Raw genomic sequence first — 139,081 nt, forward strand, 5'->3', positions numbered from 1 at the left:
GTCTGTCACCAGTGTATCATTGTTATCGCCCACCTGAACATGCTGCTGCCCCCGTACAAACAATCTGCCCAGGGAGTAACGGGGATGAGTCACAACAAGTCATATATACTATTATTCACCTGAAAAAAATGTATCCCAGGCCACAACAGAGTATTTGTTCGTTGGAATCACTGTCGTCTTCTGATTTAAATTCGGCAATTCGTTTGCCTGCTCTGGAACATCCTACTACATTGGCCATTGGTGTACCTGCTCTGGAACAACCTGTGTACATTGGCCATTGGTGTACCTGCTCTGGAACCTGTGTACATTGGCCATTGGTGTACCTGCTCTGGAACATCCTGTGTACATTGGCCATTCATGTACCTGCTCTGGAACTTCCTGTGTACATTGGCCATTCATGTACCTGCTCTGGAACTTCCTGTTAACATTGGCAATTCGTTTGCCTGCTCTTGAACTTCCTGTTAACATTGGCAATTCGTTTGCCTGCTCTTGAACTTCCTGTCAACATTGGCCATTCGTTTGCCTGCCCTGGAACTTCCTGTGTACATTGGCCATTCATGTACCTGCTCTGGAACTTCCTGTTAACATTGGCAATTCGTTTGCCTGCTCTTGAACTTCCTGTTAACATTGGCAATTCGTTTGCCTGCTCTTGAACTTCCTGTCAACATTGGCCATTCGTTTGCCTGCCCTGGAACTTCCTGTGTACATTGGCCATTCATGTACCTGCTCTGGAACTTCCTGTTAACATTGGCAATTCGTTTGCCTGCTCTTGAACTTCCTGTTAACATTGGCAATTCGTTTGCCTGCTCTTGAACTTCCTGTCAACATTGGCCATTCGTTTGCCTGCCCTGGAACTTCCTGTGTGCATTGGCCATTTGTGTACCTGCTCTGGAACTTCCTGTGTACATTGGCCATTCATGTACCTGCTCTGAAACTTCCTGTGTACATTGGCCATTCATGTACCTGCTCTGGAACTTCCTGTTAACATTGGCAATTCGTTTGCCTGCTCTTGAACTTCCTGTCAACATTGGCCATTCGTTTGCCTGCTCTGGCAATTCGTGAAGTGTTCTTGGCCATTTATCCAGATTGATATGCCTGATCCACCTGATCATGACTAGGTTCTAAGTTGTAGTTGTATATTGAATGTTCAAGAAATGACATGCATTCCTCCCTCAATGTTGTAAGTATGCAACCATGCATAACGTTGAGTGCCATCCCAATTTGTCATAAGAAGAATCTTCACCATGTTTATTGTAGCACAAGATCCAACCCATCTTTCCTCTCTCATGTCAGTTTTCAGTACAAGGAATTATTTCTTATAATACTTTCTTAGCTTCTGACTATTGTAAAATTTTCTAGGCCATGCCATAATATGTGCAGATAATCCTGATAACATGTAGACAATATCCGTCAAATGACTTACATACAATGTGTCAATAAACATGACAAATGAAAAGATCCGCCCTTGTGGTATGTACATAAAAGTTTATTGCCTTAACATACATTGACATGTACAGTCATAATTACATCATGTACATATATATTCATACCTATTTATAAATAACTTGAAATTGATTTCGTGGTATTTGTTGTCTAATCAAATAATTATGGTATAAACCGAAAAATAAATAGGCCACACCCACTAACTGTTCTCTGATTGGCTGATAATAGGATGGGCGGGGCTATTGTTGCATTATGTCACTGATTTCATAGTGTTATCTACATTACTTGTGTGTCAATGATTAAATAAGCTGTCTGTCAAGTTTGACATATTTATGGAGTTTTAAATGTAAAAACTGGTGTGGATACTTTGCATAAATCTACTTCTACATGGAATGACACAGTGTGCGCACTGGGTTTTTTCCGTTTATGCCTCCAGAAATGCAAAAAAATACTGAAGAACATTATTAACCAAAGCAAAAACATAATCTTCAATTCCTACTGGGCACATTCATCTCTTATTCATGAACTATTACAACATAACCACATACCACACACAATGTATTCTATTTTCATCATTAAAATAGAATCATACTGTAATGCCTTTTCAGTTAAAAAGGGACATATGAACACACAATGCCTCTCAGCGTGAAGTGAATGTGGGAGTTTAACACCACTTTTGTACAGTATTTTAGTCCTACCCTGGCGTTTCAGCTTTATATGGATGGATACAATAATCACTTTGGTGAACCCAAGATCCCGGGTTTAATGTTGACAAAACAAAGATCATTATCAGCGTGGTACAAGCATCTCGGTCATGGCTTGTCACCTCATGTGGTCAGCTTCATGATGTACTAGAATGTTGGCAGTCATCTCATGAAGGGTGGGTGGGTCAGCTTGGTTTTACGCCGCTTTTAGCAATATTCCAGCAATATCATGGCGGGGAACACCAGATGGGCTTCACACATTGTACCAATATCGGGAATCGAACCCAGGTCTTCGGCGTGACGAGCGAACGCTTTAACCACTAAGCTACCCTACCGCTCCCTCTCATGAAGGGAGACATCAGGGATAGACAAACTATAGCATAGGTATTTACCACAAAGTTTCCACTTCTTGCAGAACATGCTTGTCTGCTAAGGTGACACAATTTTTCCCTGTCAGCTGTTACCTCTTTACAGAGTTCTTGACTATTTACAACATAAATACACAGCCCATCCAGTCCCGAAGTGTGCCTCAAACGGCGGTGCCTCTCTCCAAGTTCTGTTTAATCTCTGCTGTGTACTGTCCGTAGAAACGTTCCAGTTTCTTGTTGAACTTCATGTTCCTCTCGTTGATATAATCAATGTCTGCATCTTCATCAAATGTGCGCCTGCGGCTGTACTTAGATCTCTTGTCAATCCTGCAGAAATAAGAGATAGTTACACAGACATGTCCTGAATTTACTGGAACATAAACATGTGCACAAAATTATCAGACTTTGTGCCTGAGGCTTATACAGTCTGCACCAAAAACATCTGAGTTTACAAGACTGAACGTGGCTCTAAGCAGGCTTTTCTGTAGCTTTTAACATCATATAATAGATAATTATCACCTAAGCATACTAGACTTGGGTTTCGGACTAATGGCTAAAGATGCAGACTGCTTATAGGCTTAACCAGTGCAGTAGTCTTTGGGAAGCGTGTTGTCGTAGACTTTGTTCACATTCCCGTGCTATACTAGGCTAAATGTCTGAAAGTGTACACTGTTATTTCAAGGAGTGTTTGTAAATCAGATAACACCATGACATCTAGTCTCAGATATACAAAATAAATTGAGGTTTCATCCATGTCAGGATTATTTCAGCTGATTTTCCCTTTTATGGTGCTTCAAAGTTCCATCACTCAAAGTCTTCACATCTACTCTTCAACCACCCAATCAGGAAGTATTGAAACCTATTCTCCACAAGAATACAACAGTAAGCACAATGAGAAAATATGAAGAAAATGTGTTTTCTTTCTTTGGTGTTTACAATTATATACCACACTCAGCAGTATTCAAGCCATATGACAGTGGGGTGTAAATAATCAGGTCCGGACCAGAAAACTCAGTGATTGATATTATGAGCAACGACTAGGGCTGCGAAGAGTCCAAATTTACTACCCAGGTACCCATCCCCCTATTACGTGACCCTTCCCACTGTTGGTCTCAAGAACTAGGTACAAATGTCTGATTGGGAATAGTTTGACCGTAGCCCTGGCAAAATGTATTTTTAAATACCCGTATAAGACTATCTGATGCTGCATACTAAAGTTGACTGAAGTTTTACCTCTATTCAAACATATAAAGTCAGAAGGAATGAGTGCACAATCAGAAAGAAATTTTTACAAACCTGTAGAGGTTATGAATTCTCTGATGAAATCCTCCTTGGGGCACTTATTGCATTTTCCTTGCTCAAGAAAATCTATATGACATAGTTGTAACCATTTTCCTTAATAAAAATGTTACCACACAAAAAACTTCGTTTTTGTATGATATACGACCACCCTTACGGGGCCTCACCCCCAACGGCGCCTCACGCCAGGGGGAGCAACTCTCACCCAAATCACTTTCCATATGTCAAATGCTGACGGAATGTGGGGAGGTGGGTGGCCGTGCCCCAAGGAGGATTTCATCAGAGAATTCATAACCTCTACAGTTTTGTAAAATTCTCTTTCTGATTAAATCCTCCTTGGGGCACTTATTGCATCAAGACAGACTCCCAAAGATAATCTAGGAAGTGGCATCCGTCAGCAACAGGCGTAAATAAATACATCGTATTTGATTATTCAACAGAATAAAATATTGAGTTCAATAAATGGAACCAACCTTATCGTGAGGCACCACCGTCGAAAGGCGGGGGCTAGAGACAGGGCGTGGTCGACCATATATTATGATAAAGCCTGTTTTTGCGGCTTGTCATAAGTTGAGAACTCGAAACACCTCCCACCCCCCCCCACTTTTTTGAACAAGTGATATAAGGGCGTAGATCACGAGAGACCATAACCAGCGCTGAGCTAGGCCAGAGGGTCCCCGAGGATCGAAGGAGTGCGTGCGCAAAATACGAGTATTATCGAGTAGTAAGGACTGATATTTATCGACCGCAGAAGATAAAATCCGGACCATTACTGAGCAGTATAACCGGAAGACTGTCTAAAATCTCGAATGCTCAATCAGCTAGAGATTAGAACTTTGCCCAGTTCGGAGAACTGACTGACCAAACCGAGTACGCTCGCTTGAGTGTTTGTCGAGTTGGTAAGGTTTGATGAATCGTGCTCGGCTGGCTCCAAATAGCCGCGGAGCAGATCTGCTCAATGGGCAGAGCCGCGGCGTACGCTTTTGACGCAGCCACTGCTCTAACCTAATGAGCCTTCAACCTGGTAGGGGGGTCCCTGCCTGTAAGCGTATACGCTGTACAAATGTTTGAAACTATCCACCTCGAGATAGATTGTTTACTCGCAGGTGAGCCAACCTTCCTACCGCAGTAACAGCAAAATAGTTGATTATCCTTACGGACACCCATATTTCTGCTGATATAGGCCTTGAGAGTCGTGCGGACATCCAAGACATGAGCATGTCTTGCAGTGGTCCCCGACGAGGAAGGCTGTGAAAGAGCAGGTAGCTCAATAGGAGCCGTTCACGTGGAATCGTGTGCGACCCTAGGACGGTAATAGTCCGGTAGACGAAAACTGACTGTCCCGGTGATATTTATCGACCCCATGGAAGACAGTTATTTTGGGATCGGCTGACATAACACGAATGTCGCCTACCCGTCTGCCGGACGTTACCACCACAAGGAACTTCGTCTCCCAGCTCAACAGCTGAAGAGAGAGAGACGACAGATCCCGAAAGGAAGGACCGGACAGCCAATTTAGAATGATTGACAAGTCCCAAGGGGGACTGATCCGCCGGACTGGCGGTCGGATCCTGTCCACACCTGCTAAAAAGCGCTGCACTAATGGGTGTGCACCCAGAAGTGCCCCGTCGACAGGGACGTGAAAAGCTGCGATAGCTGTAGAGTACCCTCGGACTGTTGATGCGGCCAGGCCGTCATCTAGTCGCGACTGGAGAAACTCAAGCACGGATACGAGATCTGCAGAAAAAAGATCTGCAATCCCTCTATCGACACACCAGGGCGCATAGCAGGCCTATCTATCGTACTGAACGTTTGTCGAATCCCTCCGTGAAGCCAGTATTGTGTCTGCAACTCGTGCAGGAATACCGCTCTTCTGGAGGCGATTCCTGACAGTGGCCAAGCCACCCATTGAATCCTGAGATTCGGGTGGAGGGCCCCGTTCTGGGATAGGAAGTCCGGTCGTAAAGGTAATATAACAGGAGGCTGAGCCAGAAACCTGAGTATTACTGGAAACCCACTCTGCGCCGACTAAAGAGGTGCCAGGAGCACAATTAGTCGCGCAGGCTGAGTGCCTAGCTGAGACAGGACCTTGGAAATCAGAGGTACTGGGGAGAATGCCCACAGAACTGTCCGTCCAATCTAGCTGAAAGGCGTCCGGTGGACTCGGGAGCAGAATGTTGGTGTCTGGTTATTTAACCCAGACGCAAACAGATCCACCTGTAACGACCTGTATAACAGGGAGAAAATCCCGAATATCCCCGGGTTGAGCCTCCACTCGTGAGGAGCGAGGATCCGGCAAGACAGAGCGTCCGCACGGACGTTGTCCACCCCCGGGAGATAAACAGGTAGCACCCTGATATCGTGAGAGTCGCACTATAGTAGGAACTGCCACGTCTTTCGTCGAAGCGACGGAGACGCCGTTCCCCCCTGCTTCCGGATGTAAGTCATCGCCGTTTGGTTGTCCATCTCTAGACGAACCACTTGGCCATGAAGCAGATCCGGGAAGCGTTGGAACACCAACCTGACCGCTCTCAGTTCTAGCACATTGATATGCAGTTTGATCTCCTGCTGGGACCATAGTCCCGAGGCAGTGTGATCATTCAGAACGCCTCCCCAGCCGGAGAGTGACGCGTCTGTTTGAACTGTGAGAGACGGAACGGGAGTGATTCCCGACCTCGGTCCACCACTGGAGGTGTGTAATGAGCCACTACGGAGTCTCGAGCACAGTCTCGAGATCTTCCGAGTTCGCCCAAAGTCGACGGAGTGCTTGTTGAATGGGTCTCATTCTCAAGCGCGCCCGCCAGACCAAATCCACTGTCGCCGCCATGTTGTCCAGTAACTGGAGCCATGTACGAGCAGTGTGACTTGCGCTTAAGGGACTTGATATCTTGTGACAGAGATACACGTCCTCTCACCGTGTTGAAATTAGCCACTAGGAAGACTAGATTCTGAGTGGGGCTCAGATCTGACTTCTTGAGATTGACCATCCACCCTAGAGTGATCAGAATATCTATCACTTGTTGTGTAGCTATCTGACTCAGGGATTGCAATAAAGCTTTTAGTAACCAGTCGTCGAGGTACGGATGGCAGAACCGACCTTTTGACCTGGCCACTTGGGCGGGAATCAACATCAGCTTGGTGAACACCCTCAGGGCCGTGGAGATCCCGAATGGTAGAACCCTGAACTGATAACACCTCCCGTCGAAAGAAAACCTCAGGTATTTCTTGAACTCGGGGTGTATTGGTATGTGGAGATAGGCGTATTTTAAGTCTATTGACGTTAGCCATTCTCCTGTCTCGACAGTTGAGATCACTGTTTGGTGACTAGGAAACAAGTCGAGTAGAAGCCCTCGCTTTCCTGTCCCTCGGGACCCGGTTCGATCGCAGCTTTCATAAGAAGTGCGTCGACCTCGGCACGGAGGAATTCCGCCTTCTCTCGGGTAGAAGCCCCGCGAAAAAGCTGTTGGCCTCGACCAGCTGCCTTGCCCCGGTCCGTGCCTCTCTTGCTCCTCCCGGCGCCCTTATACCTGAAGGAAGCGGCGGCTTCCAAGCAGGTGTGGACGTCTGACCCGTGCGTTAGCGTAGGAGGGGACAATTGGAGAGGCCCGCTTACGCGGTTTTAACGCTTGGTACCTCCAACAAGGCCTTATGAGTCTTTGATGGAAGTATACAATTGAGCAGCCTCTCGGACCGCCTGCTGAGCCCCAGGGAAGAGGGTGGCACCCTCTTATACGGCAAAGCAAGTAGGTCTTGGCGTGTGTAAGTCGAGTATTTAGATACCGACATCCACCGCCTGCGCATGCACATAACAGCGCAGATCATCTGCGAGGCACAGCTACGAATAGCGTCCCGCGCAAGATAATGTTAGTTGCGCGGCCAACTCCGAAGAGTCGGCCGGCCCCTCTCCCTCTGTACAGCCGACAGATACGCGGAGTGTACGGACACACGGAGCTGTTGGCATGCATTATGATATTGCTCCTCGAAGCATATGTAAGCAGCCTTCAACTCCGCACCGCACACGGGAAAGGGGGGGGGGGCAACCGCCGGCCCTGCTTGACCTTAGTCAAGTTGGGTGTCTCCGACTCTGGCATGGGCGCAGCCACCTGAGGAAGTACATGGACAATCCTGTCCCGCACGTGTCTCTGCACCCGGCCCGAGGCCGAGTCCCGGTGCCGAGGTGCCGGAGGTTCAAGGGAACCGACCTGGCACTGGGCTAGGTATCCACTAGTGAAAGCCTTCGCCTCGGAAGAGGCGTCTGGCTCCGCTAGGGAAAATTGTGCGTCGGTAGTGCACGGGCCGGTGCCCGCCACCACTACGCTGGGGAGCGACCTCGAGCCGGAGCCGAAGCTCGGTCTCGGATCGTCCCCGAGACAAAGGGAACCAACCTGGCTCCGGGCTAGGTATCCACTAGTGGACGCCTCGGCCTCGGAAGAGGCGTCTGGCTCCGCTAGGGAAAATTGTGCGTCGGTAGTGCACGGGCCGGTGCCCGCCACCACTACGCTGGGGAGCGACCTCGAGCCGGAGCCGAAGCTCGGTCTCGGATCGTCCCCGAGACCAAGGGAACCCCCCTGGCTCTGGGCTACGAATCCACTAGTGAAAGCCTCGGCCTCGGAAGAGGCGTCTGGCTCCGCTAGGGAAAAATTGTGCGTCGGTAGTGCACGGGCCGGCGCCCGCCACCCCTCCGCTGGGGAGCGACCTCGAGCCGGCGCCGAAGCCCGGTCTGAGATCGTCCCCGAGACCAAGTTGCCTGCCTCGGCCGACGCCGGGCATATCACAAGGTCTCGAAGCCGCGTCCGGCGCCGACAACGGGGAAGGCTCGGAGCTGAGACTTTACCTCCTCCATCATCGACGACATCTGCGACTTAAGTAACGCAGAAAAGTCTGCCAAAGACAGTGCAGGAGAGGGTGCAGTGCTTACTACGGGGACCCTCGAGCCTTCTCCCCCGGCCCCCGGAGAGGGAGCGGGGGAGACAATCTCGGCAGCTTTTTTACCCTTTTTAGATGTGGAGGGGGGGGGGGGGGGGGGGGATGTCTTAGTAGATCTGATATCTACCCCCGCCTTTAATAGACCTCTTTAAAGTGGAACAAGTCAACTTGTCTCTTTTGGGGGGCCCCGGGGGGTAAAGGCAATGTCCTCCGCCAGACATATTAGACAGCGTTCGTGCCTGTCTTAGAACAACCCGTACACAGTTTGAAGGTCTTGTAAACAAGACCGTAATTTCTGAGGTGGGCGGGAAGGGTATCAACGTGTATCAGTGCGATATAAAGATCGGAAAGAAACGTGCATAAATTGTGAAACTAGAAGCAAAGGCGTAATGTAGAATGCGATTTGTAACGCGATACTAATAGCCAATGTCGTAGTATAATTATAACACCAAAGGGGCGTGTTACGCGCTAAGGTGTAAAAACCCGTAAAAAAAGGTAAGTGTAGTTTATGAATTAACACACCACCTTGGGTTTTGTAAAGGAAAAAATTGTAGACCCAGACGCAAACAGATCCACCTGTAACGACCTGTATAACAGGGAGAAAATCCCGAATATCCCCGGGTCGAGCCTCCACTCGTGAGGAGCGAGGATCCGGCAAGACAGAGCGTCCGCACGGACGTTGTCCACCCCCGGGAGATAAACAGGTAGCACCCTGATATCGTGAGAGTCGCACTATAGTAGGAACTGCCACGTCTTTCGTCGAAGCGACGGAGACGCCGTTCCCCCCTGCTTCCGGATGTAAGTCATCGCCGTTTGGTTGTCCATCTCTAGACGAACCACTTGGCCATGAAGCAGATCCGGGAAGCGTTGGAACACCAACCTGACCGCTCTCAGTTCTAGCACATTGATATGCAGTTTGATCTCCTGCTGGGACCATAGTCCCGAGGCAGTGTGATCATTCAGAACGCCTCCCCAGCCGGAGAGTGACGCGTCTGTTTGAACTGTGAGAGACGGAACGGGAGTGATTCCCGACCTCGGTCCACCACTGGAGGTGTGTAATGAGCCACTACGGAGTCTCGAGCACAGTCTCGAGATCTTCCGAGTTCGCCCAAAGTCGACGGAGTGCTTGTTGAATGGGTCTCATTCTCAAGCGCGCCCGCCAGACCAAATCCACTGTCGCCGCCATGTTGTCCAGTAACTGGAGCCATGTACGAGCAGTGTGACTTGCGCTTAAGGGACTTGATATCTTGTGACAGAGATACACGTCCTCTCACCGTGTTGAAATTAGCCACTAGGAAGACTAGATTCTGAGTGGGGCTCAGATCTGACTTCTTGAGATTGACCATCCACCCTAGAGTGATCAGAATATCTATCACTTGTTGTGTAGCTATCTGACTCAGGGATTGCAATAAAGCTTTTAGTAACCAGTCGTCGAGGTACGGATGGCAGAACCGACCTTTTGACCTGGCCACTTGGGCGGGAATCAACATCAGCTTGGTGAACACCCTCAGGGCCGTGGAGATCCCGAATGGTAGAACCCTGAACTGATAACACCTCCCGTCGAAAGAAAACCTCAGGTATTTCTTGAACTCGGGGTGTATTGGTATGTGGAGATAGGCGTATTTTAAGTCTATTGACGTTAGCCATTCTCCTGTCTCGACAGTTGAGATCACTGTTTGGTGACTAGGAAACAAGTCGAGTAGAAGCCCTCGCTTTCCTGTCCCTCGGGACCCGGTTCGATCGCAGCTTTCATAAGAAGTGCGTCGACCTCGGCACGGAGGAATTCCGCCTTCTCTCGGGTAGAAGCCCCGCGAAAAAGCTGTTGGCCTCGACCAGCTGCCTTGCCCCGGTCCGTGCCTCTCTTGCTCCTCCCGGCGCCCTTATACCTGAAGGAAGCGGCGGCTTCCAAGCAGGTGTGGACGTCTGACCCGTGCGTTAGCGTAGGAGGGGACAATTGGAGAGGCCCGCTTACGCGGTTTTAACGCTTGGTACCTCCAACAAGGCCTTATGAGTCTTTGATGGAAGTATACAATTGAGCAGCCTCTCGGACCGCCTGCTGAGCCCCAGGGAAGAGGGTGGCACCCTCTTATACGGCAAAGCAAGTAGGTCTTGGCGTGTGTAAGTCGAGTATTTAGATACCGACATCCACCGCCTGCGCATGCACATAACAGCGCAGATCATCTGCGAGGCACAGCTACGAATAGCGTCCCGCGCAAGATAATGTTAGTTGCGCGGCCAACTCCGAAGAGTCGGCCGGCCCCTCTCCCTCTGTACAGCCGACAGATACGCGGAGTGTACGGACACACGGAGCTGTTGGCATGCATTATGATATTGCTCCTCGAAGCATATGTAAGCAGCCTTCAACTCCGCACCGCACACGGGAAAGGGGGGGGGGGGGCAACCGCCGGCCCTGCTTGACCTTAGTCAAGTTGGGTGTCTCCGACTCTGGCATGGGCGCAGCCACCTGAGGAAGTACATGGACAATCCTGTCCCGCACGTGTCTCTGCACCCGGCCCGAGGCCGAGTCCCGGTGCCGAGGTGCCGAGGTGCCGAGGTGCCGGAGGTTCAAGGGAACCGACCTGGCACTGGGCTAGGTATCCACTAGTGAAAGCCTTCGCCTCGGAAGAGGCGTCTGGCTCCGCTAGGGAAAATTGTGCGTCGGTAGTGCACGGGCCGGTGCCCGCCACCACTACGCTGGGGAGCGACCTCGAGCCGGAGCCGAAGCTTGGTCTCGGATCGTCCCCGAGACAAAGGGAACCAACCTGGCTCCGGGCTAGGTATCCACTAGTGGACGCCTCGGCCTCGGAAGAGGCGTCTGGCTCCGCTAGGGAAAATTGTGCGTCGGTAGTGCACGGGCCGGTGCCCGCCACCACTACGCTGGGGAGCGACCTCGAGCCGGAGCCGAAGCTCGGTCTCGGATCGTCCCCGAGACCAAGGGAACCCCCCTGGCTCTGGGCTACGAATCCACTAGTGAAAGCCTCGGCCTCGGAAGAGGCGTCTGGCTCCGCTAGGGAAAAATTGTGCGTCGGTAGTGCACGGGCCGGCGCCCGCCACCCCTCCGCTGGGGAGCGACCTCGAGCCGGCGCCGAAGCCCGGTCTGAGATCGTCCCCGAGACCAAGTTGCCTGCCTCGGCCGACGCCGGGCATATCACAAGGTCTCGAAGCCGCGTCCGGCGCCGACAACGGGGAAGGCTCGGTCCGCATCTCCTCTCGGAGCTGAGACTTTACCTCCTCCATCATCGACGACATCTGCGACTTAAGTAACGCAGAAAAGTCTGCCAAAGACAGTGCAGGAGAGGGTGCAGTGCTTACTACGGGGACCCTCGAGCCTTCTCCCCCGGCCCCCGGAGAGGGAGCGGGGGAGACAATCTCGGCAGCTTTTTTACCCTTTTTAGATGTGGAGGGGGGGGGGGGGGGGGGGGGATGTCTTAGTAGATCTGATATCTACCCCCGCCTTTAATAGACCTCTTTAAAGTGGAACAAGTCAACTTGTCTCTTTTGGGGGGCCCCGGGGGGTAAAGGCAATGTCCTCCGCCAGACATATTAGGCAGCGTTCGTGCCTGTCTTAGAACAACCCGTACACAGTTTGAAGGTCTTGTAAACAAGACCGTAATTTCTGAGGTGGGCGGGAAGGGTATCAACGTGTATCAGTGCGATATAAAGATCGGAAAGAAACGTGCATAAATTGTGAAACTAGAAGCAAAGGCGTAATGTAGAATGCGATTTGTAACGCGATACTAATAGCCAATGTCGTAGTATAATTATAACACCAAAGGGGCGTGTTACGCGCTAAGGTGTAAAAACCCGTAAAAAAAGGTAAGTGTAGTTTATGAATTAACACACCACCTTGGGTTTTGTAAAGGAAAAAATTGTAGACCAATGCTGTATGATATAACAAAACCCCAAGCCGTTTCTTAATGGCCTTGGTGTTACATGTATCAGCCCGTGGAACTACAATATGGACGCCATTACGGCCATTTGAATTCAAAGGTACCGTGCACGTGGCGTATTATTACAACTCTATAACTTCACAATGCGAGGTATTACGCCTTTGCAATGAAAGAAATGTACCATACATACAGTTTGGTCAGCCATGGTTCTTGTCGAACGATAGATTTCTCTTATTTTTGTCTTGTGTGAAAAATCAACACGTCTGTCTCTTACAGATGACATAAGGAAAGTGATTTGGGTGAGAGTTGCTCCCCCTGGCGTGAGGCGCCGTTGGGGGTGAGGCCCCGTAAGGGTGGTCGTATATCATACAAAAACGAAGTTTTTTGTGTGGTAACATTTTTATTAAGGAAAATGGTTACAACTATGTCATATAGATTTTCTTGAGCAAGGAAAATGCAATAAGTGCCCCAAGGAGGATTTAATCAGAAAGAGAATTGAACATTTGTCACTTATAGTGTAACCGTGGAAGTTCTAGATAATGTTTGCAATTAAACAATATATCACATGACTAACCACGGGTCCGGGTAGTCTGGTGGGTATCCGGGTCCTACTCATGAACCACCCGACCTGAGTACCTGAGTTACCCGTCCCAGCCCTAGCAACCACCCACCCTGTCATGGCACTATGATACAAAGCCACAGAGTCTAACCAACCAATTCATTCAGTCGCCTCATATAACAATGATATGTTGCTTGGGACCTATTCTATTAACCAGGAATCCCCATGGAGTGTCTGAGGACAGTTTGTTGTGAGGAGTAATAGTGTACTGACTGTTTCTCCAGGTCCTCCACCATGCGGTCCACGGCCTCCTTGGTGTCCTTCTGCTGGTGGAGGCCCAGCGTGTTGGAGGTAGCGTAGAAATTATCACCACTGTGTAGAGAAGCAGACGTTATATCAGCTGTACAATAACTGTAGAAATCATCAAAACATGTGAAAAAACAGATGACAGAAAATGCAATATGTGTCAAATTTACAAAGCTAGAAATAATCCCCAGTTCTAAGTGATCGAGTTTGGTTTAAAGACGCTTTTAACTGTATTCCAGATATATCACAGCATGTCAGCTTAATGTGGGAGGAAAGCCTGAAGCGGTGTGGGTCTTAGACCCACGAGCACAGGTATGGTGCTGACAACCTAGAAATATAATCAGGGTGAATGAACCAGGGTTCGAACCCACAATCATATGTTTCTGGTTGACCCAAAGGGACACAACTGGCTAACTGCGCTCCCCATTAATTCCAGAACATCCAGCATGCCCAACGCACACTTTACTTTTTTTTTTACTCTAGAATGTTGATGACAAATTATTTTGTCAATCGTTGTCTGAAATTAAGCAAAGGACACTCACAGCTTCTCCTTCTGTCGGTCGACCTCCTGCATGTTGGGTTTCATCTGCTTCGTCAGTGTCTGGTACTGGCGGAACGTGGCCTGCTCGTAGTCTACAAAAACAGAAATAAAGTCAGGATATGTCTGAAATGAAGTTTCTTAACTATATACACAAATATTACTTATAAATACAATGTTACATTAGCTGAAACAAAATAAATTTCAAATTGATGGATTACACCACAACTGATTACTTATTAAACTATATCTCATTTTGTATTTTGAGGTTGAACAATGGAGAAGGGATTTGCTTCAAATGTTATCATCATGGCCAATAAGCATCAGAAAAAATCTACTGTCCTCATGAAAGGAAAGGTGTTACCATGGTTACCATGAGACAGATGAGGGGTTTGAGGTGATGGTGGAAGCCAACAAAGTGTCTACTATGACCTTACACTCCACATGATTAATCACTGCTGCAAATCCAGTGGTATAAAATACTGAATCAGTATGGAGGTAGATGTACCTGCGAATCCTGTATCAGGGTTTTTCTTCTTCTTCTTCCTCTCCCACCTCTCGGCTTCGTCAGCACCGACCTCCAGCAACTTGACTCTGTCGTAGATCTCTCCTCTGTCCTCACACTCCTGCATAGTGAGATAGAAACACATGCAACATCTTGACCCAGTGACTCACACATGAACTTTCATTACAACAAAGCACTGATCTAAGCAGCGGTAGAAACTAACAGTTAGAGTCCACTAGTCCTTATAATGATAACATATAGCAAAACCCTTAAAATGGCAAATTTCTACTAGTCCTTATGATACCTTAACTATTGGCCAGTTTGGCAAGGACTACAGGACTAGTGCCAATTTCTACCGCTGCTAAGTGCAAAGACTATTGTAAGCGTATGTTAAAATATGATCATCCTAGTGCTATGATTGCTATGTGGAACGGGGCCCAAGCATGCAGCTTGGCACCGGCCCTTTAGTTATCCAGCCTGTTAGTCAGTCTGTCAGGTGTTACAGGTAACCTAAGGCTTGGAAGAATTTCAGGATTTATCACTTCTCAGGTTTTATAATTAACTGTTGTGATACAGTTGTCATAATTACAAACCGAACTGCAATTGTAATACGAACAGTGAGTGAGTGAGTGAGTGAGTGAGTGAGTGAGTGAGTGAGTGAGTGAGTGAGTGAGTGAGTGAGTGAGTGAGTGAGTGAGGTTCTACACCGCATTTAGCAATATTCCAGCAATATCACGGCAGGGGACACCAGAAATAGGCTTTACACATTGTACCAACATTGGGAATCGAACCCGTATCTTTGGCTTTACGAGCGAATGCTTTAACCACTAGGCTACCCCAATGCCCCGTAATTGGAATAATAATGTAATAACTTGGAATAGTATTTAGACAGTCTATTCACATTTAAATATCACAACCAACAGATCATGACAAGGGACACAACTCTGTGCAATAAGACATGGCACTGGCATGAATGATTTAGATAAGGGACACAACTCTGTAGCTCCCCCCTGGCCATGCTGATCTTTGTCCAACAAAGCAGTTACCTTTTTCTTTTTCTCCACTTCCTCCTCCCAGTCTGTCCTCTTCCTCTTTGCCTCAAAGTTTTGTGGTCGTTTCTTTCTTTCATCCTCAGCTACAACTTCCTGGTGATTTAACTTTCTGGCTTCATTCTGTAACCATGGTAACAAGAAGACATTGATGAACATGGTGACCCTAAACCAACAACAATAATATTGGTTTGTTGTTCATCGCAGCGCTCAGGAATATTTCAGCTGTATGACTGTAAATAATCTAGTCTGGACCAGACAATCCAGTGATCTATTTCTAGCAAAATCAATCCGTCAGACCACAATGACATGCAAATAACAAAGTTATTGAGTCAGATTTCCCAGTCCTTTACGACCCTCTCACGACCAGCATAGGTTGCTGGGGACCAATTATATCCCGGACACCTGACAGGGCCAACAACAATATTACCAATATATTATATGTGCAAGAAATGGTTCCCACATATATATAAGGGAGTATTCTTTATTTGAATCAAGTTTTTATTCAATCACGAAAGGTTAAATATATGATGCCCAAGTCAGCTTTAGATTCACAAACTTTCCGTTTTGCCTCCATTACGTAATAGCCTTTGCCCATGCAGCATACAGTCAAGTCCCGTTAATCCGACATGGTTGGTTGCATATGATTATGTCGGATTCCCGAGTATGTCGGATAAACGAAATTAAGTAGTATCAACATTCGTGATCGAAAATCGGACAATCACAGGAAAGGTAACGATACAAACATGTTATAAAAAATGAAGCATGTGATTAATTCTTTATTTAAAGTATTAACTGTTCATTGTTTAGCAAGTTGATATCTCTTCAGCTGTTATAATATGCAGCTCCCAGCCGACTTGTCTCGCATCAAAACACGGGCTGTGTACTCGCGGGCAGATGACCACGGAGTATCCCGATCACTGTGTCCGATTAACAAGACTGATTTCGGTAATTCGTTGCAAATTAGGGTGTGTCGGAGTCGGAGTCCGAGACTTCGGATTAACGGGTCTAAATAGCAATGATTTTATCGGTTCATATCATTAGTGTCTCATAAAATCTATTGTCGGATTAACGAGTGTCGGATTAACAAGACTTGACTGTATTTGGAAAAGGGATGGCACAGTCACCTCCGTTCCTGGCAAATTTCTAAAATCATGGCAAGTGCAGTTCCAGTAGTCACTGATTACCACTGCCATCAGTTTATCATGTTTATCCTATCATGGATTTGGAAATCTACAAGTGGGTTGGTCAAATACATGGGTAGTGTCACACAATGTTCGTGGACAGGCTCTGTGGTTTGATGAGCCTTGATGAGTGAGTGAGTGAGTGAAGTTTGATTTTACGCCGCTTTTAGCAATATTCCAGCAATATCACAGCGGGGGACAACAGAAATGGGCTTCACACATTGTACCCATGTCGGGAATCGAACCCGGGTCTTCGGCGTGACGAGCGAACGCTTTAACCATTAGGCTACCCGACCGCCCTGAGCCTTGATGAAGGATCTGTGAAAGGGACATTACTCCCTCATGTATCGCCTCAAAAAGATCTGTTGGATCATTTTGTTGCTTCAATGGGTTAACTAATTAAATATCATCATGTGATCTTGCTAAAAGCTAGGAAAACAAACAAACAAACAAACCATTTTGAGTTCCAAATCTCTGAGTCGACTCAGCCGATCAAATTTTTTCTTTGCTGATCCTGATGTTGTTGGTTTCTCGATCATGGTGGACTGAAAAGACAATTGTCTTCAGCATAATGACATAAAGTTTTATATATGAACCTGTCTACCATTTACACCATGTAAATTCAGGCCTTCTTATCTATTTGATTGAAAAGAAGCATTATCGGAATTATTGTAAGCAATATCGTGTGTATAGCTACCAAGTGCAAAGGGATATTTTCAAATGCGATATACATGCAGTAATTATTGTCGTAACAGCTTTTCTCATTGGAATCACCTCACAGATGCTATTGGAACTGACAGCATCGGTAAACGAACACATTTGGTCACATCCATTAAATTCTGTCGTCACAGAGCGTGAAACATGTCTGACAGTATCAGAGAAGAAAAACATGGAAGAGTTTTAATGAACGCAGAGGTGGTCTGTGGCACTGGGAATTTATTTGCAATGGAATCACTACAAAGCTCAAGGTATAGAAATGTGTTGAACCTGAATACCTGTACTATAAAGTCTTAGGAGCGCTAATGGGGTGTCACGAGTCACTGATGTACCAGTCCATCACTAATTTACACTTATCTATACATTACATGAAATGCCTACCCGCACATCTGTTTATATAAGACAGCTATGCAATAAATCACAAAGAACAGTGAACACATGGTGAAGAACGAAGTGTGGTTTATTTCACGATAAAACATTGTTCCATCATGACATCATCACTGGAGATTCGAACATGCCCTCACAACTTGATGAAATTGTAAATTGGACGTTATTCTTAAGGGGGAAGTGTCTAGCTTACAATTCTGTATAGATTTTTAAAAGTAATGTTGAAAAAGTTCTGCAACCATTACACCATGCCTAACTCGCGTTATCTCACTAAATAAAATGCTTAATCTGACTTCATCATACCATTAGAACAAGTCTCAATTAACCAATCATTGAAGCAGAACCATCATAACACTACAAGTTGAGCAATAACCTATGTTTTCAGATCCTGAGCCACATGTAACATTTAGAATTTCACAGAAAAATATACCCAGTGCAAAATAGGTGACAGAGTGTAGTCCCCAAATTGGTTATCGCCATAGAAATCCTATGGTGACAACCCCAGTGTCTAACATGCTATTCATGATAGAAATCCTATGGGTATTAATACTAGAATAATTGTGATAACATATCTCATGTTATGTTGTGTGTGAGTGTATCCACAATGACGTAAAACTAAAACGTTTGTTGTCTTCTTCTTCCTTGGTCTGTACGATCTTGGCTTTGGTCGACTGGATAAAGAGATTGACGTCAAGCATAACATGGAATTGTGTATACGGATCTGCCATATTTTGTAAGACCGATTTTCCTATGTCGAGGTTTACAAGTCACCTTCGAAAGTACTCACCGAAGCCATTATTTTCCAGGACAGACACAGAAAACTCCAAATATTGTCAATTTTCTTTTCACGATGTTGTCAACAAAGCTCCATGCATCAACAATCGAATTTACCTACGTATTCCCTTTGAGGTAAATGAGCGGTGCATGCGATGTTTAGAGTCTGAACAGGACTATTTTCTTGCAACCGTTTTCAGTTTTAATGAAACGGGATTTAGAATACAAACGGAAGCATTCTATTGGTTTATGACAGCCCTACATTAAAAATAGGACGTAACACTATTTTCTCTGCTTGCGCAATATTATGCTTTCCTGTAAAGTAAAATATTTATGAAGAAATACTGATATATTGTCTTCGAAAAGACATTGAATGATAAGACTTTTAAAGACAGAATTTAGGTGACTTTAGATATACTTGCGCTGTTCACAAACGTAAACTTCCGGGACAGAAAACGCTGCACTTGTCAAAAGCGTTTCACCATTTTGCAATTCTGAGTATGGTTCTAATAATAGAAGTATAGGTTACGATTTCCTATGAATAGTTGTTGTGTAGCGTATGTCACTTAAGACGTTGCAGCTGTGTGTGAGTGTCACTCAGCATATAAACTCGTAAAAGCTTCGGCTCGCCCTATAAACCTTGTTTGACTTCTGGGCCAAATTTTTTATCCATCATGAATTTTGCGTCACCATATATTTATGCAAACGTAGAGCCAGAGTTTGAATTTGTGTCCGACGAAGAATATGACCATGGAATGGAAGTAAGGTAAGGTTGTTTTGTGCTGTCATCTAGATCTTTGTCAGCATGTATAACCATATCGTCATAAGGGTGTTGGCTATATTTGGCCCCTTTGGCCTTGCCACAACGGCCCTATAATTCGCTGAAGAAAACGGCACCACGATTAGGCTCGTTAAAAATACTATAGAGATTGGATAGTATGTGTTTACCTCAACAGTCTCTATTTCAATAATGTAGGAATTCTCATAGACAAGTTTGATTAAAATGTCAATGAGTGAAAAAGTAAGTTTTGAGGTATGTTTTCATTATACTTTCAAAGGGCTGTAACATTAACTTCTTGAACATGTTGAGCTATGTATCAGTATGTATTCACAGTCACTGTTTTACTCAAGACTGTGTAATTCAGAGTTAATGTTGGTAACTGATTGCCATTGGGCCATGGACAATATTGCAATGTTGTGATACTTTTCAGCAACTCTGGCTCGTCAGATGACGAAGATGAAGATGATTCGAAGTCTGTTCCTGCCCCATCTTGTATGTATATGATGTGGATAATTCATTAAATTATTTAAACAAGGTACAGGCCTTCATCCTCATTGAGCGGTCCTAGTTTGCTCATTGTTCACCTGACTTGACCTCCTATGTTCTCTAAGATCTTGACAGAGAGGTATCAAATCAGAGAAGAAAATCCATTTTTATTGATATCGATCAGGACTACAAATGACAAACCTTTTATCAATTTCAACACAACTGCCAAATAATTGAGATATTATATACACTTTGATACCTGAATGTATGTTGTAAGTCTGTTGTAGCATGAGACTTCATGATTCTTTTGTACATAGGCTCAGTCCTTCCCCCACTGCCACCTGGGAGGGCAGAACAGAAGAAGGGCAAGAAAATATTCTCATGGAAGAAAGCATGTAGTACAAGTAAGTAGGTTTAAATATGGTTCATACACACAGGATTACAGTTGGGATTGTTTAAATTATGATGATTTTGTTTTTACCATTAATATCGACAGTTTTATACAAAGTTGGCAGTGAGTATAAAGATGCATTTCATCACTTAGTTGTATATCCATATGTTTTCTTTTCAGAGCAGAACTCGAATTTAGTTGTATTACATGAATGGCCTTGTTATCCAAGTCACCACAGTTTGCTGTGCAGAGTTATGCCCCCTAGTTATTCATTCCAGAATCTTATGTTCATGGGTTCAATCCTCATTTCCCTGATTATGTTTTTAGATTTGTCAACACCACGCCTGTGCTTGTGGGTTTTATCAAAGTGGTAAACATCTAAGATCTGCATCATTTCAATCCCACATGAAACTGACATGCTGGGATAAAACTGCAACACGTTTCTGAGGGGGCTTTAACCAAACTCACTCTCTGCGTTACATGAGCAAAGATATCATTATTGCATTAACAATGCTGTAATGGGACATGAAATCATTATTACATGTGGGGCAGTTGGGTAGCCTAGTGGTTAAAGTGTTTACTCGTCACACCGAAGACCTGGGTTTGATTCCCGACATGAGTACAATGTGTGAAGCCCATTTGTGGTGTTCCCTGCTGTGATATTGCTGGAATATTGCTAAAAGTGGCGTAAAACCAACCTTACTCACTCACATTATTACATGTGTACTCAATACAGTTCATATCAAGTTTTATTAACAGTCTTAGCTTGTGCCATGATACCAATGCAGAGGTTTGGTGGTCTTGTTTACACTGTCTCACTCTTGCAGATGATGTTACAGAGTCGGCTCCTCGACATCGTTCAGCGCCAACACATGCACCTAAGTCACGAAAGTTTCGACGTGCAGACACCAATGTTGTGTCCATTCGGCTGAATGAATTAGTTGCCCCAAGCAACATGCATGCTGGAGACCCAGTGTACTGTACTCAGTGTCAGGCCATTCTCTCTAAACTTGCACAGATTGTATCAGATGGCACTGACAAGGTAAGGATAAGCAAGTTCTCAGTATAATAGTCTTCCATGATTGATCCCAGAATACAGTCGAACCTTGCTTAACCGGACACTTGTGTTTTCTCAAATATTGTCTGGATAAACAAGTGTCCTGATATCTAAATCCTTGTTAACTGACCAGAGTTATCTCCCCAACCCAAATTCTACTGAGGCACAAAAAACTCTTTGATTCTGTGCAGACACCTTGCTGCCTTGTTTATTGCATATTAATTGATGGGATCATCTCAAACCTCACCTCAAAGTCAAATGACAATAACTGGCCAACTAATAATCGAGACATGTAACTGATTAACAGTACACAGTGATCACATGAAACCTGCCTCTTGTAGGCTATCCCGATAAGCAGTGTGCCATTTTTGTTGCCAGAGTTGATGTTTGAGAAACAGGTGGTTGGAATATTTGAACTTGATTAGTGTGCATCATGTTGCCCTGATGGTGTGGATATCTGCTCATTCTGTCAACCACTGGTTTGCCAGGCCATGGATTATTTACAGTTGACTGTGATAGTTAGAAAACAGCTGTATGTGTTGAAAACAACATTCACTCACACCACGATGGAGTTACATTGCACATTGTTTTGTATATTACCATGATTTCAGTGTTTCACATATTGCACTTGTTTAACATTGTTTCACATGCTCAAGATGTAATAATGGAACAACAGACTTACAGATAAGCTGCGTATTTGAGTAAAATACTCCCCCAAAATATTCAAAACCCAATTACTTTCAATTTCTCAAATATATAAAAACAGCACGCGTAAATACCCAATGAAGCTTTTTCAGCATGCATACAACAGAGCTAATTTCCGAAACACAATTATGAGCTAATTTACTTTCTGAGTCAAGCCTATATATTTAGAAGTTAAATACATCTAAAACATTATTATTTTTTTAAAAATCTTATAATGTTCACAATGTGTGAAGCCCATTTCTGGTGTCCCCTGCCGTGATATTGCTGGAATATTGCTAAAAGCGGCGTAAAACTATATTCACTCCCACACAAATTTTGGGGAAAACCCAATAGAGGAATGAATGGATGAGTGAAATAATATTGGTTACCCAAAGAAAAATGTTATAACCCAATTAAAATAGAAACCCTAGAGTAAAAACTCAATTGCTCAAAAAGTTATCAGGAGCTCTGGAACAAACAGATCAGTCTGGGAGACTGGTAAATTTTCAATTCAAAGTGCAAACCTTTTGTGCACTTGGGCAAAGTCACTATAGCATGAATAAATGGCTGAATACCCTGTGTACTGGTGTCACCACTCTGTTAATGCTTGACCGATTCCTGTCCTTCATTACCAGGAGGAGACTCATTAGTAGGAGAACACTTACCTAGAAATGATTCTCTTTGCAGTGTAACTGTCTACTTCAATAGCATTATGAATAGTGATAGTTTCATTTGATGTAAAGAAAGTGACAATCTTGATAGAAGTTGCATGCATACTTTTTCAGATCATGTGCACATGTTAGATTTGATATTTTTGGGGGAATTAGGTATGGCAGTGCAACTTCTGTGGTGAGAGGAACCTTGTTGATGTGGAGGAGGAGGAGATCCCTCAGATGGATGATGTCACATTCCTGATTGAACCTGCACCAGCCACTCAAGCAACAGGCGTCAGTGGACGCGAGGAGTCGCTCGTCATCTTCTGTGTTGATGTGTCAGGAAGCATGTGTGTCACCACAGAGGTATGTCAGTGCCATGTCTCACTGTGTTGGGAAGCAGAATGTGTTGATGTGTTGGGAAGCAGTATGTGTTGATGTGTTGGGAAGCAGTATGTGTTGATGTGTTGGGAAGCAGATTGTGTTGATGTGTTGGGAAGCAGTATGTGTTGATGTGTTGGGAAGCAGTATGTGTTGATGTGTTGGGAAGCAGTATGTATTGATGTGTTGGGAAGCAGTATGTATTGGGAAGCTGTATGTGTTGATGTGTCAGGAAACAATACAGAAGTGTCTTTAATAAAACCACCAGTGCAGTGAACTGTTACTGCCCTATGCAGTGAACTATTACTGCACTTATTATATTATATACTACGAACATAAAGCAACAACAATTCCGTCATACAGTTTGAAACATGTTCTGGCTGTTGCTGCATATGTACGTTTGTTATGATGACAGGTTCCAGGCAAATTGAGACTCCGTGGTTCGGGTGGGCTGAAGAGAATGCAGAGTCTGAATGACAGTCATGAAGATCAGTTTTTGCCTCGGCAGAAACGTGACGTGACCTACGTGTCTAGACTTCAATCTGTGCAGGCTGCTGTTGATCACCAGCTTGAAGAAATGCAGAAAGATCACCCTAATCGGAGAGTCGGACTCATCACATTTGATAATGAGGTAAAGTCCATGTCTTTGAGCATGACCCGTAAAGAGATCCGGGGTAGAATAGGTCTTCAGCAACCCATGCTTTGCCGTAAAAGGCGACTATGCTTGTCGTAAAAGGTAACTATGCTTGTCGTAAAAGTCGACTAACGGGATCGGGTGGTCACTTGATTGTCTGGTCCAGACTCGATTATTTACAGCTGGAATTCATTTAGCTGGAATATTGCTGCAATGCGGCGTAAAACAACAAACCAACCAACTTTGATGAGCAGAGATATGAGGGTGATATGTTGATGTAAATGGGCACAAATGTGAGGTGAGGTGAAATGGGGTTTAACGTCACGTCCAACATTACAGACAGGGTAACAACAAGTACCATCTTTTAATATATTTGGGCACAAATGTAAGTGTATCATCACTTGTAAATAAATCTGGCTATCCAAGTTGTCAGTTGTCATTTTGACAATTGGTTTATTTGTTTCTTGTTTAGCGACGCACTCAGCAATATTTCAGCTATATGATTGCGATCTGTTAATATTAAAGCCTGGACCAGACAATCCAGTGATTGACATCATGAACATCAATCTATACAACTGAGAAATGATGACATGCTTCAACTAAGTCAGCCAGTCTGACCCCCAATCCCATTTTTTGGACGTCTGTGTGTTTAATGTTGTTACTTCCCCTCCTCATCACAGTGACTGCCTCCATTGTTTAGTGGATAGAGCATCTGCATGGAGAGCAGGTCGGTGGTTCGATACCTCGCCGCGTCATATCAAAAGACGTTTTAAGACTGTATTTGTTGTTACCATGACTGGTGCTGGGCGTTATGGGGATAGAAATGAAGACTGGTCGGTTTTGGAGTCAGACTACTGTGTCTGTGTGGGGTATTATGTCGTACTGTGGCATAGTATCTCAGTAGACTAGCACTATAATACCAGCATTAGTGTGAACTAGTACAAGTAGACAGGGCAGGGCAGGGCAGGGCAGGGCAGGCATAAGAGCAATAATCTTGAATGCAGTGGAGTCGCATATTGAGTGGAGCATCTTCTGGCAGGTTACAAGATTATTGTCACACTGAACCAGTTAAACTGAGTTTACTGAAAATGAATCCTTTACTTTATTGTTTCCATCATTAGTGTTGTAAGGCTGAATGCTCATTGCTTATAAACTCCTGTTACCATGTAGGCACAACTTCCAACATGTACTGAAAGATGTGTGTGCTTGATAAATGACCAGGGCACCACGTTGCTGTGATCTTCCAGGTTACTGTTATTGGGGACGGAACAGAGGAGGAAACGTCCGTGGCTGGGGATAAGCTGACTAATCGGGAGGCGCTTGTTAAACTTGGAAAAGACCTGAACACACCAAAATCCATTAAGGAAACCCGAAAGTGTCTTGGAGATAAACTTTTCAGGTATGGAAGTATTATTGCATTGGAAACATCATGTCATGGCATAACAAATTAACTATAGTCATATGAAGAAGTAGGATGTTCTCCTATTGAGGAGTATAGTTCATTTTTGTGTCATAAATTTTATTTCTGAATTAAGACTTGTTGCATTTAGCTTAAAGGGGGTACTACCATTAAGCAATTTGACAGTCCTGCAAGTTTGATTCAAATCATTAAAATAACACTTTGTGTGTATACTATTAATAAACTCAAATATTAGGCAAAAACAAATAATAGTCTTGGTCCAATGGTTATCAAATACTGTATTCCAGTATTATACTCATCAAGGAATACATTTATGTAGGGAATCCTTTTCCTATGTTAATTGTACACAACTGTTTATTTGGTTACATACCAGTAAAAATGAAAAAAATAATTAAAAAATCCCACCCGCCTGCACTTAATTTTCAAAAGCCATTGCCTGAGAACCAATTCTTTTATGTCTTTAAGCCTTATGATATGTATCACTCTAGGAGTTAATGATCTCGCTTATTATGCAGAGACGATGTCTAGGTTTCACACACTACAATGTCTAGACCTAGACTGAAAAGTGGCTTTAGATCATGGTGTGTAGGAACTCTTTAACATAGTGTCATGTCAATGATGTTCCTGAACCTGGCCTTAATCGTGTCGTAGTGCTGTTTTCATGCTGAATGTTGATGTAGTTTATGTGTTTTGTCCTGTTAGCCTTGAGGAGGGAGGAGCCACAGCCCTGGGACCAACTCTGGTTGTTGCTGTTGCCATGGCATCACGGCACCCGGGGTCAAAGGTGATCCTCTGTACTGATGGAATGGCTAACGTTGGGATGGGGAAGCTGGATGACTCAATGCCAGACTCTGATACTGGTGGTTTTTATGAAAACATCAGTGCCCAAGCCATGGACCAGGGGTAAGCCACTGTGACAAATATCATTAACAGAGAGAAATGTCTTTGTGTTCAGATGTCTTTAGGCTGAGTTGGGTTCACAGATCTAGGTGTCAAAATGTCACCATTAATGCAAGTGTTGGTATGTTCCAGTGTGTCTATCTCGGTTGTGACCATCAAGGGAACTGACTGTAAACTTGTTGAGCTGGGGAAGTTGGCAGATAAAACGGGAGGGCAGGTGAGTGCTTTTATAATTTTAACATCCAAAGTCTTTGAGACATTAAAACATCGTCAATACTTAGACCATGGCCTTGTCCCACCAAGACGGAAGCCAGAGAGACCAATGAGTGCTCAGATTACTTCACACAAATTGCAATATTTCCTATTTAACATTTGCCACAGTCTTGCAGCCATCTCTATACATGGCTTCAATATCGTAAGGTTTGAAGGTGAAGGAGGAAAGTAGTAAAAAGATACTCTGAAGGTTAAAAAGGATACAGGAAATGTTGTTCTGATGTTTGAAGTTCATTGACCCAAGTAGGTTATTGACTACCTTGGGTGCGAAAGTCTCCTCTGTTGCGGAACTCCAATCCCTTATCCGCTCCAACAAATAGGCGGACCAATCCTCTCGTTTCTGGCATCCATCCTGGGACCTCAACGTTGTCTTGCACCACTTGACTTGGGTGAATATGATCCAATGGCAGTCAAGGATTTTGAGATGATCACGCTGAAAATTGTGTTCTTATTGGCCATGGCTGCTGTGGCTCATGTTAGCAAGATTCACACTTTGGATGTCATCAGGGTCCAGGTTGAGTGGTCTGAGTATGGCAGGTCGTACCTGGGCCTCCGTTGGGATTTTATGGCCAAGAATCAGCTTCCCGGCCAACCTGATGGTTTGTTTACGATCCTGATGTGCATGTCTAACTTGGGTTTGGATGACCAGGAAGATCTCTCCCTTTCTCCAGTACAAGCGCTTTGTCTTTATCTGGCGGCTTCTCATCATCGTAGATGCTCCCGGAAGAGGCTCTTCATTCCCCTTTCATCTGCATCATTAAGGTTTTTGCAGAACGAATTCCCTTTTGGAGAGTGGTCTGTGGAGACTTTGGTCTTCACCATCGAAGTTGCCGTCGGTGTTCATACACTCGCAAGTGTTTGATAGCCATGACGAAGCATTATAAGAGATGCCAAGCTGTCATACCCTATTGTCCATCAGAGATAATGCTGCAACCTGTCTTGAAGAATCTATACTGGTCCAGGATCGATTTTGAGTCATCAGGTGTATTGCCTGTATGGTTACAGCTACGCGGTCATTCCATGAACGAAGACACATGTGAAAACATGATTTGGCATATATCCCCAATCTCATGCCGATAAACGTATCAGGATTGTATCACCAGTTGTTGGTGTGTTTTCCCGCTCATGAGTTCATGTCTTTATGCAGTGTTTTTAATATTTTATTATTGCACTGTTCAGTTCCAGTTTCCTCGTGTATATCTCAGGGTTGTAGTCTATACAGGCTAGGGTTTCTGTGGCCCACCATCCAACAGTGGAATAAAATGCATAGTGTGAGATAGGATAAGTTGTTGATGAATTGCATATTTATTCACTTATCCCATCTCACCCGATATGCCCACCCGACCATCCTGCATCTCAGTTCCTCTAGTCTAGTAACCAGAGGGATACTGGGGTGTGTTTGTTTTAGAAGCTGGAAACATGGTCCAAGCACATTTCCACATAGGACCAAAGAAGAAAAGGATAAATGCATAGTGTGAGATAGGATAAGTATATCAATATACAATTTATAATAAAATGTTTAATTTGTTTGTTTGGAAGGATCTTGTTGTATTTTGTTGTATTGTTGAAGCTATTTCTGGTGTAATGCAGCCCCCTAAATTATTTGTGTAAATAGCTTCATCATGCCCTTTGTGCTGCAGGTGAACATTGTAGACCCTCTGAAGCTCACTCAGGAGTTCAGCACTATACTGGCTGATCGCACCATTGCTACCAACGTGGTGGCTACCTTCAACCTACACAAGCAGCTGTGAGTTGGCACTTTCTGTTGTAATTCTCCATAGGTTTTTATGATATGTCAGTGTATCAAGTATAGTAAATAGTTATGCTACTTCTCACAACATTTGGGGGTATAGTCATCTTAAGGTGCCACAATTCACTGTGCAGAGTTGCGTTCCTTGGACACGCCAGGAACCTATGATTGTGGGTTCGAATCCGGGTTCACTCCAATTATGTTTCTAGGTTTGTCAGTTCCATACGTATGCTTGTGGGTTTTACCAAAGTAGTGTACGTCTAAGGCCTGCATCCCTTCTGACTTCCCTCCCACAGTAAACTGACATGAAATGATATGACTGGAATACTGTTCAAAGTGACGTTAAACCCAACTCACTCACTCTCACAACATTTTTGACATGACATATTTAACATGGCTACTTGTTCTTGATTTTGATTATTGACTGCGAACATTGACAGATACTGACACCAATAATGGAGACAAGATTAGTTTCCTTTGCTCTCAGCTCTCAACAGTGCCCTGTGGCCTGTAGTCACCATATTCACAATATATTTTAAATGGAGTATTTATATATTAAAGAGTTAAAAATACAAGGTATATTCAAAGCATTCATATCTAGATTATCTTGTACATGTAGTTTTGAGTGAGGAGTGAGTTAGTGGGTTAGGTTGTTATGCTGCTTTTAGTAATATTCCATCAATATCACGGCGGGGGACACCAGAATGGGCTTCACACATTGTACCTATGTGGGGAATCGATTCTGGGCCTTCAGCGTGATGAACAAATGCTTAAACCACTACCTTAACTTCCCTCTGATTAGGAAATAAACTGTTGATAATTATTTTGGCAACATTGATTTATTTGTAATTTGTAAACACTCAGCATCAGTGTGTGTGATAATGTTATGTCTAGATGGTGTATATAATGGTAGACATTCCATGTCAGGTTTATGCTTACTTTGCCTCAGCATCAGTGTGTGTGATAATGTTATGTCTAGATGGTGTATATAATGGTAGACATTCCATGTCAGGTTTATGCTTACTTTGCCTCAGCATCAGTGTGTGTGTTAATGTTATGTCTAGATGGTGTATATTATGGGAGACATTCTATGCCAGGTTTATGCTTACTTTGCCTCAGCATCAGTGTGTGTGTTAATGTTATGTCTAGATTATATATATATAATGGTAGACATTCTATGCCAGGTTTATGCTTACTTTACCTCAGCATCTGTGTGTGTGATAATGTTATGTCTAGATGGTGTATATATAATGGTAGACATTCCATGTCAGGTTTATGCTTACTTTGCCTCAGCATCAATGTGTGTGATGATAATATGTCTAGATGGTGTATATATAATGGAAGACATTCCATGTCAGGTTTATACTTACTTTACCTCAGCATCAACGTGTGTGATAATGTTATGTCTAGATGGTGTATATAATGGTAGACATTCCATGTCAGGTTTATACTTACTTTGCCTCAGCATCTGTGTGTGTGATAATGTTATGTCTAGATGGTGTATATAATGGTAGACATTCCATGTCAGGTTTATGCTTACTTTGCCTCAGCATCTGTGTGTGTGATAATGTTATGTCTAGATGGTGTATATAATGGTAGACATTCCATGTCAGGTTTATGCTTACTTTGCCTCAGCATCTGTGTGTGTGATAATGTTATGTCTAGATGGTGTATTTTATGGTAGACATTCTATGCCAGGTTTATGCTTACTTTGCATTCCTTCAGGTACATTCATCATGAGAACAATGACAAGAAGGAGAGTAGATCCGTGCGGGAGGTCGGCAATGTAACATGTGATACTGAGATAACCTTTGAATATGGCGTCCGACCTGAGAATGTGGAGAGTAAAACAGCCAAGGAGGACAAAAGTGAGATGATGCTATGTGAGTAGGGGAAATTTTGGTGATGTCAACACTTACATGCCTGTCCTCATGATGTACATTTCTACAGGTTCTTTATGATTGTCTGAGGATTATCCTTTTTGTTACCTGCTTCCAGATTGACACCTTTAATGAACCTCTGTCTGTCATGTTTGATCGCCCAGTGGTAAAAATGTTGACCTGTGTCATTTTGGACTTTATTTTCATATAAGCTGTAATGATGCAACATAACTGAAATACTATTTGTAGAGGGATAGAGACCAACTCACCTTACTTTCGTATTTTTCGTAGCTAAAGTAATGGAGGAGGTGAAGACAGAAGCTGGTGCTGTGCCTGATGCTAATGCTGTGAGTGAAGGTGGTGCTGAGCCTGATGCTGTGCCTACTGCTGACACAGTTGCTGATGTTGAGGTCACTGCCACCTCATCTACATCTGCTGGAGGAGGTCCAGAGCCGAAGTCAGTTCCAGCGGAGCTGCCCTTCCAGCTGCAGATCCGATACACAGACACTGAGGGCATGAAGGCACTGCGAGTCCTCACACAGACGAAACCAGTCACACATGACAGGGACCTGGCTGAGAAGAGTAGGTGCCTCTGTCTTTGAAGTATATTTTAGAAACAGCTTCATGTATCTATTGATGTACATGTCTAAAGTCATGACAGGACTATGAATGAGCTAAGACCACAGATGTTTGAGAGCAAGTTAAATTGGTCAATATTAAGCAGGTCAAAGTTACTGTTCTTGATCCTGTTTGGTGAAATGTAGCATTTACAGGCAATGATTGATTTGGAATTGGACATTCCACTAAGAATTCGGAAAATACTTGATACTGTTCAATCAGGGGTTTCAAATCACAATAACCACCTCTGATTGAAACTGCTGATATGATGGCCAAAGGAGACTTGTATTTATGGAAAACTACTTCTTTCTCAGTCATGTTCTGGGGGGCGTTTGAAATACTGATATGTGCAGTTATAGGTAAATGCTGAGTAGCTGTCACTACAAAATTCAAATATTAGTGGCGGTACAGTTGGGCCCTCAAACTAAAAAGTGTGTTGTTAAAATTTTAGGGACAACAGAGAGTTTGAAAATTGGCATTTTTGTAAGTCCTACTGTGACATTGTATCTTTTGCATCAAAATGACTGATGTGACATCATAAGATCAACAGGTGATCTAGGTCAACATTTATTATCTCTTAATTCATGTGTGTCAAGCATTGGTCAAACTGGAATGCTACAAAATGAAGACTCTGGCACAAGCCATTCTTGGATGGGAATTGTTTCTAGTACAGTTGAATTTTTGTGTTCAAGGTCACATACCAGAAACCCTAATCATATGTTCATGAATATATATACCATATCAGACCAATTTTAGTTAAGCTCAAATCTGAAAACTCTCTGCTAGAGTTTTAGTTTTATTGATTCATAATATGTGAAGTGCATAGTCTTCCCACACTTCCAGACATTGACCTGAATGTGCTGGGCACCCATGCTGCTCAGAAGACTGCTAATCTTGCCCTTGAAGGAGAGTACACCATGTCCCGAGGTGCTGCACTCATGAACCAGCGGCTGGCCTGGAGATCTGCGTATGTATATAGATATGATATTTGGCAATCTTGTCAAACTGAGCAACCTGAAAAAGTTTGTGGTTTCTTGAGTGAAATTGTCAGTTTTATCAGGTCTTGAGATGAAATATATGTGTTATATGACTGAGTGTGAGAATAACATTAGTCTCGTTCAGCATTGATGGTGTGACGTTAAGGAATTGGAGTTTGTATAAGACTAGAGAGTGAGTGAGTGAGTATGGTTTTACGCTACTTTTAGCAATATTCAAGCAATATCACACCGGGGGACACCAGAAATGGGGTTCACACATTGTACCAATGTTGGGAATCGAACCCGCCTCTTTGGCATGGCAATGAACGCTTTAACCACAAGGCTACCCGACAACCCTCGACCAGAGAAACCAGCACTGGGGTTACTTTAGGAGCAAGCACTATCTGTACCTTTCACTAAAACCGATTGCCATATATTGACCACTTTTGGATGCGATCATTGCCATTGCGATGCAATAGAAGAAATATTGTTAGTATGGTATGAAGACATCATATTTGCAACACAACCATAGTTTGCAACAAGTAGTGTTCTTGCATGTCATTGGATGGTCACAGGGCAAGGGCAAGGTTACTCTGTAGGATGTAGATGTACCAACATGATTGTGTTTGAATTTGGAATGTATATTTGGAATTCTAGTTTCATTAATATCCATGATGATAGCATCTCATTGATAATTCAGTTTTGCTTAAGAGATAAGTATAGATAATGAAGATATTATGTAGAGTGTTCGAAGCTTGTGGTATCAAGTTGTTTTTGTATGTGACAGACAAAGAGCAGAAGGCGGCCCCGACAAGAAGGCTTGGTACAGGAGAATCTTCAGCAAGATCCAGACTGTGGAGAACCATGTCAGCAAGGCCCAGATGGTAAGCTCGCAGATGGTTCCTCATTCAAGGCATCGTCAATGTTGCACGATTTGTGTACACTACCTTCCTCCATCACTGGTGGATACATGCATTAAACTACAGTTATAACCAACTCACAGGGACCACTAACTTAAGTTCATTATTCCTATAGTTCGTTATAAGCATATATACAACATATATACAGCGCATGGCCAGGACCAAACATTAAGTTTATGTCCGTCAGTTCATTATTAACGTGTTCATTATAAGCATAGTTTACTGTACGTCCAATTTGCAGTGTAGCCGCTATTTTTAACCAATGAATCCAACTACTGCCTGGATCAAGTGAGAGGGAGTTCTCAAACCAATGCGCAGACTAAATCTGACAAACAATATTTTTGTTGTTTCAGTCTGAACGGTCTCGTCGTGGGACAACCTACAGTGATGAGGAATATGAGGATGATGAACCAATCTCATTCGCTCCTGAGAAGGCCAAGAAAAAGAAAGTAAAAAAGGTGAATTAAGAGGCTGGATTCTCTTTTGTGGCGACATGTGCCTGTTGGATAAAACAACTGTTGAGACCATGACTTGTGGCAATGGCATATCTGAATGTTGATGACCATGACATTGAACCTCTTTCATTTTCACTCAAGTTCATGACCTTGACCTGGTTCAGATCGTGTGGGGTGAAACCCTAGTTGATTTTGACCTTGACCTTCAGGTCAGAGAGATTAAACCCCATTCATTTTCATTCATGTTTATGACCTTAGTCTTGTTCAGTTCTGAGGGGTGAAACTGTATATCAGTGTTACGTTTCTGACCTTGGGCTGTTGCGGTCTGAGGGGTTAAGCCACTTTCACCCTCACTGACATTCATGACCTTGACCTGTTTCAGATCCGAGCACGTACCTCGGAAGTGGAGGATGATATGGCTAATGCTGTGTATGCTCAATCACGTATCAGCAGCAACAAGCTCAACTGAAGGAATCAGTTCACCTCGCTTTGTGATATTTTCAGCAAGAATCATACAGTTGACATATGACTATTCTTTCATGACAAACGTTGAACACTAAGCATTATATCAAAACTGAGTGATAGTACAGACTTTGTTAACTCTTTAATCTTAACATACTATTTATAGTTTCGACATATTCGAATGTATTTTTTTTTTGATAGGTTGACAGAACAGCTTTGGTTTGTTTGGGTTTTTTAAGTTATTTATACTATTATTTGCTTTAAGCAATACAGACTGTTATTTAGTGCAACAGTAGCTCAGTCAAGTTTTTGACAATATTGTTTGTATGTATTTTTATTTTGTCATTTAATGTTTTTACATTATAGAGACTGTGATAGATTCTGCTGCATGTCTTCATTTGACGTACACATAGAACAAAGTTCTAAATGAAGAAATAGACAGCAGAATCCTTGATGACTCTGACACTATGGGTTGTCATATAATATCAGTAGATAAACAGCCAATCCATGTTATGTTAGATCACATTAATCCAGAAACCATACCTTCCCATCGATTGTTAATCTGGACAGTTTGATAATCTTACTCATTTCACTATTTGTCCATATTAACTGAATTTCACAATCCATACGGGCTCAACAGCTGTAAAAACTGATTCCTAATTCTTGTATAGGACTTGTGTATTTTGGGGTAATAAAATAATTTCAAATTATTTAAATAACACAAGATGTTGCCATCTTCGGTGAGGAAGATATTTGATCATTGTCTAGGATGCAAACCTGAGCATATTTTCCAGGTAACTGTGTAGGCCAAGCTGAGCATATTCTCCAGGTAACTGTGTAGGTCAAGCTGAGCATTTTCTCCAGGTAACTGTGTAGGCCAAGCTGAGCATTTTCTCCAGGTAACTGTGTAGGCCAAGCTGAGCATAGTCTCCAGGTAACTGTGTAGGCCAAGCTGAGCATTTTCTCCAGGTAACTGTGTAGGCCAAGCTTGTTGAACGCGGACTCATTCTTGAGGGAAAATGCAGTTAATCGTATGTTCTGTGGAATTATTTACAATGTTCACTTAGTGATTTCATAAAGAACATAGTAAGACTTGGACCAACATTGTCATACCGGTATGTTGTACACAATCTTATAGTCACGTGACAACAAATGAAGTTCCATCTTATTTCTTGCACCAGTGCATATTTTAATTATCATAATATTTTCTTTATCATTTCCACTCAACATGTCTATTATATGGCTAATGAGACATTATATGATTATGTTGTTTGATGTATTTGTATAAAGGGCGACCTCCTCACGGGGCTATCTAAAGACAGGTGGGTCAGGCATTCACAGTCAAAGGAACCAGCTGCATGCTGATCTTATCAAGAACTTAACATAGGTTTAATATCTGCATTAGATATGCACAGCATATTTAACTAATGTTTGTAGGGTTTGGACGAGTCCAAATTTACTATCCTGGTACCAGCTGCAGGTCTTTTGAGTTGTGTATATGTCCGATTGGGAACAGTTTCACTGGATCCGGGGCAAAAACTATCATGTATACACTGAAGTTAACTGAAGCTTTATCTTAAATGAAAGAAGTAAAAGTCAGAAGGAATGCATGCATAGTCTGAAAGAAATGCAAACATTAGCAACTTGTAATGTAACCATAGAGTTTTATTTTTGTTCTTATTAAACAACATATTACCTGACTTACCACGGGTCCAGGTAGTCCTGTGGGTACCCGGGTCCTACTCAGGACCCACCCGAAACGTGTACCTGAGTTACTGTCCCAGTCCTAATACTTTGTTTTGGTAAATCAATTTTACCATAGTTTTATTTTCTCCAGGATTTTTTGTTTGTTTATGTTGATAATAAAACTGCATTCTAGTCCACAGATCCTATTCATACTGTAATTGGTTAGCATGATGAATTAGGTTTGAAAGATTAGGTGTGTGTTTGACACATGTCTGTGTTGCATCTGACCTTCCTGCAGTGATCCAGGCCTGTCAGAGACATGAGGATCCCATTGTTACTGTCTTCTCCCTATGATGCTGTTGCTGTTTTGTTGTTGGCAATATTTCTATTTTCTTACTTGATTTATGTGACACTCCATCTGACAATAAAGTTCTATATCAGCGTTCATTTTCCATTTCAATGTAGAAGGTTTTAGACCGTGATTATTTATTGTGTGCTTATTATAAGAATGATGGCTTCCATTCCAAGAGTGGTGGTAGCCTTGGGTATCCATGTAATACCAAACACCCATAGTACCAGGGTTGATTGAACGCCTCACATAGAAGTAGTTTCGTAATAGCGACATCTTTTGTTGTGGATATTACATGATGTCATGGAGGTTTATGCACAAAAACTTGAGTCGTTTGAGCAAACTGTTTCGCAGCGACAAGTCCGTAAAGGAAGCAGGGATCTGGGACCTTCGGAAAATGGAAAAACTTGAGAAACGTCAGTGATCAAGTACTTGCAGAACAAGGGCTTAACATCAAAAGCCATCCATGATGTGTCCTTTTTATGTTCTCATGTGGATTCAGTTTGTGAACTGGAGTCTTCCAGCTGTTGGCATAGTGCTGCAGTACTGATAAACGCAACTGTATTGGCTGACTGTACCATTTCAAGCCCACTATGAAGGACCAAAACAAACAAACATGCTTTGGTTGTTTAATAATAATATTTCTGATTATTTATAAGGGACTCATAAAAGTTCATGTAGAATTCATCATAATAGATAAAAGGTATGTTTGATATGTACAAATACATGACAGATGACAGAATTATATGGATGGATAACTATCAGCGTAAATTCAAACATCTAACAGGACTGATCGAAAAACAATAACTCAAAAACAACTGCCATAATTTCTCTAATATCCAGTAAGATGAAAATCAAATTTGCCTCATCATCCTGATTTGTGGCTTAAGGTTTGTTAGTTTTGGGATGTTACAACTAATGCCTATTTCTGCCAGTTATCCAGTGACAGGCATCAAGTGGAAATTCCTGGCTATAATGTTGTAAATGCTCTAAGACCTGCAGCTCAATTTACCCGTAACTTTTGCAAGAATCTTATTGAACTGTTGACATACACCAAGAACAAAACATGAAATTAACGAGAGAATGTGAAATCCACTGATGTACAATGAAATATGAAACTAACTAAAAAAACATAAGATATTGAATAATGGAGATCAAAGGCTGGGTAGCAAGATCAGAGTTGCATTTTGTCTGATATAGTAAACATAAGTCTTTTTTTAAATGATACCTTTGTTGGTTGTGCAATATCCCTGCACAGGGGAAAGTTTAAAGTATTCAGTATTATGTCTGGGTAATCAAATCACATTGAACTCTGTTCTAGCATTGATTTGTCAAACACTTATTATATTCATTTATAATTCATTTGACCAAAGAAACTAAATTAATTTTCATTCAATCACAGTGTATCAATATACATATTTGCACACTCACAAAAATATACACTTTAATCAACATACAATTAATCTTCTTTACCTTCATTATTATGAATACAATATAATAGGCAATTCAAACATTAAAATTTGAAGTATCAGAGCTCCAGATAAGCTGCGTATCTGCGTGAAATACGCAACGAACATTACAGATACGCTACAAAAATAAAACTTGTGCGTATCATCAAAATATTGTGAAGTAATCCTGCGTATTCGATTAGCAAATCAGCAACTTATTTTGAAATTATAAACGGGCATTCCGTCAACCTTGCCAAACTCCACGATGACGGTAACATCATGATCATTTGCCATCACACTTTCTTGTGGAAGTATCGTGGTATTTTTGAGTCCCATAAAGCTCTCGAACCCACACGACACCAGTTTGCAGGGACTAGATGAATAGTGTTTTTAAATATTTAACTTAAATACCCACATGTGTAAAAACTAGTGGGTAACAGAATTTTGAATACGCAGATAGAATTACTGATACCCAATAATTTTAAAATGCATGGGTAAAATACCCACAACACCAAAAGCTTATCTGGAGCTCTGAAGTATTCTCCCTGCTGTGAAACGTCCCTTCTGAGCACTAGACAACCATTCGATGATGCTCAGGGAGCTGGGATACAGGACTTGGGGTGATACACATGGAGAAGTTCATCCCAGCCACAGTCCGCTATCTGCAAACAACAAACATTCAGGACTAGTCTTGAAGGGCATCTGGAAAGGGAGGATGGAGTAAGTGTCTACCATGTTGAGAATCGAATCGTCCTTTTTGCGTGACGAGTAAATAATGTAACCACTAGGCTACCATGCAGACCCCTTGACATGGAGGGGGGCGGACTGTTAGCCTAGTGGTTAAAGCGTTCGCTCGTCACGCCGAAGACCAAGGTTCGATTCCCGACATGGGTACAATGTGTGAAGCCCATTTCTGGTGTCCCCCGCCGTGATATTGCTGGAATATTGCTAAAAGCGGCGTAAAACCATACTCACTCACTCACTCACTCACTCACTTGACATGGAGGAGCAGTCAGGACTACTATCTGAGTAGTAGGTAGTCTTTGTGACCACTAAATGCCAGTTTAGTTGGCTCTTTTTACAGGTATGGGGTTCTGGGGGCCTATTCTTTGCCAGAATTCCCATGTGGGAGTTGAAGTAGGCTAAGTCTTTCATATCATTAATACCCAGTTTTGTGTATAGCCTACCTGTCCAGGTACATGCAGGTTGAAGTCCAGGCCGTACACAAACTCTGTGTGGTGTTCAATCACCTCCAGGGCCTCGGGGCGAGTGTAGTCCCAGATCCTTTAGGGATGAAAAACAACCATCTCAACTATCAATATACAGATCTCAGATAACCAGTTGATACAAGCAGTCTTTGTTGTAACATCTACTAGTCCTTCAAGGAACACATTACCAGTGATGAGTTCAAATATGTAGGGATTACACACGAGTAACTGCTATTGACATTTGTTACAAACAATTAACAAAGCTGGTGAATATCATTATTTGTAATTAATGTCCTGTTACGCGTGTTCTATCGGACATAAAATACAGTTTCAAAGTAACAAAATACTTCGTAATTGGACTTAAACTAGACCCTGAAAGTTAAAATAAATAAATGAAAATAAATACAACACAAATATGCTGCACAGAAATTTCATGCAGTACAGCATAACGTGTAATATGTGAGAATCTTTAACTTCGTACTTCAATATCCATGCTGCATTTGAACTAGCCCCTATGTTTCTACTGCATGTGCATTTTGTATGATTTGATCATTGTGGGCTGCACATTCTTAATGCACATGCCTAGAATTAATGCAAAAGCTTAATTTCAGCATTGGCATTGACCTCATCTGTCACGTCTTACCGAGTCGTGAAGTCATAGGAGCAAGAGATCAGCTTCGTCGCCATGAACGGCGAAGTCTGAAACAGTGAATTTACAATCGGGTGAAACCATTCCCTGACCATTCCGTTAATCGGGATACTTTGAGCCCATTTTTGTAGAAATTCGTCAGAAAGTAGTCCAATCCTGTTAAAATCAGCTTATAGTTCTCACTGTCGCTAAACAAAGATCTGAGGACCTTCCATTACAGGTCAGATCTGAATGACCTTTCAGGAACTTTGACCAAAAAATGTAATGACAAACAAGATGTCAGACAGATGCCAGATGTCAGATGCCAATCAGACAGCAGCTTTCTCAAGCTATACGGCACAAGGTTTAAACTGGCAACTTCCCTTCCAGACTTATGTTGACAATGTTCTTTGAAAACTGAACAAAAGAACATCCTGGAATGTATATGATATGGTTGAGATTGTTTGGCAGTATTTCCCACAGCTATGCCACATTCCATTGAATGCTTATCCAATTGAAGCGAGAGATGTCATTCAGAATACCCCATGTTAACCTACTCGAGGTTGCATGATTAGAAAACACATTCTGATGGTCACTTTCCTGATCAGGTAACCGACACTCTGATTGGTCGGATGATATGTTGTTCTGATGTGACCAGCAATGTCCTCAAAACTTTGTATAACGGTAGTGAGAACTAAGATCTGATTTTTATGAGATTAAATTAGTCTTTATTATGGCTCGTCCAGAGGCATTAAATAACAAACAAATATTAACTCAGGACAACAAATCACTGGGGACTGGTGATCATCAGTGAAGGTTATCTGTGTCTGCATCTCACCCTGATTCTCCTGACGGCATACTGGTGTCCCCGCATTTCACACACTTGCTGACGCGTACTCCTGACGTCCCAGCCTCGGATCAGTCCGTCCACACCGCCAGTGAAGAGGACATTCTGGAGACAAGGCAGGCAACTACTGAACACTGACCCACTTCACCCGCGGATTCAACTTTTTGTGATTTGACAATTCGCCTTCAGTAATCATGAAATAAGTTAGTTATGGTGTTGTTATGTGTTTATTTTAAAAATAAATATCACCTATACATTTCCTGAATGTATAAACATCTTAGTACGCCTACATAGTTTGCCATCACACATCACACAAAGTATATATCCTATTTTCAATACATATTGATGAGAATATATGGGAAAGGTTGACAAAAATTAAGATTACAAATACCCGGTATAAAAGCAATGGTCCGCCCTTCAAGTATGCTGATCGTAAGAGGCGGCTTAATTATGAACCAGGTTCAGTGACTTGGTTGATGGCTTAACATGAGTGTTGCTCATAATATCAATCACTGGATTGTCTGGTCCAAACTTGATAATTTAAAGTTTGTCGTCATGTAGATGGAATATTGTGTGCGTGCATTGAACAACAAACACCCATTGACTAGGATATGTGTTACGAAAGTGGACAGCATGATCTAAATCAGTATTCCGCTCTTCATATCTGGCTCGTATTTATGAAACATTTTTGAAAAAGTACAATCATAGTCCTTATAATCTTTCACTAATCTTGGACAAGGGGATGAAAAACTGTCTCAAACTCTGGTGTATAACCTGCATATCACATCTCAGAACATCCACTGACCGCCCCTGATGATGGCTATTGATACTGACCTGATCGTACTTGCACCAATCACATGTAAGAATTTCACCACTGTGAGCAGGAATAACACAAGTAGGAAAGTTAGGTTTGCGAGCGTCCCACACTCTCAACGTCTGGTCGCCTGTAACAGTTGGGTACAACAGATGTACACACAGACAGACAGGTAGACTTCCCCAAGTGTATGTAATATCACATATAAGGTACCTTTGCAAAACATCGCAAAGAACAATGAAGAATGAAGCATGCTTTATTTCATGATAAAATATTGTTCTATCATCACATTTCAGGAGACTCAAACATAAGCTCGCAACTTGATGACATCGTAAATTGGATGACGTAATTTTTGAGAGGGAAGTGTCTAGAGCGATGTTCCCAATAGATGTGAGGTGAGGTGAAATTGGGTTTAACGTCGCGTCCAAGATTATTGCACTTATATAGCGACGTGCATGCACGTGTATGTGTGTGTGTGGCTGCTTGTACTAGTCCGGACTGATGCCGATTTATAGTGCTAGCTCACTGAGATACCATGCCGCAGTTTAACATGAATACCCCACTCAGACACAGTATACTGACTCCGAGCCGACCAGTCCTTGTTTTAGCCCCTTAATGCCGAGCGCCAGACAGGGTAACAACAAGTACAATCTTTTAACGTCTTTTTGTATGACGAGGCCCGGGATCGAACCCTGGACCTTCCGCTCTCCGGGCGGACGCTCTACCACAAGACCACGGAGGCGGTCCATTATAGATGTAGCTGGGCAATGCAGATAAACATGATGGCCAAACAGTCGCATCCATAAGTGGAGAGATATGACAATCGGTATTGGGAGAAAAGATACAGAAATTCAATGTGAGAATAATGAGAATATGCTGTAAACACCAAATTAAACTCCTCTGTCCATAAAAGGGACTTGCCCAACATTGCCAAGGTCAGAATGTATTCAGGATGTCATCATTACTAAAAAAGGAGTAATAATTATTAAAGCTCAAACATTTTATTAACATCCTTGAAAAAGGCTGTACATAATGTTGGTATCTCATATATGAAAAAAACTACTAGTGGTCATTGTTTGTCGTGCAATAAAACACTGCAGGGAGAATAAACCACTTCGGGTTGCACCCCTCATAGTTTATTCTCCTTGAAGCGTTTTATTGTATGACAAACAATGACCACAAGTTGCGTATTTCTTAATAATGCACTTCGGAACACTACTGCAACCCGAAGTCCTCCTTATCTATTCGCAGAATCCCCAGCATGTATCACTCGCAGAAGTCTGACCGAAGGGGGATGTTATGACGATTGGTTTGTTTGGTTAGAGTCAGGGGCAAATCTAAAATTCTTGTCAAGTATGAAAGCTTATCTCCAAAGTTAAAAAACATTCTTAGGGTCTTTTGGGTGAAAAATTACATTTTTACTTCTCATTATATTTAAAAACTACAGTATCTTAGGAACACAAAAATACAATTCACAAGCTTCAATTCATATTTATTACAGAGATATATGGCATCACACATTTGGACCCATTTTGAGACTCATAACTGTTCATGTAATAATTGCAGACGACCTTCACTGAAGTAAGTTGATGTCAAACATCTTTATGACGTCACTGTAATTGTATCGTAACACTCATGAGGTCCCTTTTGTCCCGGTGGGTCACAAATATTGCTTGCCATGGGAAGAAAAACATACCTGATACAGATGCAAGGCATGCTGGTATATGTGGTGACCACACAGTGGAGTAGACGATGGAGTCGTGACCTCTGAAGGTCACTAGCGACTGGGCCGAATGCAAGTCCCACTGGGAACAAGATAGACATGATATGTACATCCCACCTGAGTGAGTGAGTGAGTGAGTGAGTGAGTGAGTGAGTGAGTGAGTGAGTGAGTGAGTGAGCCGAATGCAAGTCCCACTGGGAACAAGATAGACATGATATGTACATCCCACCTGAGTGAGTGAGTGAGTGAGTGAGTGAGTGAGTGAGCCGAATGCAAGTCCCACTGGGAACAAGATAGACATGATATGTACATCCCACCTGAGTGAGTGAGTGAGTGAGTGAGTGAGTGAGTGAGTGAGTGAGTGAGTGAGTGAGTGAGTGAGGTCTAATGCTGCTTTGGACAGTATTTCAGTCAAGTAACAGGAAATCCAGAGGCATGTTCAGGAGGGCGGGTGCTCGCGATATTATGCTAGCGTGCGCTGTTGAACACGGCTAACCGCGCAAGCGTGTACTTGCGATCAAGCCCGAGAGGTAGTTCGCCTCGTAATCCAAGATGGCGTCGCACATTGAACAAAAGTTTGCCTTTGACAAGAATGGAACCGATGTCAAAAGAATAATCTTTTAGACTAGATCTACCATCAAAAAGTTATTTTTGCATTTTCATTATATTGACCCGTGTTGATCAGGGAAGACAATAGGTCTTCCCCAATCCATATGTTTGCCGTAAGGATCGAGTGATAAGACTCGCTGACTTGGGTGATGCATGTCATTGTATCCCCATTGCACAGACCGATGCTCATGTTGATTGCTAGATTGTCTGGTCCAGCACAGGGACATGTAACTAATAATAAAAATAAACACTTGGTTATCATGAACATCAAAGTATGAACCCATCAAACTTGTGATGAAATTAAATGTGTGAACCTATGACACTTGTGGACAGGGCTGTTTTGATCCCCGGCGACGCCATTTTGGATGCTGTGCCGCAATAGCGAGTACGCGCCTCCCGTTCAGAAAGGCGTGATATTGCCTCACTGTACTCTCGCGCGGTCGCTCGCCCTCCTGAACACGCCTCTGGTACTGTTGCTGGTCTTTGATTTTCACCTCTTTGGTGAAATCCACGAGTACTAGTAAACCAAGCTTGAAACAAAATCAGGATGCATCGGGATTGGAACCCACAATCACAGATTTCTCGCATGCCAGAGCGACATACTACAGGAAATGCTGTAGTAGCCTCACGATGTGTCTAGACATCACGATATGGATCGTAGATTGAGAAACAGCATGCCTGACTCTACTGACAAGTACATGCATAGTAGTTGGCCACGGAGTGAAACATTCGCTAGAAACTAAAATGAATGCACACTGCTTTTTAGACAAAATAGACGGTAATTCACTTGTTGATCTCAGTGTAGAGCAGTTGTACGCGCAAGTTTAAAAACTAGTTATGAGAATGAAAATGTACACATGATTAAGCAATTACCTTTGTTACTGTTAATGCCTAGGGTGCTAATGACATCAGATGTATGTAAGGATGGTACATACCCATGAGATACAGCAATAAGTCAACTCACAATTTTGATCAGGGTATCCCAAGATCCGGTCACCACAAGATTCTCCCCGCGCGTCGGACTCCAGTCAACAGAATTAATCTGGTATCAGCAGAATGACCATAAAATAATTCAACAAATCACACAACAAACTATAACCAAGAAGATTACACAGAACACCCACCATTTTAATACGTATTATGATTCTTTTCAAGTTTTTACAACATCCTTAAACATGTTGAAAACATATTGCATTCATGCATATTCCAGCTCATTCGGTATCCCAGTTCCAGAGACTAGGATATCCGGGGTAGAACAGGTCTTCAGCAACCCATGCTTGTCGTAAGAGGCGACTAACGGGATCAAGTGGTCAGGCACGCTGACTTGGTTGATGCAGGTCATTGTATACCATAGATCGATGCTCTATCACTGGATTGTCTGGCCCAGACTTGATTTACAGACTTCCATCACATAGCTGAAATTTTGCTGAGTGTGGCATTTCACAACAAACAAAAAACACAGTTCCAGAGATCTCTTGAGGCGCTGATCCACCCTCAACAGACCTGACAACATATTGTCATCATTATGTACACAAACTTTCAAATAGCCCTGCCGATTTCTTTCATGTCTCAATTTGCATTTCCTAATAGAAATATTTTTCTAAGTTCTTAGGACTGCCTCCGTGGTTTAGTGGTACAGCGTCTGCCTGGAGAGTGGAAGGTTTGGAGTTTGATCCCCGGGCCGCAAGAGACGTAAAAAGATGGTTCTTGTTGTTACCCTCCCTGGTGCTCAGCATTAAGTAGCTAAAACAAGGACTGGTCAGCTCGGAGTCAGTATACTGTGTCTGAGTGGGGTATTCATGTGAAATTGCGACATGGTATCTCAGTGAGCTAGCACTAAAAGATCGGCATTAGTCCGGACTAGTACAAGCAGCCACACACACACACACACACACACACGCACGTCGCAATATAAGTACAATAATCTTGAAGGCGACGTTAAGCCCCATTTCACCTAACCTCACCTCTAATTTCTTATCTGGAACACATGTGAACCTCTTGTAGGCATTATTAATGTCATGTTTTGTTGAGATAGTCCAAGAGAGGAAGTTGACAATTTAAACACGGCTCAGCCTGATATCAGCTACGAGGGATGCCTAATACTCACAATATGTCTATGGACAATAATTACCTCCTTGCTGTGCTCCTTGAATGCTCTCAGTGGACCCTGGAAGTAAATGATAAGGCAGAGGTCAAGGTCAGCAGTGGATGTGGTAATCATGCAGCATGGAGAACAAAGGCCTGGTTGGTTTGTTGTTTAACGCCGCACTCAGCATTATTCCGGCTATATGACGGCGGTCTTGACAAGACAAACCTGTGATTGATATCATGAGCATCGATCCACACAATTGGCATCGATGACATGCTTCAAACAAGTCAGCGAGTCTGACCACCCGATCCTGTTAGTCACCTCTAACGACAAGCATAGTTGCCTTTTACGGCAAGAATGGGTTGCTGAAGACCTATTCTACCCCGGATCTTCACGGGTCGAGTACAAAGGCAAGTTGTCTAATCTTCACATCTAATCATTCAGTAATCAGTGGGAGATGTTGTGGAGCATACATTTTTGTTCGTCTTCTTGAGTGAATTCAACATCAGTTACAAGTACTGTCAGAGTGAGTGAGTTGGGCTTAATGCTGCTTTGAGCAGTACTCCAGTTATACCATGGTGTGTCAGCTTATTGTGTGAGGAAAGCCAAGAGTGACGCAGGTCTCGGACGTTTACCACTTGGGTGAAACCCACGAGCACGAGCACGGTGCTGACAAACCTAGAAACATAATTGGGTGAGCCCTGCCCTATGTGAGAATGGTGTTACTCCAATTGTAGCAATATTCCAGCAATATCACTGCAGGGACAACCAGAGATGGGCTTCACACATGGTACCCTGTGGGGAATCGAACCCGGGTCTATGGCGTGATGAGCGACATCTTTAACCACTTGGCTTCCCCACCGCTTGCCAATCTGGCTCATGTTACTGAATCCTCTGTAACTACTTCATCAACTGTAACCATGGAAACACATTACCTGTTCCTGCAGGACATCCCATACCAGGAGGGACCCATCTCCACTTGCTGTCACCAACACATTCTCGTTGTTTTCTGACCAAGCCACATCAAACAAGCCATCACTCCAGTCAAAGGTGCGAACTGCCGCTATATGGTCTTGTCTCAGCTCTAGTATGAACAGAGTGCCACACCCTTGCAACATAAACACACAAGAGTTGGAATAATTCCTTTAGGTTTTCGTCTTGCTTTTTGTATTCTTATCTAGAAACTAAACCCTACAGAGAAAAACTTTAACAAGAAATTATAGATTTTAGGTAAAACAAACCATGCTAAAACATTTCATCGAGAAAACAGTGCTCATATCACAAAAAAAGACCTGAAACATGTGACATAAAAGATACTCAAATAATAAAATATCCTAAATGAATATTGTCATATTTTAAATAGATAATATTTAAAAAAAAAAGAGAATAAAATGCATTATCATCATAATAATACTTGAAGGGTAATTAAAGTTAAAAATATTATTCCGATTTGGTTACGAATATCAATTTTCCTTGATACATTTAGTTAATTTGCGAGAGAGAAAAAATCATATTTGTAGAAAGTATTTAAATGGCCAATTGAAACTGCTAAAATCACACGCTCCATAATCAGCTGCAAAAGCAAACCTATTTGGGGGCGTGGCCTAAAGCTACCGGCGCAGAAGTGAGAAATGTTTTCATTAGTTGATATGTTTGCCTGTCAGGGATTAATTCCCTGAATAAACACCTGAATGCATACGTTGTGGACACAGTAATCAAATGGATGAGCAGAAAAAAACCACAAAAACGTTTTACAAAATCCGAGTTTGAAGCAGGCAGACTGGGTGTTTGACTGATCATCATGATCATTGAAATTGTGCAACGAGTTAAACACAGGGAACCCATTTTAATCCCGGAAAGGGGAATCAGTTTAGCCTGTCGTTTTTTATTGTCTGTTTTATGCTATTGATGTTTTTCATATTTAACTTTGGTCAAGCATTTGTGATTATGTGCGCCCTAAGCCAATAAAATCTGCAAAGTTGCTTTGTGGACTTAAATTCCCCTTTTAGTCAATGATTAATTTACACATAACAATGTTTGTTTGTTTGTTGTTTAATGCAGCACTCAGCAATATTCCAGCTATATGACGTCAGTCTGTCAATAATCGAGTCTGAACCAGACAATCCAGTGATTGACATCATGAGTATCGATCCATGCATTTTGGATACATTCTGGGAATTAGGGAGTACAGCGACCTCGGCAGCAAATCTCAGTAAAAATTCTAGCTCATATTGTTATCACATTAAATAGTACAGTCCGTATTGTTTTAAAGAAACAACAAATCAGTGGCATAGTTATTTAGTAGATCTAAAGTAAAGATAATCAAGAGAGATTTTTCGGAATTTTTCAACATCATTTAGATATGAATAAAATAAAATACCTGCGATGCCATAATATTGGGAAGAGGAACAGGCTAGCCTGTTGGGAAAGTACGGTGAAAATTTTACAGAGTATCCATGCCGGGATTGTGTTCTAAATGTCACCGTCATGAGAACAGACTTAGCCCCACATTTCACGCCACCCAAATGTTGTTGTTGAGACACGTTTGAGAGTAGCCTCCCTTGTTAAACCTTCTGGTTTGCGACATGTTGCCTATGCAGATTTTATTAATTAATGAAATGTATATAATATACAATCGAATGTAAAGTGGGTAATAAAGTAAAGCATATTAAAGCATATTATGTAAAGCAATACAATAATGCATATTGTCTATGAAACCTCATATCGAATACTTTTGGTATAATTGCGACAACCGGAAATGAGACCGTTATTTCTTGCCGCCATCTTCTGAAATCTACGAGGAGATGAGAAGTGTTTACACTTTTATCTCCAATAAAAATGTAGATTTCAGTATGAAAATTTGTGTACAAAGTTGTCAGTAAAGGCCGCTTTGAAGGGAGTTATGGAGCGCCCTGTGTATTTTTTGCAGTCAGAGGTAGCACGGCTCGTCTTGGGTAAGAGATTTTTAAACTTTATGCAAGTTTGAAAGTTTTGTCCTCATCACCTGTCATGATCACACAATGCCGGCTTTCTCTCAACTACGTTTTGTACGTACATGAACGGTTTGGGAAACAGTATGAGACTGAGCTCTGGGTCTCTTGTTGTTAATGTTATAAATGACCATATATATTCATTGATTAAATGAAACACTCCAGAAAACAAGCCTTTGCTTCTCATTAGGTTAATATTCGTGACCAAATTAATTCGCATCCATGTAGAATTCGCAGAAAACCTCTCTGATAAAACAAATAAAATTTTGAGATACACTTAAATATTGATTTATTCATATTATTCTATGTGGCAAATGTATATCAACTCTTAAATTTTAAAAGACAACAACTATTTCATGCATTATGATCTGACATACCCAACAATATATGTTGAACATATTATTGGCGATCAAAGGATCCTGCACATCCGATCAAAACAAAACAGTAGTATGGTCAATGAAGTTAATCCCCTACTTCTCTCACCACTTACAAATTGATCCTCTTGTCCTTCGCAGCGTAATTATTATCATTCAATTCCAATGTTTAAAAAAAATATGTCCTCGAATTCACTCCTGGTTTGTCTACAAGTTCACTGTAAATTGTATCTACGAGTTGGTGGTGTTGACTAATTCACCGCATCCCAGACCCACGGCAATCATCTGTTCAAATGGATCAGGGTATTCCGATGACAGTATTATGATGATGATGAGTGCCCCTACCCTGCATGCCCTGTGTCATTCAAATATATATTGCCAAAATTTGAGCAATTTTAAGTATGGTTTTAACTCTGTAATTATTGTGAACATAGATCATTTTGGTGTAGAGGGGATGTGCTTAAAATGCTGGCTCAATGTTGAGACTTGCTGCTTATTACAACATTATGCTAGACACTACCTTGTAAATATTGTGGACGTTGGCCACAATGCCGTTCACAGGGCACAGCTTATGTAACGTTGATTAGCCCTTACTTGCCTCCTCTTGTGTGGGAGAACTAAAATAGTGATGTAATTGAAAAAGTACATTAAAAATTAGCTGTTTGGACTTTAGACTATCAAAACCATCATTCACAAGTGTCTTCTTCATATTGTTTTTAATCATGATTGTTAATGAGACTGTTTATATATCTATATTTTAAACAGTGAGTCTACTCATTGGTTCCTTTGGGAGAAGGTCATGATAATTGCAGATTAGACGTAATGTTGCAGATGAATCCTTTATCATCTACTGTCATGAAAGACAAGAACACTGGAATATGCCAAAATTGCTACTGAAAATTATGATTGATCAAATTTAATATGTTGTTTCCTTTCTGTCACTGTTTAAAATGAAAGACTGTCTCCTGTCCATTGGTTGCTTGTGTTAATGCCTTTGTGCATTGTATTGCTGATTATAGTTTAAGTACCGTTTTCATGAGGGGAACTTGAAACTGCGACAGACCAAGCCGGGGATCTTGGAACCAGTCATGCTTGGGTGATGTCTTTGCGTTATGCTGACCTTTAGACATTTGGGGTCAAAATTAAGGTTGGCAAAACGTGAAAAGTTGCAGTTGGGTTGTTAACTGGGGATTAAGAGAACAATGGGATTAGCACGTGTGATTTTAACTTTTAATCTGCGATTATCTTTATCATGTTTATGGTAGGACTAAATTCGGCTTCAGGTGAACACTTGTGAGAAGAAAATGATTGAACATTTCACATTTGAGAAGAAAATGATTGAACATCTCAGCTGATTAAGATATGAACTGTGTTCACGTGTCATATACATATAGCATACTAAACGAGCTCCCGTGTAATACCAATTTTATGAAACGAGTGAATAGTTGTGGTATCTGACGAGTGAAAGCGAGTCAGATACCACAACGATTCACAAGTTTCATAAAATTGGTTTTAAACGGGAGCGAGTTTAGTATTTTATTTATTACTTCCCATTTATAACGTTTTTAGAATTATAATGTTGCATGAGTATGAATAGGCTGGCACCTACACGATCCACAGCATAGTCCAATTGAGTTTAACAGAATAATACTTCAAAAATGTCAAAAGTTGAACATGTTGAAACGTATGAAATTAATACCATACAACAGTCCACCTTTAGAATTCACAAAATTTTCGTAAGGCTAAGACTATCGCAACTCACATAGTACTTTAACTTAGACTAACGACTGTAGTTGCGCTACTAAATTTGGCTAGGAAATATAAAAACAAGTTTTGGTTGCAATATGTACGACTTTCTTAATTTTTGAATTATCTGTCAAAAAGTGCCCTATATTAAAAAATGGCTGCTTATGTTTGTGCACTATCGTGTTTTAACTTCCAAATGGTATTTTCTTTATGAAAATACATTAGACAATTTTTATCTACCATAAGAAAAAACTCTGGTCGGCGTAACACAAATAATTTTTTTCTGAAAGACGTCGTAACGCGAATGAACCGCTTGGGTTTCAAAGTACCGATGGGTTTGTGAAACAAAAGACAGAAACAAAGCATTGTGTTACTGCTGAAGGAAGGAAATTGTTATTGGTACGATGGGGGAAAGTGAGCTGAAGTTACGGAGACGAAGCAGTAGAAAAACTGAGCCATCATTGCTGGGATTAACTTTACAGGATTTGAGCGTTGTTAAATAAGAAAAAAGTGTCCTTGGAAACAAATGTGTTTCCTTGAAAAGTGTTTGAAAAGTGCCTGAATTTAGAGTCCAACGATCTGTATGAACCCTGCATGTAAAAATTGCAAATTTGCAAACGTGTCGCCTTTGGCTCCGACCAGTAATTAACTTGCTGATCTAGACATAGTCTGCTTGGAGCATGTGGAGCAGTGAAGATATTCATGGGTATTGACACTGAGTTTGTCATGTTTGTAGCTTCATCTGTCACTGAACTTGAACACTCATGGTTTTATGTGACTCACAAATGTGCGTCCAGGACACACAAATGATGAGATCGAGCACAGATAAAAAAAAATTCTGCGTCCCAAAGGACGCACAATAATATTCATTTCACCTACAGCAGTTATGGGTGTCCAACATCTTATCCATCAATCATGACTGTCCACTCACCACATGATCAATGACTCATTCCAGTAATTATCAAAACGTCCAGTACTCAACACCATTTCATTATTTGTCAGGACTCTCAAGGTCAAACCCTGTTGAACATTATATCACTTTATGACTGATGATAATCATTATGCATTATATGATGATTGTCATTGACATGATTGATGACAATTCCACATAAGTACTGTAACAGTAAGTACTAACTATTAAAAATCATGATGATCATCAGAGATTTGAGATTGTATTTATTTAGGATATAGTAGTTTTTATGTCTTTGTTTCAACTTTGAAAAAGATTAAGCGACAAAGGTGCAACCTGGTTGCAACTAGAGTTTCATGTCAAAATGCACCTGGTACAAGTTACATCAAGTTCCCTACATTGAACCTGCCTTCTTAGGAAACAAAACTATCTCAGGGTTGAGGGTTGCAAAATTATTGTGTTGTTTGGACCTTCCAATCAATCTTTGATGAGTCAGTTAATCAGAAAACCACTAATAAGATAGGTAATAACATTCATTCAATTTCAAAACATGTACCCAATTTGAGATTTGGCAATTCTAGCTAAATCAGAAGTGCCCATTGTATGATATACATAATATGATGGTGTTGCTACTACTGTTGTGTATTCTATCAACAGGGTACCTGAAGGAGAGCTCCCACCCACTGACATACAAGTGTTTCCTGAAGGAGTGCAAGTACCTGGCAGAATATGCAGCCATGTTGAAGGAGGGCATCGAGTATCCCACAGCTATCATGGGCATCTCACTGTGTCAACTGCTGAATGAATATGCAGAACTCAAACTGAAAGGTTGGTAGAGTTCATATGTGTTTCTGTGTCCCTTCTCTATGCAGTCAGGGCCCCGTTCCACAAAGTGGTCGTAACGCTATGACAGTCGTAAGCCTATGTTGAAGTATGGGAGTTATGATCGCTTTTTGGAATGGACCCCAGGTCTTGAAATTAGTGTTAGAAAGAAGAGTCCTATAATTAGGTTTTACAAGAGTTGTAGGTGATTAGGTCCCAGATGGGACTCAACCCCCCAAAAGTACTAGAATCTGTACTTTACTAAGAGAGTGTTATCCCAAATATAACATTTGTTACATTTAACCACTTTCTAAATGGCATTGTGTTTTCAGAGAGTTGTAGAATTGTTTCCTGAAAACAGTTAGTGCAAGTAACTTAGCAAAATAGTGCGAAAAAGGTTCTTTCTATGTTGATGCTTATCAATGAAATTTGAAATTAGGATATGAAGTTTGGATCTACATGCAATAGTGTTAGTTGATATTTCCATTGTGATGCAGGGGCTTCCGTCTGTGCCCGAAGCTTTTGAGACTACATGGCCAGTCTGAACATAGCTCTCAACGTCACTCTCTGTAGATTTTAGTGTTATTATGAGGACTATTAGCAGCTGATATTACAAAACTGAACAGAATTTTACAAAACTCGGACAGTGGCTGAGTCGCAGACTGGTCCTTGAAACAAATATTCTATTGTAATTTGAATTTGATACCTATCGGAATAGAGTATGTTCCACCAGAGTGTTACTCTGCAACTTTACAAAGTTAAGTAAAATTTTGGTCGAGTAAACTAAGTCTACATATTAAAACTAAAACCTATTAACATGTTTAATCTTGAGCAGTTTGGGCATGTAGACCCAAAAGCTTTTGGCACAGAGTGTGATAGTAGAAGGATTATTACAAAAAAGTGCCACATTTATTCCTGATTACCCTCTGTTTGTCAGCTCAAGAGACAGGAATGTATGCCATTGATATGGCCGCAGCATGGAAACAGTTCGATGCAGTGACACGACTTCTGAAAAAGAAGACAAAAACACAAGCCCTGAAAACTGCAAGCTATCAACAGGGTCAGCGGACGAAGCATCGAGTGAATAAAGCTCCAGCATCTCAAACAGATGCTGGAGATGCTGCTACCATATCTCCCCTCACCACGGTTTCCGTCAGCTTGCCGAGAATAGATCTCGCCCCCTCATCTTCCGGTGTCAGTGTGGGTAGTTACCTGACGGAGGTGACGCCAAGCGGAGACAATGTCCCCTCGGCACCAAAACCAAACACTGAGAAACAAGGGACAAAGAAAAGGACAGCTAAACGTAGGACACCAGTGCAAAAGAGAGTGTCGCGAAGGAGACGGACTACAAGAAATAGTGCTATATTTGAGTCTGTGATAAATACTCAGGGGCGGTCAGACAGTGACTCAGATGCTGTAATCAATGTAGTGGATGTGTCAGGGAGTATGGATGTGTCAGGGAATGGGAATGTGTCAGGGATTGTGGATGTGTCTGCAAGTGGAACAGTGTTAACCACGCAAGCACCGGGAGCGATGGAACAGCCGGCTGCAGTTCCTAAGGATATACTTAATATGGGAATGTTTGAGAACAGTTCAAGTAGAAGTGGTGCATTGATTGAAAGTGCCAATATGCACGGTAGTTCGGTTGTGCTTGCTGATGACATGCAGGAAAAGGTTGATGATGTCGAAGATGTTGTGGAACTAGAAGTGGATCAGCTGCCAGATCTCGGACAGGTGCAGGAGACAGACCAACACACTGGTACATTTTCACAACATATGGGTAAAATACTGCTATTCTTTGGTTTAGATTTAGATTTATATATATATGGTTCTTTTTGTACATGCAAACCCGTGAAGATCCGGGGTATGATAGGTCTTCAACAACCCATGCTTCCCGTGAAAGGCCACTATGCTTGTCGTAATAGGCAACTAACAAGATCAGGTGGTCAGGCTCGCTGACTTGGTTGATGCATGTTGTTATATCCCAATTACGTGGATTGATACTCATGATATCAATCACTGGATTGTCTGGTCCAGACACGATTATTTACTGACTGTCGTCATATAGCTGGAATATTGCTGAGTGCGGTGTTAAACAACAAACAAATAGATAAGTCTACAGTTGTAATGAGGCATGGAGAGTGAGTTGGGTTAAAGTCACAATAACTTAGATCTGTTAGGTCGTGGTGTGTCCACTAGTGGGACAAAACCCCAGAGAATTGTCTTGAATGTTTGCCACTTTGGTGAAATCCATGAACATGGGTATGGGGCAGAACAAGGATCATTATCAGATCTAGGTTGGGACTAATCTGATCTTGAGATCCTGGCATGCCCAAGGGAAGCAACTCTGCATCGGTATTTTCATTAATGAGAACATAATGGACATGATAGATTTTTTTGGTGTAGATTTGATTGTTCTGAAACTTATGATGCATCATCATTGAGTTAATAATGATTGTTTTCTTCCAGTTGAACAAAGCCCTGTTAAATTGGTGCTGGCTAGCCAGTGTCAAACAACTCCCTTGAAGGCACTCTCCATATGCTCGGAGACCTGTGATGTGATGGGACGATCTCCTCGAAGGAGAAAGTAGGTCATTGAATAGTGATTTTTCAGTCTCTTCTCTTTAATGATATTAATCATATTTGTGACTTGAAAATCATGGTTAATGATGTTAATTTTCTGAATATTCTGTGGTTAGGCTCCAAGCAGAAAGCACTTAGGATGGACATGAATGTCAATGTATATAACATTATACACAAATACATTGTGGACATTTTACATTGCTTGTAATAAATTATCTTTCATAGAGTAATATGGATTTATTATTCAAAATGTTTGGTTGAAATGGGTACAGTTTGATGGATGCAGCCCACACTTACAAATACCATTTCACCTCTTCATTTCATCCCTTCATTTCATCCCTTCATTTCACCTCTTCATTTCTCCCTTTCATTTCACCACTTCATTTCATCCCTTCATTTCATCCCTTCATTTCTCCCCTACATTTCACCCCTTCATTTCTCCCCTTCATTTCACCCCTTCATTTCACCACTTCATTTTACCACTTCATTTCACCCCTTCATTTCACCACTTCATTTCACCACTTCATTTCTCCCTTCATTTCACCACTTCATTTCACCTCTTCATTTCACCGCTTCATTTCACCGCTTCATTTCACCCCTTCATTTCTCCCCTTCATTTTCCCCTTCATTTCACCCTTCATTTCACCCCTTCATTTCACCACTTCATTTTACCACTTCATTTCACCACTTCATTTCACCACTTCATTTCTCCCCTTCATTTCTCCCCTTCATTTCACCACTTCATTTCACACCTTCATTTCACCCCTTCTTTTCTCCCCTTCTTTTCTCCCCTTCATTTCACCACTTCATTTCTCCCCTTCATTTCACCCCTTCATTTTACCACTTCATTTCACCACTTCATTTCTCCCCTTCATTTCACCACTTCATTTCTCCCCTTCATTTCACCACTTCATTTCATCCCTTCATTTCACCCCTTCATTTCACCACTTCATTTCTCCCCTTCATTTCACCCCTTCATTTCACCCCTTCATTTCACCACTTCATTTCATCACTTTATTTCACAACTTCTTTTCATCCCTTCATATCACCACTTCATTTCATCACTTCATTTCACTCCTTCATTTCACCACTTCATTTCACCACTTCATATCACCACTTCATTTCATCACTTCATTTCATCACTTCATTTCACCACTTCATTTCATCACTTCATTTCATCACTTCATTTCACCACTTCATTTTACCACTTCATTTCATCCCTTCATATCACCACTTCATTTCACCCCTTCATTTCACCACTTCATTTCATCACTTCATTTCATCACTTCATTTCACCACTTCATATCACCACTTCATATCACCACTTCATTTCATCCCTTCATTTCACCACTTCATTTCACCACTTCATTTCTCCACTTTATTTCACCACTTTATTTCACCACTCCATTTCATCACTTCATTTCACCCCTTCATTTCATCCCTTCATTTCATCCCTTCATTTCTCCACTTTATTTCACCACTTCATTTCACCCCTCATAAATAATTCACTTACTCACTTCTTCCCATAACATATTGCTCACTCACTTCTGAGCCTTCTTGTAACAAATAACTCACTGACTTGTTGAATCTTCCCATAACATATTGCTCACTCACGCACTCACTTTTGAATCTTTACGTGACAGATTCGTTGGCCTCGATTTAACCATATGAAACATGCAAAAGTGCAACCTAGTATTGAAACCTGCAACCCAATATTCATGTCTACATGTAACAAGTGTATGTCAAAATATAATGAAATGTCAAGTTTAAAATATGTGTGACTGACCCTTACTTGTCCATGCAAAATCAATCTTTGAACACACTCAATTTTTTTTACTATCACTCATCCCTGTGTTACGTGTAATTTGTCATGCTTTCTTAGGCTTGTCATCAAACTGTGGGTACTTTAAGATTATGTACATGTTCCTTTTACGTTTTACAGCAATGCATCATTAATTTTATAAGATGTGATGCTAGTAGCAGACTGGCCAATGTTTCAACTGTGATAAATTTATGGGACCAGGGTGCAACCTGGTTTTGTTTGGTGCAACCTGATTTTGTTTGGTGCAACTTGGTTTTCATATCAAGATGCTAATGGTGTAATTTTACATCTAATTCCTAACACCAAGCCCTGGATAGCTCTCTCACTTCCTTCTGAATCTTCCCATAACAAACAGCTCACTCACTACTGAATCTCCCCTTCTCACAGATATCTCAGTCTCATCTTCAGAATGTATTATTGACTGTACGTGTGTGTTTAGGCACCAGCCCAAGAGACGTAATGACAGCCAGCCCCTCCGAACCTCAGACAAAGATGGAGCAGGTGCCCCATCAGAGCAGAGAGACAGTTCTGGGAGTGAAAGCAGCAAAGAGCAGGCCAATCTCCAAGCTGATCCTTTTCCTGTATGTACTCATGATTTCATTCTGTGAATATGTTCTCTGTATAGACTCTTAACTGAACTCAAATGAATGATACTTGATAAGAATTTTAAGGAATGACAAAGAGTGTTTTGTGAATATAACTTCCAGTGGGTGGTAACAATGTGTATTTGGCGGGTGTAATATGTATTGGCTGGTTACAATGTTTGTTTGTTGTTTAACGCCGCACTCAGCAATATTCAAGCTATATGACGGCGGTCTGTAACTAATCAAGTCTGGACCAGACAATCCAGTGATTGATGTCATGAGCATTGATCCACACAAGTGGGTTACGATGACATGCATCAACCAAGTCAGTGAGCCTGACCACCCGATCCCGTTAGTCGCCTCTTACGACAAGCGTAGTCGCCTTTTTAGGCAAGCATGGGTTGCTGAAGACCTATTCTAGCCCGGATCTTCATGGGTCTGGTTACAATGTATTTTGAGTGGATGTAATGTGTATTGAGTGGTTACGGTGTGTATCAGCTGTTACAATGTGGATTTGGTGGTTGTAATGTGTATTGGGTGGTTACATTGTGTATTGAGTAGTTACAGTATGTATTGAGTGGTTAAGGTGTGTATTGGGTGGTTACACTGTATTGAGTAGTTACAGTATGTATTGAGTGGTTAGGGTGTGTATTGGGTGGTTACGATGTGTAAGACTAGTGGAAATCAGGAAGCACTAGTTGTTTTCTCCAAGAATCTAGTAATGATACATGAAGCCACTAGTCAGAAATGAGCTGTGGACGAGTTGGATTAAGCTCATGGTGTCTTAACACTTGATTGTAGTGAATGATGATGTTGTTGCAGATGCTGCTGGAGAAGATCATGAATGACACGAAGCTTCATGAGCGTCTAGCAGCGACCATCAACAAGAGTAGATTTGCAGACCCCCCTCAAACTTTATGTCGGAAACCTGTGGCAACCAGCATCATTGTTGATGACTTTTTTGGATCACCTGTAAGTGTGACGATCTTTCTTGTAATTTCTATATTCATACAACTTCATGTAGATTGTTTACTTCACACTATAAACATTTCACTTATGCGCTGGCCTGTCTGTTCCAGGTACCCCAAGTGCTGTCTGAGGATACTATAGACGGTATCATCCACATGGCAAAAAGTGACCCACTGTTTGATTCCCTGCTCAATATATTTGGTATGTGGCATGTTTCTGTGAGGGCATATCATTTTCTGTAGAGTTTGTTTGTTGTTTAACGCTGCACTCAGCAATATTCCAGCTATATGACAGCGGTCTGTAAATAATCGAGTCTGGACCAGACAATCCAGTTATTAATGTCATGAGCATCGATCCATGCAAGTTGGATACAATGACATGCATCAACCAAGTCAGCGAGTCTGACCACCCGATCCCATAAGTCACCTCTTACGACAAGCATAGTCGCCTTTTACGGCGAGAGGCTGAATCTTTGTGTTTATATTCAGTTGTTTCATGGCTTTCAGTGTCCCTAATAAACTAACTGTAAATACTTCAGTGTATTGTAATTTTTCACAGTATCATGGGTGCTGAGATTTTTTAGTTGTCTAAGGTGCCGAAATTTGACGAGCAGAGTTGCTTCCCTTAAGCATGCCAGAAACCCTTTTAGTATTGATTCAGGTTCGCCCGGATTATGTTTCTAGGTTTGTCAGCACTATACTGTGTTTGTAGGTTGTAGGGTAAATGCGTAATATGTGAATGATGGCTGCTTCACTTAGGCTTTCCGTTCCAATCAAGCTGACATGCTGTGATATAGCTGAAATACCATTCATTCTTGGCAATTGTCTTGTTATGGCTACTTCTTTCTTTAAGTTTGAAAGAGTGAGCTGCCTTTTTACTGTTATCTTCGTCTATGGCAAAATAATATGTCATGCATTAAGATATCACATACAGTAAACTACATTTATAACAACCACGCTTATAATGAACGGACGGATATATGTCCTGTTTTTTCGGCATTTGCTGTGTATATCCTGTATATAGGCTTACAATGAACTATGGTTATAACGAACTAAAGTGGTCCCTTTGAGGTCATTATCACCGTAGTTTACTGTACATGACATGATCAGTTTGTCTATATACCAGGGATGTGAAATCTCCGCGGAAACGCGGAAAATCGCGTTTTTTATAACAGTAGTCCTCGGAAAAAATCATCTTCCGCGTAAAAATTCAATTTAAAAATTTAAAAAAAACACTCCGAAAAATATGATCGAAAACCGGACATTTGGTGCGGATTGTCCTGTTTTCGATCAGGGCTTTCACCAGCATAGGTTTTCGGACATCATACGTTTTCTGTCACGAATACTTGCACTATAACGTGGGGTGTGGCGTCACACATAAATTGTAAATACTCAGAGTCAGCTGATGGCTTGTTTTTAAGATAAAGTTGTCTTTTAGCCTGTAAGTGAATGAGATGTTTTACAGTTGTTCATGTGATAAGCGAAAAAACTATGAATGTTTCTTCAGCGTCCAAAACCCCATGTCATGGGGATATATGTTGTATTAATGTCTTATATTTGCAATGGAGCTTTGTTTTTTCCATCAAAAGGTAAGTACAAGGTAAGTTTTTTTCAATATGCTTCAACATGGGGAAAGGGTCAGACATTGCACGCTTGTGACAGTTGTCCTTGTGTCTGGGGGATGGCGGTTGAAGTTTATGGCAGTATTGCTCCCAGACCTGGCGGGTAGCCAGGTGAGCGAAAGCTATGCCCGATTTTTTAAAAGTACTGATTTAACTTCGAAATTTTACTGCATCTGCCATCTTGTTTATTTGACTTATTGACTTTTGCCATTGACTTAGTACATTTCTTGGTGTGAATGTTGTCCAAACTGCACGAAATTGCTTAAAATGCAATCAAATGTTTTAGACTTTTTTTTCGGAAAAACCTGCTCACATCCCTGATATACACTGTTACATGTGTCTGTCATTGATTATTACATGTGTCTGTCATCGATTATTACATGTGTCTGTCATCGATTATTACATGTGTCAGTCATTGATTATTACATGTGTCTGTCATTGATTATTACATGTGTCAGTCATTGATTATTACATGTGTCAGTCATTGATTACTACATATGTCAGTCATTGATTATTACATGTGTCAGTCATTGATTATTACATGTGTCAGTCATTGATTATAACATGTGTCAGTCATTGATTATTACATGTGTCTGTCATTGATTATAACATGTGTCAGTCATTGATTATTACATGTGTCTGTCATTGATTATTACATGTGTCAGTCATTGATTATTACATGTGTCTGTCATTGATTATTACATGTGTCAGTCATTGATTATTACATGTGTCTGCCATTGATTATAACATGTGTCAGTCATTGATTATTACATGTGTCAGTCATTGATTATTACAGAGTCTGAGGGTAACAAAGCAGCTGCTGGTGTCCTGGGCCAGACTCTGTCAGAACACGTAGGAGGTGAGTCACTTTTCACATGGCCTTAAACGACCTGTGAAGATCCAGGGTAGAATAGGTCTTCAGCAACCCAGGCTTGCCGTAAAAAGCGACTATGCTTGTTGCAAGAGGCGACTAATAGGATCGGGTGGTCAGACTCGCTGATTTGGTTGATGCATGTCATCGTATCCCAATTGCGTAGATTGATGCTCATGATGTCAATCACTGGATTATTCGGTCCAGACTCGATTATTTACAGACCGCCATCATATAGCTGGAATATTGCTGAGTGTGGCGTTAAACAACAACCGCACAAACAAACAAACAACAACAAACATACATGGCCTTAAAAAAAAGAGATCTCTGACCTTGTGATCCTAATTTAAGTTGCTGACCCGGAAGTCTTTTCAAATGTTACTCCTGTTTGTTACAAAGTGATGATGACACATGAAAAAATATATCAAAACACAGCACAAATTTACAGTTGTTCTGCAACAGGGTTTTAAAAAGCCATCTACATCCCATATATTGAAATATAATAAGGATTGGTTCATTGCTTATCTAATGATCATGTTTTAGACTCTGATGGGTGTATGATGGAACTGAGTCAAGACGGCTTCACAGCAACAGAGTCCCAACCTGCCACTTCACATCCATCACTACCTGTACCATCCTCCTCCTCGCCCCCACAGACCAACTCCCAGGATGTGCCCAGCACCCTGGGGCCAGCCCCCAGCCCGTGTCCCAGCATGGCCAGTCCCTGCGCTAGTCTGACCAGTCCCTGCCCCAGTGTGTGTAGCATGACCTCGGGGACAGGAAGTCCGGGGCAGGTGCTCTTCCAGAGGAAACGCAGAATTAAACCCATCCCATGTAAACCAGTCACATCAGGTAAATCAAATTGAGATTCAGATTGTGTTTCCCAGACAATGATTAAATAATTAGTCACAATGATTTAAATAAGAAATCGTCGGCGCAAGCCCTCAAGTTGATGTTGCTCCTGTCTCTCTTAATCGACTTCTTCCAGCTGATCGACTCCCTCAACATTCATTGATAGCTTTGACGAAACATAAAAAGAGATGTCAAGCAGGTGCACTCTCTTGCCCATGAGAGATAGTGCTGTGTCCTGTCATGAAGAATCAATTGGCTGGTGACCCCTTCCGGATTGATTTATACGTCGTAGGCTGTATAGATTATTCTTTACAGCTACGCAGTCGTACATGTAACAATGTCATATGTTATGCATGATCTACCCGAGTTCATGTTATGTCCGACTAATGATGGGGATCATGTCACCTGTTATGGTGTATATTTTCAGCTCACAAGTTTTTATCCCCCCTGCATATAATGCGGGGGCATATAGCGATCAGCCAGTCTGTCTGTCCGTCCGTCTATTCGTCCTTCCGTCTGTCCGTCCGTAATCATTTCCTTTTCCGAGGCAGAATTCCAAAACCATTCAGTGTATTTGATTGAAACTTGGCAAACCTATCAGGCACATACTGAAGTGGTGCCTTTTGATATTGTGGGATTTTTCTAATTTTTATTTTTTGAAATTTTTATGGAATGAAGTTCGACATAGACTCAATTGGGAAGGGGTTCGTTTCTGGGGCAGAATTCGAAAACCATTCAGTGTATTTGATCGAAACTTGGCAAAGCTAGCAGGCACATACTGAAGTGGTGCCTTTGGATATTTTGGGATTTTTCTAATTTTAATTTTTTAAAATTTTTATGGAATGAAGTTGGACATAGACTCAATTGGGGATGGGGTTCGTTTCCAGAGCAGAATTCGAAAACCATTCAGTGTATTTGATCGAAACTTGGCAAAGCTATCAGGCACATACTGAAGTGGTGCCTTTTGATATTTTTGGAATTTCTAAATTATTATTTTTTAATTCTCATGATGTCATTCATTGGATTATCTGGTCCAGACTAGATTATTTACAGACCGCTTTCATTTACCTGGAATATTGCAGGGTGTGGCATTAAATACGAAACAAACAAACATGACTCTTTTGTCTGGGCAGTGTTATGGATGTATTATTTCACTGTTTAACTCGTGTGCGTCTCACGGTTGTAGTCTAGTACAGGCTAGGGTATCTGCGCCTCACCGTCCAACCGTGGGATAAATGCATAGTGTGAGATAGGCTAAGTTATAAAATTTGTATATTTTACAGAAAATTCTATATTTGTGATACTTATCCTATCTCACATGCTATGTGCCCTCCCAACCATCCCTACATCGCACCCACATGGGTACAATGTGTGAAGCCCATTTCTGGTGTCCCTTGCCGTGATATTGCTTGAATATTGCTAGAAGCGGCATAAAACAATACTCACTCACTCACTCCCTTCAGGGCGGCTCCTCTTGCCTGTTAGCTATTGCTTATGGTAGAGGAAATCACATGATCGTATTGTGTAGGTTGCTTTGCACAAGATTATAGTGAGTGACCCATTTGTTTGGGTAGAAACCTGATGTTGTTAGTGTACGAGTAAATTGTTTATTAGAAGCTGGAAACTTTGTCCAAGCATGTTTCCACATAGGATCTTAGCAAGAAAGAAGAAATGCATAGTATGAGATAGATAAATATATTAATATACAATTTATGGGGAAATTTCCAAAGTTGTTTAAAATTGAAGTGTCCGGCAGCCGTATTTGATGAAGGGCTGGTGATATACGTGTTTGTTGATGATATTAAGAATTGAATTTATCCTTTTCTCTCTACAGCATTGCCTGTGTTCTCCTCCCCGGTGATGCATCCACTGTCGCCCGCCCAGACACCCGAACCGTGTTCCCCAGCTCCCTCGACACAGCTGCAGCAGGTGCCCTCTCCCTGTGTGCCCCCAGGGCCACCAGGACATGTAGGGCTGATGTCCCCGCCCCTGTCAGTGTCAGCACACAGGTCACGTACACCAGCCCACGCTCATCAACGCTCAGCCTCACCGTGTGTGGAGTCGCAGGGGCGGGGCATGTTGTCGCCTCCGCCTCAGTCACCCAGTATCAGTCAGTCCCCAGGTACACAAGTAGCTCCATCACCTCATTATCAACCTGCTGATTCACCATTTCAATCCCCGGAGTACCCGCCAGACCCGAGTCTGATGTCACCCCCGGGGTCGCATCCCAACACACCAGCCCCCTGTATCAATTCCCTGCCCAGTCCTCAGAACTCGCAACCCTGTGTGGCTTCTGCAGCTCCAACAAATGTACTTCAGTCATCATTCCTAGTATCTCAACCAACACCTAACAATGGTCCAGGGTTACAGACGTCGACTCTGACTGTGTCGTGCGTGAAATTGCAACCCCCTGTTGCTGGTCAACCCCAGACAGTGGTGTTGTCCAGGCAACAGGTCAGTGCCCCAAAGCAGACTTCCTACCAGGGTGTGCACATAAACATTGAGGAGAATGGTGTCATTAATACTTACTCCATGGATCAGACGAATAACAGTCAACACATCTCACCAGTAAATGCTCTACCAAAGGTTACGGTGATCAAATCAACTTCTCAAAGTGCAATGGCATCATCATTTGTAACAAACACCAGTTGTCTGCCTCATTCCAAATGTGCTGTAGCTATTAAACCTCTGTCTACCTCTGCCATGACAATGGCTACAAGCAATAATATCCTAAATAGTATTTCTCAGTGTCCTGCAACAGCTTGCTGTGTGACACAACCAGTTGTCATCCCATCCTCTGTTGTCCTCACCAAGTCCTGTAGTTGTGAGCCCCAGTCTGAAGTCCCCACAGTGTCCTCGGCCCTTGTGCCCCATTCCTCTACTGTAAAGCCCCAATCTTCTCACGTTCAGTCCCAGTCCTCTGTTCTTCTCACCAAGTCCTCTAGTCTTGTTCAGTCCTCTGAAGTCCCCACAGTGTCCTCAGTAGTCATCTCACAGTTCTCTACAGCCCCTACTCAGAGCTTGTCTGTCCCGACCCAATCCACATCTTCCTACAGTCCCTCTACCATGGACAGTCTCCATACAGTGACAGCCCTGCCGGGGAGCATCCTCACAGTGCGACCTCACTCTCCTTCACCAGTGTTGACCGTGTCCCAGCCCGTCCCATCATCTCCAGGCAGTCTCCCATCTGCCATTTCTAGCGCTCTGCTCTGCACTAACTCGCAGATGAGCTTTGACCTTCTAGGAGAAAACACTCTGTCAGACTTCGTCCTACCTGTCAAGCCCCAGGAAGATAAGGTGGAGACGGTTGTCCTGACAGACACCAATGTTAGCCTGCCCACCGTTGTGGTCAATGATCAGATATATGACTTGACAATGTCCCCTAATGGCAAACAGCTGATTCTGAAGAACCCCAGACCCATGAGTGACTCTCAGACAAGCTCATACCGACCTGTGACGGTTGTGCCATCAACTGTTCCTCAAATCCGACCCAAGAAGACAGCAGTCAAACATGGAAGCCAAAAGACTGTTGTGATGGGGTCTCCTAAAACATCTCCCAGGCTCTCAAAGTTGCAAGAAATTGTTAAACAATCTTTGTCACCCAAACTTAAGACTTGCAAGCCAAACATTTTATGTAGAAGCCCGCGGCAGACGAAGACGGTAAGCTTACCGAGTGATGGCTACTTTGTCAGCCCGAACCAGGACACAACAGTCACTGTGTCAAAATCTTCTAAGTCAGCTGCAGATGATCAGTATATAGCAATTCCTTTGGGGCGACTAGTTGAAGAGAATCACAAGAGATCTCTTAGTTTTGATAAACAGGCACATTCAGATAGTGTTTCCAATGGAGAACAGGACCCACATAAACAGAAACCTGTGTCAAAGTCCTTGCCTTGTAAAAAAACAGTCAAAGCCAGAATAAAGATGGGCGGTCGCAGACCCACCCCCAAAGTGAATGGGGAATCAGTGATGAATCTTGAGGTGGAATGCCCCAGCGGCAGGTCATCCTGTATAATGAGTTTAATGACAGGGGATAAACTGGCACAGCACAAAGTAAAACCAAAGAAAAAAGGGGTAAACACTAGGCCAAACACAGGACGGACCCCTTTGGCAGAGGGAAATGTCTCTGCTAGTCTTGCAATAAAACCAAAACCAGGCGCAAAAGCAAAGAATTTAGCCCAGACTAATGAAGGGGGTGACAGTAGTATCTCAGCTCCGCTTGGAGATAAGCGACCGGTCCAAGTATTTGGGAATAAACATTTGGAGGGATCCAAAGGGGAATCTCCTACAAGATTCCAGAAGTTTGTCCCCCTCACCCAAGCCTCCAGTCCAAGTGTACAGATCAGCCCTCTCAACCAGCCGCCTGGCTTCTCAGCCGAGGGTACTATCTCTACCACTGTTGGGGGGAGAAAATATAACTGTTTAGATAAACAGACAGTGTTAGGAGGATTGAATGGTACCTGTGCTGTGTTTTTGTCTGAAGACAGTAACCTGTCCAGTGCGAGCTCCATCCTGACGTCGGCATCTGATCCCGGCCCCCTGAGAGGCGGAATGCTTCACATGTCGTCAAGGCGGAGAGAGGTCGTAGCACGCACGCTGTCAATCATCCCGGAATGTAGGCTACAGGGCAAAATGAAGGGAAGCAGGAAGCGATCAGGCAGTCATGTTTCCCTTGATGTGGTGAGTGCGAGTTGACCAAGTAATGACATTCTACTACTCTTGGCTCTTGTTTGGCATTGCTTATACTGTCCTTATTATTCAAAGCTAGAAGTAATATTAATTAATCAGAGTATAACAGTATTCATCCTCCAGAAGGCTAGGTTTGTGAACTATTTGCAGATATGCCAACCATTATCCGGGGTAGAATAGGTCTTCAGCAGCCCATGCTTGCCGTAACAGGCGACTGATTGTAGTAAGAGGCGATTAACGGGATCGGGTGGTCAGGCTTGCTGACTTGGTTGATGCATGTCATCGTATCCCAATTGCGTGGATCGCTGCTCATGATGTCAATCACTGGATTGTCTGGTCCAAACTCGATTAGTTACAGACCTCCGTCATATAGCTGGAATATTGCTGAGTGTGGCATTTAACAACAAATAAACAAACAAACAAACCATTATTTTGGCGTAACAGTTATGACTCCTCCAAATTACGATTTTTGTTATTTTCTTAACAAATTATTCACATGCATAAAATGTCACAGAAAGCAATTTCTTAATGCAGTGTAAACATGAATCATTCAACACAGATGCTATGCTGACCAATGAGAGCCATGTTTTCAATTCACATAGTGTAAAAATATCCATTACTCAGTGATACGAGTTCTCTGATTGGTTGTTATGTTAAACACACAATAATCATTTTATCGATCAATCTTTGTGGGTGGAGACAGGGAACTAGATGCATGTACACTGATAATACTTTGGAACTCAAACATTTCTCTGTTCCCCATGAAAGAACTCTTTTACCCCACTGAAAACTGCAAAGCTTCAATTAGTGTTGGCATCTCTGTAACTGGGTTTCACAGTTGTCATTTTAATGTTGTAAAGGCTTAAGGTTGTAATTGAGATGACACATGGAAAGTTGAAGCTTCAAGGATGATGAAGTGTGAGATGATTTGAATGTGCCTGAATAGTAATTCTGTAATCATGGTCATGTGCCTGCTTGTGATGTAGCTGATGAATTTTTATATATCTTTCAGAACCTATCTGGTAGTGCACGAAAGGTAAGTCTATGCTCCTGACTTTCTTTGCCTTTAAATTTCTAATATACTCCACACAAAAAAGAGATGCAGCATGAATGAAATCATTTTTATGTGTCGGAAGTTTACTCTGTGATGCAGGATTCATGGATATAATATCATTTGGTAGTTCAAACCTATAGCTGCTTTCCATTGATCCATTAAATGTATGTCACCAACAAAGGCATTTATGTTTCTTGTTTTGGTGAGTAAACTTCTGAATTTATTTGAACTAAGTATATAATATACAAAATACTTTGATTTCAATAATTCAATATTATTCACAAAAACAAATAAAATATTGTTGACACATGTATATGTGCCTTATGATTATTAATCAACATTGCTACTTATGTTTGCAGAGAAGGAAGCCACCCAACCTAGCCAAGCTTAATGTAGATGACTTCTTGTCCAAGATCCACCAGCAATGATGGCTGACTGGTTTAGATTACGGAGTTATCTCCCTTGTGCATCCAAATGTAGTAGTCCACATGTATCACCCTTGTTGAAGGTGGGAGTATTGAGGAAAAACTGTCTTTAGTGTCTTTCTTTCCTCCCTCATTAAACTTGACATAACCGAAACATTGTTCAACATGTCTGTATCCAAGCCTTCTCACAGACTTAACTATTGTCGTGTCATTTAGTATGTTGGGGTGACTTCCTGAAGAAATGCATCACTAAATCTGAACTATAGTGTATGTTGACTGTTTCTGTAAGTTAACATAGATATTTTGCGTCAAAAGCATTTAAACATCCGTGAATTTAATAGTTGGTGTGGTGTATTGAAAGTAAACAAATAACATCATTATGACTAACTTATCTGATGATATGTTTCCAACATGACATCTTCCCGAGGCAAGGAGTTAACTCACTTTATAAGTCCAGTTTCCACCCTTGCCGACCTAGGCTGGAATTAGGGAGTTATGTCTTGGCAGGACTAACGAGTCAATGCATAGTCCAATCAAAATCTTGTAACGAAATCTACATCTGGTTCGTAAACTGCTGTGCAGATTTCGGTTGATTGCAGGATTTGCAAAAGATGTGAACCACCAGCTCGGCGTCAAGAGATGTTTTCCAAATCTTTTCATGTTTTTAATCAAGGTGCTCACATGATTTGATGAACTTCGCAAAGTTAGACCTTTTTAATTACAATATAGATTTTGATTATTGATCAGATCATCTGGGCTGCTATTTTGTTTGAAGCAAATACAAGTGATATGAGAGGTGGAATCTGATTGGTCTCGGGAGGGACATAGAAGGGACATAACTTGTAATAGCCACTGGTGGCACTACAATTGAGCCCAGAAATTCCAGCCTAGTTGGGCAAGGGTGGAAACTGGACTTTTATGGTCAGCTGACTCCTTTGCCTTGGGAGGATGCCAACAGTTACTTCCAACAATTACTGAAGATGAATTGATAAAGGTAGATTTACTTTCTGACTGGGTCAGTGACATTTCACAAGCCCTTTTTTGATGGATCAGATAGGCTGGTGTGAGTTTCTAATAAGCTAACTACAAATAAGTGATGCACATTTCAATGAGGTCATAATACAAGAGGAATCAGATGGCAAGTGGTTGAAGGTTCTTAACTCGCTGTGTGGAGTTATGTCCCTTAGCACAGGAAGTTGAAGCACCTATTTGTGTGTTTGAATCCAAGGCAATGATATGACAGCACCAAGTCTGTACACAAATCTATGATCTGTCAACTGGACTGTCTGTCCTCAATTAAGAAGTGACACATGCTGCATGACCAAAATATTGGACACTGTTTAATAGATGAACATACTTTGTTTTAATGAAGAACTGTGGAATGTGTAGATTTGCTAGCGCTCATTTGAATTTGGAACCAACTTTCTTACAGGGGAAAGTTAAGTGCAAACTCTTGGTTTGAGTTGGTTCTTAGTTTGAAGGTTGAACTCCACACCGACAGTGATCATGTCACAATGTATACTGTGAAACCTTGGAAGTGACACATTAATATACCACTACACTTTGGTAGGGTTATGTTTATCTTTCCATGACAGGGGGCACGGGTGGCCCAGTCGTCTAAGGCGCTGCAATTCGCTGTGCAGAGTTGCGTTGCTAGGGCACGCCAGAAACCTATGACTGTGAGTTCGAATCCCGGTTCACCCCGATTATGTTTCTAGGTTTGTCAGCACCATACCCGTGCTTGTGGGTTTCACCGAAGTGGTAAACGTCTGAGACCTGCATCACTTCGGGCTGATTATCTGATTATCCCTATCATTGAGTATTATCATCCATGGTGATGCAGTAATCAAATCGAAAGTTTCAATCAGAAGTTATGATTGTGATTGGAGACTTCTGATTGACCAATCAGATTTAAGTATTTTCCAAATTTATGATAGTATCCCACATTATTGACCGACTCACTATGCAACGCAGGTTTCAGTTGTGATATTCAGCTTCGTGGTCCGTAGCAAAGTAATATAACTGGCTGTTTTGCTGATATATTTTGATCCACTGTCTTTTCAAGTCTGTTCTACCAAGATTTCACATACTTGTTTGATCATAATGACTCATTTCACATGAATTTGATTTATTTTTGCTTTTTCTTCATAAAAAGGAAGTTATCAGTGTTGAATTAATTGTAATAAACAAGTGATCTGTAGTAAGAAACTGGTACCATGGTTATTAATTATTCACATATCAGAGGTGAAACTATATTTCAGGCGAGGAGGCAACTTAGCATTGCCAAGAAGCACTATTAGTGTTTGTTGAAAGTTTACATACATGGGTTCTATGTACAGCAGATTGTAAGCTGTGTCTGTATATAGAAGACAACAAACAGGTTTGTGATACAATTGTGACATTGTACATTTCTGTTTAAGTTATTTGTGAAAAGTGTGAAGCTTATTTATTTTCATAATACAAACAATATGTAACTGGATGAGAAAAAAATTGTGTCATAATAAAGTTTTCCTTCATGGTTGCATATTTGTACATGGTTATAAGCATTGTTGGTCTACTGATGTCAATTGTGAAGAGTCTCCAAGCTAGATGTGATCAGTAATTTGTAGGTGCATATTGTGTTTTGATACAAAACCCAAATAACAATTATTAGCAGTATGGCATCTGCACATCACCATGTCGTAATGTTGGACACTCTCAAAGATATGTTATAATTAGGGCTGGCTATGGATATCGATCTTAGTGATCGATACTCATTTACTAAATATCCATCAATTATCGATAAATATTGAGAAAGTAACTTTGTGCAAATATGCTAAAAGCTCAGACAACACAACATATTTCACGTCACTGTTGAGTGGTGACACATTTATGCATGGTTTACTTTGTGGACATTTCAGATATAACAAAATCAGTTGCTTTCCGTCTTTTGCAATGGACATAACAAGTCTGCTTCGGTAAATTAAGACTTTACTTCATCACAATAGAATTATGTAAGATATTATTGATGACACAATTTACATATCGATAATCCGTAAAATTTCTGGGGGCACAGGTGGCCCAGTCGTCTAAGGCACCGCAATTCCCTGTGCAGAGTTGCGTCTCTTGGGCACGCCAGAAACCTATGATTGTGGGTTCAAATCCCGGTTCGCCCCGATTATGTTTCTAGGTTTGTCAGCACCATACCCGTGCTCGTGGGTTTCACCGTGCTCGTGGGTTAAGACCTGCATAACCTCAGGCTTTCCTCCCACATTAAGCTGACACGCCGCGATATAACTGGAAAACTGTTAAAAGTGGCGTTAAACCCAACTCACTCACTCACTTACTTAAAATTTCTCCACATCAAGGATAGTTCTGATTATCAATCTTTTTAGCCAGCCCTAGTTAATAGTCCAGTATTTATTGACTTATTGTTATAAGGTCCTCAGGTTTTTGCAATTATTTTTCATGACCATTATGTTAAGAAAAGAACTCCATCTCACATAAAGTGTGATATAATACTGATTGAAAAATGTGAAAACTTCAAATTATGTTCCTGCTGTGTGAAGTAAATTCACAGATTTTGGTGTCTGGTGTGCTCAATTCACGGCCACATAATCTTTCTCTGGGTTTGCCAGCACCAGATTCGCAGGTTTCACCAAAGTGGTATACTTCTTAGATCTGCATCACTTTGGGCTTTCCTCCCACATCAAGCTGACATGCAGATATAAGTGAAATACTGTTCGAAGCAGCAATAAATCAAACTCCCTCTCTCACACTTTGTGGACAATACAAAAAACTACAGTCAACCACTGAACTCCTGTTCCTCACAAGGGTACAACATGTGAAGACTTTTTCTGGTGCCAGTCGCTGTGATGTTGCTGATAGCAGCATAGAACCCAACTCCCTCACTCGCTCAACAGTGTTCCCTTTATATTCCATCAGTAGTTTATGCTGAAGTAGGATGACTGTTGCATTGTTGTAGGTAGATGTGATTTAAGCCTGGATGCTTGGAGGACACCAACTGCAGGGAGACATCGTTGTTTTCTTTGTAAACCGGCAGTCAACATTACTCAACATTTTTTATCATTTACTAAAAATAAATAAATGTTACATACACAGCATGTTTGTTATATTTTGCTTACAGACTGAAAAATACAACAAAATTAGAAATGTAACTACACCTGCTGTTTTAAGGGACTTGTCACTTATGACAGGGTAGGTCAGAGGCGTTTGACCCTCCCCATATACGTGGGATAATTTTGGTGCCCCTCCCCCAGACACTCATACTTTTTTGGGGGTGGTCGGTTAGCCTAGTGGTTAAAGTGTTCGCTCATCACGCCGAAGACTCGGGTTCAATTCCCAACATGGGTGCAATGTGTGAAGCCTATTTCTGGTGTCCCCCCGCTGTGATATTGCTGGAATATTGCTGAAAGCGGCGTAAAACCATACTCACTCACTCATACTTTTTTGTGACCCTCCCCTGATTCCCTCTGCCCCACCCACCCGTATAATAAATGACTGGTCCCTAAGTACCCACTGTTAGTCACATGAATAATGGGAAAAAGAAAACCCAACTGATATGTACAATAGTTTATTGCTGAAACTGCCAGAAAATCTAAAAATAATCTGACATGTACATGTAAACATCATTATATTGAACAAATTTTGGAATGGATACTCCTCATGATGACTGTCCGCTCCGTTTTACAGAGGAATTAAAACTCCCCTAAATACTGTGTTCAGGGCGCTTACCATGGAAATCAAGTGTACACTGATCCATTTCCCGGGGTAATAATGAAGGCCTTTGTGCATGCCTTAGGGTTTGTATCTGTTGCTTTATAAGTATGCACCTTCTTACATGACTCACCAGGACACACGTGGAGTCGGGTGAGCTCGTGGTTGAAGCATTCGCTTGTCATGATTCTCGACATGGATACAGCGTGTGAAGCCCATTTCTGGTGTCCCCAGCCGTCATATTGCTGGAATATTGCTAAGAGTGGCGTAAAACCATACTCACTCACTCACTCAATCATGTGGAGTCAACCCAAGTACCATATTTCTTCTATTTCAAGGGATATTTAGGATTTGACTTGATTACTTTTTTGCATTTATGCAGGAATAAAAGTAAAAAAACAGTTTGCATATGGTGTAAATCTGTGTAGTGTATTTACGAAAAGTGTACACACCGGGTTTTTTTGGTTTAATTATACATATATTGATATTCTTATGAATAAATACAGCAACAATAATAACTTCACAGTCTGCTTATTTAGTCATTAACACACAAAAAATAGACAATACAAAATCAGTGACCTAATTCAGCGCAATAACAACACAAGCCCCGCCCATTCTATTGTCAGACAATTAAGAAAGTCCATTTGTGGGTGTGGCCTATTTGTCTTTGTTTCCATAAATCAAAACACAAAAAGAATTGCTTGTTAGCCAATCAAATGCCAGGGAATCATTAGAATTTATTTAGATACTACACACACTTTGATAGGGATTCTGAGATATGTCATGAAACTAGGAGAGAGCTGCAGATTGAATTGTTAACTTATGATCAATTTACTTAAAATGAAGCTGCACTTGTTGAAGTTCCTTGGATGGGACCACCACCCTACCCCCCGATCCACCTATGCCATAGGTATGAGAGTATTCATACTATGTTTTTCAATGGGTACAATTCATGTACTAGAACCTATACTGTAAATCGTGAAATTAACGCGAGCGTGAATTAAATGCAGAAAATGCGAGTGGTCTTTGCTCGCATTAATAAACATCGCATTTATATCAACAATAAGACATTTTGGTTAGCAGAAATACCAACTTAGACATACGCTAAAAACAAACAACTATGTATTCCACATCACTGTTTATTGAGCAGCACTTGTAACAAGTATATAAACAATGTCATTCAAGCAGTAATTACATCCTGTGAATTGTCAGTGCTGGGGCCAAAGATTTAACTTGAGTGGGTTCAATTATTGTATTTCCTGTGAACTTCCTTGATGCCAGTTATCAGAATAAACACAAAAAGTATATGTTGTTCTTAGGAAAACACTATGTATTGTTTTAGCGGAAGTACTCTACTCAGCGCTAATAAGCGGTGCTATTTGGTGTGTGATTGGATTAAGGTCAGGTTGGATTAAGGTGAGGATTCTCCTGTATACCTGACAGAAGACATTTTCTTTACATATAGATTATAGATCCACTGATTCTTGTGTGTGTGTGTGTGTGTCGCATTCATATTGAGTCGCATTATTGGCTAGGGGTCAGTGGTCACATTCTTTTGGAGACGCATTAATTTCACGATTTACAGTATGTATCAGATGCCTGGCAACTATTATGGGTGATATGGTAACATTAGAGTGGAGTATATCATTTTAACATAGCAATATAACAAGTGAGTGAGCAAGTATGTATTACTTTTCAGTCATTTGCTTGAATAACTCATCCTGGGACACGACGGAATTACACCCTCCATTATCCAATACATTCTAATCCATTCGGTTTTGATAAACAGCGACCCATGAAGGTCCAGGGTAGAATAGGTCTTCAGCAACCCATGCTTACCGTAAAAGCTGACTATGCTTGTCATAAGAGGCGACAAACAGGATCGGATGGTCAGGCTCACTGACTTGGTTGATGAATGTCATCGTATCCAAATTGCGTGGATCGATGCTCATGATGTTTATCACTGGATTGTCTAGTCCAGACTCGATTATTTACAGACCGCCACCGTTAAACAACAAACAAACAAGACAGTAAAAGGCTGTCTTCAGTCTGATATGTAGAAGTAAAAAATAGCAGTAAAGAATACTGGTCCGATTCTGGGGTAGAATAGGTCTTCAGCAACCCATGCTTGCCGTAAATGGTGACTAGGCTTGTCGTAAAAGGCAACTAACGGGATTGGGTGGTCAGGCTCGCTGACTTGGTTGATTCATGTCATCGATCCCAATTGCGTGGATTGATGCTCATGACATTAATCACTGGATTGTCTGGTCCAGACTCAATTATTTACAGACCGCCGTCATATAGCTGGAATATTGCTGGGTGCGGCGTTAAACAACCAACCAACTAACCAACGAATACTGGTCCCTGAATTTCCTCTAAAACACGAGCATGGTTAAGACTGTTTCACTTTTTGTTTCTCGTCTCCCTGAGGTCTGAGAATTAGCAATATCAGCGATAAAGCTGCGGCACATGTCCCAATAAGTAGTGGTCCTCGTGGGCTTATCTCCATGGCAACACCACCAACAAAAGGCGCCAACATTCTTGCAATGGACATGAGGCTCTGACTGAACCCCATCAGGGCCCCTCTGTCCTCGTCTCGTCCTTTCTGAATTGTCAGCGCAGTTGCCGACACTCTCATGACGGACGTGACGATACTCAGTGGACACAACCACACTGCCATCCATGCTAAATTGGGTGAGGCTGTCAGGCTGAATAATGTCACTACTTGTAAGACTACCATGTGAAAATATAATTTACCATCATTATCGTAATATCTTGCTAATCTTCCTATAAAGAATCCACAAAGAGTAGACACAGCCCCACTGTAGGAGGTCAAATAGCCAATGATCCGTGGCGATGCATTGAACTCGCTCTGCGTCATGAGACTGAAACTGGATCGGAACAGGATGACTGAAAAGCCCCCCAGGAACTTGATGAGGAACAGGTCCCACAGGTGGCGCCAACTGATGGCTCGGAAGGATCGGAGCATCTCGTTTAGGTTGAAGGAGTATTCCCCGCTCTTTCGCGACACAGAGTCCTCTCGGGATGTTTCAGGATGTGCTGATTGTTTAGACACAGGCAGGAAGAACCACATGATAGCTGTAAAGCAATGATATACATGGCATTATCACACCTCCATGTCAGAATGATGTCCCGCCTTGGATGGAAACGAATTTCTCAGCGGGTGAATAAATCCCTTATACCCCGCCATAAGCAAGTCAGGCTGCACATGGATTTCTGAGAGGCAGAATAAATCCCTTATATCCCGCTTAAACGCTTTTTCCGAGACAATGAAAGTCACAAGACAAAACACAAGTTAACCTCAGCTCAATCGAAAACAGCTGTTGTCTATCAATTTTGAATTTGTTTTAATATTTTACAATGTCATAATAAAACATGTTGGTAAGATATCTTCACTGTAGCAGGATCACGAGGGGTACATGGGGTTTTATGTGTCCAGCGTTAGGGTTTTATGCCTCAAACTCATGGTATAAAACCTATGTACTCCTCGTGATCCTGATACAACTTATATTATTACCATTATGGAATTATGGCATCATAACCAGGAAAATTTGGCACTTTGAAAATCTGTTCTGAGGAAAACATGGCATCATAGACATGGGCTTAATAACCAAGGAGGACTAATGCAATGTTTTGGGTACAGTGATTTTAACCAACTGATCATCATTTAGTCTGCTTTTATGATGGAGGATGCCCGTGAAGCTCTGGGGTAGAGTAGGTGCTTGCTGTAAAAGGCGACTATGCTTGTTGTAAAAGGCGACTATGCCTGTAAGAGGCGACTAATGGGATTGGGTGGTCAGGCTTGCTGACTTGGTTGATGCATGTCATTGTATCCCAGTTGCGTGGTTCGGTGCTCATGATGTCAATCACTAGATTGTCGGGTGCAGACTTGATTATTTACAGACCGCCGTCATATAGCTGGAATATTGCTGAGTGCGGCGTTAAACAAAAAACTAACAAGCAAACATTATGACGGAGGAACTGTGGACTCGAGGAGGCTAAGATGCATTAACTACCAACTTTCTAAGTGCAGTAAACTCTGAATATAGAAGCATGCTAATGTTTAACATAATTCTATGAATTCTGATTAAAATACATTATTGTCATAAAATATACTGTGTTTTTAGCTGATGCAAAATATTTAGTTTGTATTAATTGTTCACATGGGAAAACGTGAAATGTAAGTAAAGACAATTTTCATACGCTAGTTTCACTTCATTCCACATGCACATCCTCAGTACAAAAAAAGAGGTGAATTCTGTATATTATTATTTCTGTGGGAGATATCCTTAAATAAAAATAATAACAACATAATATTTTAACCCAGATCACACGCCATGAGGACAATTAGATTGGGCTTAATCGTGAGTGAGTGAGTGAATTTGGTTTTACGCCGCTTTTAGCAATATTCCAGCAATATCACGGTGGGGGACACCAGAAATGGGTTTCACACATTATACCCATGTCGGGAATCGAACCCGGGTCTTCGGCGTGACGAGCGAACGCTTTAACCACTAGACTACCTGACCGCCCCTGGGCTTAATCGGATGGACTGGGATGTGAATGACAGAGTGTCCCATCCCCCACTGACCTACCCCATCACCCTGCTTCATTGATGTTTACTTAACGCCACACTATTCCAGCTATATGACGTCAGTCTGTAAATGATTGATACTGGACCAGAAAATTCAGTGATTGATATCATGAGCACACTGATCCTACCATTGAGGTACTATAACACACTATCAACGAAGTCACTGAACCTGACCACGTGATTCAGTCCGTCGTCTCTTACAACTAGTAGCCTGCAACCTCAGGGTATCGCGGTACTTGTCATGTACGCTGAACGGAGAGAAAGTTTACTTGGGGAACTGCGGGTTATATCGTTGGCCATTGATAGATTGGGGTAAGGCAATATTACAACAGATGCCAGAAATATGTATCAACGCATTAATAACTCCTTACTTACAGCAGACGGAACATTCCGAGGAAATTGAAATTGTTTACGAAGTGTGCACTTCCTGGTTACTGATTTGCATTAAGAGACAGCTGCTAAGAGGCGTGTCCCGCGTGAACTACCGGAAAACACAAATGCCGCAATAGGATGAATGCCGCGGTACCATGGGGTCTGAGTATATAGGTTGCTAGGGATCAATTGTACCCAATAATCCCCATGGTGAAGATCAGAAGAGAAACATTTGTCACTCACACTGGCACTGAAGCATAGGAAAAATCGTTACATGTTCAATCACTTCGTTATAATTCTTGCAAATACACTACTTCAACTACATCACAGCCGATAATCCTTTATATTGTATAATCCTAATATCTAGGGCTGGGATGAGTAACTCGGGTACTCGGGTCGATTATCTAAAACTCTATGGTTAAACTACAAGTCACTAATGTTCCCATTTCTGTCTGACTATACACGCATTCCTTCTAATTTTAAATGTTAAAATAAAGACAAAAGTTCAGTCAACTTCAGTGTATGCATGACCTGTCTCTAGATATCTTCAGCGGGTATCCGGGTAGGGTCGGGGAATAGGGTGATGGGTACCTGGGTAGTAAATTTGGACTCGTCCCAGCCCCACTGTCATCACACTTAAAAATCTTCAGTTTGTTTTGTTATATTTGTATGTTTGAAATAAACAGACAAAGAATCCAATTATTTTCAAATATGCAATCAACATTTCATAAAGTGTTTCAGAAAATATTGAGAAAAAAAGATGAATTTCCCCAAATAATCATGTCTGACATTTAATCAAAAATATCCCATGATTTCATCATCCACAGCATCTGGCCATTAATGAACCTATCTTGATGTTTCCTGCCTATTTGTGGCCAATGTACTAATACAGGGCAGCATCAACCCACCAGCATTCAGGAAGAAGGTCAGAGCTGCCAGTACTCCAACCACAGCGAAGCCTCCAGGCCATTCTGCAACATGGCCGCCAACCACTGGTCCCAGAATGAATCCGATGCTTGAGGCTGCATTAAACTGTCCAAAAACATGCGAACGCTTCTCCCTTGATGTTATGTCGGCCAGATATGACTTTGAGATGTTTTGACTGTGCTTAAATATCCCTGGAAATACCACAACATTTACGGTGAGGTGAAGAAATCGGGTTAATGTCAGATTCAATATTGTTGCACTTACATAGCGACGTGCATGCACATACGATAGTCTGGATCAATGCTGGTTTTATAGTGCCAAGCCCACTGAGGTACCATGCCAGTTTAACATGGATACCCCATTTGACAAAGTATACTGACTCAGAGACGACCAGTTCTTGTATTATCCCCCTTTTGAGTGCCAGGGGGGACGGGGGGGCAACGGGTAGCCCAGTCGTCTAATGCCCCACGCTGTGCAGAGTTGCGTCCCTTGGGCATGCCAGAAACCTATGACTGTGGTTTCGAATCCCGGTTCACCCCGATTATGTTTCTAGGTTTGTCAGCACCATACCTGTGCTCGTGGGTTTCACCGAAGTGGTTAACGTCTGAGGCCTGCATCACTTCTGGCTTTCCTCCCACATCAAGCTGACATGCCGTGATATAACTGGAATACTGTTAAAAGCGGCCTTAAACCCAACTCACTCACTCACTCACTCACTGAGTGCCAGGCAGGGCAACAACAAGTGCTACCTTTTAACGTCTTTTTGAATGACACAGCCAGGGGATCATACCACCAACATGCTCGCTGGGCATTGCTAGGGGTGAAACGATACAGCAAGGTCACTATATGATATATAGGTCGAGATACGATATGTATCGTAATACACAGTCATGTCAAGTCGTGCGGAAACTTCTTGAATATAAATATTTCAGAGCATGAAGTTAATGAATCGTTATGCATCTAACTGTTTCATTGGCATTCTAGAATTTGGTGAGAAATGCATGAAATCCAATAAACCAGAAGTTGTTTTTCAGAAAGTTGCATGTTTTCTTATCACCACGCGTCATTATCATCATTGTACAACAGCTCTTCCTCAAACACGCAAAATAATATATTTGAGCAAGTGTATCATCTTACAATAATGACAGCCATGGTTTAGTGATAGAGGGTCTGCCAAAGAGTGGAAGGTCCGGGATTCGATCCCCAGCTGCGTCATACGAAAAGAAGTTAAAAGATGGTACTTGTTGTTACCCAGTCAGGGGCTAAAAGAAGAACTGGTTGGCTCGGAGTCAGTATGCTGTTTCTGAGTAGGGTATGGTAAATTGTGGCATGGTATCTCAGTGGGCTAGCACTAAAACTCGGCATCAGTCCAGACTAGTACCAGCAGCCACACACACATGTGCATGCACGTCGCTATATAAGTGCAATAACCTTGGACGCATCACCTCACCTCATCTTACGATAAAATATGTTAACGTGGTTTGTATCATGGCTGCACCAGTGAATTGTTTCACTTAGACCTTGGAGCAAATTTAAGACATCTGAGGGTCATTAGACACACATGGTTGTCTCCCCTTACTCTCCTGCACGTAAGTACACAGACAACTGAGCCGTCAGTAATCATGTGAGAGTAGATCAACGCTGCTTTTCGCAATATTCCAGCCAAATGACACTTGGGGATACCAGGCGTGTACATGACACCCATGTGAGAATCAAACCCAGGTCTTCCATACGATGAGCAAACACATTGACCACTCAACCACCACCTTCCTAAGGCAAGGGAGTTAACTGACTATAAAAGTTGAGGTTCCATCCATGCCGAACTCGGCTGGAATTTTGGAGTGAAATCCCCGCTTTTTTAACTGCCATGCTAATTTTTTCGATTGTAGGATTTGCAAAACAAGTGCTGACAGATATTTTCCAAATCTTTTCATGTCTCAAGTAATTTGATAGGTCTTGTTTATCGATCAGATCATATTGACTGGGCACAGCCATTTTCTTTGAAGCTAATGCAAGTTATATGATAGGCAGAATCTGATTAGTCAATAGGAGGGACATACAAAGGACATAACTCATAATAGCCACTGGTGGCCCTTCAATCATGCCATGAAATTCCACCCTAGTTTGGCAAGGGTGGAAACTGGACTTATATGGTCAATAAACTCCCTTGCCCCAGGAAGATGCTCCACCACCCTCACTATGTTCCTCATTTCAGAATGATGGTATGGCATTCTGTTAATGCTGAACACAAACATATCCTGACATTCTCATGCATCAGAGACAATAGTATGAAATTCAAATAAAGACCTCCTGTACCACCTAAAATATCAAATCAGAGAACCAGATTATGCTAGCCAAAGGCATATTATTAGTTATTGCACAGAGTCCTGCATATACTGCTTGAGATCAACTGATAATATTGTTGCATTGTTTTTGTGTGTAATTGATTTCTATATCTGAAATATATCACTTAAATCTTCATAAAGTTCTCAAATACTTATTTGTTTGTCTCAATACTTGATACATATGTTTTGTCGATGACAATATCATTATATAAAAGAACATTAGAGTTGAATTCAATAAGGACAGAGCATTTTGTAAATGTAAACATACCGTATTCAACGTTATAAGCGCCCAGGGCGCTCTCAAAATTAGAAATAGGGGGCTCTTATTAGAATATTATTTTGGTAAAAAAAAAAAAACAGAGTTGAAAGATAGCCTGAAATGTTTATATACGACAGCTATATAATTCCAGGATTTAATTGCCCATAATTAAGGGTGCATATAACACACGAGTGCGTATTATACGCGAATAAATAAGTCTTTTGTACATTGATCAATCGGAAGGGGTGCTAATTGGGATTGTTCACTAGCCAATATATTAGCAAATATCGCCGTGGGCGCTTATTAGAGAGAGGCGCTTATTACGTCGAATACGGTATTTTGAATTTATTTTATTCAGAAAACATTCTACTTTGGCTCCCAATCTCTTAACATACATGAAGCCAGAATTCAGAATTGAGCATAGATCATCATTAAGAATCTTCACGGAGTCATAATGCTATATGTATACAGTGGACCGAAGTACCATTCTATGCAGGTTTGTTTCAGTAATCACCAATCAGCGTCCACCCGCTAGGAGTGGTGCCAATTACCTGACCTATCCGCTTACAACCGCATTGAAAGCAGAGCTAATCTTCGGGTGAAACACAACACGTGTGCCCTAGAGGTCTAACACCAGAGTTGCATTAGGAAGCATATATTCTATTTAGGGTTTGTTTTTTCATTTACAGATAAATATTGACATGCTCCAACTTTGTAATAAAGATAAAGAGAGAGAGAGAGAGAGAGCTTTGTAATAATTGACACAAAATTATGAGAGAATGAGAGAGAGAGAGAGAGAGAGAGAGAGAGAGAGAGAGAGAGAGCGAGCTTTGTAATAATTGACACAAAAATATGAGAGAATGAGAGAGAGAGAGAGAGAGAGAGAGAGAGAGAGACAGCGAGCTTTGTAATAATTAACAAAAAAATGAGAGACAGAGCAGCACAAAACCATACTCACTCTTCCGTCCAATACATGTAAACAATTAGTGCATGCGTGTGTGTGTGTTAGACACAGGCACCCCAGTCATCTAAGGCACCTCAATTTACTGTGCGGTGACCTTGGCTGTTCCAGATATACGCCATCACGAATCTGTCACCTCAACAGAGACCTGCTCCTGACCTACCTCCAGGTATCCTGCCCAGGACCATGATGAAGATGGAGGTTGAGAGTCCAATAATTCCATAGCCACATCCTGTGAGGACCAGAGTCACCAGCAGACTCACTCGTCTGCCCACCATGTCGCTCCACTTGCCCTTCACAAACAAACACGTCTCACATCACCTGGTCCCATCTTCCCATCTTCCCGAGGCAAGAGAGTTAACTGACTATAAAAGTCCTGTTTCCATCCTTGCCGAACTAGGCTGGTATTATGGAGTTACATTTTGGCTGGACTAACGAGTCTATGCATAGTCTAATCAAAATCGCGCACCGAAATCGAAAACCTGGATTGTTTACTGTCGTGCAAATTTCAGTCGATTGCAGGATTTGCAAAGCATGTGCACCGCCAACTTGTTGTCAGCTGATATTTTCCAAATCTTTTCATGTTTTTAATCAAGGTGCTCACGTGATTTCATGCACTTTGCGATGTAAGACCTCTTTTATAACAATATAGATCTTGATTATCGATCGGATCTTCCTGACTAGGCTCCACCATTTTGTGTGAAGCAAACGCAAGTGATACGAGAGGTGGAGTCTCATTGGTCCATAGGAGAGGCTGAGAAGGGACTTAACTGGTAATAGCCACTGGTGGCGCTACGATCGAGCCCAGTAATTCCAGCCTAGTTCGGCAAGGGTGGAAACTGGACTTGTAAAGTCAGTTAACTCCCGTGCCTCGGGAAGATGCCTGGTCCAGGAAGGTTGCAGAACAATTTCAAATCTGAATCATTCGGTCGCAATATTTTGGTTACAGGTAACATATATGTTAGCACTAGGGCTTGGATGGGTAACTCAGGTACTCGGGGCGGGTGGGTACTGAGTAGGACCCGGGTACCCACAGTACTACCCGGACCCACGGTTTTTCATGTGATATGTTTTTTAATGACAAAAAGTAGTGAAACTCTATTGTTTGATCGAGTTCCTTTTATACCACAACACACTGTATAGTTTCACTATAAGGTATCCCAATGTTTTTTTATTTTTCTGGTATTTCTTACATTTAGTCGGTTCACAAGCTTGATAAAACACACTTTCTCAGTTTTGGTTGAAAATGCAAAACCTCACTCGCAGTTATACATTTTCAACAAAACCTTTGCAGTCATGTTTTATCCTTAACTTATTACCTATTTTGTTGAACTGAGTGAGTGAGTGAGTTGGGTTTAACGCCGCTTTTAACAATATTCCAGTTATATCACGGCATGTTAGCTTAATGTGGGAGGAAAGCTTTCCAAATGTGTTTCAACATAGCGAACTAACACAAAGGAAGAGGCTCGCAGACTTGAAATCATTTTATATTTGTACACATTTTTGTGTGCATACGGCATGAATCTTAATATGTTCATTATGAATGAGAGAGCATCTATCATCATATATATCTGATATATCTGGGCAATAGTGTAGCCTTGTGGTTACAGCGTTTGCTTGTCACATCGAAGACCAGGGTTTGATTCCCCACATGGGTACAATGTGCGAAGCCAACTTCTGGTGTCCCACCCCGAGATATTGCTTGAATATTGCTAAGAGTAGCTCAAAACTATACTTTGTTGGGTTTACAGATTTTTTAGTTGAAAAAATAATATTAAAAAACACTCCAATTTCAAATATTTTTTTTTTATTTCCTCAAAATGTTAAGCAGGTAGAAAAACATGGAGTTGGGAGGAAAAGGCATTAGTCATAACCCATTGTGTTTGGAAGTTATTAGATACATTTTCTGCAGGTTTTAATTATAGTATTGAGTTCAAAAACATTTTACTTATTTCTGGTTTGTAGAATTAAAAAAAACTGCTCTTAATTATTATTTTTTCACAATTCAATTTTTGTGAGTTGGTGGATTTGTAAACCGAGTTATATAGAGTCCGGCCTGGCTATGGGACAGTATGGCAACCCATGTAATGTCTTTTAAGCCACACCACACAAAAAGCTACATACTAATGATGAAGCTACAGAGCTCTGATAACCCAGCCCAGAATATCCCCAAGGTCATCGTCAACATTGTGTCGTGAGTGTGGAGGAATATTAGATCCACAAACTCATTACCTCTAATGCACAGATGGTTTTAGATTCAGATTTCTTCTATAATGCTGTCAGTGTCTGACATTTCCAATGAAAGGGAATCAAGCTGTCTTATCTCGTCACAATTTGAGTCAAGCAAGTTAGCAGATCTACCACTCTGTGTGCTACTAACTTTGATTATGCCTGCTCATTACTGATAACAGAAAGTGTATGAGAATAACTTTACTCGTCTGTAGTTTGAGAAGCCAGTAGATTAAAGTAAATGAAATATGCAGGCGACTGTTTGCAGGGATGGGATCATAACTAAAGACAAAAATGATTCTTCAGAACTAACGACAGGGGGCAATGGAATTAGTTAACGAAAATAGATGTTCTTTTATCACTAAGATCAAGACAAATATTTGCTGTTTGAGACCAATCAAAGTAAATGTCATGTTGTCAATGCGGAGATTAGCCACACATGTGCCGATTGATGTACGACACACTGACGGCAGAAACCAATGTGACCTTCACCTCTTGAGCCCAAGGCATTGTGTACGAGAACTTCATTACCTAGGTGGTACGAGGAAATGTAAGCCGGGCAAACGTTCTACGCTAATACCTCGGAGTGGATGTATCAGTGAATCAGATCCTTTGTTTAATCAAGCTGCTTGTGAGACGACATTGAAACTTTGCATCTATCTAAGACTCAATCAGCGTAGTGGTATTATGTGGAGCTTGTATTATACAAGTAGATGAGCAATTTCATATGGGTTGTGGCTAGAAGACCCACAAGTGATGCCCCCATAAGCCTGACTACACACACTGCAAGCTGTACATATAACAGATCAATGGGGAAAAAACATGCGCTAATTAAAACCCGAAAAAGTTGGTTACAAAATCTCAGAATCGGATGACTTTGCAAGAAAGTGAGTCATCCCTCTGGTAATTCCTCTAATGTGGTAGATTATTTTCTCTCCTAATAGTTCAAGCTGGGTGACCTGTTTACACTGCTGAAATACTGGACTTATTTGTATAACGACTTTTTCAAGGAAGGAAATTTTCCGACTCGTCAGCAGAAATTCATGATCCCTAATTTTTTTGGTTGAGTATACATGTGATGATATCAGTGCAAACCATGTATACCAAATCTACAAGGATGAAATTTTATTCTAATGCATGTGAGTGAGTGAGTGAGTGAGTGAGTGAGTGAGTGAGTGAGTGAGTGAGTATGGTTTTACACCGCTTTTAGCAATATTCCAGCAATATCACGGCAGGGGCCACCAGAAATGGGCTTCACTCATTGTACCCATGTCGGGAATCGAACCCAGGTCTTCGGCGTGACGAGCGAACGCTTTAACCACAAGGCTACCAGACCGCCCCTCTAATGCATGTGTCCCCAAATCAATATTGCACGGGTGACAGCAGTTCAATACATGCATCGGCAAGGAAAGAACTTCCCATCCCTTCCCTGCAAAATAAGGTGAGGTGAGTTGTTATTTACGCTACTTTTAACAATATTTCAGCAATACCACAGCGGGGGACACCAGAAATGGGCTTCATACTTTGTACCAATGAGGGGAATCAAACCCGGGTCTTCAACATGATGAGTGAATGCTTCAACCACTAGGCCACCCCTCCCAACCCCTGCATAATGTTAATGCATAGGATTACTGAAATTATTTAAAGAAACATTTAAACCCTTGAATACCTTGAACAGAAGGCTGATATCTTTTGGGATATTTTTTATCTTCACTAAAAAAAAATTCCCCAAAAATATTCATTATCCTTAACTGTTTTTCATTTCACCCAATTGTTGACCAAATATTTTGTTTGGTCACACGTCAGTTTGTAAATTTTATAATCTCAGGGGTTTTTGGTTGGTCTGTAAACCAACTTATGAGGTAAAAATGCCATATTATTGTTTCTGTTTTTCCATAAGAACTTGCATTATCAGATCTTTCACCTTTTATTTTGACTTTTGAAAAATTGATTCTATGCTCACCGCCAAAAAAACCGCGAACCATAGGAACATAAAGAGGAGAATTTATGTTTAGAGTGAGTGAGTGGGTGAGCTTGGTCTTACGCCGCTTTTAGCAATATTCCAGCAATATCACGGCGGGGGCCACCAGAAATGGGCTTCACACATTGTACCTATGTCGGGATTCGAACCCGGGACTTCGGCGTGATGAGCAAACGCTTCAACCACTAGGCTACCCCAAGCCCCTGTATGTTTCAGGGATGTGAAATCTCCGCGGAAACGCGGAAAATCGCGTTTTTTAAAACAGTAGTCCTCGGAAAAAATCATCTTCCGCGGAAAAAAATATTAATGTTTTTTAAAAAACCACTCCGAAAAATATGATCGAAAACCGGACAATTGGCGCGGTCGGAGCTTTCACAGCATAGGTTTTCGGACATCATACGTTTTCTGTCACGAATACTTGCACTATAACGTGGGATGTGGCGTCACACAGAAATTGTAAATACTCAGAGTCAGCTGATGGCTTGTTTTTAAGATAAAGTTGTCTTTTAGCCTGTAAGTGAATGAGATGTTTTACAGTTGTTCATGTGATAAGCGAGAAATTTATGAATCGTCCAAAACCCCATGTCATGGGGATATATATTGTATTAATGTCTTATGTTTGCAATGGAGTTTTGTTTTTTTCATCAAAAGGTAAGTACAAGGTAAGTTTTTTTCAATATGCTTCAACATGGGGAAAGGGTCAGACATTGCACGCTTGTGACAGTTGTCCTTGTGTCTGGGGGATGGGGGTTGAAGTTTATGGCAGTATTGCTCCCAGACCTGGCGGGTAGCCAGGTGCGCGAAAGCTATGCCCGATTTTTTTAAAGTACTGATTTAACTTCAAAATTTTACTGCATCTGCCATCTTGTTTATTTCACTTATTGACTTTTGCCATTGACTTATTACATTTCTTGGTGTGAATGTTGTCCAAACTGTATGAAATTGCTTAAAATGCAATCAAATGTTTTAAAAATTTCTGGGGGGGGCATACCCCCAGACCCCCCTAGACTGTTCCTCTTTTTTCGGCAAAACCTGCTCACATCCCTGATGTTTAGAAGAGATGTGCCAGGGGGCGGTGGGGTAGCCTAGTGGTTAAAGAGTTCACTTGTCATGCAGAAGGCCCGGTTTTGATTCCCAACATGGGTACAGTGTGTGAAGCCCATTTCCTTTAATAATGCTGAATAGTGCTAAAAGCTGCGCAAAACCATACTCACTCACTCACTCAATGTGTACCACTTAAAGACAAAACAGACAATCAGTCAAGTGTCACCACAGCGTCTTCATTCTTATCACAATATGCTGCCCATAATTTCCAAACTTAACATGCTAATCCTGCACGAGACATGCATTCATGAGTGTCAGTTCACACAACATGGCATCATGTTCGATTGTGCATCGAACCAATCCAATATAACTTGAATATGAGTAATTCTTCATATATTAACCAGCATGTACAGCATTCACATTTTTGTTGTTGGTGAGTACAGATATTGGTATGCTGCTCATCATTCATAGTCCAGCTTGTCTATCATGTCGGTGTAAAGTGGGAAACAGAGAAGAAGCATGTATGGGTTATCATACAGCATTCAAAACCATCTCCCCATAACAGGAAATATGATTAAAGTGTGAGTGAGTGAGTTTGGTTTTACGCCGCTTTTAGCAATATTCCAGCAATATCACGGCAGGGAACACCAGAAATGGGCTTCACACATTGTACCCATGTCGGGCTTTGAACCCTGGTCCTCGGCGTGACGAGCGAACACTTTAACCACTAGGCTACCCGACCGCCCCTTATGATTAAAGTTGTCAATCCCCTACAGTTGAAAATCAAAGGTAGTTCACTCATTAAAATCATTAAATCAAACACAAGATAGGACAGAAGTAAAAACTGAGGCTCACCACGACTGGACTGGAGAAGAGCTGAAGGGCCCCGTATGTAGACCCTACAATGTAAGTGAGTGAGTGAGTGAGTTTGGTTTAACGCCGCTTTTAGCAATATTCCAGCAATATCAGGGTGGGGGGACACCAGAAATGGGCTTCACACATTGTACCCATGTCAGGATTCAAACCCGGGTCTTCAGCGTGACGAGCGAACGCTTTAACTACTAGGCTACCCGACCACCCCCTACAATGTAAACATGATGGCAATAATGAATTGTCCTAAAACATGGCCGAGGAACTGGGGACCTTTCTGCCAAAGCGGGACGGCGGGGTAGCCCAGTGCTTAGACCCGGGTTTGATTCCCCACATTGATACAGGTGTGAAGCCCATTTCTGGTGTCCCCTGCCATGATATTGCTGGAATATTGCTGAAGTGGCATAAAACCATATTTCTCGCCCAAGCGAACATCAACGGGATTTGTATAGGATAAAAGATGTATATCAACCATCATGGGAAAGATTGATTGTTCTTTTGCTAATATTGTCTTTGTGGAAATAAACCCGTGAAGATCCAGGGTAGAATAGGTCTTCAGCAACCCATGCTTGCTGTAAAGAGACCATGCTTGTCTTAAAAGGTGACTAACGGGAACGGGTGGTCAGGTTCACTGACTTGATTGATGCATGTCATCGTATCCCAATTGCGTGGATCTATGCTCATGAGATCAATCACTGGCCTGTGCAGTCCAGATTCAATAATTTACAGACCGACGTCATATACCGGTAGTTGGAATATTGCTGAGTGTGGCGTTAAACAACAAACAAACTTTGTGGTACTAAAATCCTATTGGCTGACTATTATTTCAAATTAATATTCATAATCATGATAACAGAAAACTAGCAAACAATTACAACATGGTTCAAGTGATTTATCAAAAACTTAAGATTGAGAATCTCACCTGATCGAGTGTCTTTTGACATCAAATACATCCACACAAGTCGATAAAAGTTGAAAAAAGGTTTGCCTAGGTTCAGGATCAGCACCTTATCCATGTACTGGACACAACATGAGTTGACTCTCAACTTACCAAGAATCCCGGCCACGGTGGTGGAGGCGCCAAGGCTGCGGGCATGGGGCAGGATGAGAGGCATGATCATGCTGACACCGAACAGGTCCTGGAACACGGCAAATGACTGCACGATCAGATCACTCAAAGTGAACAGTTCCGAAACAAATCATTCGAAAACTCTGTTGCTGTGTGCCTGACTTCTGATATTGTGGCACAAAACATCCTAAATGTGAACAATAACATTCCCTATACCTAGCGTACAATGCTGTGTGTAGATCATGGTTGTCTTTTCTTATTCTGATGGTGACCTTGCCCTTTGTGTGACACTGTTACTGATAAGCAGGCAGTCTGGAGTTGGTTGTTCTTCAGTATAGGGTTGAACAGTTAACAAGAACGTGTTTGTGGAGCACTCTGATTTCATTCTTCCAAAATGGTATGGACAGTGTTATATGGTAGAGTATTTTATTGTTGAACAATGATTATAACTGTGTTATATTGTTCCTATTCAGATTCGGTAGACGCTCATTGCATTGTATTTGGACAGTGATAAGTCGTCAGGAATGTAGTACTATTTAATGTCTTCAGGAAGTTACTATATTTAGATGCTTGTTTGGTGTGAAAACGTCTCGTATACCGTGGACGGTGATTGTGTTATAGAAACATCTGGAATGTTCTAGTGCCGCTAGACTGGTGAGGACACTGTGTAGAAATTTCCAGTTGCTAGTTAGGCTGTATATATGGGGACAAGAGAGTGCTTAGTCATTTCTCTCCCATTTCGTCTCTCACACATTTCATCACATTAAGACCAGCTTTCATGTGCGGATCACTCATCACCAATGAATCCCTGCCTAGGCCTGTCTCGGAAGCTTGGCCACTGTCGGGTGAATATATTATCATCACTGATTTTTGTTATCACCACTGTATTCTTGTATTTAATACTGACCACTGCCATCATATTATATACTGTCATTGAATATTGTACTACCACTCTATTGTTTACTGACATTGTAATTGTTGTGCAGTAATTTGTATTGATTTGTAAATTTAGTTAAATTTTGTAATACATTTGTTCATAGTATACCACTTGTTGGTTGTTTGTTGGTTGTTTGTTGGTTGTTTGTTGGTTTCACACTTTTCAAGTTCTTTTACATACAGATTTCTGGGTTACCATATTTTTTCAATTTGGGAACAGACACGTAACAACCCAGGATATTAATTCAGCTGACAGATCAAAGATAACCGATCCCTGCTGGCATCCTGGTGCTGCTAGTAACCGACTGTTGCTCCGAGATTCAAAGTGTGACACTGTTTGACTTCTTAAGTTTTCTTACAGCTGTCTTGTATACTGACAACAATGTGCCTGAACTACCCTAAGTTGAAGCCATTCTTAAATAAAGATCTTCAGCACACAATAGCAGGAGCATGTTGTTAATGTGTATGTATAGAAATGTCAACAATGCCCATATTAGGGCATGTGTCAATATTCATACACAATCGGACTTACAACCGGTTTCAGTTTGGTCTGTTAATGAATGAAAGCTGTTATGTATTTAAGTGTAAATACATAATTACCGGTAATGTGGATAATAAACATAATACCACACTCTTTCTCACATTTATTCCTAAAATATTATTATTAGGTGATAAATACAGAATACTACACTCATTCTCGTTAGATACCATTTTTACGAAACGTAAACGCTTTTACTCGGTCACATACCATAGCATCTTCCCGAGGCAAGAGAGTTAACTGACTTTAAAAGTCCAGTTTCCACCCTTGCTGAACTAGGCTCAGAAAACAAATCAGCACACCAACTTATAGAATAGAAGGCCTAAGTTTCACGGAGCAGAAATGGAGCAAACATTTGTGTCATTTCACAGTTTTATCATGTGTCAGTTTCTCACTGATGCATGAGTGAGGGCAAATGTGAACCTAACTAGGATGCTCACGACAGGCCTGCTGTCCAGATTATACACGAGTGAGTGAGTGAGTGAGTGAGTGAGTTGGGTTTAACGCATGCCACCCATTGAGGATTGGATTCCTATCTAAAAAGGGGGCTGCGGGTGGCCCAGTCATCTAAGATGCCACAATTTGCCGTGCAGAGTTGTCTCCCTCGGCTTGCCCAAAACCTATGACTGTGGGTTTGAATCCCGATTTGACTTGATTATGTTTCAAGATATGTCAGCACAATACCCTTAACCCTGAGTTTCACAAGGTGGTTTCACAAGGTGGTTTCACAAGGTGGTTAACGTCCAAGACTTCCATCACTTTGGTCTTTTCTCCCACTTCAAGCGGACTGACATAAGTAGAAGACTGTTCACAGCAGCGTTGTACCCAACTCACTTGCTTACTCGCTCCTTTTTGAAGAACACCGAGTTCCTGTCGGCTTCCATCACCATTTCGGATTCACGAACAGAAACAAGCCTGTTTCAAGTCATTTGACCGTTACAAATTCTGGACAATCGTGAGTGCACTGACATTAATTCTAGGCCTTCCTTCATGTACTTATAGTAAAATACAATGCATTGATAAGTCACTGATCCTGTCTGGTCATTTATGATTTCACAAATTAGTTCTGTACAAACCGATTTCTGGGTTAACCTGTGCGTTTCATTTTGGAAATCCCCTCTTGACAATTTGTATATCCAAACTATTTATCAACTATTGTGTCATATCTGAAATTGAAGGAACTGTATCATAGCAAAGGAAAGCATTGATTCCATTAACACTAAAATCTATGGAAAGGACTTCAGAAATCTTCAGACCAGTAAACTCAAAAGTTCTTGGAAGAGACTGTATAAGAATTAAAACTCTTCAGACCAGTAAACTTAAAAGTTCTTGGAAGAGACTGTATAAAATTAAAACTCTTCAGACCAGTAGACTCAAAAGTTCTTGGAAGAGACTGTATAAAAATTAAAACTTTTCTGACCAGTAGACTCAAAAGTTCTTGGAAGAGACTGTATAAAATTAAAACTCTTCAGACCAGTAGACTCAAAAGTTCTTGGAAGAGACTGTATAAGAATTAAAACTCTTCAGACCAGTAGACTCAAAAGTTCTTGGAAGAGACTGTAAAAGAATTAAACTCACCAATTCTGCTAATGGAATATATGGTTGAGATGCTTTTCAAAACTTCAATGGAAAGTTACTTTTGAGGTGTTCTTATTTTGGTATTTCAAGAATCAAGATTATTATTGTATTTCAGGCCATACCACCCATATTAAAAAATAATTGCAATCATCTAACCTGTTACAGGTCACCTGTCACTACGCTGGACTATAAACTTTGTCTTTTTATCTCTCCATGTACAGTTTTGTCATGCTGTAGTTTGTTTGTTTGTTTGTTGTTTAACGCCGCTCTCAGCAATATTCTAGCTATATGACGGCGGTCTGTAAATGATCAAATCTGGACCAACCAATCAAGTGAATGACATCATGCACAACGATCCACGCAAATTGGCTGCGATGACATGCATCAACCAAGTCAGTGAGCATGACCACCCTCATCCTGTTAGTTGCCTTTTAGAGCAAGCATGGGTTGGGATTCTACCCCGGATTTTTACGTGTCAGGTAAAATATATAGGTCAAAGAGCAAGTAAAGTAAAAAATATGATTTGCGATTTTGTTGCGAATATCAATTTTCCTACATACATTTAGTCAATTTTTGAGAGAGAAAAATTAATAAAATTTGTAGAAAGTATTTAGATGACCAAATGAAAGTTCTGAAATCACACGCTCCGTAATCGGCCTCCAAAACAAACCTATTTGGGAGTGTGCCCTTAAGCTGCTACCGCAGCAATGGTGAGAACTCTTTTCATTGGCTGATGTTTGCCACGTTTATCTATCTTGTGATTCTTAGCTGTTATACATATGATATTTCTGTTAATCCTACAAATAAAACAACATTTCATACTTTGTTGAATGTGTGAAACAATCCTTGATTTTGACATTGTGAATAATTAAAATAACAATTCATTTATGATTAACATCCTGTTTGGGAAATAAAACACCTTGGCACTATTCCACACAATAAATGCCTGTCAGGCATTTATTCCCTGACTAAAAAACTGAAAGCATCTTTAGTGTTGTCACTGAGGTGACATAAGTTGTGGACAACAATCAAATGGATGAACAGAGGAAATGTATTAAAAAATCTGAGGTAGAAGGAGGCAGACTGGGCATCAGTCTGATCGTCATGATTATTGAGATTGCGCAGTATGTCAAACGCCGGGAACCCATTTAACCCCCAGTAAGGGGAATCCCCGCAGTGGCAGAATTTTTAGTGTGGGGGACAATTTTGTCTGTCAATTTTTTATCGTCTGTTTTACGTTATTACTGTTTTTCAAATATAATTTGGGTCAAGCATTTGTAAGTAAGTATGCCCTACAGTATTGAAATGTGCAAAGTTGCTTTTACTGGCCCTTTAACAAACAGGTGACTGAACGTTTCTCTTACATCGTTATATAAGGGGCAGGTGAACATAACATGATTCTCCTTTCCAGGAACAGAGCATTCTGTACAAGCAGCCTCAGCATCATAGGACTAACATGCACCTCTACACATACTGGTTTTTCAAACACGTTTCGCTACTTCTTTTATGGCAGTTGTATGGTCCAATCAGTGGGGTTTAAGGCTGCTTTGAACAGTATTTCTATTATTGTATGCTGATTCAGCTTAAAGGAGGACTATGTTCAGGGATCCTCCTCAAAGCTGAATCAGCATAAAATAATAGAAATATTGTTCAAAGTAGCCTAAAACCCCACTATGTTCAGGGGGACCTGTGAAGATCCGAGGTAGAATAGGTCTTCAACAACCCATGCTTGCCGTAAAAGGCAACTATGCTTGTCATAAGAGGCAACTAATGGAATCGGGTGGTCAGGCTCGCTGACTTGGTTGATGCATGTCACTGTATCCAAATTGTGTGGATAGATGCTCATAATGTCAATCACTGAATTGTCTGGTTTAGATTTGATTATTTACAGACTGTCGGCATATAGCTTGACATGAAATGAATCAAACAAGTGGACAAGTCTGACTTCATCCTATCCCGTAAGTCGCCTCTCACGACAAGCATGTGTTACGAATTTTAACCCGGATCTTTACGGGAGCATGAAGGGAGTCTGTGATCTTCACTTGAGTAGAAACGTTCACTGTTAGTTTGTGTAAATATAGAAAATGACGAAGTATGTAACATATTTCTTGTTTCGTGTCATACGGACATCCGCATTGCTGATGATCTGACAATCAAGTCCAATATTGTCCGACAGAGGCATGATACCTGGTGTACCGTTTCACTCTGTTTCATAACAATCTTTGTGGACCCAGCGCGTGGTGTTTAATTCAAGTGTTGCTCCTGTCGGAACCATGGGTTCACTAATATTAATATGAGTCGTTCGACATGGACTACATTACCAAGAAGCCACTAAAGTTGACAAGGACAGCGGGTTCCATGATTCTGGAAGTAAATCGCCCCATGTCACAGCTTGTACGTTGCAGCAATGTGATGTTTCACTTTGCTGACCGCGAGGCAGTTTCATGCGGAAGTGGTTGCCTGCTAAAACAAGGGAGATAACTCGTGTCGGCTTGCTTTACTTGACCGCGTTGAAGATGTTGGCGCGGTTAGAGCAACCCTCCTTAGAAGTTGCAATATTCATCACGCCTTTGTGAGAGATGTAATTAGAAGTCTGCTAGAAATGCTTCAGTATCAGTATCACATGTGCATAGTCTTATGCCATTTAAACTCACTATTTCTAAAACGATATATAGCAACAAAACTACATGTATTACAGTAAGAATGTCGGTCGACTGTCGATACCATCATATTCAAAATAGCGATTCAAGCCCCGTTAGTTTAGATAGATAGATAGATAGATAGATAGATAGATAGGTGGGTGGGTGGGTGGATGGATGGATGGATGGATGGATGGATAGATAGATAGATGGATAGATAGATAGATAGATGACAAGCATTGAGACAAATCATTATATACTTGAGAAAAATGTTAAGCACCTCTTACAACATATTTTCATACAGAATACCATTCTTAAAAATCGTATTCTGTATCAATTATATTCTGGTGAAACACATTGTTTATGTTTATAAAAAGACATATACTCATACTCGTAATGAAATACCGAGACCAAAAGCGATTATCTGATGTCTGATCATGTTTTCGAACTGTTCCGTGGCAAAACGTATTTGACTACACTCCCTCTGCATCTTCTGCTTCTTTGCATCATCTACTGTGACTCCGTACGTGCGCGAGATGCATGCAGTGTTCTTGTACCAACATGTCGGCAGGGGTTGGTGATATATCTTAGACCTCAAATTGGATCAGTTTTGCATTTATTTAGTTCACGGTCATTTGCAGCTTCAACATTGTATCCCGCTTCAAAAGAAATATGATAAAAAATATTATCATAAGAGAAGGGATGACAGTGTTCTCCAAGAATTTATTAAAAGATGGAATCAAGAATGACTCCAGCCGCGTGGGATAAGAGGTATCGGAGGAAACAAACTTAGACTCCCCCCCCCCCCCCCCCCCCCCCCCCACACACACACACACCAACACACACACACACACACCACACCTCTCCACTCACACCCCCACATCCCACCCCCACCCCCACCCCCTCTCACATGAATCTCATGTTGCACTTCATTGTCCACTTGTCCACATTACTGCCATGAAAGAGCCCAGCTAATAAATTTTACTTCTTGTCTACATGGTAACTTATTAGATATTAGATACCAATATCAGTGATGCGGATAAAGTAAGTTCACCTCATTCGTACATTTGTTTTTGTAGATGTATAATTTATTTAGAATGAAAATCAGGTTTAGAGCGTCATTTCGTCTTTCCTGATCTTCCCGAGGCAAGGGAGTTAACTGACTTTAAAAGTCCAGTTTCCTCGGGAAGATGTCTTTCCTAAATCCAAATACGTCATTTTGCTTATTTATTTCCAATTTTGTGCCAGTAAGGTTTTCTATCCATTTTATCAAGTTGTGCCACAACGGTTTTGCATGTAACATTCAAACAACAGATGAATAATAGATTCAACTTCAACATCACAAAGTACATTATGGTGATGGTTTTATTCAATAGATATATACATCTTTATTAGTTGTGAAAATTCTATGAACCACTCGGTATTGAAACCAATGGAAAACAATGTAAACATATGTTTTCCATAAATCATTTGTTATTGCGGGATTAATTTCATTTTCCCATTTTGTTTCACTGCGAATGTTTTCCTGTATATTTAGATTATTTGCTTAATTTGAATAAAATATCCTACATCCTTTATCTTCCTTATATAGTATCTCTAGGTTTTGAGGAATAAAGGGCGATTCTATTTGTTTTTCAAAAGATATCGATTTGTTATGTGCAAAACCTGCGTAAATGTGGAATGTTGGTTTTTAGTTGATACAGTTCAGTGAGTTCATCATAACTCAAAAATGTATCTCATTTCAGACGATCGTTAACAAATTTAACATTTGCTTTTAAATAGTGCATATTTAAAATTGACATATTTTTTAATTTGATATCATTTGTCCATATATATTGTGTGAGAATATCTCTAGATTTTGTTTGTTTACATGACTGTAGTTTTGACCACGATTCATATACATCTTTCCAAAACGGTTTTCTGATCGAATGTAAAAAGTTATTTTTCAAGTATTTTGATCCCATCTCCGTTGGGTGCAAGGTGTAATTACGAATTAATATATCAATTAGATGTTTGAGATTTGTGTTTTTAGTTCTTATCCATGATATTTTTGGGGCTTGAATTGTGTCTAAGATCAATGGTACTCTAAGCCTGCCATCTTTGTATTCTTTTATACATGTATTTCTTTTAATTTTGCCGGGTTTACCCTTCCAAATAAATGAGAAGCACTCGCGTTGAAGATTAGTTATTATATATGTTTATGAATTAATTAGGAGTGAGTGAGTATGGTTTTAGCAATATTCCAGCAATATCACGGCGGGGGACACCAGAAATGGACTTAACACATTGGACCCATGTCGGGAATCGGACCCGGGTCTTCGGCGTGACGAGCGAACGCTTTAACCACTAGGCTACCCGACCGCCCCAATTAATTAGGAAGTGTTGTCAGAAGATGGTTTAACGTGGGAAAAATCAAACTCTTTAATACTTTTCATAACGTATTTATACCAATCACTCATAATCCTGTAAAGAGTGGCTCGTTACCATTTTAACTCAATAGTTGTATGTGTATATTAGTTCATGTTTATTGTGACGAAGAGAGAAATGAACAAACATAATAAAAAAAACAACAACACAAAAACAGTCTTTCTGTCAGTATTTTCGGGTGTATTTTAAACCCGCTCATCGAAACTTTCATCGTTGACCACAATTTGTATTTAGAATTTAAACGTTTCTTAAGAATTCCAGCGCAGTGGCGATTGCTGGTCATGATGGCGACAGGAATTGAGTTTATCGCCGCTTCGAAATGTATTTTAGTTATATCCCGGCTTTATATGCGAGGATGCATACCGTGTGTGGCACTCAGAGACCATGGGACATTATCGTGGTCGGGTTGGGCATCGAACCACGACCATGGGATCATTTGGTGTTGAACGACAGCAACATACGCCAAGTAAGGGACACACTGTAGGGCGACTGCTCCTATGAGACCTTGGTGCTTCACTTTCACCATCAGTGGGGTCGTGGATCGCCATTCACACACTCAACATTCGACCCATGATGATCCGGGGTAGAACAGGTCTTCAGCAACCCATGCTTGCCGTAAAAGGCGACTATGCTTGTCGTAAGAGGCGACTAACGGGATCGTGTCGTCAGGCTCGCAGACTTAGTTTATGCACGTCATCGTATACCGATTGCGTGAAGTCAATCACTGGATTGTCTGGTCCAGACTCGATTATTTACAGATCGCCGTCATATAGCTGGAATACTGCAGAGTGCGGCGTTAAACAACAAACAAACAAACAAACAATCAACATTCGATTTGCCTGCTCCGGACATGAATCTTTCGCTGCCGACAGCACAAAACCCCACCAATCACACTTTCTTCTGGGCGATAGAAATTCTAGCATTCATTTGAATCAACTTATGCTGCGTAGAAACAAGTCGGGCTCGTGAAGAGGACAAGCTATGTAAATACCACAGATGCAGTTGTGGGCAATGCCGTTACATAAGCTGCAGTAAGACTTGCCGCCGTCGGCGACGCCGCATAGCGAGTAGTAGATTGATTCAGTGAACACTTTCGGGCAAGTATTGCTGGGCAGTCGTAATTACGACAACGTCGTTCTACATCCCGATATTAAATGTGCGTTCTTTTGTTTTTGGAGGAGTAAAACGAATACACCCTTAGCTTGAGTGTTAATTTGTGTTGGTTGTATCAAAGCTTGTACATATTTGCAGAATATAAGGAATCGAGAGCTGGTTGTCAAATATACACCCAACGTCATCTTGAACCAACACTTCAGTTAATGTACAAGGGAACTGATGAAGTTATTTTTGTTTGAAATTTAAGTAAATGATTGCATATTACTCGTCAATACAACATACGATAGACTAGTGTGAAAATAACAATGAACTATTTTCGATATTTGTAGGATCCGATAGGCTTAAAATAGTTTGGTTGGTTTGTTGTTTAACGCCGCACTCAACAATATTCCAGCTACATGACGGCGGTCTGTAAATAATCGAGTCTGGACCAGACAATCCAGTGATTGATATTATGAGTATCAATCCACGCAATTGGGATGGATGACATGCATCAACCAAGTCAGCGAACCTCACCACCCGATCACGTTAGTCGCCACTTACGACAAGCATAGTCGCCTTTTACGACAAGCATAGTCGCCTTTTACGACAAGCATGGGTTGCTGAAGACCTATTCTACCCCGGATCTTCATGGGTCGCTTAAAATAGAATTAGGTTTAGGTTTAATGTTGTGTTGGGTCATGTTACCTATAACGATGTTCATGTAATTCAATAACCCTTTGATGAGAAGTAATAAAACAAACAAACAGACGAAACATATTTTCTTGTCCAGGGTTCATACGACCCACGTGAATGTGTCCTCAAATTGTGCATGCGATTGATGAAATGCTCGTTTAGGGCCCACAAAAGATGTAAAAAGCCTTGTGCCATGTATTGTTACGATGAACGTGCACCGGAACTTGGCATACGTGCACCAGGAGTTCAAAAGGGCAACTTACATTGTATACATTGCAAAGAGTTTTTCAAATATATTCGATATCCAAGAAACAAGATTAATCAAACAATTCAAAGATTAATCTGCCTGATTTACTGTGTTTGTTTCCATTAAAAATGTGCCGGGTTCTTATCATTACATTACGATGCAAACTTTATGGGGATTGTGTCTTGTTTGTAATTCGTGTGGCTATTTCTATTTCCAGCGTGTGCATACTCCATAGTTTGGTAGCTCCGAGAATATGTCCGAGAATATGCGTCACTGCTATCGTGATCCGAGAATACGACTCACTGCTATGCGTATTCGCATGGACAGGATCCGAGAATATGACTCACTGCTATGCGTATTCGGATGGATAGGATCCGAGAATATGCCTCACTGCTGTACGTTTTTGTGTGGACATGATCCGAGAATACGACTCACTGCTATGCGTATTCGCATGGACAGGTTCCGAGAATATGCCTCACGGCTACGCGTATTCGCATGGACAGGATCCGAGAATATGCGTCTATGCTATACGTTTTCGCATGGACATGATCACAGAATATGCCTCACTGCTATATAAGTGTTTGTGTGGACATGATCCGAGAATATGCCTCACTGCACTACGTTATCGCATGAACATGATCCGAGAATATGCTATACGTTTTCACATGAACATGATCCGAGAAAATGCCTCACTACACTACGTTATCGTATGAACATGATCCGAGAATATGCTATACGTTTTCACATGAACATGATCCGAGAATATGCCTCACTGCACTACGTTATCGTATGAACATGATCCGAGAATATGCTATACGTTTTCACATGAACATGATCCGAGAATATGCCTCACTGCACTACGTTATCGTATGAACATGATCCGAGAATATGCTATACGTTTTCACATGAACATGATCCGAGAATATGCCTCACTGCTATAAGTGTTTGTGTGGACATGATCCGAGAATATGCCTCACTGCACTACGTTATCGTATGAACATGATCCGAGAATATGCTATACGTTTTCACAATTGTAATCACAGCTCTTAATGGGATACATGTATCATATGCTATGCTGAGATTCCCATCAGTTTCCTGCCACTGAAGCGAAACACGCATCTTTGTGTGAAAGGACAAGCCGGATAACTTAATTTTAGATAACATATTTTAAATGAAACCAATTGATTAAAGGTCTGCTAATTCAAAACACAGTGTATACCAACCCCCACCCCCACCCCCCCCCCCCCCCCCCCACCCCCCACCCCCCACCCCCCTCCAATTCTGTCATGACAACCGCGTCATTTCTTTGAAGTTAGCGAAAGTAATCTATGTGTAATGTGATGTTGAGTCTAGTGTTCTGAATAGATTAGACTTACGGGATTAGCGATAATCTCCCTGTATGTACTCAAACGATGGATTATCAACAGAATGCTACGAATCCAAAATATATATCAAGAAAGTTCAGAGTCATCCGTTAATACCCTAAAAAGAACCAACCCATAGTCTACAGCACACAGAATTAGTATGACGTCAGAAATTCTTCACACTTGTTATTATGACGCAATAGTGACGTCACAGTCCGTAAGATAGATATAGCATGTGGCAAGATCAAATGTGCTGACCCTGCATTATTTAAGAAATAAAGTTGTGTCATAACATAGGCTTATACAAGTAAAAGACATTCATAATATTCTCTCACAAAGCTGTTTTATAGAATAGGATTGACGATATACATGGTTACATGCAATCATACGCGTTGACTCGAGGGAGAACACACAGCTCAACTCATCTTATTAATGTAACATTGGCAATGTGTACATGTTTACCTATAATTGCCCATTCTTTTTTCCTCATTTAGATTATTGCTGGTATTTGTTCTGCTTGTTTGATTGTATTTTTTATGTTTATTTTCAGGATCGATTGCTGTTGTTATAAATTTGGCCTTGTTTGCTTGTCGTTTACTTTTGTTTCCCCTGTTTGATTGCTGCTTACATTTCAATGATTTGTTTCCCTTGTTTGATTGCTGCTTACATTTCAATGATTTGTTTCCCTTTTGATTGCTGCTTACATTTCAATGATTTGTTTCCCCTGATTGCTTCTTTCCCCTGATACCTGCTTACATTTCAATGATTTGTTTCCCTTGTTGGATTGCTGCTTACATTTCAATGATTTGTTTCCCCTGTTTGATTGCTGCTTACATTTCAATGATTTGTTTCCCTTGTTGGATTGCTGCTTACATTTCAATGATTTGTTTCCCCTGAGTGATTGCTGTTTACATTTCAATGATTTGTTTCCCTTGTTGGATTGCTGCTTACATTTCAATGATTTGTTTCCCCTGAGTGATTGCTGTTTACATTTCAATGATTTGTTTCCCTTGTTGGATTGCTGCTTACATTTCAATGATTTGTTTCCCCTGTTTGATTGCTGCTTACAATTCAATGATTTGTTTCTCCTGATTGATTGCTGTTTACATTTCAATGATTTGTTTCCCTTTTTGGATTTGGTTCTTACATTTCAATGATTTACTTCCCCTGTTTGATTGCTGTTGCGTTCGCTCGTCACGCCGAAGGCCCTATTTCGATTCCCAACATGGATACAATATGTGAAGCCCATTTCCGGTGTCCCTGTCGTGATATTGCTGCGATGTTGCTAAAAGCGATGCACTCACTCACTCACTCACAAACAACTCACGAACTCAACCACCGTGCAACAACACATACATACCACGCGCAACATGTTTTTAAATATCACATGTGTTTGGTATTGCATGACAGACTTGTTCCACATTCATGTCACGCGATACGACAGTCAGGCCCACACAAAGTCTGTGGTCGTGGACAATCGTGAAATCTCAGATTTCACCTATTCCACGAAACTCGGTTAATAACAACCGGTGATGGTCTTTGAACATATTCGGGTACACATCGAGTCCACGGTCGTTGTGAACAGAAGCGGCCCACGCCAATGGAGTGCGGCATTCGTGGAGTGTTTACAGCCAGGAAGACAGGCAAGACCGACGCTGTTATTCTCAATCAGCACTTTTCATTCACAACGTATTGTGACGTCATATGCAGTTCGTGTGTCTGGCCGGATAAAACGGATCAAATCTCAGCATAACACCACGTCTGTTTTGCACTCTGATTCCGGGCTGGCTGTGTAACCTGTCGGTGATTTTAAGATTGTTTTCAACTGAATCAGCTGATTACGTCACAGCCATAAATAATCCCAGATCATTCATTGACCGTTTTATGGGTCATAATCGGCAGACAGGTTCAATCAAGATTGGTGGTTTAACCGACCATGTGAGTGAATGAATATAAAATTAACGTCGCAACGGCAATGTTACAACTACCTAGTGACGAAAACTAGTCATCAATTGAATTTAAAACATACCATCAATACATTAACGTTAGGGGGCACGGGTGGCCCAGTCATCTAAGGCGCCGCGATTCGCTGTGCAGAGTTGCGTCACTTGGGCACGCCAGAAACCCATGATTGTGGGTTCGAATCCCGGTTCGCCCTAATTATGTTTCTAGGTTTGTCAGCACCATACCCGTGCTCGTGGGTTTCACCGAAGTGGTAAACGTCTTAGACCTGCATCACTTCGGGCTTTCCTCCCACATTAAGCTGACACGCCGTGATATAACTGGAATAACGTTAAAAGCGGCGTTAAACCCAACTCACTCACTCACATTAATGTTATATCAAACATATTCAAAATATAAACGGTATTTCACAATGGGCAGATCCTTGCACCAAATATTACTAATACTTCGTGATTATACTGCGTACCTTTTAACAGTCAAATGTTCGGAACGCCACTGGATCACTATACTGCACAGAGATATGGATAAATGATAAACTGCTTAGCACTTTTTAATACTACATGTATGTGGTTATAGCTTTTGTTCAGTTTCTTTGTTGTTTAACGCCATGTATAGCTACCTGCAAATAATGGACCAGTGATTGATATTATGAGCAACGAAACGACGTGGGTATTTTGTTCAGTGCATTGCACGATATAAGTAACATAATATATTGACGACTTATATTTTAGTGCAAAGATTGACAAAAAAAAACCGTTAAATGCTCGTCACTGGTGATTATACATAGTATAGTTGAATACTGTGTGTCCTCTACCAGGCCGCGTGACTCAAATAGACGGCGCGTCAAACTGAAACTGGAAGAATAGAATGAGTTTGGTTACATTATTTCAATTATACCACGCTGATATGTTTGTACTTTCTGACGTTAACCACTAAGATTTCTGTTGAAACCCACAAGCACGGGTACGGTGCGGACAAACCTACAAATATATCAAAGCAAATCTGGGATTCGTACCCTTAATCATGAAAAGGTTTACGACTGACCATATTTCCCAGTTGAATTTATCTTTTTGTTTGATTGATTGGATTGGTTCGAGATTGCAGACGAAGGGACAATCAACCAATTTCTGCCTTACATTCTTACTATACCAATTACATGATAGTTGTGATGAAACAGAAATTCAAATTGACCAACAAGAAAAATAATGTAGCAAGGGTAAGAGTATTCAGCGTCACGACAGTCAATACTTGTTTGTAAACATAACGGTCAGTTGGTTGCGAGTTCAACTCCAAGCATGGTTGAGACCATCTGTCACAGTGGGTATCTTTCACTGTTGGCAGCGATAGCATAGAGAGCTCCGCGAACGGGATATCGTTGTGAGGAGCTTGAGGTTTCTGGCATGAATTGCGGCGCCTTTGACGACATTGCCACCCGTGACCCGTTAAATTATAGGTCGAGTCTCTTATAGTGCCCGAGTTAAACTGTTTGAGCGCCAGAAACCGATTATCTTGGGTTAGAAAACCGATTATGTTTCTAGGTTTGTCAGCACCATCCCCGTGATCATGACTTTCACCGACGTGGTAAACGTCTGACACCTGCATCACATCGGCATTTTATCCCACATTAAGCTGACACGCCGTCATATGACTGGACTATTGCTAAAAGCGGCGTAAAACCATACTCACTCACTCACTCAAAACCAACCCACATTATATTGGGGGCAGACATCACATCATATGTATTTCTTAAGTCGTTTCTTCTGCAAGACGTTATGAATCAATCTGTCATCATCACTTCTTGACGTGTCGGGGCTTTTGTCTCGTTTCTTCACCAGATGAAATGCGCTTGAGTAGATAACATTGTTACACACCACGATAGGATAAGTGCATGTAAACAGTTACAGATAAGCCCAGTCGAAATGTATAGGGTTACAATGACACTGTTTGTATCCAAAATGCTGCTGCTAATACTGATATTGATATAATATGGTTCAGGGACGAAACGAAAATAATATGGTTCAGGGACGAAACGAAAATAATATGGTTCAGGGACGAAAAGAAAATAATATGGTTCAAGGACTGTGTTTGTTCCGCACTCAGCAATAGTCCAGCTGTAAGATATGACGGCGGTCTGTAAATAATCGAGTCTGGACCAGACAATCCAGTGATTGACATGATCATTGATCCAGGCATTTGGGATACAATGTCATGCATCAACCAAATCAGCTACTACTACTACTACTACTACTGCTACTACTACTATTACACTAACCATACCGCCCAGTCAAGCATACATGGAGTACACGCGAACTAAGATGTCAGCGATAAATCAAGAAACTAGATATAGACGTATTTATTAACAATTCCAAGAATACTTGTAACAATGACGCAATCCCGCGACCAAAATTGTAAACAGCGTAGTATAAGTCACGTCCTCGGTGACATTCCTCAACCACGTGGTGGTCTCCAGCCGGATGTTTCTGTCAAACAAGCCGCCAATCAAAATAACCATATTACATGACGTTAGGCCTAACTATATTATACCCTCTGTGATTGGCCACAAAAGAGTTCAAGGCCACATGTGCATCCCATATTTGGGGAATGACGTCATTGCGTGTAAACTATGGATCGGTTTCATCACAGTTAAAAACATGATTAGTCATACCGGCCGGAGTCGTGTTGAGAAGAGTTCAGCGTTCCTTTTCGTTTGTGTAAATCATGAAACGTCCCCAATGTACTTTTGAACCGGAGAGCAAGTAGGAGCGGTCGGCAAATACCCTTGACATGAATTCTTTCTATTTTCCCCATAGTTGTATTCCTAGCGAGTGCTACCATTCTGACGCATACTAAATTGTAAAACATGGCGTGTTCCTAGCCCGGCAGTTGATAAACACACCTATTTTGATTACTTCGCTACTTGGATCTCCATAATCTGACCCGATTGTAACCTATCGAGCCCTGTAAATTCTTTAATCGTCTGGTTCGGATTGATTATTTCCAGTGTTTGTGTCAATGCACCGGCTCACTCACATCCCCCGTCCACACCCATTCCCGTAGTTCTTCTTTTGCACCGGCTGAACCCCACCGATATGTTTGTTTACAGAGAGAATGTTTCTTTATGGCCAGTCACAACCAAATTGAAACGGCTGGGTAGCCTAGTGGTTTAAGCGTTCGCTCGTCACGCCGATGATCCGGGTTCGATTCCCTACAATTGAACGATGTGCGAAGCCCATTTCTGGTGTCCCTACTGGACATCTGGTCTCATATTGATGGAGTATTGCTGAAAGCCGCGTAAAACGCACTCACTCGGCTGATTTCTCTACATATTAGTAGGGGGCACGGGTGGCCCAGTCGTCTAAGGCGCCACGATTCGCTGTGCAGATTGCGTTCCTTGGGCACGCCAGAAACCCATGATTGTGGGTTCGAATCCCGGTTCGCCCCGATTATGTGTTTAGGTATGTCAGCACCATACCCGTGTACGTTGGTTTCACCAAAGTGGTAAACGTCTTAGACCTGCATCACTTCGGGCTTTCCTCCAACATTAAGCTGACACGCCGTGATATAACTGGAATAATGTTAAAAGCGGCGTTAAACCCAACTCACTCACTCACTCACTCACTCACTCACTCACATATTAGTATTCTTTTAGCTAGTATACTTTTAGACTATCTTCCTATTACTGAAATATGTCCGCTTGAAATGACGATTGTACAGAAAGTTAGACTTAAATAAACAGTCTCTGTTTAGACACACAACTAGTTTATACATGAAAACCCAATCTCATTAAAATAAGATCTTAGCTCTCGCTACCGCTAAACAAAGATCTGAGGACATCCCATTGGGGGTCACGTCAAAACGACCTGTTCATCCGACCAATCAAGGCGTCGCTTACCAGATCATGAAAGTGACAGTCGGAATGTGATTTCTAATAATGCAACCTCGAAAACTTTAACACGGGGTATTCCGAACGATAGTTACGGGTTTAACGACTGAATCCATACAATCTAGACCATAAATGTGCCATTCCAGAATGTTCTTTTGTTCAGGTTGCAAATTTGTAATCGAGAATTTGTCAAAATATGTTTCGAAGCGTAGTCGCCAATTTGAATTTAGTGCCGTAAAGCACGAGAAAGCTGCCTTCTGATTGGCTAATGTCTACTTCTTGTCAGTCCTTCCATTGGTCGGTCAAAATTAACGCAAGGTCGGTCTGACGTGACCCGTAATGGGATGTCCTCAGATCTTTGTTTAGCAATAGCGAGAACTAAGATCTGATTTTAATGAGATTGATGAAAACCCTACATCTCAATGGTTGAAACGTTGTAACCGTTTCACCAAGTCGATGCGTTTCGTATAAAAAGGTTACTGTCACTTTCGAGTATATTGTCATCATCATACGAGGGTTGGTTGATAAGTTTGGAAGGAGTTGCGTACCAGTGAAATATTTTGTGGATATTACATAAGGTCACAGAGGTATATCGGTTACAGGCCGGCAAAGCCACATTTCGGAAATAGATAGCCCAAATTGATGTGGCTCTCGCGGCAATGGTTATGGTTGCGTGAGTGTATAATGTGGCTCTCGTGGCTATGCTGTCAAAACACGCTTTGTGATTCTAACAGGTTACCGTATATAACAAAACAAATCTTGTTTTCTCATTTTTTATTCAACAAGGATAACATATTCATCAAAACTTTACATTGATGAATATGAATAGCATATGAATATCATAATGGATTTAATGTCATTACTGCAGATGAAGGAGGTCGCCCACGTGGTCAGCATATTCCATCTTACTCAGGTGTTGGTTCAGGAGCTGGATCTTGAGGGACGCAATACGTGCATCGATTGCCTTGTACTTCTTTCTTCGTGAAGGTTCTGACCACTGGTGAGAGAGTCTCAGGACTGCAACCTCTTTGAGTGACTGCTCTCGCTGAAATAGCTTCACTACCTCGTAGATGTTCGGGTGGCACTTCTTGGCAAGTTTCTTTATCTTGTTGTGCCACCCTTCCAGGTGATTGTTGGTACGGTGGCCTTGGTTTTCGAAATGGTTCCAAATCTCTGGCATGAAGGCCCATCCTTGAACCCAACTGGTTGTCACGTAGTCCATGAAGGCAGTCACTTTAGGGCCAGCAATGGCATCAAGTCACACATCATCCACTTTGTCACGAGGTACTAGAGGGAGGGCAGCAGCTCTTCTCACCAGCTTCTTCACCTCCTCATCTTCCTTATAGTCCATCACCAGACCTTCTTTCTGCACCCTCCTCCAGATACATGATACAATGTTCTTGTCTGAAGTGAAGATGAGGATGTCGTCACTAACACGGTGTAGGAACTGGTCGCCTCCCTCAGTCTGGGAGTACTTCTCCTCCAGCTGGATCTGGGGTCTGCTGTCAGGAGGGGCAATTTAAATGTGGGACACTCATTTAAAGGTATCTCTAAAGAACACCACGCTTAGTAATTTAAATGTGGGACACTCATATAAAGGTATCGGTAATCGGATTAATTAATTACCCGCTAGAATAGGTGAAATGCACTCAGCTGAAAATGTGGCTCTACCGGCAATAGCCATTTCTGAAATGTGGCCCTCCCGGCTAGACACCGGTATATCCATAACAAACATGAGTCAATTGAGCAAATTGTTCAGCCGTGACAAGTCAATAAAATAAACTGGGTATGCTGTGGCCGTTGGAAAATGGACAAACTTGAGGAACGTGTCAACTTTCTAAAACTTCAATTAAACCCTCTTATTAGTCGATTTCTATACTCATTGTAGTAACTGCAATTCGAAAATGCATATCGACTATGACTCAGAAAGTAGTTTTCTATAAACATTAGCTTCCACGGTGATGCGCCGGCAAATCGGCTGTTTTAATCAAAGGTGGGTTATTGTAATTTGATCAATCAGAATCGAGTAATTTCATTGTAGAATTTCCAACGACAGAGTATGACGTCATCATCTAGACGTCACTTATCTTACGTCATCAATGACGACGTTTGTATCAAGTCGCATCGGCATTATTTCAGCCATATAGCGACTTATTTCTTATATGAGATATCAACATTATGTACAGCCTCTTTAAGGATGTTGATAAAATGTACAAGCTTTAATAATATTTACCCAGATTTTAACAATGCCGTCTCCCTGAATAGAATCCGACCTCGGCAATGTCGGGCAAGTCCATTTTACGAACAGGCGGGTTAAAGTTTGGTATTTTCCGCATATTCTCACAATCCTCACGTCGATCATCTATACCTTTTTTCTTAATACTGATTGTCATATCTCTCCCACTTTTGGATGCGATCGTTCGGCCACTGCGTTTATCTGCATAGCCCAGCTACATCTAAGGGGACTCACAAGACACCTACCTCTGAAAAATAACGTTGTCCAATATATGACGTCATCAAGTTGCGAGCGTCAGAAATGACGCCATGATAAAACAATGTTTTATCGGGAAATAAACCACGCCTCGTTCTTCATTGTTCTTTGCGATTTATCGCGTAGCTATCTTATATTATGATGTCTGTATTACGTCAACAAGGAAGTCTGTATTAAGTCAGCAACGCATTGTGTCTGTGTTAAGTCAACAATGCTACTGTGTGCGGTTATTTAATACTTCTTAACTAGCTTATTTTAAACCAAATGGATAATATTTTACACAACATTTGAAGCCGTGAATGGGAATATCGCAGTGTTCCGATTCTGTTCCACAGCCTGTAGAAAACAGTTCCCCATTGACTCATCGGGTCCAGGAATGACTCATATATAGAGGATGTTTATTGTGAAGCTAGTCAGTGCCACAGACATGCAATGAGTACAGCTGCATTTACTTCGAGCAAACCTCACGTACAGACGAGAATCGTTTGTCCGCCAACCGATACACATGTAGATATGCCACAGTGCAAACTTCAGCGCGCGCGCGCGCGCGTGTGTGTGTGTGTGTGTGTGTGTGTGTGTGTGCGTGCGAGTGTGTGTGTGTGCGCGCGCGCGCGCGTGTGTGTAATTTGTTTGTTTGTTGTTTAACAGCGAACCCAGCAATATTCCAGCTATATGACGGCGGTCTGCAACTAATCGAGTCAACCCAGACAATCCAGTGATTGACACCGTGGACAAAATATGATACAATACCAGGTCCAACCTCAAACCCCACCCCATATAAAAAAATGACAAGTCCCTCAGAACCCTGTACCGCCATCTCCGAGATTCACGCAGGCTGATGCAGTCAAGGGTTCTTGGTACGTATGAACTCAACACAGTTCAAAGGGCATGTAAGAGCGTCACTTAGTGTATATTAGGGCAATCCTATGTCTTACAACAAGTAAAAACGTGGCTGTGTAAATGTGTACTTTCCTCTCCCCACACTGCGAGTTGGAACAAGCCGTTGTTTGTGATGCATGCCGGGAATTGTTTGTGACACACATTTACCAATATTTCATCGTCAGGTGTTGGCACGAGTTCGATGTATGGATGCATGTAATACGCTTTATGTACAAACTTGGAGTAAATTAGATTTTCTAACCCGGTCACAAGAACACATGAATTGTCTTGTGTCACAGTGCAGGGACCAGAGTGAGTGAGATTAACGCTGCGTTGAACAGTATTCCAGTTATATCACGGCGTGTCAGCTTGATATGAGAGGAAAGCCCGAAGTGGTGCAGGCCTTAGACGTTTACCACTCAGGTGAAACCCATGAACACAGGTATGGTGCTGACAAACCAAGACACATAATCGGGGTGAACCGGGATTCGAACCAACGATCCCATAGGTTCCTGGCGGGCCGAAGGGACGCAACTCTGCGTACGAATTGCGGCGCCTGAGCGCCGTGCCCCCTCAGACATCATGCAGACAGGAGAAAATATGTTTCTAAAATGATCAGCGCGTGTAGCCTTGCTCCATGGCTGTACTGAATGATTAATCCATAATAGTTAATAATTCTATCTTCATAATCGGCAAGTCTAAATAAGCTGACGCCAGTCTTTTATAGGGACAACTTGTTCTTCTTATTTATATAATCTAGGAAATATGAGTTAAACTAACAATAGCTTTCTTAGAGCCTTGTGCAAGTCTACGCTACGTGATCACGTTCACACACACACACACAGGCTGTTGAGCTCATATGCCTGATCGTGCAATCAACACTATATTTATTATTCATCACAGGCACTTATGTTGAGCCGACCGACCTTGTTGACAATATAATGCACAAAGTACATGCACACTACAATATTGTTTACAATAAGCCTTATGCATATCCGGGTACTCGCGTGTGACGGCCATCGCCTCCCGTTGGTCGATTTAAAGACGTAAAAGTGCCCGAACTGCATCAGAGATAATCGTGACAGACGTGGGTGCGCGTGGCGGAAGCACTGACCTGCATTTGTTGGTAGTTCCGGGTGTACTAATCGTCAAGGCAAGAGGACACGCCCTTAACCTGCAGATAGTTATATCAACAATTAATTCTTAGTGACAATGAGCTTTTCGTAGTTACATTCTATCGCCGCTCCCCTCTCACCATATCACATGCTCTCTCGTCCGTCCAGGGGCGGTGGGGTAGTCTAGTGGTTAAAGCGTTCGTTCTTCGCGCCGAAGGCCCGGGATCGATTCCCCCAAAGTGTACAATGTGTGAAGCCCATTTCTGGTGTCCCCCGCCGTTATATTGCTGGAATATTGAAAAAAACGGCGTAAAACCATACTCACTCACTCTTTCGCCCAATACATTTAGTGTTTCTCCGCTGCCGGTAGAATCGATACATCCTCTCCTCTTGTCTCATCCCCAGGACACTGGTATATATCCTGACATATACCCCGAGGGGATATTTATTGAAATGATATATACACTCCACAGAACATGTAAACAATTATAATTATTTACTGATCCCATTATGAACTACTTCTGAAATATATGTAATATATATATGTATGTGTGTGTGCACATTTATACTATAGATGTTGTCTTTTCACTGTATACCTTGTACTCTTCATGGAATGGAGGAAATAAAGAAGATCTATCTATCTATCTATCTATCCTGACATATACCCCGAGGGGATATTTATTGAAATGATATATACACTCCACAGAACATGTAAACAATTATAATTATTTACTGATCCCATTTCTCTGTTGTTTTTATTCCTGTTATAAAAAAAAAAGAAATTATTTGTAAAACTATATATTTTGTAACCCTGTATCTGGGCCAGTGGCCTTTACTCATTATTGTTACGTACAGAGAGTCGGTAGAATGTGTACACTGATCTGTACATATAGTTGGCTGAATAGTCCTGGACCATGACCGAGGAATATATTTATTTTATGAAAAAAATAATAATCTAGAAACGCATACAAAAGCAATTCTAGCCAGCTCTTGCTAGCTCTATTCTACTTATGAAATCAGCATAGGTTTTTTTTAAATTTTAGTCAAGAGTGAGTGAGTGAGTGTGGTTTTACGCCGCTTTAAGCAATATTCCAGCAATAACACGGCGGGGGACACCAGCAATAGGCTTCACACATTGTACCCATGTCGGGAATCGAACCTTTGTCTTCGGCGTGACGAACGAACGCTTTAACCACTAGGCTACCCGACCGCCCCTTTAGAGTCAAGAAGGATATTGTGTAATATAAGATTTCAGAGACTAAATGTTGGTATATTTGACGCTGGTGTTTGAAGTCTTTTGTAAACTGGATCGAAAACCCCGTGACCTATATTAGTTGATCAACAGCGCGATAATGCCCATCCCTAATGTATTTACTTGGAATTCTGCAAACTAACTACGCAGTAGCGTCTGGATCACTGCTTGCTGTCACACATGTGCACTGGGGCACTAGATCATGATTTGGAGTGTACAGCTTACAGACAATTCCTATTAATTCCGGATGTAGTACTGTGGTGATCGTGGTTGGATACTGATATATTACTTGATAGGAAACATTATCCTAGGTTCTATTATTATTATTATTATTATTATCATTATTATTATTATTATTATTATTATTATTAACATTAACATACAGTGCCATTTAGAAAGTGGTCAAATGTAAGAAATGTTACATTTGGGATAACATTTTCTTAGCAAAGTACAGATTCTAGTACTTTTTGGGGGGTTGGGAACCATCCGGGATTCGAACCCACACTGCCAGAGAAAGGCACCTAATCGCCAGCACACAAAGTCAGCGAACTAATCCACTCAGCCATCGAGGCTTCGGAACCGTACTTTTTGTGGACCCGTGAAGATAAGGGGTAGAATTATACTGACGTTGGATCGCTGCTGACTTTGTGTGCTGGCGATTAGGTGCCTCACTCTGGCAGTGTGGGTTCGAATCCCGGATGGGACTCAACCCAAAAAGGTTCTTGAATCTGTACTAAGAAAGTGTTATCCCAAATATAACATTTGTTACATTTATTATTATTGTAGTTATGATGCATGGCAGGGTAACAACAAATACCATCTTTTAAACGAGTTTGATAGGACGCGGCCGGGGATCGAAACACCAACGTTCTGCTTTCGGGCAGACGCTCTATCCACACGATCACGGAGGCGGTCGCTGGTGCTGAGACAGTGGCATGACACGAGCACGACGTACTAGTGGTGCTCAGAAGCGAGGGATGCTGTTGATGACGCAGGAGATACATGTGTCCACACAGCACGGTCACGGAGACTAGCTCTGTTACTTCTAGCAGTTGCTTCTCATTATTACACAATGTAGAAAGATGTAACCCAAATATTAATCTCTAAGGTGCCGTATTTGATTATCTGATTTGATGGGTGCGTGTGTCATTGGCCTTTTCAGAATGGACTACTTCTATATCAGATTAAACCTTTACAAGTCAAACAATGAGACTCCGTATATTTCGCAATAAAAGAAAACTATTTCACAACGACGATCGTTGCGCGCTTCCACCTTTGCCGACGACGTTGGCTACACAGTGATTCAATAACCTGCTGAATTATAACGTTATATTCTTAGATCTAGGACTGTCAAAACTTGCTTGCTAGCCGAGTGATTACATTGTTCCGTGACCTCTGTCTGTTGACATCTTACAAGTGGTGTGTTTTGCAGATAGGACAAGTAGTGTCAATTCACCTGTGTGTTTGTCCGTGCAGGTGTATGGTTGTCTGTTCACCTGTGTGTTTGTCCGTGCAGGTGTATGGTTGTCTGTTCACCTGTGTGTTTGTCCGTGCAGGTGTATGGTTGTCTGTTCACCTGTGTGTTTGTCCGTGCAGGTTTATGGCTGTCTGTTCGCCTGTGTCTTTGTCCGTGCAGGTTTATGGCTGTCTGTTCACCTCTGTGTTTGTCCGTGCAGGTGTATGGTTGTCTGTTCACCTGTGTGTTTGTCCGTGCAAGTGTATGGTTATCTGTTCACTTGTGTGTTTGTCTGTGCAGGTGTATGGCAGTCTGTTCACCTGTGTGGATGATCGTGCAGGTGTATGACAGTCTGTTCACCTGTGTGGTTGATCGTGCAGGTGTATGGTTGTCTGTTCACCTGTGTGTTTGTCCGTGCAGGTGTATGGCTGTCTGTTCACCTGTGTGGTTGATCGTGCAGGTGTATGGTTGTCTGTTCACCTGTGTGTTTGTCCGTGCAGGTGTATGGCTGTCTGTTCACCTGTGTGGTTGATCGTGCAGGTGTATGGCAGTCTGTTCACCTGTGTGGTTGATCGTGCAGGTGTATGGCTGTCTGTTCACCTGTGTGTTTGTCCGTGCAGGTGTATGGCTGTCTGTTCACCTGTGTGGTTGATCGTGCAGGTTTATTGCTGTCTGTTCACCTGTGTGTTTGTCCGTGCAAGTTTATGGTTACCTTTTCATTTGTAGGTGTACCAGCGTTAATGTCACATCAGATGTGCGATTGCCCGGGCAACTTTGTGATTGTATGTGAAGGTGTATGGCTGTCGGTACACGTGATTACCTGTGCACCTGTGTGATTGCATGTGAAGGTGTATGGCTATCGGTACACGTGATTACCTGTGCACCTGTGTGATTGTATGTGAAGGTGTATGGCTGTCGGTACACGTGATTACCTGTGTACCTGTGTGATTGCATGTGAATGTGTATGGCTGTCGGTACACGTGATAACCTGTGCACCTGTGTGATTGTATATAAATCTGTATGGCTGTCGGTACACGTGATTACCTGTGCACCTGTGTGATTGTATATAAATCTGTATGGCTGTCGGTACACGTGATTACCTGTGCACCTGTGTGATTGTATATAAATCTGTATGGCTGTCGGTACACGTGATTACCTGTGCACCTGTGTGATTGTATATAAATGTGTATGGCTGTCGGTACACGTGATTACCTGTGCACCTGTGTGGTTGTATATAAATATGTATGGCTGTTGGTACACGTGATTACCTGTGTACCTGTGTGATTGTATATAAATGTGTATGGCTGTCGGTACACGTGATTACCTGTGCACCTGTGTGATTGTATATAAATATGTATGGCTGTTGGTACACGTGATTACCTGTGTACCTGTGTGATTGTATATAAATGTGTTTTGCTGTCGGTACACGTGATTACCTGTGCACCTGTGTGATTGTATATAAATGTGTATGGCTGTTGGTACACGTGATTACCTGTGCACCTGTGTGATTGTATATAAATGTGTATGGCTGTCGGTACACGTGATTACCTGTGCACCTGTGCGATTGTATATAAATATGTATGGCTGTCGGTACACGTGATTACCTGTGCACCTGTGTGATTGTATATAAATGTGTATGGCTGTCGGTACACGTGATTACCTGTGGACCTGTGTGATTGTATATAAATGTGTATGGCTGTCGGTACACGTGATTACCTGTGCACCTGTGTGATTGCATGTGAATGTGTATGGCTGTCGGTACACGTGATTACCTTTGTACCTGTGTGAATGCATGTGAATGTGTATGGCTGTCGGTACACGTGATTACCTTTGTACCTGTGTGATTGTATGTGAATGTATATGGCTGTCGGTACACGTGATTACCTGTGGACTTGTGTGATTGTATATAAATGTGTATGGCTGTTGGGACATGGGATTACCTGTGCACCTGTGTGATTGCATGTGAAGGTGTATGCCTGTTGGTACACGTGATTACCTGTGCACCTGTGTGATTGTATGTGAAGGTGTATGGCTGTCGGTACACGTGATTACCTGTGCACCTGTGTGATTGTATATAAATGTGTATGGCTGTTGGTACACGTGATTACCTGTGTACCTGTGTGAATGCATGTGAAGGTGTATGCCTGTTGGTACACGTGATTACCTGTGTACCTGTGTGATTGTATGTGAAGGCGTATGGCTGTCGGTACACGTGATTACCTGTGCACCTGTGTGATTGTATGTGAAGGTGTATGGCTGTCGGTACACGTGATTACCTGTGCACCTGTGTGATTGTATGTGAATGTGTCTGGCTGTCGGTACACGTGATTACCTGTGTGATTGCATGTGAATGTGTATGCCTGTTGGTACACGTGATTACCTGTGCACCTGTGTGATTGCATGTGAATGTGTATGGCCGTCGGTACACGTGATTACCTGTGCACCTGTGTGATTGTATGTGAATGTGTATGGCTGTCGGTACACGTGATTACCTCTGGACATATGTGATTGTATGTGAAGGCGCATGGTTGTCAGAAAACATATATAATTACTCGTTTACCTATGTTATTATCCATGTACCTGTGCCTATCGGTAACATAGTCTTTGACATATATGATAGTATTGGTTTACATTTTTTCCAGATATTGGGAAACAGTTTCGACTTATTTTCATTGCGTATAATCAATATGCATGGCCAACATGGACCCAACGCGTGTACGTCAGCGGAAGTCCTATCTCACGCCACACTCATCGTTCTTCCCCTCCATGCGCTGTATGAATTACGTAACACGGAACTTCATCCTTTACAGCACCCTGCACACACGCGTACGACGGAACCATCACTTACGTATAGGAATTTGACATTAGTGTCATATGAAGACGATGTCAACTCATCTGCATCACATTTGACGTCGCTTGTTTGGTGGCACGCACAGACGTCATTTAGGAGATAAACCTACACACACACGGCGTCTTGGGTTCGCCTGTACCACACAACGTTCCTTCTCAGCGCGTGCCGCCTTCGGTACATCCCCAGTTACATCGCTGTTAACAGTGGGGAAGCGACCAGTACGAGATTCCTGAAACTTGCCCTCTAACCCTAAATGTTTTTTTTGTTTGTTTTTGTTTTTTGTTTAACGCCGCACTCAGCAACATTCCAGCTATATGACGGCGGTCTGTAAATAATCGAGTCTGGACCAGACACTCCAGTGATTGACATCATAAGCATCGATCCAAGCAATTGGGATCGATGACATGCATCAACCAAGCCAGCGAGCCTGACCACCCGATCCCGTTAGTCGCCTCTTACGACAAGCATGGTCGCCTCTTACGGCAAGCATGGGTTGCTGAAGACCTATTCAACCCCGGATCTTCACGGGTCACCCTAAATGTAGTGACAATTAGGTTTTTGTGTAAGTCACTGGGAATGTATGGAAACGTATTAGTGCCACGTTCTGAAAAAAAATAACCATCTACGTAGAAGATACTTTTATCTACGGATATGATATAATAATCTTGCGTATCGTTACTCAGACAATGGTATTGTCTCGTGAAGTTGCGACCATAGTTGGATGTAGTTTTTAGAAACATTTATATTTTAAATAAAGGTGTTTTCTTAATTACTGTTACTATGTTGAAATGTTTGGGAGATGACGATCGTTTATTTTTATTTGGTATTTTCCGTCATTTTACAACACGCTGAGATGCTTTTACATTGTCAAATTATCAGCGTTAATAAAAAAAAACATAAAAAAAAATTTAAACTAAACACCAGAATTGTACCTCCAGTGCTTCATATGATGATGGAGACTAACGTCTAGTCTCTGAAATGAACATATCGTCAAGAAAAAAAATAGTTGTTAAATTATCTTAATAAAAAATCAATAAAATGGAGCCCAGAATCTAGACTTGCCAAACATTATAGACTCGCATGGGCCTTATTTGATATATTTGTTTCAGGGTCTGTAAGACAGACCAATGATGATGATGAGTATTGATTTGATACAGTTTTTAGTGATTCTTACCCATTCATATTCACGTTTCACCTCTTAGATGTGAGTTGTATCATACGTAGATGTGAGTCGATGTGAGTTGTATCATACGTAGATGTGAGTTGTATCATACGTAGATGTAAGTTGTATCATACGTAAAATGTGAGTCGTATCATACGTAGATGTGAGTCGTATCATACGTAGATGTGAGTTGTATCATACGTAGATGTGAGTTGTATCATACGTAGATGTGAGTCGTATCATCTACGTTTATGAAAGTAGATTATATTTTTTTAGATTGTGTCACTTATACGCTTCCATAGGAATGTCATCAAAGTGAATTTTGAAAAGACTCAGGATTAACTTACTATTTCCTATATTAATTTACGTTGTGTTGGTTTAATCAGATGGTTCGAGATTGCAGACTAACAGAAAAGCACCCCCACTTCCATCGTATTTTTTACCATACCAATTTCATGTTAGTTGAAATCAAATAGAAATTGAAATTGACAATGACAATAATATAGCTCGGGGAAGAGTATTTGGGTCACTTGTCATCACTTGTTTGTAAACATAACAGTCAAGGGGTTGCGAGTTCAACTCCCTGCATGGTTGTGGCCACCTATCACAGTGGGGAGCTTTAAAAGAGAGCTCCATAAACGTGTTGTCGTTGTGAGGAGCCTGGTATCACACATGTCGTCATGGGTTTGTGTGCATCACACATGATGTCATTGATTTGTGTGCACCAGACATGGCGTTTTAGGTCGTCTGCACTATACATCGCGCCATTTGATTATATGCATCATAAATTATGTCTTTGGTTTGTCGCATTCGTCACCATTCTCCTCTTTCCGTAACCTGCTATACGCCCTGTCCCGGAATAACACAAGTTGGTCAAGAATGTGGTTTGTCTGTGACAAACAGGACGTCATTAGTTTTTCTGCACCACACGTGGTGTCATTGATTTCATACCATTCACGTGTCATGACGTGTTATTATGCTCTTCTTGATATAAAGGAGAAACTTACAGGGCCCCGTTCCACAAATCGATCTTAGTGCTACGTTAGTCGTAGGCCTATGATAAACTATGGGAGTTACAACCAACCTAGCACTAAGATTGCTTTGTGGAACGGGTTCCTGGGCCCACTTGCACAAAGCGATCTTAGCGCTAAGATGATCGTAACTCCCTTACTTTAACATTGGCTTACAATAGTCTTAGCGCTAAGGTCGCTTTGTGCAAGTGGGCCCTGGTCGTGTAAAACAGGGCTTCTTGTGTTCTGGGGAGCACGGGTGGCCCAGTCGTCTAAGGCACCGCAATTCACTGTTCAGAGTTGCGTCCCTTGGGCACACCAGAAACCTACTATCGTGGATACGAATCCGGTTCGTCCCGATTATATTTCTAGGTTTGACAGCACCATACTCGTGCTCGTGGGTTTCACCAAAGTGGTAAATATTTAAGACCTGCATCACTTGGGGCTTTCCACCCACGTCAAGCTGACAGTCGTGATATAATACTTTTCAACGCAGCGTTATAATTAACCCAACTCACTCTAGTTTTCTCTCCCACAATACCGCATGGAACACACGTATCTCTATATTGCGAGTATCACCCAATCATCTGAATCCGTACGAGTAGCTATAGTGCACATAATAAAAGTCCGTGCGAGACCTAATTACCTGAGATAATTACTACTGTTAAAATAGCATGTCCTTCACATGACGAGCTTTGACAGGACATTAAATGATCACATTCAATTTAGATGAAAAGAACCAACAGCCATTGATTGCTGTAATGTGTTCCCAGTATTGGGGACCGGAGAACTGGCCAGGTTCAAGAACAAAGGCCGCAGGGACCCATTGAAACCCAGCATTGAAATACATACATCGCGCATCAGCTGGTCGGCATGTATTGATTCTGGGCGGTCAGTCTATGCGCTTATGTCGGTCAGCGCGCGGGGGCGGTCGTGGTCAGTGGGTGTATATATCGAGGACATGGCTTGCACATCGGGAAGGAATCAAATCATCGTTTGCTGAAGAATTGAATTATATGATGAGCTTCATGTGTCAGACTTGTCTAATGATAAAAAACCCTCCCCACCTCCATCGAAACATACTACTGTTCATCCAATGGCTGTAGTCAGAGACGGTCTCTGATGTAGTTTTGCTTTCAACTGACCACATGCGTGTATTAGTCCATATGTCCCGCGGGGGCTTAAAGGGGTTTATATTTAGCTATGGGGAGGCAACACAGTCCACTGTCGGAAAGTGGATCTAAGATTAATTTGCTTAGCACTACATGTATGAAGCTGATACAATATCGTTTGTATTATACGGCAGATTTCAGACAGCATGGCTTCCTCAAGTATATCGCGTATTACCGTACTCCTGTTTAAGTGAAATTCATTATGACAAGTCCAGATTAGTAAATTAGTACCGTGCAAATATTTTAACTTATTATTACATACAACGTATTCGGTTATACAGCCTTAATGTCCTTAATTTATTTTCAAATAATGCAATGACAACACTTGAAGATAAAACTGACAACTTGTTGGAGAGCAATTAGTGTCGTGTGAATATTTCGTGAATTTATTTACATATGTGCTGCTATACACTTGTGAATTTCACCGTTTTATTTAGATATATATATATCTATATATATATATATATATATATATATATAGAGAGAGAGAGAGAGAGAGAGAGAGAGAGAGAGAGAGAGAGCCGAGGAGATTTTCCACTTTTATCAATGAGTGTTGATATATTTGATATCAAAAGACACGAGGCTGAGATTTTATTTATAATCCAACATCGTTCTTCCACCTTTTCAGTTTGTAGACAGTAATAAGCAGTGTCTTAGGTGTAAAAAGTACAGCTAATTGCTTCAGTGGCAGAGCCTTAGTGATGTCATTTGATTGTGCCGTCATGGTAACGATGACGTCACAATGGTCTGCAGAGCATTCTGATGCAATTTCATTGCAGCGATATCTACAATGTAGATATCGCTTGATCTTACCCAAGCAATATCTCCTTTGAGAGTCACATTTGGATGATAAATTAAGCTTGGGTGTGGGTGGGAAAAATGTGATACAGCCCTAAGACTAAGTGAAAAGGAGCCTTAGTGAGACCTGACCAGAGTCTGCGGAAAATCTAGACTTGCTTCATTTAGGATTTAGCATTACAGCAAAGGCTGGGCGGAAGGGGAAATAATATGGACTGTGAGCCTATAATACTATGTGCACTGCAACATCATACACGCCTGGCTGTCCACTGTGATACTACTGTGTATAAAATGAGGAGAATCCATGAGGCCTCAAGCTGTCACCACTGGTCAAACATCACCCTCTAGGACCGCCACCTCCCAAACTGCCGCCATGCACGCATACAGTAGTAGGTCAAACTGACCGCGCAAGCCGAACAGGTCAATGACCGCTTATTCAAATGCGCAGATTTAACAGCTGAAAGAGAAAGCGCGATCACGCGCATGGTAGCTGTGGTAGCGGGATCCACTCCCGTTACTAAGATACCATCATTTCTTATTCCAGAAACGATCGCGACTATAGGATAACGACTGTTTGCAGTAGAAACGTATATGGTTAATGACGGCACCAGGCACGTTAGCGCGAGTATCTCGGTACGGTCGTATATTTTAGTGTATGGAGACAATGACATTCAATCGATGATGTCTCACTGGGTTATATTGCGTAGTGATTTCTGGGCCTATGACTTTGCGTGCGTGCACATCCCTGACAGTGAACTTGCTCGTGTGAAGCGTAGCTGGTAGTGTTAATATGCGATCACTAGTCCGTTACAGCAGTCTCGTTATTCAGTCAGCGATATTGACAGATCGACCTTGGATGACTAGACTTTGGCAGCCTCAGTTATCCAATCATACACTGGATAATCGAGGTGTAGGCTCGTGGAAACTGGTAGTCGAAAAAAGTTTAATATATTGGTAAAACACCACTTTGTCTGCTATATACATTTTATGATGTGTTTCCGTCTGTAAGTTTATAAAAAGAAAGACAACGTATTGGCTTCTCACCTTGCAATAATGACAGTGTCTAGACTTTGTCTCCAGTTCGTGGGAATCGTCTCCTTATAAAACCAACCCTCTTAAAGTAATTCGTGTAACACGTGGCTATAAAAAACAAGTCTAGATCAAACTGGATTCCTATTTGCTTCATTTTCAAAGGATCAAAGAATATATTTAACATTATTAAGAATAGAATACAAACTATGCAAAATATTGGAAGGAGGGTGAGTATTGCTTGACATTTAAGACCTCCCCCCTTTTATGAAACTATTACAGAAGATGAGGTCTATTCAGTAAACCACGGTTATAACGAACTCGAAGGGACCGCTGATTTTAGTTCGTAATAACCGTAGTTCGTTATAAGCATATATACGACATTTATACAACAAATGGTCGGGACTGAAAAATAAGTTCGTTATACCAGTCAGTCCGTTATATGCGTGTTCATTATAACCGTAGTTTACTGTGTTTTATGATTGCATGCCCAACTTATGAAGTTTTAAGACAAATATATTTTCGTATCTAATTTTCAACATAATATTCCACTTTAATTTTCTCCAATCTTCAAATACAGAAACCTTGTCATTATGTGCAAAATATACCACAGACGACATGACCATAAGTATAAAAGCAATTGTTATTTCTATGTAACCATTGTTTCTGTACCCACATGCTATAAAAATGTATGTATACTGTTCTGGCCATTGTCCTGAAATAAACGTATTTAAACTGGAACCATGGAACATTGTCCCATATTAAAGTTCACCAGATTACTTCGATAGCCAGGGGATACCGGATCGAATCGAACAACCGACTTTCCGTTTTCCGGATGGAGTGTCTCCCCTGGTTGTAAAAGGTTTTTAAAAGTAAAGTAATATATACAAGTAAATGTCAGAGGCCATTGTCTTTATATATATATATATATATATATATATATATATATATATATATATATATATAGAGAGAGAGAGAGAGAGAGAGAGAGAGAGAGAGAGAGAGAGAGTGTATATATATAATATATATAAAATCACATGAAAATATCACATGAAATTTATCTTGAAAACCACATGCGTGAAACCCGGTATACAGCTCATCTTTGGACTTTTGTATTTTATCTCTCTCTCTCTCTCTCTCTCTCTCTCTCTCTCTCTCTCTCTCTCTCTCTCTCTCTCTCTCTCTCTGTATATCAGATTAAAGACTGTTCCAAAAAAAAGAGACAAGCAAACTGCCTGAGGACCCCTTCTTACATATTCATTGATCTCTTGTCCAGTGAAAAAAACGTGACACTTGTTAATTGCTGCTCTGGTGTTATTTTATTTCCGTCTCGCCTCCAACTACACAGTTATTTTTGTGCAAGCCTACCAACACAAACATGTCCTTATTTCACACATAGATATATATGGTCGACCCCCGTATCTATGTGTCCAATGTTCCGAGACTTCCCTGGACTTTGCGACGCCAGGAACACTCGCTGCAATAACATTAGTATAGAAACATCGAAAACTGATAGTCATAAATCCTGCACTGTGAGTCTGGAATACCCACAGACTGATGTGTGCGTTCGTGTGTGTGTGTGTGTGTGTGTGTGTGTGTGTGTGTGTGTGTGTGTGTGTGTGTGTGTGTGTGTGTGTGTGTGTGTGTTTGCGCGCGCGCGCGCGCGTGTGTGTGTGTTTGCGCGCGTGTGTTTGTGTGTGTGTGCGTGTGTGTGCGTGTCTGCGTGCGTGTGTGTGTGTGTGTGCGTTCGTGCATGCGTGTGTATGTATGTGTTCTTGAATTTATATTCTGTATTGCCTACTTTATAATACAGTCCTAAGACCAATCTTAACGCTCACCACACACGCACGCACGCATGCAGACACTCTCTCTATGATATATGACCAGTCCCCAAAGGGGAATTGTCTTACTGGGACAGACTCATTTTAATTAAAGTGTAAAATTTTACTTATTTTATCATCTCTGAATACGATCATAGATCGATGCTCATGATATCAATCACTGGTTTGTCTGGTGCAGACTCGACTCGACAGCGTCAATTGGTTTTCAGCAGCCGATTCTTGAAGTAAGATGCAGCTAACGGGACCGGGTGGTCAGGCTTTCTGACTTGGTTGATGCACGCCATCGTATCCTAATTGCATAGATCGATGCTCATGGTGTCAATCTGATCCTGACTCGGTTATTTACAGACCGCCGTCGTATAGTAGCAGTATGGCGGAGTGCGGCGTTAAACAACACACAAACACTCGCTCAGAAACCGAGAAGCGCTCGGTCTGCTAATGGCTGTGCATTGTGTGCATTGTTCACGTGATGATGCCAGAGCGTGATGGATGGGTAGACCTATGACCCCCATACAGAATAAAGCGTCAGTCTGCCCCTGTATGCCTTAGGGAATTACGAGGCTGTCGTTTATAATAGTATACAATAGCACATTTGTTGTCGTTTCTTTGCCCCTTTAATTTAATATACAGAACTAATTATGTAGGAATATGTACATTCGAAACCCCTCCCCACAACGCTGGTGGATAAATGACAAATGGTGAAGGGTGGCTCATTAGGAATGGTGCCAGGTGAAGGTTCGATTCCCAACATTGGATAGAAGCAATGATATAGATGAAAACGGTATAAACAACGTTATGGATCGACAATGTTTAATATTCGATGGGGGCTGTGGGTTTCTGTGTGGCGTGTGGGTGCCGTGCTGTATTGTGGGTGCGGCGGTGTGTTGTTGATGCGGTGGGGTATTGGGGACGGTGGGGTGTTGGGGACGGTGGGGTGTTTGGGGTGCGTTGGGGTGTTGGGGGTGCGTTGGGGTGTTTGGGGTGTTGGGGACGGTGGGGTGTTGGGGAAAGTGGGGTGTTGGGGGACGCTGGGGTGTTGGGGGTGCGTTGGGGTGTTGGGGACGGTGGGGTGTTGGGGACGGTGGGGTGTTGGGGGTGCGTTGGGGTGTTGGGGGTGCGTTGGGGTGTTGGGGGTGCGTTGGGGTGTTGGGGAAAGTGGGGTGTTGGGGGACGCTGGGGTGTTGGGGTGCGTTGGGGTGTTTGGGACGGTGGGGTGTTGGGGACGGTGGGGTGTTGGGGACGGTGGGGTGTTGGGGGTGCGTTGGGGTGTTGGGGGTGCGTTGGAGTGTTGGGGACGGTGGGATGTTGGGGGTTCGTTGGGGTGTTGGGGACGGTGGGGTGTTAGGGGTGCGTTGGGGTATTTTGGGTGCGTTGGGGTGTTTGGGACGGTGGGGTGTTGGGGGTGCGTTGGGGTGTTTGGGGACGGTGGGGTGTTGGTTGGGTGTTGGGGGTGCGTTCTGGTGTTGGGGACGGTGGGGTGTTGGGGGCGCGTTGGGGTGTTGGGGACGGTGGGGTGTTGGGGGTGCGTTGGGGTGTTGGGGACGGTGGGATGTTGGGGGTGCGTAGGGGTGCGTTGGGGACGGCGGGGCGTTGGGGACGGTGGGGTGTTGGGGGTGCGTTGGGGTGTTGGGGGACGGTGGGGTGTTGGGGGTGCGTTGGGGTGTTGGGGACGGTGGGGTGTTGGGGACGGTGGGGTGTTGGGGACGGTGGGGTGTTATGGGTGCGTTGGGGTGTTGGGGGTGCGTTGGGGTGTTGGGGAAAGTGGGGTGTTGGGGGACGCTGGGGTGTTGGGGGTGCGTTGGGGTGTTTGGGACGGTGGGGTGTTGGATGTGCGTTGGGGTGTTGGGGTGCGGTGGGGTGTTGGGGGACGGTGGGGTGTTGGGGGACGGTGGGGTGTTGGGGGTGCGTTGGGGTGTTGGGGGTGCGATGGGGTGTTGGGGGTGCGTTGTGGTGTTGGGGACGATGGGGTGTTAGGGACGGTGGGGTGTTGGGGGTGCGGTGGGGTGTTGGGGGTGCGTTGGGGTGTTGGGGACGGTGGGGTGTTGGGGGTGCGGTGGGGTGTTGGAGGTGCGTTGGGTTGTTATTTGTTGGGTCACATTCAGATTATTCAGCAACCAAGTATTTTTGTTTTGTAAAATCTGAGAACAACACTCTTAGCTCCATATATACTGACCCTCAAAACAAACGTGAACGATAGAAACATATAGAGAAGTATGTACTTTAAGAAGAGATGTTTCCAATGTGTACCACTTAATGTAAAAGTGACAATCAGCCAAGTGTTACCACAGAGTGACTTTATTCTTATCACGAAATGCTGCACATGATTTACAAACTTTACACGCTAATCCTGCATGAGACAAATGGTGCATATCGAGTCATGGATCTATAACGTCACATGTGATGTTCATGAGCATCGATTCACACAACATATTCTCATATCTTTTAAATGTGCGTAGGTCTTCATATATTAACCAACATGTATGGTATTCGCGTTTCTTTTGTTGGTGAGTATATATCACATTCATCATAGTATTAACACATTTCATTTTACAAGTCATTGTTTCGTCTTTATGAGTAGTTGTAATCACGTCGACGTATTATTCCCGCCCCGCCCAAGCCAGTCGAGCGGCCGTATAGACTACAATGTACATATAGTCGTATCATGTGTTTCGCGGAATTGATTTCTTCTCAGGATGGAGGACCATTATAACAAGTGGCATCGTTGGCGGGTCAGGCAGTGGTCAGTCACAATGCAGGTTAGATGACGGACGGGGTCGTATTTAAAGCTGGCGGGATTGGGTGGTCTCTGAGTGGATGAAATTATTCATTATATATCTGGGCATTCTGTACGACACGGATAAGTGGCCCAACTTTCTTCGCACGCGCAGTCCCGTCGCAGATGCCATACACGGAATGGAGACGCATGCTATACAGGTTCATCCAAGACTATATGTACTCCCGGCATGCTCTTCGTGTTAAGCAGTACCGATGATTGTGTATTTAAACGAAGTTCCTCCCCCGCACTGTCTTACGTTATACAAGACGGACACGGCATGGCCCCGGGGAAAGGTCTTTGAGGCGTCGGAGTTGGTGTCCAAATCTCTGAAGAGTAACGTCGTGCAGGCGGATGTAGTTTTTTTAATTGGCAATTTGCGTACTGTAATCGTGCAATTTCGTTTAAAAGCGACTCAAAATGAATGGGTTAGTGTTATTATAGGTGCATTAGTATACGAGACAACCTGTGCATTCAACGAAAGTATTAAAGTATACTTAAACAAAAAGGTTGGGGCAAGAGGTTGGGATGGAGGTGGTTGTTGGGGTGTGTGTGTGGGTGGGTGTGGGTGTGTCTGTGTGTGTGCTGTGACTTGTATGAAAAACAGAAACAAATCCTACGTCCTATGTCTTTGCTGGACACCATACAATGATGGCCCAGCGGACACGTGTGTGTTGACGTAATGACAATCTTTTAAAAAAATCCTTCTTTATTTATCTGAGGAGGTACTGCACATAATGACAAATAAACATCATATGCTTTTTATATACCAGTGATATTCTTCCATTACTGATATAATATCTGTGATTGCATCTCATTGATATTAGTGAGTGAGTCAGTGAGTTTGATTTTACGCCGCTTTTAGCATTATTCCAGCAATATCACGGCGGGGGACACCAGAAATGGGCTTCACACATTGTACCCATGTCGGGAATCGAACCCGGGTCTTCTGCGTGACGAGCGAACGCTTTAACCACTAGGCTACCCGACCGCCCCTCATTGATATTAAATTTCTGTTCCTCCTTATTCTGGGTCCTGACGGACATTATATTTTGGCCCCACATTCTATTTCATTTAATGAACGCTAGCAGACAAAACAACCTGTTAATACTAATAAATACTAATTATTGGTATAAGTGTTAAAAAAAGCATATCGATCAAGATCCGTTTATACTGTTTGTTTGTTTGTTAAACGCTGCACTCGCAACATTCCAGCTATGTGATGCGACTTGTAAATATCGATCTTCGCAATTGGGATATGATGACATGCATCAACCAAATCTGTGAGTCTGACCACCCGATCCCGTTTGTCGCCTCTTACGACAAGCAAGTGGGTTGCTGAAGACCAATTATAACCCGGATCTTCACGGGGGACAAGCATGGGTTGCTGAAGACCAGTTGTAACCGGTATTTTCACGGGGGACAAGCATGGGTTGCTGAAGACCTATTCTAACCCGGATCTTCACGGGGACTGACATTATGTTGTACTGACAGCATGCAACAAACAAGTGTTTTCAAACCTGTATGGAGTATTCGATGAGTCAGTTGCTCCTGTAACTGGTAAATGCACTTTAATAGAGCCTCTTATTTCATCGTCTGATAGCGAGGCGTACTTTCGTTAAGATCAAGTGCGATGGCCTTGTTTTGGACGTCAGGGTTCAACGCTAGATTGACAAGTTGCCTTTAATCGCCCTCAGCCCAATTTTCTTGGAACTTCTTCACCGTTACAGACCCTTGATAATGGGTCGAGTGGTCACACCTATAGCTATAAAACAGTTTCTTTTTGTAAAAGTGTGTCTGATAGTGATCTCACGTCAAGAATTGCCATTTTATGGCTATTGTCCTGCAAGTAACAATTTAGAAGTCCTTGTCGATATGTTGTCTGAATGGTGTTATGTGGCAATGTAATTTATTCTTAAACAATGATTTTAACTGTATTAGAGTTTCCGTTAAGATTCAGTAAAAGTTCATTGCATTGTATTTGGACAATGATTAGTTGTCAGGAATGTAGTACTATTTAATGTAAGTAGTTGCGAGGAAGTTATTATATTTAGATGCTAGATGTATCTATAAATTTCCGGAATAGCAGGGATGGATGTCAAGCGTTAAAAAAATATGTGGAGTATCATGTGATGTTCTAGTGACACTGGACTTGTCAAGCACTGTGTGGAAAGTTCTGGAAGCTAGTTAGACTATATACGTGGAGCGGGTGAGTGCCTGTCATCTCACATTTCATCAAGACCAGCTTTCGTGTGAAGATCACTTTTTCTCGGAAGCTTTACCACTGTTGCAGCAAATGATTATCATCCTTGCCATTGTCATTTCTACTGCTTTCACATTTTATACTACCATTGAATATTGTACTTCCTCTTTATTGTGTACTGCTATTGTAATTGCTGTCTAGTAATTGGTATTGATTTGTAAACCTAGTTCATTTGGTAAAAAAATTGTTGATTGTATACAATTTCTTGATTGCTTGTTGGTTTCATACGAGTACTAAATTCTCAGATTTCTGGGTTGACAAATTGTTTCAATTTGGGAATCGCTCGTAACAATGGAGTGACAATGGACCCTCGGCATGAGTTTTACTAAGTGGGATTTCGTTCTGAGAAAGGTTTAAGAATTCAAGAATGCCGATCGTTTTTGCACTTTTGTTTGTGTTATTAGTGAGATGGAGAGATATGACCTGAATCGTTCGACACAAGTCAAGAACGTCTAACTCATGATAATACGCCCTTTGCGACACAAATAATAATAATAATAATCATAATCATCATCATCATCATCATCATCATCATCATAATATAATGGCATTCTTACAGTAATTGACGTTTAAGACGTAATTTCACTCAGTGGAGTAACTTTCGAAACCGAGTAAGAATATTCAACGTTGAGTGTGATTTGATCTACAGCTGTAAAGCCAACACGGTCGAATCTTGAGCAGACAACCCATAGCGACTGTGAAAACATAACACAACGTTACTACAGCTGTAAAGTAAAAATGGTCGAATCTGGAGCAGACAACCCATAGCGACTGTGAAAACATAACACAACGTTACTACAGTTGTAAAGTCAAAATGGTCGAATCTGGAGCAGACAACCCATAGCGACTGTGAAAACATAACACAACGTTACTACAGCTGTAAAGTCAAAATGGTCGAATCTGGAGCAGACAACCTATAGCGACTGTGAAAACATAACACAACGTTACTACAGCTGTAAAGTCAAAATGGTCCAATCTGGAGCAGACAGCCCATAGGGACTGTGAAAACATAACACAACGTTACTACAGCTGTAAAGTCAAAATGGTCGAATCTTGAGCAGACAACCCATAGCGACTGTGAAAACATAACACAACGTTACTACAGCTGTAAAGCCAACACGGTCGAATCTGGAGCAGACAACCCATAGCGACTGTGAAAACATAACACAACGTTACTACAGCTGTAAAGTCAAAATGGTCGAATCTGGAGCAGACAACCCATAGCGACTGTGAAAACATAACACAACGTTACTACAGCTGTAAAGTCAAAAAGGGCCAATCTGGAGCAGACAGCCCATAGCGACTGTGAAAACATAACACAACGTTACTACAGCTGTAAAGTCAAAATGGTCGAATCTGGAGCAGACAACCCATAACGACTGTGAAAACATAACACAACGTTACTACAGCTGTAAAGTCAAAATGGTCGAATTTGGAGCAGACAGCCCATAGCGACTGTGAAAACATAACACAACGTTACTACAGCTGTAAAGTCAAAATGGTCGAATCTGGAGCAGACAACCCATAGCGACTGAGAAAACATAAGACAACGTTACTCCAGCTGTAAAGTCAAAATGGTCGAATCTGGAGCAGACAACCCATAGCAACTGTGAAAACATAACACAACGTTACTACAGCTGTAAAGTAAAAATGGTCGAATCTGGAGCAGACAACCCATAGCGACTGAGAAAACATAACACAACGTTACTACAGCTGTAAAGCCAACACGGTCGAATCTGGAGCAGACAGCCCATAACGACTGTGAAAACATAACACAACGTTACTACAGCTGTAAAGTCAAAATGGTCGATTCTGGAGCAGACAACCCATAGCGACTGTGAAAACATAAGAGAACGTTACTACAGCTGTAAAGTCAAAATGGTCGAATCTGGAGCAGACAACCTATAGCGACTGTGAAAACATAAGACAACGTTACTACAGCTGTAAAACAAACACGGTCGAATCTGGAGCAGACAACCCATAGCGACTGTGAAAACATAACACAACGTTACTACAGCTGTAAAGCCAACACGGTCGAATCTGGAGCAGACAGCCCATAGCGACTGTGAAAACATAACCCAACGTTACTACAGCTGTAAAACCAACACGGTCGAATCTGGAGCAGACAACCCATAGCGACTGAGAAAACATAACACAACGTTACTACAGCTGTAAAGCCAACACGGTCGAATCTGGAGCAGACAGCCCATAACGACTGTGAAAACATAACAGAACGTTACTACAGCTGTAAAGTCAAAATGGTCGATTCTGGAGCAGACAACCCATAGCGACTGTGAAAACATAAGAGAACGTTACTACAGCTGTAAAGTCAAAATGGTCGAATCTGGAGCAGACAACCTATAGCGACTGTGAAAACATAAGACAACGTTACTACAGCTGTAAAACAAACACGGTCGAATCTGGAGCAGACAACCCATAGCGACTGTGAAAACATAACACAACGTTACTACAGCTGTAAAGCCAACACGGTCGAATCTGGAGCAGACAACCCATAGCGACTGTGAAAACATAACACAACGTTACTACAGCTGTAAAACCAACACGGTCGAATCTGGAGCAGACAACCCATAGCGACTGTGAAAACATAGCACAACGTTACTACAGTTGTAAAGTCAAAATGGTCGAATCTGGAGCAGACAACCCATAGCGACTGTGAAAACATAAGAGAACGTTACTACAGCTGTCAAGTCAAATCCGTCGAATCTGGAGCAGACAACCCATATCGAATTTTGCAAGTGAGCCAGGTAAGTATGTTCTACACACGGATACATACCTTCCATACAGTGACCTCTATGTCACCCCCTGGTGACGTCCGCCCCACGGGGCAAATATCATCCAACCACCCATCACACCTAACCTGTCATTTTGGTTCTGTATCAGTGGGCGCTTTATACACCCAGGAGCTAGAGCCGCTACCATGTCTTGTAGATAAAGGCATGCCGCGTTAAGTTTGCATACTGCCGGGGACTATGCTGACGAATGGTTGAGTAGGTCGGAATCTATGTATTTAATGGCCTGTCTGGGGCTAAAGCCAGTCACGTGACCACGTTTATACAGCCGGCTATTTGGGGAGCCTCGCTATTACTACCACTGAGCTCGTTGTAAGCATTAAGAGCTATAAGTAAGTATATGTCTCCCAGCGGGTGTTGCTGTAATATTTATACCTATTGGCAATTCATCTGTGGTCACAATGCCTTTCCCGGCCCTGCCAATGTCGCGCCTGACGATCACGCTGAACATGCACGCGCATGCTGCCCCAAAACGTGATGGCAACGAGAGTCTGAACGTGAATACAATTATTCATTTGGGATGGAAGTTTGAATATAACTTTCCACGCACTGAATAGGATGTGTCGAAATTGCAAATTATATCGAGTGATAGGAGGACGGTGTGTTGTGAAATAGATGAGAGTGAGTGGTGGTGGTGGTAGGGGGTTATGGGGGAGAACAGAAGAGAGAAAGTGAGTGGAGAGGGAAGAGGGAGAGAGAGGGGAAAGGAGAGAGAGAGAGAGAACGGGGGGAGAGAAAGAGGGGAGGGAGGGAGAGAGAGAACGGGAAAGAGAGAGGGGAAAGAGAACGGGAAAGAGAGGGGAGAAAGAGAGAACAGTAGAGAGAAAGTGAGTGGAGAGGGAGAGAGAGGGGGAAAGGAGAGAGAGAGGGAAGAGAGAGAGAGGGAGGGAGGGAGGGAGAGAGAGAGGGAGTGAGGGAGAGAGAATGGGGAGAGAGAGGAGGGAAAGTGAGGGAAAAGAGAGAACGGGGTGTGAAAGAGATGGAGGAGGGAGAGAGGGGGAGAGAGAGAGAGGGGGAGGAGAGAGAGGGGGAGGGAGAGAGAAAGAGGGAGGGAGAGAGAATGAGGGAGAGAGGGGGAAAGGAGAGAGGAAGGAAAGGAGAGGGGGGAAAGGAGAGAGGGAGGAAAGGAGAGAGGGAGGAGGGAGAGAGGGGGAAAAGGAGAGAGGGAGGAAAGGAGAGAGGGAGGAAAGGAGAGAGGGGGAAAGGAGAGAGGGGGAAAGGAGACAGGGAGGAGGGAGAGAGGGAGGAAAGGAGAGAGGGGGAAAGGAGACAGGGAGAGAGGGAGGAAAGGAGAGAGGGAGGAAAGGAGAGAGGGGGAAGGAGAGGGGGAAAGGAGAGAGGGGAAAGGAGAGAGGAGAGGAGGGAGAGAGGGGGAAAGGAGAGGGGGAAAGGAGAGAGGGGGAAAGGAGAGAGGAGGAGGGAGAGAGGGGGGAAAGGAGAGAGAGGGGGAAGAAAGAGAGAGAGGGAGGGAGAGAGAGAATGGGGAGAGAGGAGGGAAAGAGAGAACGGGGTGTGAAAGAGATGGAGGAGGGAGAGAGGGGGAAAGGAGAGAGGGGGAGGGGAGAGCGGAGGGAGAGAGAGAGAGGAGGGAAAGAGGGTGAAAAGAGAGAACGGGGAGAGAAAGAGAGGGAGAAAGTGAGAGAGAGAAAGCTTTGTAATAATTGACACAAAAATGAGAGAGAGAGAGGGAAAAGAGAGAACGGGGAGAGATAGAGGGAGGAGGGATAGAGAGGGGAAAGGAGAGAGAACGTGAGGGAGAGGTAGAGAGAGCGGAGGGAGGGAGAGAGAAAGAACGGCAGGGAGGGAGATTGGGAGGGGGGGGGGGGGGGGGAGAAAGAGAGGTAGGGAGGAGGAGAGAGAGAATACAAGCAGAGAGATAAAGCTTTCGGTCATAGTGCCGAGCACCAGGCTTCAAAGATATAGGAGAGAGTATGAGTGAGTTAGTATTTTCCAATATTCCAACAAAAATGGGACACAAGAAATGTGATTCACGCTTGTATCCAATTTGGGAATAGAACCAGGGCCTTGGACGTGACGAGCAAAAGCTCGAACCACTAGGCTACTCCACCGCACTGAGAAAGACATATTAGGTAGGTGCGTGACCTAGATGTAGAGTACACAGAAGGAGTGTCAGTACAGGCTATGTCCGCATTGTCCGGAGTACAATACTTCTATGTTTACCTACTCTATCAGCTGGTCACCATCATGACCTGTGACTGACCTACGGCACGTGGTATGTCCACGTAGGTCATCTGGCCAGATGGCATGACCAGGTAGCCAGGTCAGAGATTGGCCGGTGCAACAGTGGTTTAACGGAATGCGACAAATACCACATATTATACTCATATCTTTTCGATCTATTCGGGTCAACTTTCCATGCGGGACAATATGTATGTTTTCAACGTATTTATGAGTGATCAACAGTGAAGACCCGTTAATCCGGACGGTAGATCCCCCTGTGTCCGGATTAACGAAACATGAGTACAGATAATGTCGGATATGGGAACCAAAATGTGAAAAGGGTCAGTTATGACGTAACAAGCAGATGACGTCATATGGAAACACTATGGGATATGGGGAACTTAAAATGTGAAAAGGGTCAGTTATGACGCAACAAGCAGATGACGTCATATAAAACACTATGATGTTAATTTATGATTATGATGTCCGAACAGGCCGCCGAGCGACTCGTGTGGATTTTTACAAGACTGGACATTCAGAGAGTTTGGTGTGCATATATCTATATATCTCTATCCATATAGTCAATACTGGCTCTATCCATATAGTCTACACTGCCTCTATCCATATAGTCCATACTGTCTCTATCCATATAGTCCATACTGCCTCTATCCATATAATTCATACTGCCTCTATCCATATAGTCCATACTGTCTCTATCCATATAATTCATACTGCCTCTATCCATATAGTCCATACTGTCTCTATCCATATAGTCCATACTGGCTCTATCCATATAGTCTACACTGTCTCTATCCATATAGTCTACACTGCCTCTATCCATATAGTCCATACTGTCTCTAGCCAAATAGTCCATACTGCCTCTACTCATATAGTCCATACTGCCTCTATCCATATAGTCTACACTGCCTCTATCCATATAGTCCATACTGCCTCTATCAATATAGTCCATACTGTCTCTATCCATATAGTCCATACTGTCTCTATCCATATAGTCTATATTGCCTCTATCCATATAGTCCATACTGTCTCTATCCATATAGTCAATACTGTCTCTATCCATATAGTCCATACTGTCTCTATCCATATAGTCTATACTGCCTCTATCCATATAGTCCATACTGTCTCTATCCATATAGTCAATACTGTCTCTATCCATATAGTCCATACTGTCTCTATCCATATAGTCCATACTGTCTCTATCCATATAGTCTCTATCCATATAGTCCATACTGCCTCTACTCATATAGTCCATACCGTGAGCGTGGTGGATTTACTGAGCGAGGTTTAAAAGCACAACCCTGAATTCACCTATGCGACAAGGGTGCTATTATGTACCAGATGCAGAAATCATGGATCCGGTGTCAGGGCAAAATGGTTCCCGGTGTATATCGATTGATGTTCCTTCAATGGGTCGGAACTGAACGCAGAAGCGCCCCGCCAATCACCCCGGGCGCACTTCATAGGAAAACTGACCACGACGAAAAGGTCAAAGGTCAGACATCCACCTCGACCTAATGACCCCGTGTCACTACGTCATCTTGGGCAGGTAGAGGTCATGCCAGGTCAGGTGTAGTATTGACTGGTAATTAAGTCCGGCAACATGCTTATCGACTTTTGCAGTAGCTGTTCATTGATCATAAAGACTTGGTCATTTCAGGAAATGCATTCAGAAATGTATGGAAGGCCCGTATACAATGCATGCATTATAATGTAATCATATCTCAATATTAACAATACTCTATTTGTGAAACACCTGCACATAGAAAGGCATGATTAACAATTGCGGCGACACGTTCGGAACTGTTAACTTAGCCCTTTCTGAACATTTAGGTGGAGTTGTCATTACAAAGACATCAAACTCAAAACCAGAGATTAATTAGTCTCCATTATTTGCAGAAACAGATTCCACAGAGTGTAAAACGTAAATAGTGATGAGAATACTATGAATGGATCACTGAAATGGACTGAAAATCAGTGATGACACATAAGGTGTTCGCGAAAAGGGCAAGCATGGCCTGATCTACCGGCAGCACCCTCCTCTTACCTAATTTTCACCCCAAAAAGTAAATGCTTGTTTGTTGCTTTACCCAACAATACTCCTGAATTGTTGTTTAACGCCGCACTCAGCAATATGCCAGCTATATGACGGCGCTCTGTAAATACTCCAGTCTGGACCAGACACTGCAGTGATTACATCATGAGCATCGATCCACGCAATTGGGATACGATGACATGCATCAATCAAGTCAGCGAGCCTGACCAACCGATCCCGTTAGTCGACTCTTACGACAAGCATAGTTGCCTTTTACGGCAAGCATGGGTTGCTGAAGACCTATTCTACCCCGGATCTTCACGAGTTCCATGGGCATGATGTGAGAACAAGCATCTGTCCTTGATATGACTTGTTTTGTAATAAATAAACACGTGCAACTCACTCAGCTGTTGTCAACCCTATACCTGATACACCTGTACAATCGTCACAATTTAAATTGCATTGATCATTTCTTGCTTTAGTACATTTCAATTAGTAATCCCATGCACCTGTTGTATTCTTTATTCATTGTCTATGCAATCGTATTGTCATGGATCTATAACAGTAAATCTGTTACTTGACTTTGTCACTCGCTATCTCGAATGTTCGGATATCTCGAAGTTACAATATATATCACTGTACGGTACGTGTATCGTGTTCCATGCAAACAAAAGTATGCACCACTGTTTAGTGGTGGCTAAAAACGAAACAAACAAGCAATGGCTATTCGATGGTGATGTATTTGATTCAGTCTCGCTAAATACAATGTTTATTCCTAATACAGCATATTTACCATCCCCAAACACACTCCCATGATAACCCCTATATGCTACATAAGAACGTGCATCAGCCAAGTCAGCGAGCCTGACCAACCGATCCCGTTCGTCGCCTTTTACGACAAGCATAGGTTGTTGAAGACCTATTCTAACCCGGATCTTCACAGGTACGACGTCTGGACAAGCCAATCCAGAGATGAGCATCACGACCAATGTTCCACGTCTCCAAGCCTGACTACCCAATCCAGAGATCAGCATCACGACCAATGTCCCACGTCTCCAAGCCTGACTACCCAATCCAGAGATCAGCATCACGACCAATGTCCCACGTCTCCAAGCCTGACTACCCAATCCAGAGATCAGCATCACGAACAATGTTCCACGTCTCCAAGCCTGACTACCCAATCCAGAGATCAGCATCACGAACAATGTTCCACGTCTCCAAGCCTGACTACCCAATCCAGAGATCAGCATCACGAACAATGTTCCACGTCTCCAAGCCTGACTACCCAATCCAGAGATGAGCATCACGACCAATGTTCCACGTCTCCAAGCCTGACTACCCAATCCAGAGATCAGCATCACGACCAATGTCCCACGTCTCCAAGCCTGACTACCCAATCCAGAGATCAGCATCACGACCAATGTCCCACGTCTCCAAGCCTGACTACCCAATCCAGAGATCAGCATCACGAACAATGTTCCACGTCTCCAAGCCTGACTACCCAATCCAGAGATGAGCATCACGACCAATGTTCCACGTCTCCAAGCCTGACTACCCAATCCAGAGATCAGCATCACGAACAATGTTCCACGTCTCCAAGCCTGACTACCCAATCCAGAGATGAGCATCACGAACAATGTTCCACGTCTCCAAGCCTGACTACCCAATCCTTTAAAGTAAGTGTCTGTGAGTAAGGAGCTGTGCAAACACCATGTAAACGTCGTGGTATGGGAGAGCATCGCGCGTCATGTGGACAAGCAACGTGTCATATAGTTTGTCAGTTCCTCTGAATGGCGACCATAAAATTTCTGGAATGACTTGACCCGGCCTTAGACGACGAAACCTTCATTGAAAAGCTTAGTTGTAACCAAATGTGATGTCCATGAAATTTTTAATGTCATGTATCTGAGCGACTGGGAAATGTAGACACTACAAGCTGGAGGTGATGGTACAGTGCTCGACATGAAAGTTTCCTTAAAGAAAATCGCCGTAAATGTTGCTTGTGCATCGACAATTACCAAGCAGTAGCAGACAACAGGCCATTCAATCGGGCTAATATTTTTCTTTGTGAAAATTGATTTTGATCTTGTGTGTGAATAATATTCCAAACGACCGAATGATTCTGCATGTGACATAAAGAAATAAGTGAAAAAGTGAATTTTTATTTAATCGATTTTATTTGAACTGGCGGCCATGTATATCACGGGCTAGACACTGGGAATAACGAGTGGGCGTGGCATAATTTGTTACAGGTCCATGAAAACACAAACGGAAACAAATCCCTTTTCAACCAATCAAGAGCCACGGAATCAATTGTAATTTATTTATATGTTAATATATAGGTTACTTGATACTCCTCTTCCTTGGCTCTTTGTTTGTTTGTTTGTTGTTTAACGCCGAACTCAGCAATAATATTTTAGCTATGTTACGGCGCTCTGTAAATAATCGAGTCTGGACCACACAATCCAGTGATTGACATCATGAGCATCGATCTACGCAATTGGGAAACGATGATATGCATCATTCAAGTCACCGAGCCTGACCACCCGATCCCCCGTTAGTCTCCTTTTACGACAAGCATAGTCGCCTGTTACGGCAAGAATGGGTTGCTGAGACCTATACTACTCCTGATGTTCAGGGTGATGGGGGTAGCCAAGTAGTTAAAGCGTCCAGTCATGGTGCCCAAACCCGGGTTCGATTCCAGACACAGGTACGATTTGTGAAACCCATTTTACGACCAGCCTTGATTTTTCCGGAATTTTGCTAGGAGCGGCCTAACCCAATTCACGTTGCCATTATCTCCAGATATACACGGGAAGACATGTTGAAACTATGGTTCAAGATAACCGTGATCTTTATGTGATGGACTATTGTCACAGATAACACTAGAGATAGTCAAAACAATGACAAGGGAATATCATGTCCCTATCACCTGTCACCATGACAATGCTGTGAGGCAAGTTGTCTTTGTGATGTTAAATGGTTGTCTCTTTAGAAATGTACTGCACCTATAGGCTTACATTACGTCCTGCAGATAACACACTAGTCTTATTGAATACCAAATTGTACACTTCTTCGTGAAAAGTGTAGACAGCCTCCATGGTCTAGTGGTAGAGCGTCCGCCCGGAGAGCGGAAGGTCCGGGGTTCGATCCCCGGCCGCGTCATACCAAAAGACGTTAAAAGATGGTACTTGTTGTTACCCTGTCTGGCGCTCGGCGTTAAGGGGCAAAAACAAGGACTGGTCGGCTAGGAGTCAGTATACTGTGTCTGAGTGGGGTATTCATGTTAAAGGGGCGGTCGGGTAGCCTAGTGGTTAAATCGTTCGCTCGTCACGCCGAAGACCCGGGTTCGAATCTCGACATGGGTACAATGTGTGAAGCCCATTTCTGGTGTCCCCCGCCGTGATATTGCTGGAATATTGCTAAAAGCGGCGTAAAACCAAACTCACTCACTCACTATTCATGTTAAACTGCGGCATGGTTTCTCAGTGGGCTAGCACTATAAATCGGCATCAGTCCGGACTAGTACAAGCAGCCACACACACACACACGTGCATGCAAGTCGCTATATAAGCGCAATAATCTTGGACGCGACGTTAAACCCAATTTCACCTCACCACCACCTCGTGCAAAGTGTTACCAGATCAACCTACTTGTCGTATACTTCGTCATATAGGCATGTAAAGAGTGGACAGATCGATGGCTGGTCGTATACAATATGCTTAGAGGGTTGATTGATACGTTCTTGGCTTCACACAGATGGTATTGCGTAATAGTGAAATCTTTTGTTGTGTACATTACATTATGTCATAGAGGTGTATCAACAAAACTTTAGTCATTAGAGCAAATTGTTTTACTGCGACAAGCCAGGAAAGAAGCAGGAGTTTGTGAGTGAGTGTGAGTGAGTTTGGTTTTACGCCGCTTTTAGCAATATTCCAGCAATATCACGGCGGGGGACACCAGAAATGGGCTTCACACATTGTACCCATGTCGGGAATCGAACCCGGGTCTTCGGCGTGACGAGCGAACGCTTTAACCACTAGGCTACCCGACCGCCCCAGGAGTTTGTGACCTTGGAAAATTGACAAACCTAAGGAACATGCAGTGA

General features: G+C 42.1%; 6 protein-coding genes across 9 annotated transcripts; 2 read left to right on the plus strand and 4 right to left on the minus strand.

Moving 5' to 3' along the window:
* Positions 1 to 1,465: 1,465 nt before the first annotated feature.
* Positions 1,466 to 18,819, minus strand: LOC124147648 (pre-mRNA-splicing factor syf2-like). The gene is made up of 7 exons (XM_046518326.2): positions 18,663 to 18,819; positions 17,227 to 17,316; positions 15,585 to 15,710; positions 14,542 to 14,659; positions 14,038 to 14,128; positions 13,463 to 13,561; positions 1,466 to 2,842 (listed from the first exon to the last, which is right to left on the minus strand). Exons 1-7 carry the CDS (start codon positions 18,669 to 18,671, stop codon positions 2,677 to 2,679), a joined length of 699 nt encoding a protein of 232 aa, XP_046374282.1. The 5' UTR covers positions 18,672 to 18,819; the 3' UTR covers positions 1,466 to 2,676.
* A 138-nt stretch (positions 18,820 to 18,957) lies between these two features.
* On the plus strand, positions 18,958 to 35,502 carry LOC124147649 (circularly permutated Ras protein 1-like). Of its 2 annotated transcripts, none has more exons than XM_046518329.2 (16): positions 18,958 to 19,415; positions 19,861 to 19,922; positions 20,234 to 20,320; positions 21,135 to 21,349; positions 22,876 to 23,067; positions 23,498 to 23,713; positions 24,964 to 25,115; positions 25,839 to 26,039; positions 26,169 to 26,253; positions 27,950 to 28,056; positions 29,785 to 29,927; positions 30,231 to 30,521; positions 31,401 to 31,524; positions 32,322 to 32,418; positions 32,808 to 32,912; positions 33,292 to 35,502. In XM_046518329.2, the coding sequence occupies exons 1-16, from the start codon at positions 19,324 to 19,326 to the stop codon at positions 33,376 to 33,378; spliced, it is 2,256 nt and encodes a 751-aa protein (XP_046374285.1). In that variant the 5' UTR covers positions 18,958 to 19,323; the 3' UTR covers positions 33,379 to 35,502. The 2 variants fall into 2 exon arrangements, with proteins under 2 accessions (XP_046374285.1, XP_046374284.1); XM_046518328.2 differs by having other exon boundaries at positions 18,961 to 19,415; positions 29,785 to 29,942.
* Positions 35,503 to 36,021: 519 nt separating this feature from the next.
* Positions 36,022 to 47,329, minus strand: LOC124147650 (peroxisomal targeting signal 2 receptor-like). 2 transcript variants are annotated; one of them, XM_048380723.1, is made up of 11 exons: positions 47,153 to 47,329; positions 45,708 to 45,880; positions 44,815 to 44,850; positions 43,648 to 43,725; positions 42,048 to 42,156; positions 40,372 to 40,481; positions 39,529 to 39,642; positions 38,706 to 38,761; positions 38,042 to 38,138; positions 37,395 to 37,516; positions 36,022 to 36,935 (listed from the first exon to the last, which is right to left on the minus strand). In XM_048380723.1, the coding sequence occupies exons 1-10, from the start codon at positions 47,259 to 47,261 to the stop codon at positions 37,448 to 37,450; spliced, it is 951 nt and encodes a 316-aa protein (XP_048236680.1). In that variant the 5' UTR covers positions 47,262 to 47,329; the 3' UTR covers positions 36,022 to 36,935; positions 37,395 to 37,447. The 2 variants fall into 2 exon arrangements, with proteins under 2 accessions (XP_048236680.1, XP_048236679.1); XM_048380722.1 differs by having other exon boundaries at positions 36,022 to 36,931; positions 37,391 to 37,516.
* Positions 47,330 to 47,544: 215 nt separating this feature from the next.
* On the plus strand, positions 47,545 to 67,891 carry LOC124147651 (mucin-4-like). 2 transcript variants are annotated; one of them, XM_048380676.1, is made up of 12 exons: positions 47,545 to 47,726; positions 51,450 to 51,620; positions 52,552 to 53,394; positions 54,084 to 54,201; positions 56,459 to 56,600; positions 57,426 to 57,575; positions 57,683 to 57,773; positions 59,990 to 60,052; positions 60,608 to 60,916; positions 62,751 to 65,596; positions 66,618 to 66,641; positions 67,019 to 67,891. In XM_048380676.1, the coding sequence occupies exons 1-12, from the start codon at positions 47,675 to 47,677 to the stop codon at positions 67,085 to 67,087; spliced, it is 4,878 nt and encodes a 1,625-aa protein (XP_048236633.1). In that variant the 5' UTR covers positions 47,545 to 47,674; the 3' UTR covers positions 67,088 to 67,891. The 2 variants fall into 2 exon arrangements, with proteins under 2 accessions (XP_048236633.1, XP_048236634.1); XM_048380677.1 differs by having other exon boundaries at positions 52,552 to 53,373.
* A 6,134-nt stretch (positions 67,892 to 74,025) lies between these two features.
* LOC124147652 (major facilitator superfamily domain-containing protein 9-like) lies at positions 74,026 to 93,980 on the minus strand. Its single transcript, XM_046518333.2, has 6 exons — positions 93,846 to 93,980; positions 88,455 to 88,542; positions 87,389 to 87,432; positions 81,443 to 81,572; positions 77,696 to 77,905; positions 74,026 to 74,899 (listed from the first exon to the last, which is right to left on the minus strand). The coding sequence occupies exons 1-6, from the start codon at positions 93,906 to 93,908 to the stop codon at positions 74,193 to 74,195; spliced, it is 1,242 nt and encodes a 413-aa protein (XP_046374289.2). The 5' UTR covers positions 93,909 to 93,980; the 3' UTR covers positions 74,026 to 74,192.
* A 13,115-nt stretch (positions 93,981 to 107,095) lies between these two features.
* Positions 107,096 to 130,869, minus strand: LOC125371947 (sporozoite surface protein 2-like). The gene is made up of 3 exons (XM_048380649.1): positions 130,808 to 130,869; positions 123,860 to 124,672; positions 107,096 to 107,336 (listed from the first exon to the last, which is right to left on the minus strand). The coding sequence occupies exons 1-3, from the start codon at positions 130,867 to 130,869 to the stop codon at positions 107,096 to 107,098; spliced, it is 1,116 nt and encodes a 371-aa protein (XP_048236606.1).
* Positions 130,870 to 139,081: the final 8,212 nt, after the last annotated feature.

This window comes from Haliotis rufescens, unplaced genomic scaffold, assembly GCF_023055435.1.
Source record: "Haliotis rufescens isolate VD_foot unplaced genomic scaffold, xgHalRufe1.0.p SCAF_32, whole genome shotgun sequence".
In the NCBI taxonomy this organism is placed as follows: Eukaryota; Metazoa; Mollusca; class Gastropoda; order Lepetellida; family Haliotidae; genus Haliotis; species Haliotis rufescens.

What these genes read in the sequence shown, in the direction of transcription:
- LOC124147651 (XM_048380676.1), top strand. Translation starts at nt 47,675, where the DNA reads ATGGAGCGCCCTGTGTATTTTTTGCAGTCAGAGGTAGCACGGCTCGTC. An exon ending in CGATCTCCTCGAAGGAGAAA is followed by an intron (nt 54,202 to 56,458) that starts GTAGGTCATTGA and finishes GTGTGTGTTTAG; the next exon opens with GCACCAGCCCAAGAGACGTA. An exon ending in ATGTAAACCAGTCACATCAG is followed by an intron (nt 60,917 to 62,750) that starts GTAAATCAAATT and finishes TTCTCTCTACAG; the next exon opens with CATTGCCTGTGTTCTCCTCC.
- LOC125371947 (XM_048380649.1), bottom strand. Translation starts at nt 130,869, where the DNA reads ATGGTAGCGGCTCTAGCTCCTGGGTGTATAAAGCGCCCACTGATACAG. An exon ending in ATACAGAACCAAAATGACAG is followed by an intron (nt 124,673 to 130,807) that starts GTTAGGTGTGAT and finishes CCAACACCCCAG; the next exon opens with CGTCCCCCAACACCCCACTT. An exon ending in AACACCCCAAACACCCCAAC is followed by an intron (nt 107,337 to 123,859) that starts GCACCCCCAACA and finishes TCCTGACAGCAG; the next exon opens with ACCCCAGATCCAGCTGGAGG.
- LOC124147652 (XM_046518333.2), bottom strand. Translation starts at nt 93,908, where the DNA reads ATGGGGCGATTTACTTCCAGAATCATGGAACCCGCTGTCCTTGTCAAC. An exon ending in TCTTCTCCAGTCCAGTCGTG is followed by an intron (nt 81,573 to 87,388) that starts GTGAGCCTCAGT and finishes TTGTTTGTGAAG; the next exon opens with GGCAAGTGGAGCGACATGGT. An exon ending in CCTGGGCAGGATACCTGGAG is followed by an intron (nt 77,906 to 81,442) that starts GTAGGTCAGGAG and finishes TGGTATTTCCAG; the next exon opens with GGATATTTAAGCACAGTCAA.
- LOC124147649 (XM_046518328.2), top strand. Translation starts at nt 19,324, where the DNA reads ATGAATTTTGCGTCACCATATATTTATGCAAACGTAGAGCCAGAGTTT. An exon ending in TATCAGATGGCACTGACAAG is followed by an intron (nt 21,350 to 22,875) that starts GTAAGGATAAGC and finishes TGGGGGAATTAG; the next exon opens with GTATGGCAGTGCAACTTCTG. An exon ending in CGGCTGGCCTGGAGATCTGC is followed by an intron (nt 31,525 to 32,321) that starts GTATGTATATAG and finishes TGTATGTGACAG; the next exon opens with ACAAAGAGCAGAAGGCGGCC.
- LOC124147650 (XM_048380723.1), bottom strand. Translation starts at nt 47,261, where the DNA reads ATGACGGTGACATTTAGAACACAATCCCGGCATGGATACTCTGTAAAA. An exon ending in ATTGGTGCAAGTACGATCAG is followed by an intron (nt 39,643 to 40,371) that starts GTCAGTATCAAT and finishes CCTTGTCTCCAG; the next exon opens with AATGTCCTCTTCACTGGCGG. An exon ending in ATGCCGTCAGGAGAATCAGG is followed by an intron (nt 38,762 to 39,528) that starts GTGAGATGCAGA and finishes TCACTGTTTCAG; the next exon opens with ACTTCGCCGTTCATGGCGAC.
- LOC124147648 (XM_046518326.2), bottom strand. An exon ending in GAGATTTGGAACTCAAAATG is followed by an intron (nt 15,711 to 17,226) that starts GTTTGTTTGTTT and finishes CCATGGTTACAG; the next exon opens with AATGAAGCCAGAAAGTTAAA. An exon ending in GACCGACAGAAGGAGAAGCT is followed by an intron (nt 13,562 to 14,037) that starts GTGAGTGTCCTT and finishes TTCTCTACACAG; the next exon opens with TGGTGATAATTTCTACGCTA.